The sequence below is a fragment of the Myxine glutinosa genome, chromosome 7, assembly GCF_964187855.1.
Source record: "Myxine glutinosa chromosome 7, kmMyxGlut1.1, whole genome shotgun sequence".
Taxonomy (NCBI): Eukaryota; Metazoa; Chordata; class Myxini; order Myxiniformes; family Myxinidae; genus Myxine; species Myxine glutinosa.
The window spans coordinates 117,261,821-117,405,999 of NC_136267.1; the positions used below are offsets into that span (position 1 = coordinate 117,261,821).

The 144,179-nt window shown below is 46.0% G+C and overlaps 2 protein-coding genes and 1 pseudogene across 3 annotated transcripts; all 3 read left to right on the plus strand.

The window, feature by feature from the left end:
* Positions 1–28,963: 28,963 nt before the first annotated feature.
* SSB (small RNA binding exonuclease protection factor La) lies at positions 28,964–67,739 on the plus strand. Its single transcript, XM_078782181.1, has 12 exons — positions 28,964–29,060; positions 34,684–34,800; positions 44,511–44,614; positions 45,882–46,056; positions 46,272–46,379; positions 47,245–47,345; positions 47,562–47,627; positions 49,354–49,390; positions 54,391–54,531; positions 57,238–57,433; positions 57,556–57,654; positions 67,095–67,739. The coding sequence occupies exons 2-12, from the start codon at positions 34,735–34,737 to the stop codon at positions 67,154–67,156; spliced, it is 1,155 nt and encodes a 384-aa protein (XP_078638307.1). The 5' UTR covers positions 28,964–29,060; positions 34,684–34,734; the 3' UTR covers positions 67,157–67,739.
* Positions 67,740–68,149: 410 nt separating this feature from the next.
* LOC137410980 (gap junction gamma-1 protein-like) lies at positions 68,150–96,575 on the plus strand (annotated as a pseudogene). Its single transcript, XR_013624163.1, has 3 exons — positions 68,150–68,285; positions 81,281–81,508; positions 95,760–96,575. The product of XR_013624163.1 is annotated as a gap junction gamma-1 protein-like (transcript).
* Positions 96,576–118,728: 22,153 nt separating this feature from the next.
* LOC137430605 (uncharacterized) lies at positions 118,729–138,274 on the plus strand. Its single transcript, XM_078782726.1, has 7 exons — positions 118,729–118,806; positions 126,849–127,048; positions 127,472–129,242; positions 132,908–133,042; positions 133,451–133,585; positions 134,676–134,823; positions 137,611–138,274. Exons 2-7 carry the CDS (start codon positions 126,891–126,893, stop codon positions 137,751–137,753), a joined length of 2,490 nt encoding a protein of 829 aa, XP_078638852.1. The 5' UTR covers positions 118,729–118,806; positions 126,849–126,890; the 3' UTR covers positions 137,754–138,274.
* The last annotated feature ends 5,905 nt before the right edge of the window (positions 138,275–144,179 follow it).

The window sequence follows — 144,179 nt, forward strand, 5'->3', positions numbered from 1 at the left end:
ACAGATCCTTAACTGAAACACATAATAATGAAATAACAGGGAGAGGTCCTATGGTTCGCTACGTGTTGTACATGGACGAACCAGGGTGCGATCTTTAACAAGCCAATTGATGGGGATATTTACAGGGGAACATTTATAAGGGAAAACATTTACTAAAATTTACTATTGAAGGTTCTAAAAACCGTAACAATATCAATCGATCCCTAATAATACCTGTAAAGAGAACCAGCGAACATCATATCAATATTCAGCATACATCTGAACTAGTAATGAGTTTACAGATTTTTTTTTTTTTTTTTTTTTTTGTATACAAGATCGAGGCTCGTGAAAGAGCTAACATTAATCACACAAAAAGACAAACCGACACACAAAACACAAAAAACAAAGGGAGCGGCAGACAAGATGGGGAGAGAGGGGGAAGGACACAAAAGAGAGGGGGAAGAGGGGGAAGGACACAAACACAACATTTGAGAGCAGGGACATCGGGAGGACTTGGGGGGAGGTGGGAGAGGATTAAAACATATGAACACTGCAAGGACTCTGGGGTGAATTACCGGGGGTAGAAAAGATCAAGGTTTTCGATGGGGGACGATAAGAGATGGTGGTGAACAGCTGTTTTAAAGACCTGGAGGGAGGAGTGGGATTGAAGGGAGTGGGGGAGTTTGTTCCAGAGGCGGGAGAAAAGGGGAATGAAAGAGTGAAGGTGAGCAGAGAGCCTAGACTTTGGCAGTTTAACCATAAGAGGGTTGCAGGCAGATCTTGTGCGACCTGAAGGAATATTGGGGGGACAGAGCACAGAGAGAGCTGGCGGAGCAAGGCCGGAGAGGAGTCGGTAGAAGACAGAAAGACCACCAACCTGCCTGCGGTGAGTGAGTGAAAGGCCCTCGGCATTGACTACATCGCAGGAGATTCCAATGATTCTGAAAGCTTTGGCCTCAACAGCGTGAAGCCGAGCAAGGTGTGAGGCAGGAGCACCAGCCCAGAGGGGGGAACAGTATTCCATTGAGCTGCGGATGAAAGCCTTGTATGTGGTGAGGAGCTCAGGTGTGCCAAGGAAGGACTTCGCACGACGGAGGATGCCCAGTCGGCGACTGGCTTTGGAGGCCAGCTTGGAAATGTGGTTTTCCCAAGAAAGATCATGGCAGATAGTGAGACCCAAAAGCTTGAGCGACAGAACTTCTTGGAGAGGATTGTTGAGAAAGTAGATGGGAGGGTTGTCCAGTCGGTCCTTTCGGAGAGACATTGTAAGAGTGTGAGATTTGTCAGGATTGAAAGACATGTTCCACTTGTTTGACCAGTCTGTGATTTTGTCCAGGTCTGCAGAGAGTGAGGAGGCTGCAGACTGCCGATCTGAGGGATGAGGAATGGAGCGACAGAGAGTAGAGTCGTCAGCAAAGAGATAGAGAGGATTTTCAAGAGAGTCAGAGAGATCATTGATGAAGACCAGAAAAAGCACAGGGCCCAGAACACTACCTTGGGGAACTCCAGCCTGAACAGGAAGAGGAGATGAGAGAAACCCATTCAGGGCCACACGTTGACTACGACCAGAGAGGAAGTCCGCCAGCCATGCGTGGAGATTTCCATGGATACCAAAGGAGGAGAGTTTGGAGAGCAGAGCAGGGTGCCAGACCGTATCGAAGGCACGTGAAATGTCAAGGGAGACAGCTCTAATTTCCTGTTTGGTGTTGAGGACCTCCATCCATTGTTGAGAAAGCAGAAGCAGCATGTCCAGAGTAGAGTGACCAGGTCTGAAACCAAATTGATGATCAGAGATCAAGCCATTGGAGAAGAGGAAAGATTTAATATCTGAAGCAATGATGGATTCCATGACTTTGCTGATAATTGGGAGAAGGCTGATTGGTCTGTAGTTGCTGGGATCTGTTTTTGCACCTTTTTTGTGCAAAGCGGTGATGTTGGCTGATTTCCAAGCAGATGGCAGATGACCTTGAGCAAAAGAGAGGGTGAAGAGAACAGAAAGAGGGAGTGAAAGAGCAGAAGAACATGATTTTAGGACCCGTGGGCTGATGCCGTCAGGACCAGTTGCAGAATCAGAGTCGAGGGTTGACAGAAACTTTTCCACCTTGTCAATGAGCACAAGCAAGCCGTAACAAAGTGGCGGTACGTACCATCTATTTATGCACCAGCATAGCATCCAGTAAATGTCTCAGGTATGATCATTGTTGTAAAATAATCAGATCTACAACAGGTCTCAGAAGGTGAGTTTAATCTGAATCGAACACCAGCAATATCTGAAAGAGAATTAGCAATCATAGGATCAATATGTCAAGCATATAAGCAATAAGAGTATCATAGTCAAGCATGCAAGCAAGCGACATGAAAAGTGGTTCCCTTACCATTCTAAGCATATGGATAAAGCATGATAAATGTCTCAGGACTGCGCTTCACGACTCGTAGCTCAGTTCTTATAATAGCCACGTAGTGGAGAGAAGAGGTAATGGCGCTTGGGTCGCAACTCGGATACATTTTCATCACATTTCTCCCCGGGTTTAAAACTTCGCTAGCAAGCCGGTGAGCATCAAGCGTATAACTACAGTTAGCACCTGAGTACATGAGAGTTACATCATGACCAGCCAAAACGATCAGGGCGGGAAATCTTTTGTCCCGTGCATGTGCGGTACACGTCGGGGCCCTCGGTAACAGCATCTTGATCGACTCCATCAGGAGTGCTGTCAGTCGTCGGTGACGGGGGTGGTGCAATTATCTCTGGCGGCTCGGGCGAGGGAAGGGGTAGACGCGAGGGCGAATTCCCCAACACCGGGTTCCCCGAGCAGAGCTCGGTCCCAACGGGATCCCCACAGGGCGCGAGTTGACGGACCGACACAGTGGACTCACGTCCATCAGGCACCTGGACTCGAGCGTGATCAGGATTAGTTTGAAGAATCTGAACCTTGTCAACAAGTGGGTCATATTTGCTCGCGCGCACCGCCCGTTTGAGAAAGGCCGGACCGGGCTGAGCGAGCCACCCAGGCAGAGGGCGGACAGATCCCAAGCGATGCTGGTAACAAAATAAACGATCGTGCGGAATTCCATTTGTAGCCATGCATAGGAACGAGCGGATTGAATGAAGGGCCCCATGCACCATACCAGTCCATTAGTCCGGTCGCAGGCCATGAGACTTGAGGCCCAAAGAGATGGCCCTCCATATAGTGCCATTAAAGCGTTCCACGCAACCATTAGCGTGGGGGCTGTACGGTGTGGTGTAGCTGGATGCAATATTACGTTGCAACAGAAAGGCCCACACATCCTGTGACAAGAACACCGCTCCTCGGTCGGTATGCACATACCCCGGATTCCCAAACATCGAAAACAGGTATTGCAGACATCGGATAACCGTAGCCGCGGACATATCGCTGCATGGGAAGGCAAAAGGGAATCTAGAGTATTCGTCCACAATGGTGAGGAGGTAACGAGATGCCCCGCAGGCAGGTAGCGGCCCTTTGAAGTCCATTGCCAATCGGTCCCAGGGCTTAGCAGCCTGAATCAGCGTCCCCATGTCAGGTTTATAGAAGCGGGGTTTGAGTTCGGTGCAAACAGGATAAGAGCGACATAAATGACGAACGTCCTCGACAGAGTAGGGCAAATTGCGGCTTCGCACAAAATGAACCAGATGAGTCACCCCAGGGTGACACAAGGTATCATGGAGTATGCGTAAATCATCGGAGGAGTTTAAACTCGCACAAACACCTGGTCTGGATAAAGCGTCTGCTGCGTGATTCGCCCGCCCAGGGCGATACTTGATATCAAAGCTATAATCGGCAAGCTCAATGCGCCAGCAAGTGATTTTCTCGTTTTTAATGCACTGGGCATGTCTTGTGTCATACATGAAAGCTACACTTTGCTGATTGGTAATGACATCGAAGTGTTTAACCAGCAAATAGGGTCTCCAACGACATATCGACTCAACTATCGCATACGCTTCCTTCTCCACAGAAGAATGACGTTTCTCAGTGGAGGATAACGTCCTTGAGAAGAACGCCACAGGCTTCCCCCCTTGAGAGAGAGTAGCAGCAATGGCATGATCCGACGCGTCACTCTCGAGGACAAAGGGAACGTTATCGTCGATAGAAGACACAGCAGCGCCCGCTATGTCCAACTTCAGAGCCTGGAAGGCGACCTTGGCAGCGGGAGGGAGAGGGAACGTGGTACAATCAATGAGGGGACGAAGCTTCTCGGAGTAACTTTCGACCCACTTTGAATAATGTGCAAACAGCCCGAGGCCACGCTTCAAAGAAGCATGATCATGAGGCGGCGCCATGTCGAGCAAAGGGCGGGGACGTTTCTTGTCAGGTGTTATGGTTCCCTGGGTCACCGTGTACCCCAGGAGATCAATCGTCCAAGAGGAGTAGCGACATTTGTCCTCATTAAACGTCAGACTATACATTTGCGCCACCTGGAGGAAGCATTTCAAATTGGCATCATGGTGAGCCTGGTCATAGCCGCAGACCGTTAGGTTATCCAAATACACAAAAACGTCTGTTAATTGTTCTTTTGCAACGATGTCGTCCATAGCTCTCTGGAAGCACGAGACCCCATTCGTTATTCCGAAAGGAGTGCGTAAACTGATCCAACCTCTGTCCAGAATCAAAAGCTGTATAAATTTTGTCATCTGCCGCTATAGGGATTTGATGATATGCACTCCGGTGATCGAGAGTGCTGTACACGCCATATTGGGCGACCTGTCGAACCAGAGAATCCAATCCTGGTAGCCGGTAGGCATCCAGAAGCGTAAATCTGTTAATAGTTTGCGAATAATCGATTACCCTGCGCTTGCGATGATTTTCGGATCGCAAGACCAAAACTAGACCAAAACAAGCCAAGGAGAACGGCTGAGCTCGATAATGCCTTCGCGGAGGAGTTTGCTCCTCTCCTCAGAAATGAATTGAGTATCAGCCCGGGAATAGCACTGGGATTTGATCGCAATTGGGGCGCAATCCGAAGTTAGGTTCGGAAACAAAGTCATCGGTTCAATAGACATTCCTGCCAGGGCGCATACCGAGAGCGTGTCATCTCCCCCAAATGTTATTTCTAAGCGACCGTGGCGCTCAAGAAAATCGTGCCCTAATAGAACTTCGGCACATAAGGTGGGCAGTCCCATTAGGCGAACATCAGGGTACATTTTACCATTAATAACTAACTTAACACGACATTCGCCCCTTGTCCGCATCCATAAAGCTTGCGATGCCATGTAGATTCTGCGCGATTCTCTGAGGATAGGCCACCCGTGACGGCGGACGAGACCCATATCGACGTAGCTCTCGGTCGATCCCGTGTCGACCAAAGCTCCAGTTGTGGTCCCTTCGATCAGGACTGGAACGACGGCTCTGGTCAGCCTCTGAGGTCCGGGCTGCACCGGAATGGCCTGGGCGATGCGCGTCGAGTTGATGCCAGCCAATGTTGGTCGGGAGCGCCGCGCGCGCCCCGATCGGCAAAGTGACCCTTCCAGCCACAAGAATGACAAGAAACTTCACGTGCCGGGCAAGCAGCACGGAGATGATTTCTATTTCCGCAGAAGAAGCACTTAGCATTGCTCCCGGCCAAGGTAGTCGCGGCGAGGCTCGTACCTTCGGCTCCAAGTGCCTCAGCCGCCTCGGGCTGTGTGTTGGCAGCAGCGAACTCCGTAGCAGCTTCGGTCTCCGAGCACCGCTCTTCAGTGAGCCCCGCTGTAATGTAAGGCCGTCCATACACCTCAGATTGTGCCTGAGCTTCGAAAAGCACAATAGCTTGATCGAGGGTCTGTTTCAGCGTCAGGTTAGGTTCTTCCAGCAGACATCGCCGGATGCTGGTAGAGTAAAGTCCAGAAATGAAAGCGTCTCACATTAAATCATCACACATTTGCTCGTGGGTTCGGGTCTCATGAGCACATTCTTTGCCAAGACGCCGCAATTCTTGGGCAAAATGAGTGAGGGACTCCGAAGTGTCCTGCTTCCTGGAGGCGAGCTGGTACCGCGTGTGAATAACATTCCGCGGCTTGATATAGATGGCGCACAGTTCAGTCATGGCATCGTCGAATGTTGCACAATGAGATATGTAGTCATGAACGGCGTGGGTGACATGGGAGTTCAGCACTGCGTGCTTCACCTCATCTGTGATGTCAGTATGCCCTTGCAGGTAGCTGGTCAGCAGACTGAGCCAGTGCTTGAGCTGGCTCGGAGCTTCCGCAGTTTGTGGGTCCGCTCCAAACGTGGGCAACTGTAAAAGCTTGTGGGTCATGTTGATCTTGGATGATGGCAATAGCTCGATTCAGATTAAGTGTTGTAAAATAATCAGATCTACAACAGGTCTCAGAAGGTGAGTTTAATCTGAATCGAACACCAGCAATATCTGAAAGAGAATTAGCAATCATAGGATCAATATATGTGAAGCGTATAAGCAATAAGAGTATCATAGTCAAGCACGCAAGCAAGCGACATGAAAAGTGGTTCCCTTACCATTCTAAGCATACACGTGGATAAAGCATGATAAATGTCTCAGGACTGTGCTTCGCGACTCGGAGCTAAGTTCTTATAATAGCCACGTAGTGGAGAGAAGCGGTAATGGTGCCTGGGTCGCAACTTGGATACATTTTCATCACAATCATAGCGCTGAATGACCGAGTTCTTATAACAGCCGCGTAGTGGGCAAAAGACGCATGCCACCTGGGTTCAGACGTTAGACAGAATTTCATGACATTCTCCCCGGTGTTAAATCTACACTACCCCTAGGGGTGAAAGCAAGTGGAATAGCAGTATAGAAAACGTCAGTTAGCAAAAGGGTACATAGAGCAGCAATGCATGTCAGTCCCAGCCGTAGCGATCAGGGCGGCGAATTTCTCTTCCGGCGTGTGTTCGGTAAGCGTCGGGAGCTTCAACCGTGAGACCAAATTCCCCCACGTCTGAATAACCGCCTATCTCGGGAGTCGGTGGCGGCGGCTCAGGGCCGACCGGATCGGGCATGTGCGGGAGCGGAGTTGATGGTGAATGCCCCATCAAAGGGTCCCCCTGGCTGAGTTCTGGCTGAACAGTATCCCCGCACGGAGCAAGATGACGCACCGAGACTGTAGACTCACGTCCATTTGGCAGCAGCACTCGAGCATGCTTGGGATTGGCTTGGAGAATGTGAACCTTGTCGACAGGCGGGTCATATTTACTTTGATGAACAGCGCGTTTGAGGAAAGCCGGTCCGGGCTCAGCTTGCCAGCCCGGCAAAGGTCAACAGCACCAGAACGGTGCGAGTAACGAAACAGACGATCGTGAGGAGTTTAATTAGTAGCTGTGAATAATAAAGTCCTGATCGAGTTTAACGCCCCGTGCACCATCCAGGTCCATCGGTCCAGTCCTAGTCTGTGAGACTTAAGGCCCAGAGTAATGGCCTTCCATATAATGCAATTAATCTTTCCACCTGACCGTTCGCCTGTGGCCTGTACGGAGTAGTATAGCTTGAAGCTATATTGCGCTGGAGCAAAAAGGTCCTCACATCATGGGACAGAAACACAGCACCTCGATCATCGGTGTGTACGTAAGCCGGATTCCCGAACATGGAGAACAAAATCTGCAGACACCGGATAACCGTCGCAGCGGACATATCATTGCATAGGAAAGCAAAAGGGAATCTGGAGAACTCATCAACTATCGTGAGGAGATAGCGAGAGCTATCCGAGGCCGGTAGGCTAGGACCAGCAGGGAGACACGAAGCCGGTAGAGGCCCTTTAAAGTCCATTGCCAATCTCTCCCAAGGCTGAGTAGCCTGAATCAGCGTACCCATCGGTGGTTTGTAGAAACGAGGTTTGAGTTCAGCACAAACGGAACAAGTGCGACACAGCTGCCGAATGCCCTCAACAGAGTGGGGCAAATTGTGACTATGCACATAATGAGCGAAACGCGTCACTCCGGGATGGCACAACGTTTCATGAAGAACACGCAGATCCTCAAAGGAGGTGAGACTCGCACACACCGAAGGACGCGATAATGCGTCTGCGGTGAGATTATCCCGCCCTGGACGATACCTAATAGTATAGCAAAAATCGGCTAGCTCTATCCACCAGCGAGTGATCTTTTCATTCATAATGCATTGAGCATGGCACGTGTCGTACATGAAAGCTATGCTTTGCTGATCAGTAATGACCTCAAAACATTTGCCAAGCAGATAGGGTCTCCAACGCCTAATAGACTCAACGATGGCATACGCTTCCTTCTCGACAGACGAATGACGTTTCTCCACGGAGGAGAGAGTCCTTGAAAAGAAGGCGACAGGTCGCCCCCCTTGAGAGAGTGTGGCAGCTATCGCGTGGTCTGACGCATCGCTTTCCAAAACAAAGGGTTGACTAACATCGATAGACGACACAGCGGCGCCAGCTATGTCGGACTTCAGGCCATGGAAAGCGGCCTTGGCGGCATGACCCATGGGGAACACTTTGCAATCTACAAGTGGGCGGAGCTTTTCAGAAAAATTTTGGACCCACTTCGAGTAATGTGCAAATAGTCCGAGCGCACGCTTCAATGAAGCACGATCATGTGGTGGGACCATGTTAAGCAAAGGTCGCAGCTGCTCCTTGTCTGGATTGATAGTGCCCTGGGTCACAGTGTACCCCAGGAGATCTATCATTCAGGCAGAATAGCGACATTTAGCCTCGTTCAGAGTTAGCCGATACGTGCACGCAACCTGGAGGAAACGCTGCAAATTAGCATCATGATGGGCCTGATCATAGCCACAAACTGTTAGATTGGCCAGGCAAACAAAGACATCGGTTAAGTGTTCCTTAGCGATTATGTCATCTATGGCCCTTTGAAAGCATGCCACCCCGTTTGTGACCCCAAAAGGTAATCGAGTGAACTGGTGCAACCTCTGTCCGGATTCAAACCCAGTGTAGATGCGATCGGCCTCCGCAATAGGGATCTGATGATACGCGCTGCGGAGATCTAACGTGCTGTAGATCGAGTACTGGGCCACCTGCCGAACCAGGGAATCCAATCCCGGGAGTGGGTAGGTGTCCAATTGTGTAAACCGATTAATCATCTGCGAGTAGTCGATTACCATGCGTTTGCGATGATTTTCTGTCTGGACTACCAGAACTTGAGCCCTCCAAGGCGATCGACTAGGTTCAATTATACCCTCCTTTAGAATTCGGCTAGTTTCCTCCGCTATAAATTGCGTGTCAGCCCGTGAGTATCGTCGTGATTTAACGGCAACCGGGGTGCAGTCAGGAGTCAAATTTGGAAACAGCGTCAGGGGTTCAATTTCCATCCCGGCCAGAGCACACACAGAGAGAGTATTGTCACCTCCAAATTCCATTTCCAACCGTCCATGTCGAAGGAGAAAATCGTGACCTAGTAGCACTTCTGCACATAATGTTGGTAAAACCATTAAATGCACATCCGGAAACATGCGGCCATTGATCACTAGCTTCAGCCGGCATTCGCCTTTGGTACGCAGCCAAAGAGCTTGGGAAGCCATGAAAATCCTGTGCGTTGTCCCGAGAATCGGCCAGCCATGCTTCTGGACGAGCCGCAAGTCAACATAGCTATCAGTAGAGCCTGTGTCGATCAAGGCGTTGGCCATCTGTTCCTCAATCATGACTGGAATAACAGCGTTGGTTAATCCGGGTGGCCCTGTAGTTGTCGAAACATCCAGAGGTGGCGATCGAGCCACGCGCGCAGGTCCGACGCCAGCTAGTGTCAAGCGTGGTGTCGTTGTCGAAACATCCAGAGGTGGCAATCGAGCCACGCGCACGGGCGATGAAAGAGTCCCCCTCAAGGGCATGCATGCCGCGCAAGGCCCGCGTGGGGAGATCCCAGTCAAGGGCGCGCGACGGCGCCTCGCAGGCTGTGAGTGGATCCTAGTCAAGGTCGCGTGAGATGCAGATTGTGCCCCGGACTGTGCGAAAAGCACGGAAAATGTCGGGCGAGTTCGCCGGCCCCGTGTCGATCGGCATACCTTTGAGAAATGACCTTTCCGTGAGCACGAATGGCACGTCGCTTCGCGCGTGGGGCAAACTGTTCTCAAATGATATCAATTTCCACAAAAATAGCACTTTGAGGTACTCCCGGCAGATGAGGTCGTGGCAGCAGTGGCGGTCACGCTCGGGCCTGAAGCCTCGAGAGTGTCCGTTGTCCCCGATTCCAGCGGAGGTTCAGCATCTGCTTGCTCCGCTGCCGCAGCCCTCTCCGGTCGCTCACCGGTTAGCCCCGCAGTGACGTACGGACAATGGTGACGATCGTATGCCTCCGATTGTCTCCGCGCCTCGTCGTAAACGAGCGCATTCTTATGAGCAGTCTCAAGAGTTAAATCTCTAGTTAAGTCTCTAGCAATCTTTGATGTATCATCGGTGAGTGAACCCCGGAAACAAATGCATCTCTCATTAAATCATCACAGACTTGTTCATGGGATCTCGGTTCACCTGTACCATCCTTCGCTAAATGGCGGAGATCCTGAACGAAGTGATCAATGGATTCCGAAGGGTCCTGGCGTCGTGAGGAGAGCAGGTACCATGTGTAGACCGCGCTTCGAGTCTTGATGTAGTTTCAGCATAGTTCCGCTTCAGCAGTATCGTACGTGATGCACTGAGAAATACACTGATAGACAGAATGGGACACACGAAAGTTAAGCACTGCGAGCTTTGTCTCATCCGTGAGATCAGCTTGGGCTCCGAGGTAAATCGTCAGTAGTCGAAGCCAGTGCTGGAGCTGGGCAGCCGAGTCCGATGCTTGTGGATCCGCTCCGAAGATCGGGACGAGGATCAGCTTATGAGTCATTGTTGTCGATCAAGACAAGAGTCGATTGATATTAATTGTTGTAAGAATCAGAGTTACAACATTGGCTCAGATCATGAGTTTAATATCAATCGATCCCTAACAATACCTGTAAAGAGACCAGTGAACATCATATCAATATTCAGCATACATCTGAACTAGTAATGAGTTTACAGATGAGCACAAGCAAGCCGTAACAAAGTGGCGGTACCGTACATACCATCTATTTATGCACCAGCATAGTATCCAGTAAATGTCTCAGGTATGATCATAGCGCTGAATGACCAAGTCCTTATAACAGCCGCGTAGCGGGCAAAAGACACATGACACCTGGGTTCAGACGTTAGACAGAATTTCATGACAGGTGTAATGTTTTTTCATTTCATTACACCTGTCATGAAATTCTGTCTAACGTCTGAACCCAGGTGTCATGAAATTGGAGATGAAACATGGTTGGAGATGAAAAAACATGGCGGTGTAATGGTTGGAGATGAGAAAACATGGTGGTGTAATGGTTGGAGATGACAAAACATGGCGGTGTAATAGTTGGAGATGCGGAAGACATGGCGGTGTAATGGTTGGAGATGAGAAAACATGATGTAGTCCAGTGGATTAGCAACCCAATTGTTCATTTTTTGATAAAAGCATCAAAATTGGCACAGACATAGATAATTACATAGTAAACAATTTCAGATTATGGAGGCACTTGAAATTGTACCTATGTTGGCCAGAGCGGCCATTTTCCAATATGGCCGCCATGCTGCATTGGCGATATCGGTAATGCCTACTAGATGTCTTTGTTTGTGTCTAATAGCCACTTTAGAGCTGCCAATTGCTCATGATCTTATGCCAGAATATTAACCAGGTGCTGGCCTGAATATGTATGGGCGCCATTTTTCAAAATGCCCACCATGTTCACAAAATGGGATCATATCTGAGCATATTGCTTTAAAACAGTTCAGCTTTATATGTAAAAATTGATGTACTGCTAGGTATATTAGTTTCTTGGACATTCTCCTTCACACCAGCAGAGAGCTGTGCATTTCAGTGCAGCCTTTTTGCACTTGCAGCGGTTACGGCATCCTTTCTTGCAGCCACAGGAGATCAACTCATACCAGGTTTTGGATGCTTCAGGAAGTGTTGTCCAATTTGGTTGATAAAGTCCGTCATCAGTCTTTATCCAACCCCAGCTACATGGAGAAGGAAGTGCAGGCTGTGGAAGCAGTGTCTGGCCCCAGATATGGCCACCCTGTAAAACAGCCCTCTTAACATGTTGTTCTAGAGCAGCCTGTGTTGGTGGAATTCGCTTAATAGAGTTATTCTTTGCAAACAGCTTCTTCCTAGCCTTGTTAACATCAGTGGAAGTACTTGTTCGATCAAAGAGGAGTATGACGAACCTCTCTATGACACTCATGCTTTGTTCCGAGATCCCACTGGGAGCACGTGCCAGTCGCAAAAGTGCATTAGTGAGCTCAGGCAGTGAGTTCCAAGTAGCCCATGCAGTTTTCTTTCCATGTCCAACAAAGGCTGACACCGTATCACACCCTGTTAGGGCATGAAACATTGGAAGCGCACGTGATTTCCCTGGACCCAGACAGCCTGCAATTTTGTGGGTTGGTATGTAGCGAAAATTCTTTCCTGTTTCAAAAGCTAGCCACAGTTCATCTTTATCTGGTAGTGTATGAGCTACCATCACAGCCAACACCACAACATTTGTGTCAACAGTACGTACTAGTATCTGGTGATGTCCGTGCTTTGCAGCATGTGCTACATGCAGCAACATTCGACTGTCTGTCTCTTCATGGTTGCATGGTGCAAGTGAGTCAATGTCCTGTTGTGGTGGCACACAGAGTACCCGGTCCCCATCTGTGACTACCAGCTCCTTGTTTTCAGTATCGAATGAATGGATGAGTACTTTTGACAGGAAACTGAACAGTTCTGTCTTATTGATATCCACACGCAAGAAGTCCTGCCAGTTTTTTGGTATGGGTGCAGACTCGACAACACGTCTGCGAACCCCCTTTTCCACGTTTTGCCCTGGCTGTTGCTTTTAGAGAATCAATTACATAGCTGTCCCAGACCAGATCTAGACGTGATGTATGTTGAAGCTGTCCTAAGATGTATGGGATGAACACCTGACTGGCATATTCAAGAAATGTCTTTGCAGTTCCTGGCTTCAGCATTTGAATGATGGCTGCTCCATCTAAAACTATATTGGTGACACTAGGAGCTTCTGATTGTGCATTGGAAAGGCCTTCCAGACACGTCAACAAGTCACTCTTGGTGCCTAGGTGAAGTCTCCCTGCCTCAGAGAGTGCTGGTGGGCATCCTTGGTTCTCGTGTCGAAATAATTCATCAAGATTTCCATCCCGAGTCTGACAGCCGATATACAACCAAGAAAATAATTCCATGTGTTACGTGCCCCTCCCCAAACCCCCTGGTCACGGTGTACGTCCGAGCCCCGAGAGGAGTCACGGCAGAAAATGTGTTATTCTGTATGTCAAAGATCAATGGTGAAGCCACACCAATTGTTACCAACAAACAAATATTGTATTAAGATCACACAAGAATAACAGTACAACAATAATAGTAATCAAAAGTACAATCAATATATATCCTATGATGGTACCATCAGTTTCGTAATATATAACTCACTGTGCTCCAAGTGAGTGAAACAAGAACATTCCCAATGTCTCTTTCCCGGCTTCTAACCAAAGTTGATTCCGGTTTCAAGCCAAAGTCGATCCGCTCCAGCGATCGTCAGAACGATGTCTAATCGACCAGAATCCCGTTCGGATGACAGTCACAGTCACGCGGCCAAAGCTTCGCAAAGGCGCCCTCAAGGCGACTGGGAAATCCAAAGGCGCCCTCCAGGCGACTGGGAAATCACACCCTCGGGTATGGACGTTCCACGGCTCACAGTCGGCGAACCGCAAATTAACCTTCAAAAGCCACGTTGCACACACACACACCAGATAAACGTCTGAATGCGGTGAAAATGGTCGAAGTGAGATGAAACCTTGAGTGAAGCGCAAGTCCTGCGCGAGTCAAAATGGCCGAAGGCCCGCTCTCGAGGCGTAATGGCACGGCGATGATGACGATGATTCTCTTCAGAATCCACCGCAAAACCTGACACGCAGGTTGATCTGTCACAGCGATAACAACTCTGTCGCAGGAATCCCTTTCCTGGGAACCCCAAAGTTCACTCGTGACTCTCGTTCATCAACGTTCGCTCAGACCTCAAAGCAACTCGGCTTTCTTGTCGAACTCACTCGCTCCGCCTTCTTTTTCTCCTCTTCCTCCTCCTCGTCGTTCGGTTCCGGTTTCATTTAAAATATTAATTTTTTACCTTTTGAAAATAGTAATATCTATTTCCCTTAAACGACAACAATAATAGTACATGGAATCAAAAATGTTTACAGTGGATGAAAACCACAACAACGGAAGTGACGAATCCGTAACACTTCCCCCCCTCAAGAAAGAAAGTTTTCACTATGTTCAAACTTTCTTTGCAGGCAAAAACTCTTTCAACAAACAAAAGTAAAACTCACACCCAAATAACCAATTCCTGTGAACAACGATAATTAATATTTCCCAAAATAAAGCAACAAAACTTCCAAACAACCTCCAGAAATTTCCAAAGTTAGTTCACTCTGGACAAAGCATCAGCAACGACATTGTTCCTGCCCTTTACATGCTCAATTTCCAAGTTGAACTCCTGCAAAGCCAAACTCCATCTCATCAACCTCTGGTTTTTTATTTTTCATTTTTTGAATGAAGGTTAAGGGGTTGTGATCAGTGAAGACTTTTATAGGAAAGGTAGTAGTTCCCAGATACACCTCATAATGCTGAAGCACTAGCAGGAGAGCAAGGGTCTCTTTTTCCACAGTGGCATAATTTGCTTGATGTTTGTTGAACTTTCTGGAGAAGTAGCACACCGGGTGATCCACTCCATCCTCATCTTCCTGTAATAGAACTTCCCCAGCCCCCACATCACTTGCATCAATGGCCAACTTGAAAGGTGCTTGAAAATCCGGGGCCGCTAGGACAGGAGAGCTCATTAATATTGCTTTGACGTGGGCAAAGGCAGCCTGACATTTGTCATCCCAAACAAACTTGGTCTCTTTCTTCAGCAAATTCGTTAAAGGGGCTACCACATCAGAAAAATTCCTGCAGAACCACCGGTACCAACCAGCCATACCCCAGAATCTCATAAGCTCCTTCTTCCCTTTTGGAACTTGGAAGCGATCAATGGCTTCTATCTTGGCTGCCACCGGTTGCACCTGACCCTGACCTACTACATGGCCTAGGAACACCACCTGTGCCTTTACAAACTCACTCTTAGATAAGTTGATGGTCAACCCTGCCTCGGTCAGTTTCTTGAAAAATGCATGGATTTGTTTAATATGATCTTCCATGGTCATGGTGTGGATGATGACATCATCCAGATAAGCCTCCACCCCCTCAAGGTCTGCAATAAGCTTATTAATCAGCCGTTGAAATGTAGCAGGCCCATTTTTCAATCCAAAGGGAAGAACCTTGTACTGATACAACCCATTTGGTGTGACTAAAGCCGAGATTTCCTTGGCTCTATCAGTAAGAGGAATCTGCCAATACCCTTTCAGCAAGTCAAATTTAGATACAAATTTAGCTGGGCCTATTCTATTAATACAGTCATCAATCCTCGGGATGGGATATGAGTCGGTCTTGGTCACTGCATTAACCCGTTTTAAATCCGTACAACAGCGAAAACTGCCATCGGGTTTTGGAACCAACACACATGGAGCTCCATTCACTGCTGCTTGGTTCGATGATGTCATTCTCCAACATATACTGAACCTCCTTCCGAAGATACTCCATCTTCACAGGGTTCATCCGATAGGGGTGTTGTTTCACATGAGTGGCTTCCCCCACCTCAATATCATGATATACCAAGTCAGTACGACCAGTTACATCTGTGAACAAATGTGCAAATTCAAAAATTAGGCTGGACAGTTGCCCTTGTTGTTCCCTCGTCAAATGACCTAATTTCTCATCTAAATGACTCAACACTTCTGTGTTCATCAATCTGGGACAAGCCTGGTCATCAAAGTTGTCAAACTTCACACCGGCGTCAACCTCTGGATTCTCCTGCACCCCGACTACAGGCACGACAGGTGAGACAGGAACCATTTCTTCCACAGGCTTCCTCTCATGATATTTCTTCAGTCGGTTGACATGACACAGCTGCCGCTTTTCCGTCGGTCGGGAGTAGTCACCACGTAATCTGTTTTATTAACCCTCCTTTCAATTGCATAGGGACCAAAATATCTAGCCTGTAGTGGCTGACCTGGAACAGGAAGCAACACTAACACTCGGTCCTCAGGACTGAAATTTCTTATCTGAGATTTATTGTCATGTCTCACTTTCATTTTATCCTGCTCACTTTCAAGTTGCTTCTCGCAACTTCACAAGCCTTTGCCAATCTGTGCCTAACCGTTGACACATACTCCACCACTGTTGACTGTGACTCCTCCTGTAGCCACTGTTCTTTCACCAATTTCAATGGTCCTCGCACTGCGTGTCCAAACACAAGTTCAAAAGGACTGAACCCCAATGATTCCTGAACAGATTCCCTCGTAGCAAACAACAATAAGGGTATTCCTTCATCCCAATCCTTGTCACATTCAAAACAATACATTCTGATCATATTCTTCAATGTCTGGTGAAACCTTTCCAAGGCCCCTTGGCTCTCGGGATGGTAAGTACTTGATCTTACTTGCTCCACTCCCAACAGGTGTACCACTTGCTGAAAAACCGTTGACATGAAATTGGAACCCTGATCAGACTGGATGACCTTAGGTAGGCCAACCAAAGTGAAAAATGTAATCAAGGCCTTCGCAATAACTGCCGCAGTAATTTTTCTAAGAGGCACTGCCTCTGGGAACCTTGTGGAAGCGCATATGATGGTCAACAAATACTGATGTCCAGCCTTAGTTTTAAGTAAAGGGCCTACACAGTCAATAATGACACGGCTGAATGGCTCTTCAAAAGCTGGAATGGGTTTTAAAGGTGCGGATGGGACTTTCTGATTAGGTTTTCCCACCAGCTGGCATGATTTGCAGAACTCCGCCACATCACGTCGCAATCCTGGCCAGAAAAAATGTACCAATATTCTGTCACAGGTCTTGTTCACTACAAGGTGCCCGGCCAAAGGTGTCTCATGCGCCAAACTCAACATCTCCTTCCGGTATGGCGGTGGCACCACAATTTGGTAATGAACTTTCCACTCATCGTTTGCTGGCACCTCTGGTGGTCTCCATTTTCTCATGAGTATTTCCCCTTTCATGAAGTAACCAACAGGTATCTTCATAGCCTCTTCCTCTGTAACGGCTTTACCAATTAAAGTCCGGATCTCCGAATCTCCGTGTTGTTCTTCAACAAGTCTCTTTCGGACCAGCACTGTTTCCTCAACCTCGTTCCCAGATATCTCCGACGGACACTCCATTTCCTCTTTGGTTCCAGATGCCACCTTTTCCTTAAGTTCCTTGATGTCACTCCCTTTTCTATTACCTCTTTCAGAATTTTCCTCCAATACCTCTAAGGAACCCAAATCCACATCGCCTTCCTTCTCCTTCTCTTCAGAGCGCTTCCTACCCATAGCACGAGTCACTGCACAGGATGGAAAGATATCCTAAATCTCCTGCTCTAACTGTGTGGTGTTATTTTCCATACTGGGCTTTTCAACCAACATTGGATTACCAGAAACTCGACCACCGACCAAATCATTCCCGATAATAAAAGAGATTCCCTCTACAGGAAGAGTGGCTTGTAAACCTACGGTGACCGGTCCTGACACCCAATCAGACTTCAAATGGATGACATGAAGTGGAGCTTTAACATAGCCACCAACCCCCTGTAAAAGAACACTAACACCAGTTGCCGTCTTCTCTGACAATGGCAAAATGCCTTCAAGCATCAAAGATTGATGTGCTCCTGTGTCCCTCAATACCCTAACAGGTCTCTGGTTAGTCAAGTCTCCATCCAGTGACACAAACCCCTCTGAAATAAAAGGTTTGTAACCCTCTTGAACAAGGTCGTTCTGTGATGCCGTAACTTTGGCATGGGAACCTTCACAAGGCACTGTCCTCCAAGGACGATTTCTCGCATTGGCCAATGCATTCGGAGTTGTACTAGTCTGACTCCGCTCCTGATTTTTCCTTTTCAGGGCATAACATTGGGACATCAAATGCCCAGGTTTCTTGCAAAAAGTGCAAGTAGGCCCGAGGGGCTCGTGGTCTGCCTCGGGCCCCCCGGAAGATAAGTCTGTCTTGGAACTGTAGTCTTCTGATCCCTAAAAGTCGCGGTATCAGATTTGTCCTCATAGTCATCTCTTGGCCGCCTCCATGAATATTTGTTCTCCGAACCTGATTTACCATAACTCCCCTGGCTAACTCGAGGCGGGAAGTTAGGTTTGTGGAACCCCATCCTGTGTGTCAAGGCACAGTCATCTGCCACGGTTGCTGCCTCATACAACTCTGGTACTTTCTTTTCATCCAGATGTACTTTAATGTCCACGTGGACACACTGTTTGAATTCATCCACCAAGATCAATTGTCGCAACAGTTTGAAGTCTTTCCCAATCCCCTTAGAGTCACACCACCGATCAAAAATGGTTTCCTTCATTCTGGCAAACTCCACATGGGTCTCACTCTCCCTCTTCCCGGCATTCCTGAATTTTTGCCGGTAAGCTTCAGGGACCAATTCATTGGCTTTGAGAATGGTTTTCTTCCCCAACTCATAATCTGCACATTCGTCAATCAATAAAGCCGAATAGATATATTGAGCTTTACCCAACAGAACACTTTGCACTAACATAGTCCAGGACCCCACAGGCCATTTTAGCATTTGAGCCACTTTCTCAAAGTGTAAAAAAAAACTTGGCTACCTCCTTTTCATTGAAGGGTGGAACCAGCCTCACATGCCTACCAACATCCCAAGTGTTCTGACTAGTCGAACTAGCCGGCATGGATACTACTTCTCTCCGTTCTCCCATTAATTCCAGCTCCTTGAGTTTAAGTTCCTTCTGATACTCCATGTCACGTTCCTTCAACTCCCTTTCGGCTCTCCTTTCCTCTGCCCTTTCCCCTGCTCTTCTTTCTTCTTCAGCTCTCCTTTCCTCTGTTCTTCTCTCCTCGAGTTCTCGTTCCTGTTCTACTCTTCTTTCCTCGAATTCCCTTTCAACTATCCTTTCCTCTGCTCTTCTTTCCTCGGCTTTCCATTCCAACTCTTTTAACCTTTCCTGGCTCTGCAGTTGCATCTCCATTTTCCGGAGCTCCACATTTTCTTTTTCCTCGGGTAACCAATCCAAGGCTACCTCTGTCCGTGTTCCTTGTCCCACCAGAGATTCTACCACCAATGTCTGCATCTCTGCTTTCTTCATACTAGGGCATTGCCCGTACTATATCTATATCTAAAATTATATCCCCCCCCCCCCCCTCTATTTACATGAAATGGTTTGGTCCAAAGCGAACGGCTTGCGAGTACGGTGACAATCCCCCCCCCTCTATTTACATGCAATGGTTTGGTCCAAAGCGAACGGCTTCCGGAGTTTGGTAAAGAAATCGCCATCGCGTGCACAAACGCGCAGGAAAGCGAATGAATCGCAAATTCGGTTTTATTAGTTTTAAAACATAGTTTAACGCCAACATAGTTTGCAAACGTGAAATAAATGAATACGCTCTCAAATGTGCCATCCGAGGCAGAGTGTGTCCTCCACGTTCGGCACACGCGATCGTTCGCTGCTCTCTGATTGGTTGAATCGTTTTTTGGACATAGCTCGGTAAGTAATTGTCTGATTAATATGAAACCTTGAAAAGGCACATCCTCGGGTCCCCAGCAATATACCTGGCAAGTTAAAAGTATATCGGACCCGTGGTTGTCGAGAAACAGCGGTCACAGACAAACAAACGTACAGACGTACAAACGTACAGACGTACAGAGATTACTGGAATTATAGATAGATGAGCTCGGACCTCCAAGTTAAAATGTTTGGCCAATATCAAGAGTTCCGATCTTTTTAACGCTTGGAACTGTGCCTCATTAGGGGATGCTGCAAACTTTTCTGCGTCAAACACCACGGTGACTATCAGTTAACACCTGATAACCTTCACACAAAATATTTCCCAAAAATTTTTTTTTGGGGAAAAATTTGGGAATGTTAGAAAAATTCCAAATTTGGGAATTTTGGGAATGTTAGGCAATTCTATCCCGGACGAATGTTAGAGAATTTAATCCCGGACGAGATTTTTGTCATCAAAGATGAGCCCCCAATTTCCCTTAGCAAAGACGAGCCCCCAATTTCAATTTGGGCCAATTTTGGACGAGTCCCCAATTTCTCGGACGAGCCCCCAATTTCTGTTACGTGCTCCTCCCCAAACCCCCTGGTCACGGTGTACCTCCGAGCCCCGAGAGGAGTCACGGCAGAAAATGTGTTATTCTGTATGTCAAAGATCAATGGTGAAGCCACACCAATTGTTACCAACAAACAAATATTGTATTAAGATCACACAAGAATAACAGTACAACAATAATAGTAATCAAAAGTACAATCAATATATATCCTATGATGGTACCATCAGTTTCGTAATATATAACTCACTGTGCTCCAAGTGAGTGAAACAAGAACATTCCCAATGTCTCTTTCCCGGCTTCTAACCAAAGTTGATTCCGGTTTCAAGCCAAAGTCGATCCGCTCCAGCGATCGTCAGAACGCTGTCTAATCGACCAGAATCCCGTTCGGATGACAGTCACAGTCACGCGGCCAAAGCTGCGCAAAGGCGCCCTCAAGGCGACTGGGAAATCCAAAGGCACCCTCCAGGCGACTGGGAAATCACACCCTCGGGTATGGATGTTCCACGGCTCACAGTCGGCGAACCGCAAATTAACCTTCAAAAGCCACGTTGCACACACACACACCAGATAAACGTCTGAATGCGGTGAAAATGGTCGAAGCGAGATGAAACCTTGAGCGAAGCGCAAGTCCTGCGCGAGTCAAAATGGCCGACGGCCCGCTCTCGAGGCATAACGGCACGATGATGATGACGATGATTCTCTTCAGAATCCACCGCAAAACCTGACACGCAGGTTGAGCTGTCACAGCGATAACAACTCTGTCGCAGGAATCCCTTTCCTGGGAAACCCAAAGTTCACTCGTGACTCTCGTTCGTCAACGTTCGCTCAGACCTCAAAGCAACTCGGCTTTCTTGTCGAACTCACTCGCTCCGCCTTCTTTTTCTCCTCTTCCTCCTCCTCGTCGTTCGGTTCCGGTTTCATTTAAAACATAAATTTTTTACCTTTTGAAAATAGTCATATATATTTCCCTTAAACGACAACAATAATAGTACAAGGAATCAAAAATGTTTACAGTGGATGAAAACCACAACAACGGAAGTGACGAATCCGTAACACATGTCACTCTTCATGGAGGCAAACTGTTGCTTTCCCTTAGGTGCTTTGTCTATAGGTGTGCCTAAAAGTGGTAGCTTATTACGGTGAAGTACATCATCGATTGACTTGGTCCTGTCTGGGAGACAGTATTGATCAAACTGTTCTTGGCCTAGGTTCTTGGCAGTGCGGACTGTCTTCAATACTGAAGGGTCTGCAATTTCTTTGGTATCAAGGACAAGTAAGTCTTGGCTCTCCTCATCAAAAGGGTTGCCCAGTTCCTCGATTACACTCACAAGTGAACGAACATCTTATGCAAAGGATTTCTGTACATTCGATGTTTGATCATGGTGACATAAGTCGACTCGTTTTCCCAGTGAAGCTCCACATTCTCGAATTCCTGAATAACTCTGGCAACCTCTTGGCCAGCAATCATCCACCGCCGCAGAGCACTTGGGTTCTCTGTGAGGCCAATTGCCCCTCCATCACCCTTGATGCAAGCATTATTCTGTTCATGTGCTTGATCAATAGTGATGGCTGAGAATACCCGTTTGGTCTTCTGCACCGTAAAGTGACCAGCACTAAATTCTCTGTAAACGTCTGGGTGTTGCTTTGACAGTTGAGCCATATCTCTCAGTGCACTGGTATCCAGCACGCATAGTTTGTGTGATCTAGTGCATAGAACCATGGAGTCAGTTCTGTCGGTGCATCCAGATACTTAGTAAAATTGGCTTCTCGTATGGAGTGCACATAGATTAGAATGCAAATTTCCAGTGCCATTGTTGTTGCCCAGTACTGAAACTGTGGGCAATTCTGTTGTCTGTCATTACACCAGGCATCATAGTCCACTGGGGTCTCTCCATCTTCTGTATTGGCAACACTGTAGTGGTTATAGGCTCGATGTTGCAGAATGTAGAAGGCAGCAGCTGTGATTTGGTGTGCCCTTCTTGTACGTGTAACATGTGCTGCCTGGAGGAAGGAGTCTGATGTTCCTGCTGTAGTAATCTCTGCTTGTACCAGTGCTTGAACCCATCCACTTCCACGTAGCCAGTCACCCCCTAGTCTTCAGAGCTGCCATCTCGATGTGGAGACCACCGAACATCACCACAAATTGATCTTCTCCATATTTCTCAGGCCACTTCCACTGGATCTGTTTGGCGAGAGCATATAGCGGCTGGTCAAATGTCAGCACTGGTGTTTGGCCTGTGTTCAGATGTTCGATAGCATTCTTCACTACATCCATTGAGTGTTTACTGTTTAATCATAGCCACAGTGTGGGCACACTCCTGGAAAAGGGGGAGTAAGGCAGTGGGTGTGATGATTCGATCACCAGGGGTTTGATGGCTTGCATGGTATGCAGCCCATGATATGTTCTCAAAGTCCTTCTCTTTGTCATCATCAAGGACATGTCTCATGTTTTCCAACCACCTGTACTGTTGTTCTGTATGGGTCTTGAAATTACTCCTTCGCATGGAGGTGACATGGGTAGCCGGAACAGTAGATTCCTTGATGCTGGATGTAACAGGTGGTACATCAGCATAGAAATGTGGTAGATCACCAACCGTCTTCGAGCCAACATTGCCTCCAATTATGACAATACCACGGTCAACTCCAGCATCTGCGCAAGTGGGATGTTGCAGCAATGAGATTCCTGTTCCATGGAATGAGTATTTGGCTGTGGTTGCACCTCGGATTGTGGTCAATATTGTCCACAGCAGCAGTTGTGAATATGTTGCCACGCATGGTGGTTGGACAAACCACTTACTCCATACAAAAGTTTTGGCAGACATTGTTCCCCATATCAGCAGAGAGGCACAGCACACGGTCATATGAGATGCTGAGGCCGAGATTGAATAGCCTGCCTACCAGTTCTTTCTTACGAGTTTTTGCATGCAGCATTAGCCCAATGTATGTTGGAAGAGGTGTTTCCTGGGAGGTATCGTGTCTGACTGATGGAGTAGTGTTTTTCTGGGTTCGCCTGTGCTTGACACAGATATATTTCAGAAGCTGGGCAATAGCCAGTGTTGCTGGTGTCGAAGACACCAGGCTTTGGTCCTTGATGCTGGGGCCCTTCAGCACCATGCTTACTTCAGCACCGTATTATGTATTATGTACTATAATACATAATACAAAACACAGCTATACTATAATAGCCGGCGAAGCTGCTGTTGTGAATAAACGTGTACGTATTATGTTGAAAAGCCAGATTTTGCTGGATCCCTTGAGAATTTTGAAGCTTTGACGCACTGAAGCTTCGCTCAATGGAGGCCGCCATCTTGCGGATGCGGATGTATGCATAAAAAATTGCAAAAAAGTTCAATAAGAGTTTGTTTCACCCGTCTTTTTTTGATTCACAATCTTATGCACCTCTACTTTGTAATTAAAATACTTTAAGACCAACCTCGTTCTCCGGGCCCACACGGGCCCTGGTTATCTTGAACGAAAATCGTCACCAATTACCGGAACCAATGAGATTCGAGCATTTGAAAAAATATTTCAAAAAAGCTTATTACCGCATTTTGGAGGTTGAAAACGGCATCAAATATTCTAAAATTGACGAAGAATTATTTTTTAGAAATCTCGCGGCCGTAGGGGATAGTTTTTCACGGCCAGAAATATCCGAAGTTGAGTCGGAATTCACCGAATTAATCAAGAAGGAAATTTTATAAATTTTTTATCTCATCCAGAATGCAAATGGTGAAGGAGCTATGCTCCAATGCAAGTCCGAAGGATTGACGCGACCAAAGACGGAAATGCGTCCGAGTTGCTTTATTGCACGTATCAAACTCGGGTACTCTGAAAAGCCCGTTTATCGGGCAGCAATATATATACACATTATGCCGGAGCGTTTGCCCGGGAAAAGCGAGAGCGGGCATGCCCGGGCGTCAAGGGCGAGCCCTGGAAAGGCGAGGCTGGGCGTGCCCGGGCATCCTGGGCGAGTCCTGGAAAGGCAAGAGCGGGCATGCCCGGGCATCCTGGGCGAGCCCTGGAAAGGTGAGAGCGGGCATGCCCGGGTGTCCTGGGCGAGCCCTGGAAAGACGAGTCTGGGCATGCCCAGGAAAGACGAGACCGGGCGTGCCCGGGAGGCTCGGGCGAGCCCGAGAACAGCGAGTCCGGGCATGCCCGGGAGAGGCGCGTCTGGGCCTGTCCGGGCGGCCTGGACGAGCCCGGCATGGTGATTGCTCCCTGGCCGCGTCCTTGGTAGGTGCAAGGCGATTGTGTACACCCAGCGGTAACCGCTACAATGGTGTCATTTTGAACGAGGTACGGTACCTACTACACCTACCTACGACCAACTACCTAACCTACTGATACCATAGTGATGGGTAAAATAGTGGCAAGAGACTTTGGCTTCGCCGGCTCATTGCGGCTTTGCCATCGGGTACTAGTAGCCGGCGAAGCCGGTGTTGTCAATGAACGCGTACGTATTATGTTGAAAAAACGGATTATGCTGGATCACTTGGCTTGAGAATTTCGAAGCTTTGACGCACCAAATCGCTCAATGGAGGCCGCCATCTTGCGGATGCGGAAGTATGCATAACAAATTTGAAAAAGTCCCATCGGAGTTTGTTTCACCCGTCTTTGTTTGATTCACAATCTTATGCACCTCTAATTTGTAATTAAAATACTTTAAGACCAACATCGGCCCGCACGGGCCTGGTTATCTTCAACGAAAATCGTCACCAAACACCGGAACCAATGAGATTCGAGCATTTGAAAAAATATTTCAAAAACCAAATCACTCAATGGAGGCCGCCATCTTCCGGATGCGGAAGTATGCATAACAAATTTGAAAAAGTTCAATAGGAGTTTGTTTCACTCGTCTTTGTTTGATTCACCATCTTATGCACCTCTAATTTGTAATTAAAATACTTTAAGACCAACCTGGTTATCTTCAACGAAAATCGTCACCAAACACCGGAACCAATGAGATTCGAGCATTTGAAAAAATACTTCAAAAAAGCTTATTACGCGTTTCGGAGGCTGAAAACGGCGTAAAATATTCTAAAACTGACGAAGAATTATTTTTTAGAAATCTCGCGGCCGTAGGGGATAGTTTTTCACGGCCGGAAATATCCGAAGTTGAGACCGAATTCACCGAATTAATCAAGAAGGAAATTTTATAAATTTTAATCTCATCCAGAATGCAAATGGTGTCATTTTGAACTAGGTACGGTACCTACTACACCTACCTAGTACCAACTACCTAACCTACTGATGCCATGTGATGGGTAAAATAGTGGGAAGAGGCTTTGGCTTCGCCGGCTCATTGCGGCTTTGCAGTCGGATACTCGTATTCTATGCTTGTGATGAAGGAGCTATGCTCCAACGCGAGTCGGAAGGATTGACGCGACCAAAGATGGAAATTCGTCCGAGTTGCTTTATTGCACGTATCAAACTCGGGTACTCTGAAAAGCCCGTTTGTCGGGCAGCAATATATATACACATTATGCCAGAGCGTTTGCCCGGGAAAAGCGAGACCGGGCATGCCCGGGCGTCAAGGGCGAGTCCTGGAAAGGCGAGTCTGGACCTGCCCGGGCATCCTGGGCGAGCCCTGGAAAGGCGAGGGCAGGCATGCCCGGGCGTCATGGGCGAGCCCTGGAAAGGCGAGAGCGGGCATGCCCGGGCGTCCTGGGCGAGCCCTGGAAAGGCGAGAGCGGGCATGCCCGGGCGTCCTGGGCGAGCCCTGGAAAGGCGAGAGCGGGCATGCCCGGGCGTCCTGGGCGAGCCCTGGAAAGGCGAGAGCGGGCATGCCCGGGCGTCCTGGGCGAGCCCTGGAAAGGCGAGAGTGGGCATGCCCGGGTGTCCTGGGCGAGCCTTGGAAAGACGAGTCTGGGCATGCCCGGGAAAGACGAGACCGGGCGTGCCCGGGAGGCTCAGGCGAGCCCGGGAACAGCGAGTCCGGGCATGCCCGGGAGAGGCGCGTCTGGGCCTGTCCGGGCGGCCTGGACGAGCCCGGCATGGTGATTGCTCCCTGGCCACGTCCTTGGTAGGTGCAAGGCGATTGTGTACACCCATCGGTAACCGCTACAGTTGAAGAGCAGGGCTCTTGCTTGAGACGGACGAAGTGATGGGCAAGACACAAACTCGTCCGAGAAGATGTTTATTGTAAAAACCAACTCGGGAACTCTAAAAAGCCCGTTTATCGGGCTGCATATATATCACAACCAGAAAGCACAACCGAAACCGAAAGCCACGCCTCTCAGGCGAGGCGCGCCTTGGTGGTCACGTGACCGACAGGTGCAAAGGATTATAACCGCACGCGCGGCATGCTTTGGTGGTCACGTGACCGGCCACCCCGGCGCCGTGGTTTGCCCGCCGGTTACGTCACCGGCTGGAGCAAGGAGATTCTGTTGTTGGTCTCGCTTGGGGGACCCATGGGTCGCTACACAGTGACAATTTTGGTGCCTCATCCACGCCTTCATCACCTCCCGTCTGGACTACTGCAATAGCCTCCTCTATGGTTCACCCTCAAAAATCACCAATAAACTCCAATACATTCAGAACTCCGCTGCCCGTCTACTCACCCATTCCCGGACCCGTGACCACATCACCCCCGTCCTTTACAAGCTTCACTGGCTCCCCATCCCCCAGAGAATCCAGTACAAAATCCTCCTCTTGACATACAAAGCCCTCCATAACCTGGCCCCATCCTACCTGGCTGACCTCCTCTCCAGACACACTCCCACCCGCAACCTCCGCTCTGCTGGTACCAACCTCCTGACCCCCTCCATCCGGACCAAATTCAGATCCTGGGGGGACAGGGCCTTCTCCATCGCTGCTCCCACCCTCTGGAACTCACTACCTCACACCATCAGAGACTCCTCCTCACTCACCACATTCAAAACATCACTAAAGACCCACCTGCATTCAACATTCAACCCACAGCATTTAACCCCTGACTATCTCTTTTCCTTCTCCCTCCTTTTGCTTTAAATATTTCCCTATTGATTCTTGTCTTTTTGCAATTGTTGTTTTCATGTATTGTTATGCATTATGTTTTCCACTCTGTCAAAGCGCCTTTGGGCTTCTGGAAAAGCGCTATACAAAATAAATGAATTATAATTATTATTATTATTATTATCAAAAAATGAGCAATTGGTTTGATATGTTGAGCTTGTAGAGGTTACCGCTGGATGCACACAGTCGCCTTGCACCGGCCAGAACACGGCCAGACGCGCCTCTCCCGGGCATGCCCGGACTCACTGTTCCCGGGCACGCCCGAACCTCCCGGTCTCGTCTTTCCCGGGCATGCCCGCTCTCGCCTTTCCAGGGCTCGCCCAGGGCGTCCGGGCATGCCCGCTATCGCCTTTCCAGGGCTCGCCCTGAGCGTCCGGGCATGCCCGCTATCGCCTTTCCAGGGCTCGCCCAGAGCGTCCGGGCATGCCCGCTATCGCCTTTCCAGGGCTCGCCCAGAGCGTCCGGGCATGCCCGCTATCGCCTTTCCAGGGCTCGCCCAGAGCGTCCGGGCATGCCCGCTATCGCCTTTCCAGGGCTCGTCCAGAGCGTCCGGGCATGCCCGCTATCGCCTTTCCAGGGCTCGCCCAGAGCGTCCGGGCATGCCCGCTATCGCCTTTCTAGGGCTCGCCCAGAGCGTCCGGGCATGCCCGCTATCGCCTTTCCAGGGCTCGCCCAGAGCGTCCGGGCATGCCCGCTATCGCCTTTCCAGGGCTCGCCCAGAGCGTCCGGGCATGCCCGCTATCGCCTTTCCAGGGCTCGCCCAGAGCGTCCGGGCATGCCCGCTATCGCCTTTCCAGGGCTCGTCCAGAGCGTCCGGGCATGCCCGCTATCGCCTTTCCAGGGCTCGCCCAGAGCGTCCGGGCATGCCCGCTATCGCCTTTCCAGGGCTCGCCCAGAGCGTCCGGGCATGCCCGCTCTCGTCTTTCCAATGCTCGTCCAGAGCGCCCGGGCACGCCCAGCCTCGACTTGCCAGGCCGCAGCCAAACACGCCCGGGCAGGTCCAGACTCGCCTTTCCAAGGCTCGCCCTTGACACCCGGGCATGCCCGGTATAGCTTTTGCCGGGCAAACTTCCCGACATAAATGTGTATATATATTGCTGCCCGATAAACGGGCTTTTGTCAGAATACCTGAGCTGTTTTGTTTCAATAAAGCAACTCGGACGAATTCCGTCTTTGGTCGCGTCACTTCTTTCGACTCGCGTTGGAGCGCAGCTCCTTCAAGCTAATCCGCTGGACTAATGGTGTAACGGTTGGAGATGAGAAAGACATGGTGGTGTAATGGATGGAGATGCAGAAGATGTGGTGGTGTAATTGTTGGAGATGGAAAAAATACATGGTGGTGTAATTGTTGAAGATGTGGAAGATATGGTGGTGTAATGATCGGAGATTAGAAGACATGGCGGTGTAATGGTTGGAAATGCGAACGGCATGTTGGTGTAATGGTTGGAGATGCAGAAGTTATGGTGGTGTAATGGTTGGATAATCGAAAGAAGACATGGTGGTGTAATAGTTGTAGCGGCCACTGTGAGTCTCCGAAGTAAGAAATTCAAATCCGACGCCGGCCGAATTATACCCTCGATTTAAAAAAGTGCCGCTGTTTTTGTTAACGCTCAGCATTTATAACTATATTAGCACGGTCGATGGAGTACGGACAAGCACCCATACGTTGGCAATAATGACTACTGTTCCAGGCTTTGATGGGTCTCATGTAATCATCTCTTCCTACGTCAAAGTTCCTTGTGAGGGAACTTAAAATATATATATATAAATAAATAAATTTATATTTATATTTATATTTAAAAAAGACCTAACGTAATCGCCTCAAAATGCGCATGCGCAAACTGTGCCCACGTCCCACGAACTTGTGCACTCAGCTCAACACGATCGTTGCGCGTTTGTGTGACTGAGCACGTGGTCGAGACGTTCCTGGTGAGCGGTGCATATTTCGCGGCCTAGCTGTGCACACGAGCCTCAGAATCAGCATTTGTTTGTCTGTCTCATTCGTTTATAACGATTACTTCAGTTGATGTTTCGTTTTCCTTCATTCGATCTCGATGTTAATTTTGTTATTTTGTTACGTCATTGAATTTGATTCTGCATTCGCGTAGGCCTTTGCCTGGTTTTCTCCTCGTATCTTGGAAGGTGTTTTGTTCTTGTTCTTGTGTTCTTGTTCGGTATCATCATTCATTTTATCAAACTTATTGCCTTTGCCTGTGCTTACTTTGGGGTTTTCAAGATTAATTTGTTTCGTGTGTGTGTGTGTGTCTGTGTTATTGCCTCAGCCTCAGAATGTGGGCGGTTTTCACCGCTGTCTGACTATGTTTGTCTGTGAGCAGGATATCTCAAAAAGTTGTGGACAGATTCGGACGAAACTTGTTGGACAGGTTGGGTGTGTAACAAGGAAGAATTGATTTAATGTTGGTGAAGATCCGAATCTGGATGCAATTCAAGACAGCTGTTTATCACCATCTGAGATCGTCGCCAATCCAAAACCATGATATTTTCTACCCCCATTAACTCCACTGCCAGAAAAGATTGCTTTATGGTGCACCAGGTTAAATTGTGTTAAAACTCCCATCCTAAAAGTAAAGGTGGTGGGTTGAAAAAAAACAATTTGAGGTTGGAATACTTTGATTATAACAGATGAGGGTGTAATAATAGGATGAAACTAGAACGGCACTCAGAGCATACCTCTGCCTGGTTGGCCATATCACTCAATGGTGAAGAATCACTTTTAATTCTACTAGCCGGATCCGGATCTTCACCAAAATTGAATCGATTCTTCTTTGTGACACACACAACCTGTGCACCAAGTTTCGTCCAAATCCGTCCATAACGTTTTGAGATATCCTGCTATGCAGCGTTTTTGGCACTATCTCCCAATGGTGAAGAATCACTTAAAAATTCTAGTAGCCGAATCCGGATCTTAACCAAAATCGAATCATTTAGTCCTTGTGACATACGCTACATCTCTGCCAAATTTCGTCCGAATCCGTCCACAACTTTTTGAGATATTTTGTTCACAGACAAACGGACAGACAGACAGTTATGAAAACATAACCTTCATCCACCTTTGGTGGCGGACGTAACTAGAACCGCACTTGGTGGAGTACATACCTCCTCCAGGTTGAACAGTTTATGTTTTGTATCCCACTGAAAGGCTGGATCTGGATTCGAACCTTAACAAAAATCAAATCGGCTTGTTCTTGTCACCGAACCAACTCGTCCACCAAGTTTAATCGTAACTCGTCCATAACTTTTTAAAATATAATGTTGTATAACACTTTTCACCCAATCTCTCAATGGTGAAGAATCGCTTAAAAGTCAAATAATTATCGTATCCGAACCCATATTCTGATCTTCACCAAAAGCGAATCAATTCGTCCTTGTCACACACTAATCCTCTCCACCAAGTCTCGTCCAAATCAGTCCATAACTTTTTGAGATATCCTGCTATGTATTGTTTTTGGCCCAATCTCCCAATGGTGAAGAATCACTTTATAAATTCTAGTAGCCGGATCCGAATCTGGATCTTCACCAAAATCTAATCATTCCGTCCTTATCAAATATGTTACATCTCCGCCAAGTTTCGTCCGAATCCGTCCACAACTTTTTGAGATATCATGTTCACAAACAGACAGGGGTGAAAACATAACCTCCATCCACTTTCGGTGGCGGAGGTAAAGAAGAGTAGAAAGAGAGGGGCAGCAGGGTTGAGGGAAGATATAGAGGGATACTTAGACAAATACGTGATGTAGTTGGAGGAAGCTGGGTGAACAGGATGGGTAGAGAAGCAAACTGTCAATCACAGAAGTGGAAGGAAAAACTGAAATCCTTAATAGGTGTACTTGGAGAGGTTTAATGGAGATAGAAAATTGCGGTTGTGTATGGTGATGAATGAACAGCCGTCTTGAAGCCGTGGAGGGAAGAATGAGATTGAAGACGTTGAGGAATGTGGTTCCACAGGCAGGAATGAGTGGTGTGAGCAGTGAGTCTGGATTTTGGGAGCTTCCCCAAAAGGGGACTACTGGCAGATTGTGTGTATCTCACAGAACCCTGGTGAGTGGGAAGGGGAAGGGAGGTGCAGCACGGAAAAGGCAGCGGGTGCAATACTAGAAAGTGACCTGTGTGCGATGTGAACATGATAGGCCCAGAGACTCTGCTTCACCATGGGAGGTTCCAATGATTAAACTATAACAGCACTCGTAGAATTATAGTCTCGCCTCGCATGCTAATTCTAAACAAGAATACCATTGCTAACTGAACACACTACTGTTATGGCCCACTGATATTGTGACCCCTATACCGGTATCATCCATGCACCCTCTTATGTCACATATATTGATTGCCATCATTCATAGCTTTATTGATTGCTAGGATATTGTCCTGTCACCAGCGATTAAGACTGCCGGATGACGAATACCCGAACATTTTTTTTTTACTCCTGAGGCCAGCTTCCGAATTTTGACGGTTATGACGTGTGCAAGACGGAGGCTACGCAACGTTTACCTGAACGGGACGAAAGCAACATTGGTTTATTCCTGAACCCATGAACAAAGAAACACGACAGTAAATTCAACAAATAATTTAATGAAAATAAAGCAAGGGGTGAAAATGTTGATATAAATGTTGAGGTAAATTAAATTCCTAAGTGTGGTACCTCCATACGGACTCAAATACACAGGGGAAAATGAAATAAAATGCAACCCCATCAGCCGGAACTTAGCTTGGCCACAATGAATTATTTTAGGAGCTTGGTGGCTGTTGAAGCTGGTGTAGCCATTCACGCGGCGAGCGCTCCAAAATGGCGACGTCGAAGGCACTACAAGCGTGGGGTGAGCAGACTAGACGGCCTCCTTTCTCCACTGTCTGGGGAAGCACACATAGCCCTCAGCTTCCTTGTGAGCCAACAATAAGCGAAGCTCATTTGCAATCACCACAGCAGAAACACGCTCCTCAGAGCCTGCACAAAATGGCCAAGCCTTCTTGTCTGTCCCAAAAACGAGCGTCTCTCGAAGCTTCTCCGACCAATGGCAAAGCTCTTTCCAAATCACCCCATGATCGGCCCACATCTACTGGGCCAATCATGACCTTCAGGGGAGTCGCCTGCCAGCTATTTCTCCACCTCACATCACACCACTCCAGGGGTGTGGCCTTTTTCCTTATTAGGCCCATTGGGGGGTGGGGCTTGCCCCGACCGGCTCTGCTTGGGTTCTTGCCAGCGTGGTAAATGTTGTTTAAAGGAAGTCTTCATGGCCGGCCCTCTCAACAAAATGTAAAGGGAAAGTTACAGAGGGAAAATCACGTACTGTGGAAGATTATCCTTAATCCCTATAGCTAATTAGCACAACACCAACCCCCGTGTGGTGTACACCGAAACAACCTTATGCTACAGTTTCCCTACTTATTACATCGAGATTTCTCCTACGCGTCCACGGTCTATGCTATAATTATACAATCCTACCTTCCCTACAGTATCCTTTCACCTACCCCCATAAACGTAACAATATTTAACGACATTTGTGCACATTTAGGCTAAATTGCTTCAATCCATGAAGGTGGATTTGAAATTCAAACTATATTCCCTATGGCTAGTCAATCATATGTATAAAGTTTTGCATCGATCTGTTGAGCGATTCTGGAGAGTTTTTAAAATGTTTTTATTTTTCAATCCAATATGGTAGCCAGACCGCATAACCAATGATGTAAATTTAATTCTTCACTCACGTCGGGTTGTACATCAGATATATGAGGTTTCTGATTTTTCAGCCAAGGATTTTGGTTCAACCAATTATGGCTGAAATACCACTGCACTGATGTCATTGTTATCACCCTATATACCCCATGGGGAGTTGACAAGTATGTCAAGTTTCCAAAAAATTTCGTTGAGCAGTTTCAGGGAAAAACATGTCCATTTTTTCCCCCTTTGTACCAATATGACTGCAATCCTTTAATCCAGAAATGCTGCACTATATGAATGGGGCTGTGGGGGAGGTTTGTGGCTGAGGTGCAAAGCATACAAAAACCTCATAAAATAATCCTTTTGAAGAAGAGACGTATATCACGGTGGAGAAGCAGAACGTGTGCAGCATCCGCGAAGGAGAAAGAAGAGTTTAAATGCATTCTCAAAATGATTTTTTTAAAGCGGTAAAGCTGCTTCAATATTCGGTCCGTCCATCAAATAATATAATATGTCCGTCCATCAAAAATTAAGAAGTTTTCTAACCCACCGTGTTTAATTCTAAAGGGTTCTAAACGGTTTTGTTTGTTTCTGGGCTTTGCCTATTTCATATTAAAAGTGCCAAATTGATCCACTTCCTTCAGACACGGGTGCGATTATATATACGTATATACATATATATATATATACAGTATATATATATATATATATATATATATATACAGTATATATATATATATATATATATTTATTATTATTATTATTATTATTTTTGTTTAAAGAAGAAGTGTTAATACTTCATGCAGATTCCATTTGGAGAGTAGAGTCGTGGAGAAGAGGAGTTTGGAAGGTGGAGGGGGGGGGGGGGGGGGGGGGGAGGAAATGTGTAATCGGAAGCAGAAGGAGATTCAATAAACGTAGGGGCAATACCCCTGGTGCTCACCTGGTAGAATAAACAGTATACTGCACTGACTAAAGGTATTTTAAATCAATTTCAATGCTTGCTAGAAGACAGGACAGTATGTCGAATCATACTAACATAAATCATAAGACTTTAAACAAACAAAAAAATACCTATTTTGGGGGGCAACCCCCGCTTCCCACCCCGTGTACCTCCTCAGACCCCAATTTTTCCAATGCTTTGAACAAACATTGGTACATCACGGATGATGAAGGTTGTGGTGAAGTTTCATCAAAATTGTGTGTGTAGGTTCTGAGAGAAAAAAGCAATTACCTGATTTGGGGGGCAAGCCCCTCTCCCCCCCATAGACCACCTTAGACCCCGATTTTTTTTTTATGCCAGGGACAAACGTTGGTACAACACTGGTGATTAAGGTTGTGGTGAAGTTTCATCAGAATTGCATGTGTAGTTTCTGAGAAGAAAGCAAATCCTATTTTGGGGGGCAAGCCCCCATAGACCCCCAAAGGGGCTTTTTTTTTTCTTTTTTTTTAATGCCGTGAACAAACTTTGGTACAACATGGGTGATGAAGGTTGTGGTCAAGTTTCATTGAAATCATGTTTGTAGTTTCAGAGGAAAAAGAAAATTCCTATTTTTGGGGCCGAACCTGGATCCACTTTGACCCCCAGTAGACCCCCTTAGACCCCGACTTTTTTTTAAATGCCGTGAACAAACTTTAATCACAACACAACAAATATAATTTGTGCCAAATTTGGCCGCAATCCCATCGGTGGTTCAGAGAAGAAGTTTCAAGTGTTTATGGACGATGACGCGCCATCGCATAAGCTCCCCTGAACTTCGTTCCAGGTGAGCTAAAAATAAGAATAGTTTTTGGGTGAAATGGTTTATAAAGGGTTTTTTTTGTTTGTTTGTTTTGTTCCCGTTTGTTTGATTCTGTTTTGTTTTTTTTTAGTTTTAGGTTCTGGCACAAGTTCGCTTTGGTGAATCAAAGAAGTAAATATCCATGGGGGAAGAAATTGTACACGGTGGAATAACACCGCTGGATAAGAAGATAATAAGTCAAGTCGAGGTAAGTTTATATTACTTTTAAAGGGCAGCATGTCATTTTTATAGTTGCAGCAGATATGGAATATTGCCCTGGTGGGTGATTTCAAGTGATCATAAATTAGAATTTTTTTTTTTTTTGGTTTGTTTCAATTATAGCAATGCAACTGTTGTAGAATATTATTTCTCATAAAAAGAGCTTTAGAATGCACTTCAAATTATAAAAAAAATGGATGAAAACTGACCAAGCTATGAATTTTTAAGTAAACTTTTCCATGTGGCCTTACAATTTTGCATGCTGCTTCCGTGCTGAGAGGAGTTAAGAACTTGATACTAAAATGTTTAAATGTATATATTTTAAGAATGTATCAAGTTTGGAATTCATATCATGCTAATAGTATCTATATATTTTCAGGTTATAACCCAATATATTTTTCTGTATATTTTTAGGTTAGGCATTTGTTACTGCAGGCATCATGAATAGGCGAGGCTATGTGAATCACCCTGATAACTTTTGTTATATCTGTGGGAAATACACACCACGTAGCCAGCGCAAGAACCTTATCAAGAGGGTGAAAGCTACTTTCAAGTATTATTTTGAATGTAAAGTTGGAGACCAAGACAAGAGCTGGGCATCTCATGTTGGCTGCATCGTGTGTAACTCGGGGCTTACGCAGTGGTTAAGTGGCAAAAGGAAGGGAATGCCTTTTGCTGTGCCAATGATATGGCATGAGCCAACGAATCATCACTCTGACTGCTACCTTTGTATGACAAATATTGCTGGTTTCTCAACGAAAAACAATTCAAAAATTGTATATCCAGATTGTACGTCTGCTCTGAAGCTAGTCCCCCATGACTTGGATTCTCCTGTGCCAATTCCACCAGAAGTTGCTGCAGATGAAAGCGATGACAACTCTGATGATGCTATGGGTGATATGGATGAACTGTACGAACCTAAGTCTGAAGAAGAGAAGCCACACTTGCTAAATCAAGAAGAATTCAACGATCTGGTGAGAGATCTGTCATTGTCAAAGGAGAAGGCTGAAGTGTTGGGCTCCAGACTACAGCAATGGAATCTCCTAGAGGAAGGAACCAGAATTTCCCACTTCCGTGATCACCACACAAACCTAGCTGCCTTTTTTTGTTTGATAGAAAATGATGTTTGTTTCTGTGCTGATGTTAATGGCGTAATGCATGAGCTAGGAAACAAGCATGTGCGTGATGAATGGAGACTCTTCATAGACTCCAGCAAAGTGAGCCTCAAAGCTGTTTTGTTGCACAATGGTAACAAAAACCTTCTGTTCCTGTAGCTCATGCTGTCGGCATGAAGGAGACGTACGAGTCCATGGAAATCCTTCTAAAAGTGATTAATTACTCAGATCATAAGTGGAACATTTGCGGTGATCTAAAAGTGATTTCTCTCCGAGGACTGCAGCTGGGGTACACAAAATACATGTGCTTCTTATGCCTGTAGAACAGCCACGATGACAGCAATCATTATGTTGTAAAAGACTGGTTCAGGCCTGAACCCATAGTTGGCAGGTACAATGTGCATCATAGGCCATCCACAAAAAGTCTACTTTCCACCGCTTCACATCAAACTTGGCCTTAGGAAAAACTTTGTAAAGGCATTGGATCACGACAGTAATGGCTTCCAATATCTCAAGAGAGAAGTGTGGTGCAGAGAAAGCTGATGCTAAACTCAAAGCAGGCATTTTCGTTGGGCCCCAGATCCGAGAACTGATGTGTGATCCTGAGTTCAAAAATAAACTGAACCCACTTGAGATTGCAGCATGGGAAGCATTTGTGTTGGTTGTGCAGAACTTTATTGGGAACCATAGAGCTGAGCAACAACAACAACAACATGCATTTTAAGGCCATAGAGCTGAGCAGTATGCTGAATTAGTTGACAACATGCTAAAGGCCCATCAGCGAATGGGCTGTAGGATGTCTCTTAAAATGCGCTTCTTGCATTCTCATCTTGATTTCTTCCCACCTAATCTGGGTGAGGTAAGTGATTGGCATGGCGAAAGGTTCCATCAAGACATTTCGGTCATGGAAACTAGGTGTCAAGGCCAGTTCAACCCAAACATGATGGGTGATTACTGCTGGTTCCTACAATGGGACACCAATTCCACACACAAGCGCAAGAGCAAGTGTCTTACACACTTCTGAACATGTCTGAACAGTGCCTATGCTGACTATATTGCAAGGAAGAGTGTAAACTTGGTGTTGTTTCTGAATCACTCACAATGGGGCAGATTTCCCTCTCAAGTTACACCCTTCCTAAGATTACCATGTTTTATTAACTTCATTTTCTGCAACTTATTTATGTTCTGGATTGTATACTACACATTATACATGGAGATAAATCATTATTATCTAAATATGACGTGAAAGTAATTACTAAGCACTGATATTAGATGTACAAAGTGGCGATCTGCAATAATAAAGTATCTAATATAGCATGCCGGGTATCAGTAATACATATACATATTTTGAAAACCTGATGTGCTGGCTAAATTCTGACTACAGATTTGAAATCGGCGGTCCAGATTTAGCCAGGAACACCTACATTTCCCTTAGCAGATGAAAAGGTTTTTGTTTTGTTTTTGCCCAATGTTATCACTCCTCCACCAGCCTTGACTTTGTATACCAAAACACATTCCCATTTGAGTCCCCTTGGAAATGTTTGGCGATCCATCGATGTCCAGATGAGTACTATATGCACTATGTCATAAAAACTGAACACGTGATTATTGTTGATGCGATTTATCTAGGTGACCTCATGGGACAGAGGTGAGGTGCAAACCTCTGACAGGGATAGATGCTGAATAATTTCATGTCCATTTAATTGTGACCAAATCTCAATGCTGTGTTGTGGTGAATGTTTTCATACGGGGATCCAGCATGGCAGTAACATTCTTGATACTGGGTATGTCCACCTCTGACAGCATTCACTGCATTGAGAATGCAATCATTGAGGTGTGTTATTTATTTATTTATTTGGATGATCCATTGTCTGGTGTCTTGGAAAGACTACAATTTGCTCAGAATGCTTCGTGTCACCTCAAAAAACGTCGGTGCATGAGACACACGTGCTGAACGATTGTTGTATTAGACGATTATGTACGTGGAAACTTGCATTCAGGTGTTCTGCACATCCCTCGTGCCAAAAAGGCCCCTGGAATAAATGCTGCAACAGTCCTTTACATAATAAATTCCAGTTGATTTGCTTTTTTATTTAGGGTGGAGAGTATATAATCATATATAGTTTGGATAAATTGCTTTTCCATTTTTCTTCCTGAACTATAATATTTGTGATGTGTTCATGGAGTGAAGATTAATAGGTACACCAAATTATATGACTGCCTTTATTTGTATTTTCATGCTTAAGAAATGCTCACTCTTGCTGGAGTAGCTTGGGAGGTCAACGAGATTTTGTGCCCATGGATAGTAATACCCCCTCCCTTCAACAGGATTCGGTGTAACAATGTATGCTGTGCCTTGTGCACAGGTGAAAATCACGAGTTGCCAACCCATACTCATAGGGATGTGGAAGGGGGGGTTTATTTTGTGCCCATGACCTGACCCTGGGTACCTCCAGGGCATATACAAAATTTGGTGATCAGCCAAGCAGTTTTCAAATTTATCGTCAAGCAGACAGACGTGCTGTATTTTAATATGATAAATGGTTAAGTGGAAACCACAAAACAATAGTTTGTTTTTTAGTTGATGAACTGGGTTGTTTTATTTTTTGATTCAGTGCTCTTTCTGCAATTTAGTCAGGTTCATTATGTTCAGATTTATAATTTCGTTCTTTTTTTGTGGAGATTAGCAAACCTATACATTTTTGGAAAGCTTATAGCACCAGGAATCCGAAAAACCATGTTTCCATTTGCGCAAATTTTTCTTTGGCGGCCATATTGGATTTTCAAAATGGCCACCATCGGAAACCTATTTTTCGCGATATCTCAACATCCGAACCACCTAGAGTGCTGATTCCAACACCTATACCCACATTTTTGGGGATGAGGAATCACATGAAGCCATCTAAAATAATCTACACCTACCCTGGGATACCAGGTGGCAGCCTACAGCGGATTTTCAAGATGGCCACTTTCAGGAAACTCTGAATATGTATACCACATTGAGTGATGTTTCGCCTCAGTACAGTCATAGTCATAAATGGGATCATTTCAACATGTTCAGTTCATGTACATGGAAAGTCATTATATCAGACCTAATAGTTCATTTAAAATAAACCTCATGAAGCTCACAATTACTTACCTGTTGTCGTTTTATATATTTGCAGGTCTTGAGAGAAGATGAGTGAAGTTACGACTCAGCCCACACAGTGGCAGCACTGCATAATTTGTCAAACCGCTTCAGCAAAATATGGAACGCTTGTCCAGCAGCCCAAACCGGACTCGTTTGAACACTTGCTACAAACCCTTAATGATAGAGCAGCTTACCATGATGGAAAATATGTTAAAATTCACAGTCGCTTAAAGGATGAAACAAGTGAAAGTCTGCAATTCAATAATGCAGTTTGGCATCGTATCTGTTATTCAAATGCAACCAACAAAGAGAAGGTACAACGTGCCAAAGACCGCCATCAATATCACATTTCAGCCGGCTCCTACACAGAGAAAAAACGTGGACAAAAGCGAAAAAGCACAGAACTGGACGAACCATCAACTTCCACCACCAGTCCGTTTACACGTTCTGCAACAGCTCCATTCATTAAGGAACATTGCTTTTTCTGCCAGGAAGATAACGAGCAAAAATTGTACACATTGAGAACAGAAAACGGTGGGAAAGCATTACACGATGCTGTGGAGCTGTCTGGAAATCTCACCCTGCAAACTAGGTTAAACACATCCATCTCACCCACTGATGCACATGCAATCGATGTTCAATACCACAAGTCATGTTGGACAACAAATGTATTCCATGTGTTACGTACCAAGGATAACAAGGGAACAACAGAGAGAGGTCATCCGTTTCAAACATCATGTTTGATTGAGTTGATTAGCCTTGTCGACTGTCAAACTCAGAATAAACAATACTTATCCATGGCACATATTGAAACAACATACATCAACTTGCTTGGTGGCACAGATGCATTGGCGCACCACTTCCCTGCATATAGTAGACACTGGCTCAAGGAGAGAATTCTTCTAGAACTACCACACGTAACGTCTGTTAGGCAAAAGGACAGGAGAAAACCTTCTGTTCTTTACTCCCCAGATGCATGCGAATCCGATATGGTTCAGTCTGCCATGATAGAAAGTGAAGTAGACGATCTGAATATTATCTATAAAGCAGCAAAGGCATTGCGCAGAATTATCAAGAACTTCCACCAACAGGAAAACTCATCCGATGCTATACAGGTCACTAGCAGCACAGATGATGTTCCAGCAGCACTCCACGCAATGATCAGATGGGTTATGGTGGGGCCAACAGAAACACTAGAAACTGAAAAACGAACCACTCACGTTAACAGAGAAGTACTCACTGTTAGTCAGATGCTATTGGGTGGATTCAAATCTGACAAGCAAGTGAACTATAGGCCCAAAACTGATTCTGCGACCTTCCGATCAACCAAATCACAAGAAACTCCACAGTCTCTAGGATTAGCCTTGGCAGTTCACCATGACACAAGAAACAAGAAACTCCTGGAAAGTCTCTGCTCTCAAGGTTACTGTGTCTCGTACAGTCGTGTTATGCACCTCGAAACAGCCCTAGCAAATGCCATTGTGGAAAACACCCTGAAGTTCCAAGGACTTTATGTTTCTCCATTTTTGAAGAAGGGAACTTTTGTGTTTTTTGCAGCTGATAACACAGACTTTGCTGAAGACAGCGTGGATGGCAAAGGGCCAACCCATGGAACAATCATTGCTGTTTATCAAAAACGTGACACTCAAGGAGAAACATTGGCGCCACAACTGAGCATAGCTGACACTACCAGTTTGTCAGTGACCCCGTACCAGGTTCCTATGCTTCATTGTGACAAGCCGGTGCCGAAAACCATAAAGAGAACAGACACATTCCACATCAGCAAGGATGGTATATCACCAGCGTATCACCTTACACATCTAGGATGGTTGGTTGCTTCTATGATCACCAGAATGCAGAAATCAAACAGCACATATATACCTGGTTGGGCAGGATACCACTCATTGCTGTTGGGTAGTCACAGTTTGACACAAGTCGGAGTCTTACCCCTTCTACCTGAAGTAGCACACGAGTGGTCGACTCTTCTGACCGTCATCTCTCAGACAACTCAGCTAAAGAACTTAGTTGTTGGTACAAGCCACCCTACAGTCATTTCCTGGGATATGGCCCTCTATGAAAAGGTGATAAGGCTGCTGGATGCAAGGCCAGACCTGAAAGGTACCGTTGTACCTCGGCTTGGCGAGCTGCATGTGGTCATGGCTGCTTTGAGAGCCCTGGGTACTTCCATTGAGAACTCAGGTATTGATGACGCGTGGATAGAGGCCGACCTCTACGGACCTTCAACAACAAGGCAGATCCTGAGATGTTCGCATTACAAACGCACTCTCCGTGCTCATATTTATTCATATATAGCACTTTATGAAATGGCGCTGGACCTGTTCTTCAAAGATTATCCACAGTTGAAAGCCGTTTGCTCAGATATGTCAGAAGAAATAGACGAGGCATGTTCAGAAAAGGACAAGTTCACCAAAGCCACAAGTGTGAAAGAAGCCAACACAAAACTGTTGAATGTCATCACTACAGCTGATGTTGTGAACATATTCAAGACTTGGGAAACAGAACAATCCAAAAAAGCCATGTTCAAGTCCTTGATGAATTACCTGCATCGAGTGGAGACAATTCTGTTCTTTGTGGAAGCTTCTCGGGACGCAGATCTCAAACTCCACCTCGAATCTGGTGAGGCACTCAGCAAGCTATTTTTCTCCATGGATCGTATCAAATACAAACGTCTTTGGCCGCGATACATAGCAGATATGTATGACCTGAGGAAGACGCATCCGGCCACATACAGGGAACTCGAGAATGGAAATATCTCAGTAACGAAATCTAGCATCCCCTTTGTATCAATCGGTGCAGACCACGCTTGTGAACAGGAAAACAGAGCAATGAAGGTTCATTCTGGACTTCCAGGCATCTCCAATAATGCCAATGCAAGGCAGAGATTCTTTATGGCCTCTCCAGAATTGTCACGGCTGACCAGAGAATTCAAAGATCAGTTCGACACCAAAACAGACAAAGTGACAGAACACCACGAACTTAGTCCGAGGGCAGTGAATCTGAACAATACAGCGGTTGAAAAGATCAAGGCTGCTATCATGAGTCATGGCAATCCATTTACCACAGAAGGAAATAGCATATACAACTTGATCACACATGCCTATGTCCCAGAGGAGCACACGTCACAAATCCTGCATATCGACAACATTGGTCAACACTTGTACGAAGAGTATGTTGACGAAAGAATCAACGGAACAGTCAGCTTATTTGCACCCGTGAAAAAAGAAAACAACACGATGTACTTGTCTGGTGTGAAGAAGACCAAGATCATGCTCAGGGACAAGTCAGTCGACTTGAAGGAAACAAAAGACTTGTATGGAAGGCTGATGATATTGACAAAATCAAGCCGTGATGTTGACCAGAAAGACGCAATAGGCAACTACGAATTCACCCTTACACCTCGCGCCTTGTTCGCACCAAACGGTGACCTGCTTCCTTGCCTTGACAAGTCAAAGTTAATCCATCTCCTTGTGAAACATGGAGACTTAGCTCCGGGTGACTTAGCTCCGACCTCAAGTCCTCAAGCTCAAGTCCATAACTCTGCAGCTATGAAAATAGCAGTAGTCGACGCCATGGTTCTTGTACAGAAATTGTCGACAAAACCAGCTGCAACAGTAACCGTTGAAGATCTCAGTGTCAGCTTTAATACCAGATTGATGTCACTGACAAGACATTTTGACGAAGTTATCCTCGTGTTTGATACTTACAAGGCCGATTCGTTGAAGCAAAGCACAAGACAAAAAAGACGAGGGGGGCACAATCCAGTCCAGTACCAAGTGAAGGACAATACCAAGATCCAACACATCACCATGAAGCGGTTCTTGTCACACGCTCAGACAAAGTCAGATTTGGCAGAATATCTGGCTGAGAAAACGTTGGAGTACAACAGAGATGCCTCCAAGCTGATAATTATATGTGCAGCAGGAAAGGCCAAGAGTAACAAAGGCGTGCATTTTGAAGACAATAATCATGAGGAGGCAGACACTCTGATGATTCACCAAGCAGTGCTGGCAACTCGCCGCAATCCCAACGCAGAACAGCTTACCTTCTTCTCTCCTGATACGGATGTCCTGGTCTTGGTCATAGCTAACTATGATGTTCTGCTCAAAAACACTGCTGTCTCCCTTGTGTCGGGCCTTGTGCAAGTACAACCAATCTGGAACAATCTTGGCGTCGAAAAGGCCAAGGCATTGCCAGCATTCCACACATTCACAGGAGCAGACAATACTGGACGGTTTTCGCGAATAGGCAAAACAACATGGTTTGAAGCTTTCGTCAGAGCCGATAGTGACGTGATACAGGCCATGAGAATGCTCGGTGATGCTGCAGATGTGACCGCAGATCAGATGTCCAACTTGGCAAGATTTGTATGTGCAGTGTACGTACCAAAGGGAATATGTATCAACAGCATTCCGGAGTTGCGCTGGTACCTCTTCTGTAAACACATGACTGAAAGTCACAAGTTACCTCCAACGCTAGGGGCTCTAAATCAGCATGTTGATCATGTACATCTTCAGGCAAGGGTATGGGCTCAGGCTACTATCGCACATCAAGTGTTCCTGGATCCACAGCAACATGGCTACTTCAAGGACAACGATTGAAATTGAAACCACTAATGACAGATGTACCACCAGCACCGAAAGCAATACTTGAGATGGTCAGATGTCAGTGCAAAGGAGACTGCTCATCGAGACGGTGTTCGTGCCGTGCCAATGACTTGGCATGCACAGACTTGTGTTTGTGCAGCTCCGAATGTGAAAACGACGATGACTGTCAACCTGTTCTCTGCTCTGACGACAGTGATGAGGACATTTGAAAACCTATGAGGACAAAATGTTGATGAATGTTGACAAAGATAAAATTTCATCTATGGGAAATATTCTATGTTCAAATAAAAGTAATTATTACATGTATAATTATGGATTGTATAGCCTCATCTCTATATACTTACCTCTTGAATACATAAATCACCTGTTTAGGATATATGAGGGATGTGGTTTCATAATTATGATCCGTGTGCCACAATGTAGCGAAACATCACTCAATGTGGTATACATATTCAGAAAAAAACATGTTTCCTGAAAGTGGCCATCTTGAAAATCCGCTGTAGGCTGCCACCTGGTATCCCAGGGTAGGTGTAGATTATTTTAGATGGCTTCATGTGATTCCTCATCCCCAAAAATGTGGGTATAGGTGTTGGAATCAGCACTCTAGGTGGTTCGGATGTTGAGATATCGCGAAAAATAGGTTTCCGATGGTGGCCATTTTGAAAATCCAATATGGCCGCCAAAGAAAAATTTGCGCAAATGGAAACATGGTTTTTCGGATTCCTGGTGCTATCAGCTTTCCAAAAATGTATAGTTTTGCTAATCTCCACAAAAAAAGAACGAAATTACATAACAAACCTGACTAATTTGTTTTTATTTTCCTCTGCAGTTTTACTTTGGTGACCACAATCTGCCAAAGGACAAGTTCCTTAAGTCAGAAGTGCAGAAGGATGATGGATGGGTACCTTTGGGAGTCATGATTCGTTTTAACAGGTGTGGCAGTGAGGTGTGGTGTATTGATGGTAAATATAATGTTTTTACAGAAGTACATTCGGGTCAGTAAATTGAAAAGATGACAGTTAATTTTATTAGTTGTCTAACCCGTCAGTTTGGTGGGCATATTGCTGAAAGTGATGATCCTTGTACTTGCCAGAACACTTTTTTGGGTACATGTCTTATTCAAGCAATTACTATATCGTGTTGGCACAGTAATATCCCCATATCCGTGTGCATTGATAGGCTATAGTAAAAAGGAAGAATCGTTTTGTTAAAATTACTTGTGCTTGGGCACATCTAAAGAAAATAATTTTGTATATCAGCTTAAGCTGAAGGTCTTGGTTATTAGATTTGGAAGGTCTTGGTGTGAGGCAAGCTGATGAAGTCAGTTAGGTTCTCAGACAATCAGGCCGATCTAGCAAAGAGAGAAGAAGGATTATGCAGACTGGTGGAGGTTCGTAATAAAACCTCTACATAATATGGGATGAGACAAATCAAAGATTTGGGTAAAAGCTTGAGGATGGACATGACCTGCAACAGGTCGGAGGGTTTCAGTAACTTTTTTTTTTGTTGTATACTAATTCAAGGCACATGTAAGAGCTAATTTGGGCAGATTGGTGACCGAGGGGGCTGCATATTTGAAAGAGGGTTGCGATAGCCAAAGGAGAGAGAGAGAGAGAGAGAGAGAGAGAGAGAGAGAGAGAGAGAGAGAGAAAGAGAGAGAAAGAAAGAGAGAGAGAGAGAGAGAGAGAGAGAGAGAGAGAGAGAGAGAGAGAGAGAGAGATAGAGATATAGATATAGATATAGATAGATAGATAGATAGATAGATAGATAGATAGAGATATATATATATTTTCAAACAACTAAAGACGAAAAGAGTAAATTCCTTGATTTGGAGTGTGGGGTGATTATAGGTCTGATACGACCTTGAGAATGGAGGACATTGAGAGACTTGTAGCTTTCAACATGTGGGTGGTGAATGATTGGATTGGATGGGATGAAGAAGTTCTTGAGTGATGAGCCAAATGGCTTCCTCTTGTGTGACAGATCCAGGGCAGTAAACGTAAATTTTGCAAACTATCTCAGAGCTGAGAAGACTGTGTATTCACTAAGAAACCACAACCAGAAGGACATATATTGGCTTTGATGGAATATTGAGATTAATTTGTAACTTCCTTGATCATGCATAAAGGCATGCATACAAATAACTCCAAGATGAAAATGAAACCTGTGACCAGTCTTTCTTTTTTTCTTTTTACAACAGACTCAAGAGCTTGTCAAGTGATCCAGCTACCATTGCAGCCGCAATTAAAAAGTCTTCCAATGGGCTTTTAGAAATTTCTGAGGATGGAACCCGTGTGCGTCGTCTGCCTTCACGCACTCTTCCTGAAAATGACGATTCATACAGGGAGAACATCAAGAAACGATCAGTCTATGTGGTTAGTTTTCTTTGTCGTGCTTCCTGTTTATATTAATCTAGATTGGTTTCTTTTGCGAATTGCAACAAATGGGGGGGAGGCAAAATAAGCTTAATGGTCACACATTGCTGCAATTATTCTGGAGAAAACTTATTTTCGAGAAATTTTGGCTTTGTTAACATCATTGCAACATTTGAGGTTTCTATTCTATCCTCTCCCATCCCCCTTGATTGCAGAAAGGGTTTCCTGAAGACGCCACTCTAGATGAGGTTAAAGAGTGGATTGACGAAAAGAGCTCTGTTGAGGTTGTTCACATGCGTCGGACATGTCAAAAGACGTTCAGAGTAAGTTGTTGGATAGACGACACTATGTTGACATGTGATTCAACGATATCCAATTGTAACCTGGATACTGTTGAAAAATAACTCTGGACAAGATAAGTTTCTTAAAGATAATTTTTTTGTTCCAGGTTCATAATCTCATTGAGTACTTATATCTGCCACAATGTATATTGTATTGGAATATATATATATATATTTTTTCTGATGCTTCACAGACAGGGTGAAGCATCAATGTGCTCCGTCCATCAGATTGACCTTAAACTGGGCGCCCCGTCTACCAGCATTAGTTATTGTATTGCACGTTAAAAATCCCGTGTTCTCCTTTGTGAAGAGGAGGTGAGCTATCACAGCACCCTGGCCAAACTCCAAGTTCCTGCTCCAACCTGAGTTGTTAGGGTTGTTAGTCATGCCGTCCCCTTGCGAGAAGAGATGCTAACCCTCAGCCACGTGCTTCATAAGTATGATACGGATCTATAATATACACAAAAGCGTTTCCATCACTAATTTTGGCTTCACTAGTTTCTTCAAAATCCCACTGATCAGTTTCAACATCCTGAGAAACTTCAGAAGAGTTGCTAATGACTGAGGAATCAGGCTCCGAATAATGTACACTATTTTTCTATGTAAATCCGCCATTTGGATCAACATGGTTAGTTAATGGTGTGACGTCACTGTCAAAATGGAAAATCGACACACGAGGACTATTTTTTGACATTTTCTAATTGACAAAATAAATTCAAAAAAGTACCCTTCAAATTAGACAGTGATTAATGATTTTGGTTTTCAGAAAAAAAAATTGTGTTTGGATTTCCCGTTAAGATTTTGGTGTAATTCTAATGTTTCATATTTTGAATTCTGTGTGTTGCAGGGTTCTGTGTTTGCAATCTTTGACACCGTAGAAAATGCCGATAAATTTGTGGCGATGCCTGATCACAAATACAAAGATGCAGACATAATTGCCTGCAAAAAGTAAGCCTTTTTATGAGTTTGCTCGATTAAACTTCCAAAGAGCCATGTTTTGCTATTGGGGTTTATTGATTTTCAGATCAGCAGGTAGAATTTTGTGTTCAAAACACAATGTTGAATATTTCCTGGTTTAATTTGTCAAACTGTTTTCCTGATTCTTCAAACTCTGCTGTCATAGGAAATATATATAATTTTTTTTATTTTTTATTTTATTTTTAGAGAACAGTATTATGCAAAGAAGAATGAACAAAGGAGGCAGTGGAGGGCTGAGGAGAAGCTCAAACAGTATGTTTTTTTACATGTATTTATGGTGACATTTTCTCTTTATCATCATTGTATATAATAACATATTGCACATGCAAAGTACAAATCTTAATGCTGCAAGGGCTAAATAGTCTCAAAAGTGAGTCCTTCTGAGGTACTCAAAACAATTTTTTTTGCTAAAATCATCCAAGCTTTGGCAACATATTTTTACTTTTTGGGACCTGATTTTTAGTTTTATTTTGTTTTTCTCCAGAATTGGGTCTTATGGAAGAGCAAGGTGACTGAGGGTATATGCACTGATAGTAGGGCATTGGCACAGTTCTTTGGTGCAATACGGGAATGAATAATGTTAGGAAGCATTGAATGAATGAATATGAATAATCGTTTTAAGGCCATTTTCCCAGCTAGAGCGGGGGTTAGCCTTGTGGGCCCCATGACAATCAAGGTTCCCTGTTTGAGGCAGTTTTTATGGCCGGATGCCCTTCCTGACGCCAACCCTTGGTCGCCTCTTACGATGCGCAGGGATACGGTGTACTTATTCTAAATCGGGGTACACACCGGGATCATTCATCCCAGCAAGCTGGTACTCAATTTGCCGACCTCGGAAGGATGACAGGCTGAGTCAACCCCCCTGGCGTTAATTCAGCGATCGATTGGGATTCGAACCCAGGATCCTTGGATCCCAAGCCGGCACCCTAACCGCTAAGCCAACACCAGGCTAAATGTTAGGAAGCATTGATGAGGGTAATACACATTGTGACTTTTTGTTTTTTTATTGGAGAGTGGGGTAAGGGTGATGTTTATGGCAGTGCATCAAATACTTAAAGATTAGGATAGCACAGCACCTGGAAGGCAGTTCCACATACGAGGGAGGTGAGGGACAAAAAGAGTACCGTCATCACATGAAGAATGAGCTTTTTAGGTAATAAATTGTCGACATAAACCTCCCAGGGTGGTACTGCCATCCTGGCTTACGAGCGTTAATGTGGTGTCCGGAACCATCCTCCACGCTCTGTCAGGATTGTCAGTCTCGCTCTATATCTCACGCAAACTGAGCTCAACCGGGCGAGCTTTAATTTATTTCTCACATGCACCATATACTCATTTTTACTCACTTTCACTCCATATCTTTACATTCTTTCTCTTTCCTTTATTTTCTTCAAACCACTAATTACAAACGATTTCATATATAAGCAATATAAAAAAAACAAAAAAAAAACAACCTTTAGAGGCCATTTTTCCCCGCAAAGCGGGGGTTGGCCTTTTTCGGGGACCGTGGTTGTTGTTGTTTTTCGGTCCCCTTTTTGAAGCAATGTTTTATGGCTGGATGCCCTTCCTGCCGCCAACCCTTTTTGTCGCCTTTTACGACAAACAGGGAATTACCAGTGAACTGGTACTCAATTAGCCGACCTCGGAAGGATGACAGGCTGAGTCAACCCCCCTGGCGTTAATTCAGCGATCGACCGGGATTCGAACCCAGGATCGCAATATATATGCCTACAAAATGTCAAAATGTATATGCCTGCACCCTTCCCCCCCCCCCCTCCGGCCTCCGCCCCCCCCCCCCCCCACTTCTCCCATTGCCCCTTACCCAAACTCTTGGTTATTAGGATTATTTTATCCATAAAGATTGATTTAGAATAAAGTTCAAAAGTCAAGATGGTTACGTGTGGCCCATGAGATGAGTTTGCATGACCCAGCTGCTTCATCATCTAATGATGTTATTTTTTTTTTTCCTGCTTTCTAGGGAAGCTGAAGGTGTAAAGAATAATCAAAGCGATTTTGTGAGTTCAAATGTTGTGCCTATAGATGTTCATTAGCAACTTTGATCTCATTTCAGATAAACTACATGTACATAGATACTATAAATTGCGATTTCAGGGAGTATAAGCAGCTAAGCTTGCACATTGATGTCCAGCAAATAGTTTATCAGAATTGGTAAAAAATGCAATTGATAACTAGAACGCCACTCAGTATAGCGCATACTCCCGCCGTGGGTTTAGTTGGAATAATATGTTTTGTTTAACATCCCCTCTCCCCAAAACAATAAATGAAAAATAAAGTAGGCCCTAACTGTCAGAGAATTTATTTTGATCTCGGAATTGGAGGAGAAAAACATCATTTAAGAATAAGAATAAAAGCTTTAATGCAGTAAAACAGAAAAAATATTTCCCAAAAAAATTCCCAAAAAAAATCCTGGAACCAGAATAATATCCTGAGCTTCACCAAAAACTAATCAATTCTTCCTTATCCCAAGGGCAATCATCCCACCAACATTCATCCAAATCCGTTCAGAACTTTTCCAGATATCTTGTTCACAAACACACGAACATCCGAACACACACACACACACACACACACACACGGACGGACACGATCGAATGCATTACTCCCTGGCGGGAGTAATAAACCTGAAAATCGCAGAGCCAGAACCAGAATTATTTATTTGGTCTGGGAAGCCCATGCGAGGTTTCTTCTTCAGCCTCTCACAACCCTGGGATCTTTGCGATCTTTGCGATGCGATCTTTTTTTTTAAAGTTGGAATTTTGCCAAATCTGTTTTATTCGTTTGTTAATATACCTCAGCCATTGACAAATCTGGAATTATAATTTTATTTGAGGTTCAAATTAACCCGGGAGATTGTGTCAAACGATGCCTGCAAGTCTGTACATGTGATAAATATATTAATCGTCCACAGTCGAAGACTTCTTCTTCACGCAATAACAACTTCTAGCTTCCAGACCGTACATCCAATGTTCTTCAAATTTTGCACACTTGTTACTCTTCATGACTTCGACTACAGTATGAAGTTTCACGGCGATCGATGAAGTGGTTCAAGAGATATAAATGTTTTTATTATTTGCGTTTAATTAACGATATCTGCCAAACCACGTGACCGATCGCAAATTCCAAAAGGACATTTTAGTAGACTGATATGCTGAACAGATCTGTGAAGCTTCCCCTCAATTGGGTCACAAATGAGGGAGGAGCTAGGTTTTAAATGTTTGTGCTCAAAAACGTCATAACTCTGAAACCATGTGATGCATGTCGTCATGCTCGTTGACTTTTTTGTTCGTCATGGGTATGCGATTCTGCCTGCAAAGTTTGGCCTCGATCTGTTCAGGCGTTTTGGCGAAAATTGGATTTTAGTGTTTTTCACTCAAAACAATATGGCGGCCGAACCACGTGACCTGTGATGTCATAATTACCATAAAATATTCTACAGACCGAGTCCCTCCTGTGGTGGAAATCTCTCAATCGCTCCAATTATTGCAGAGAAAATGGTTTTTAAAGGAAAACAGAAAAAAAAATTCCCAATTTTTTTTCCTGGATCTGGAATAATATCCTGAGCTTCACCAAAAACTAATCAATTCTTCCTTATCCTAAGGGCAATCATCCCACCAACTTTCATCCAAATCCGTTCAGAACCTTTCCAGATATCTTGTTCACAAACACACGAACACATGCGCGAGCGCGCACACACACACACACACACAAACACACACACACACACACACACACACACACACACACACACACACACACACACACACACACACACACACGCACGGACACGATCGAATGCATTACTCCCTGGCGGGAGTAAATATGTACTCTGTTGTAAATCTACCCTCAAAGGAATGTTGCAAAAGTGGGAAATTTCATGTTTATGAAAATGCCACTGGTTTGTTATCAGGCTTATCACATGTCACGTATCACGTATTTGGCTTGAATGATGACTCGTTGATGCTGTTGAGAGCATTTGTGACTTTGCTTATGAAAGTTATAATCTTTGATGTCATTTAGGATTCTCCATTATAGTTTATTATAATTAACCCGTGCACTGTGTAGCGGGATGCGGGGTTGCGTGTACATGCATGCGCACGAGTCGCATAACCTTTTTACCATTTGAGCTTTTGTGAAATTTTCAAGAAACCTTTATTATGAGAATACAGAGAACACCAATTCATAATTGGGTTAAAGGGCAAACAAAGTTACAGTGAGTATCAGCTTTTGTCATCAAATTTTCAACAAGCCATTATGAGAATATGGTGAAAATAATTCATTAAACAGTTGGAGCCAAGAGAGACCAAGATCAGCGAACAAGAGTTGGTGTAGAGCTTTTTGGAGAGCGAGGTTGAACCGTGCAAATAGAGGAGCATGTCCTGCCAAATGGAGCTTTTGTTCCATTAGAGCCATGTGTGCAAGTTCTTCATTTGTGCAAGCCAATGGACTCTTTATTTGGCTGCAGGGCTTCTTAGAGTTTTGGCTGCAGTGTTTGAACGCCCAATTGTAGGGTCAAAGGGTCGACCGGTTGGTGATGGTACTTGGTGGCACCTTTTGCGCAGCACAGCACTTGGAATAGTTGGAGTGGCCATCCGTTTAGATCCAGAAACATGAAAATAGAGATTGCCTAATGCAAGGAAAAGTCTTGGATTGTCACAGGCGAAGGATCTGTGGGTGGTGATAGACATTGGGGGGGGGGGGGGGGTGGCGAAGGAGAAGGAGAGGGAGAAGGTAAGCAGACTGGACAATGCCAGGCAGCTATAGATAAAGCTAACGGATTTTGGTTTTATTCGTGGGGGGATAAAATATAAATCAAAATATGTGGTTTTAACACTGTTTAGGAAATAAGTGTGGCCTCATCTGGAATATGTTGTTTAATTTTGTTAATGACAGCTCACTCAGGAAGGACATCGCTGCCATGGAGAGGATTCAGCACAGGGCAACTCAATTGTTCCCAGGCATAGCTAGACTCAGCTATGAGGAGCAGCTAAAGGAGACAGGACTTTATAGATGAGAAAGGAGGCAGTTACGAGGGGATATGATAGGGATGTTTAATATAATGAAGGGTATAGACAGAATGAGTGCAGAAGTTCTTCAGCACAATACACTGTGATTGGGCTTGGGGCCATAGCCTGAGAGTAAAAACGAGAGTTAAGATGGTAGCAAGGCACTCAGAGTCTTTCACTCAGAGTAGTTGATGCATGGAATTGTCTCCTTGGAAAGTTAATGGCAGCAGAAACAGGAGATGGGTTTAAATTGGAACTAGATAGGACACCTAGAAGCATTGTTGAGGAGTACAGTGATATTGGTTTAGATTTGTATGTGATCAATATGGATAGGTGATTGTGTAATCTGTGATGTCTGTGAGGGGGTCTTGTCAAGGGGTAGTTTATGGTCGGCAGGGGCGCTGGGGAGGGTTCCCGGGGGGGGGGGGGAGGAGGGCAACCCCCCGGGGCCCGGCCGGGTAGGCCCGTAATTATTGCTTCAGTTTTTTGGTTTCGTATAATGATTGTGACGAAAAAAACACCAGGGGAAACTATTTTGTGTCTCACTCTAAGCCACTCGCAGCGATTCACCGGCATGCCATTGGCATGGGCAGTAACATCTTACCTCGGAAGATAAACTACCGTGGGAACAATTTACATGATGATCATGGTGATGATGTAAATGAACACAGGCGTGTGGCCAAATCCCATCCGGATGAAATGAGTTAAACGAATCCACATGTACGAGTAATTGAATACACCCAAATTTCCCGCATGGTATGTGTTTCTGATGACGAAAATACGAAAATCTGTTTTGTTAAAAAAAAAATGAAGTGGGCCCGACTCTTGGTATTGCCTCGCGGCCCATTCTTTGTAATATATTCTTCCCTTCCAAAAAAAATTGCCATTTTTATTTTTAACACCCATGTGATATCCCTGAGCCTGCCACACTTTTGTCATCCCCACTCCTCCTCCTTATCCCTCCAGTGAAATTAAGTTGTTTTGAGGAATTGCCGGATTTAAAAAAAATCTGGTGTCGGTATGGCTCAGGCATGATGGGTCGCATGGCCTCCTCCTGTGTCTGATTTCCTTGTTATTCCTTACTACTGTTGTTCGCAAAGATCAAGTAATACATTGGCAAAGTCATAAATACATGTGCCGTATATATTGAAACAACAACAGGCATTTTAAGGCCATTTCCCCTGCTAGAGCGGGGGTTAGCCTTGCGGGCCGCAGCATACACCTTCAGCTTCAACGACACTCCCCTCCTCGTCAGCACGCCACTCAATTCCCGAAACGTCTTCCATGCACATCTCACTCTAGCAACCGTTGCCGAGTCTGATCTACCTTCTCCGAGGTAGCAAAATGTTTTCACACCTTCCAGCTTCACGCCGTCTCCAAGATCCAACTCAACATTTCCTCCATCTGCAGCTCCCTCTGTGCACACCTTACACTTGAATGTAGCTGCCACACTGGTTAATGACCCTCTCAAACCACTACATTTTTGATGAACCCACTCAGCGCACATTGTACATTGAATGGAGTTCACTCCGACACCCTTCCTGCACACAGCACACGGCCACTTCCCAGTTCTTTCCACCTCACCACATGCTTTACCACTTGCCATCACCTTCGTCTTTCTGTTGATATATTGAAACAAGGAGAGGAGAAAATGTTAAATTCTTGATTAAATTGATGTAAAACATGAAATAATGATTTCTTCAATGACATCTCATCGATGTGACATGAATTATACCTGCCTCTCATCTTACTTTGGTTCGGATTGTTTCACATCGCTTTTTCAACTGGGAGAGGGGTGGAGCTTGTTGAACTGTGCAAGCATGTTTAGTTGGTCAAGACTAGCGTCTCAGCCTAGACCAACAACAGAGCTTATTTATGGCTTGATCTTCGCTTATCACTATTTTCTTAATGCTTTTCTAAAGTCGAAACCCATTCTTGATCTGGTGACCCAACTTGTGTGTGTATATAGATTTCTGCCTTTGTTGTTGCAGTGTAAAGTGGAGTTCCAAGAGAACTGTCTGCTGAAGTTCTCTGGGGAGCTGGATGCTGAGACGACCAGGGAAGACCTGCATGATTTGTTTGGAGAGCATGGTGATATCCAATGGATTAGCTTTACCCGTGGAGCGGTTGAGGTGATGTTTGTGCTTTACGTGGGAGAATATTTTTTATTCCATAACGAAATTTAGAATTTTATTGCAAAATGTACTGCAAATCAGTTTTTCTCAATTTTATATTCAAACTTTCTGGCAAATTGGTTTTGTTAATTTCAAGGGTGCTTCAGATTTGACGTGAACTTTTGTCAAGATTAAATTGATATATGTGGGAAAATTACAAGCCCAGACCAGGAATCAAACCCAGGTCCTCTGGAAAACCATACCAGTGCCCTGCCATCTGAGAGGGAAGACCCTCTCGTGTTCAGGCTGTTGGTCCTCTTATTGTTGGCAGCGAGTGCCCTGGAAGCATTGACGGTAAGAGAGTGGCAATTACTGGCCAAAAATATTGGCACCCTTGAACTTTTTTCAAATAATGCACTATTTCTTCCAGAAAATCGTTGAAATAAAAATATATATTTTGGTATCAATTTTTGGTACCAAACCGTTCAATCTTGGTTTCATCAGACCACAGAATCTTGTTTCTCACAGTCTGAGAGTCCTTTAGGTGCTTTTTTGCAAACTCCAAGCGGGCTTTCATGTGTCTTTCACTGAGGAGAGGCTTCCGTCTGGCCACTCTGCCATAAATCCCAGATCGGTGGAGTGTTGCAGTGATGGTTGTCCTTCTGGAAGTTTCTCCCATCTCCACACAGGATCTCTGGAGCTCAGCCAGAGTGACCATCTGGTTCTTGGTCACCTCTCTTACCAAGGCCCTTCTCCCCCGATTGCTCAGTTTGGCCGGGTGGCCAGCTCCAGGAAGAGTCCTGGTTGTTCCAAACTTTTTCCATTTAAGAATTATGGAGGCCACTGTGCTCTTGGGAACCATCAATGCAGCAGAAATTTTTTTGTGGGCTTCCCCAAATCTGTGCCTCGACACAATCCTGTCTCTGGGCTCTGCAGACAGTTCCTTCGACCTCATGGCCTGGGTTTTTCTCTGATATGCATTGTCAGCTGTGAGACCTTATATAGACAGGTGTGTGCCTTTCCAAATCATGTCCAATCAATTGAATTTACCACAGGTGGACTCCAATCAAGGTGTAGAAACATCTCAAAGATGATCAAGAGAAATGGGAGGCACCTGAGCTAAATTTCAAGTGTCATAGCAAAGGGTCTGAATACTTATGTAAATGTGATATTTCTGTTGTCTTTTTAATAAATTTGCAAAACTTTCTAAAATCCTTGTTTTCTCTTTGTCATTATGGGGTATTGAGTGTAGATTGATGAGGGAAAAAATGAATTTACACGATTTCAGGATAAGGCTGCAACATAACAAAATGTGAAAAAAGTGAAGGGGTCTGAATACTTTCTGAATGCACTGTACTATAAAACTATTCAAAACAAGTTTTGGCGAGGGTCTGCAAAATTTTGATTGCCCTTTCTGGTTATGTCTGCAATAAGGGGTGGATTTTCTCATATCCTTTTTGGTGTATTGGGTAAAACCGAGTAAGCATTTCCCTCACTGACGTTTGTTGGATTCCTATGGCTACTTGGCATAGATGATTGATTATAATTAGCTTGGCAGAGACGAGTAACCATTCCCAGATTTATTATTAGCCATAGAAATGCTCAGCCCCATCTCAAATGTGCCGACAGCAGTATGGGCCTCCACCATCACCCTTTGGACAAACTTTGCCATCAAGACTTCAACCCCCTCACCCCTCCTGCCTTTTCATTTCTGTCCCTCTCGCCTGCCGTCCCCTCGCCTGCCGTCCCCATCTCTCACCCGTCGTCCCACTCTCCCTTTCGCCCGCCTGCCATCCCTCCCTCTCGCCTGCCGTCCCCCCTCTCTCTCTCTCTCTCTCTCTCTCGCCCACCGTCCCTCCCTCTTGCCCGCCGTACCTCTCCCTCTCGCCCGCCGTACCTCTCCCTCTCGCCCGCCGTACCTCTCCCTCTTGCCCGCCGTACCTCTCCCTCTCGCCCGCCGTACCTCTCCCTCTCGCCCGCCGTACCTCTCCCTCTCGCCCGCCGTACCTCTCCCTCTCGCCCGCCGTACCTCTCCCTCTCGCCCGCCGTACCTCTCCCTCTCGCCCGCCGTACCTCTCCCTCTCGCCCGCCGTACCTCTCCCTCTCGCCCGCCGTACCTCTCCCTCTCGCCCGCCGTACCTCTCCCTCTCGCCCACCTTACCTCTCCCTCTCGCCCACCTTACCTCTTCCTCTCGCCCGCCGTACGTCTCCCTCTCGCCCGCCGTCTCCCTCTCGCCCACCGTCTCCCTCTCGCCCGCCGTCTCCCTCTCGCCCGCCGTCTCCCTCTCGCCCGCCGTCTCCCTCTCGCCCGCCGTCTCCCTCTCGCCCGCCGTCTCCCTCTCGCCCACCGTCTCCCTCTCGCATGCCTGCCATCCCTCTCACTCTCGCATGCCTGCCATCCCTCTCACTCTCGCATGCCTGCCATCCCTCTGCCCTTCTTTTAATCCCCCCATTTTAAATCCCTACAAAAAGGAAAACCAAGGTGTACTCAAAACGCTAATTTAAAGATTTTGAGCAAATTTGCTTGCCTAACGTGTGCTCAATGCCAGACTTGGATGGAGCCCAAGCCGTGTGTAATGGAGACTCCATAAAAATATTGTGCATTTTTATAAGGTTAGTGGGGACTGGGAGGTGATTGAGTGAGATATGTGCAGTATTTTTTCAAATGGGCATAATCAACTTTGTACCTTTTCCTTTTTTCTTCTTTTTTTCTTTGCGTTGCAGGGCGTTATCCGATTTGAGTCTGGCGCTAAGCAGATTTTGAAAGAGGCAACTGAGGTCAACGGTGGAGAGTTGCAGCTAAAAGGTTGCACTGTGGTGTGGGAGCTGTTGGAAGGTGAAGTTGCACAAAACATATGGCAGGAGCTTCTCACTGAGCAGCAGGACATGTGGAACAAAGTGCGCAGTTGGAACCGAGGAGGTGAGACAAGAGGCCTGAGGATTATGTAACATTGCTCATTGTATACTGAGAGAGGAGGTGATGCAAGGCTTACGGGCTCACTACCTTGTTTGTTGTGCAACCTACGTGGTGCGGCACCTTAGGGCGACGTGGTGGAAAAGGTGGGAGGAAGTTTGAAGGCGGAAGAAAGGGGAATCAAAACCAATTTAAAGGGAAAAAGACAAAGTTTGAAGATGATGGAGGTTTGTACACTTGGCATGTTTAACAGTACTGTATAATATAGTAAATTAAAGTTTTAACCTGCACTTTGAGAGAAAGACAGTGGTGTTCAAGGGCGTACAACATGTGGGTGCAATACACAATTTGATTGTGCAATTAATGTATATGTATATATTGCGAATCGTGGTGTCTGTTTCCCTTCTATGGCTGCTGCTTCCTGCGCTGTTTGAAAAGCTGCGCACACAGGCAAAGCTCAACATTCACTTTTAAGTAGCCAGCTTTGACTCTGAGTAAAACCAAGAGTGCAACACCATTAACCTTTTAACAGTCCATTAAATAATTAAAATTGATTGACGAACTTAATATTTTCCTGGGTACGAGTACTTTTACTTGTACGACATATCATTTGAGCATTCGTTCGGGATGGCACTTGCTAACTCAACTGGACTACTGTCCAGTTGAGTTCATCACATACTGAACCCTCTGTCGTCTGTCGTCTGTCGTCCGTTAACTTTTCGACGTTAACACTCCAGCGTCCACAAATATCAACCGATTCTGATCAAACTTGACATGCAGCATCCTTACCCCAAGGACCAGGTTTGTATTACACTTCAGCCCGATCCGTTGAAAAATGGCTGACATAGGCGACCATTTTGTTTTTGGTCATGAAAACGACGTTAACACTCTGGCGTCCACAAATATTAACAGTTTTTGATCAAACTTAGAATGTTTAACCCTTACCACACAAGGTAGGTTGCTATTGCATTCCAACCCGATCCGTCACAAAATGGCCGCCGTAGGCCGCCATATTGTTTTCAGCTCAAACGACGTTAAGACTGACGTCCACAAATATTTATGGATTTTGATCAAACTTGGTGTGTGAAGTTGTCCAGTCAGTTCAGTTGAGTTCTGCTTCCCTGGAAGCTCTAGTTCACTTTGCACCATCCCTGTCTTTGGCTGACTGTTCCTCCTCAACATTTTATGTTTTCAGGATCAATTGTTATAGTCGTGTATATAATCCAATTAATTAAGTGTATACATATTTCTTTTATTGTCTAAAACAGTCCAAAATCCTTAGATTCTTGGTTTTTTTTATCCTGAAAACTGGCAACCCTTCGGTCCCAAGGTTCTCGGATTTGTGGATGGTACCCTCACCTTGTTCTGTTCACACCATATGGACTGTTTGATGAAAAAAACTTTGCTTGGATGTTGGAGAACATGACAAATAGATGAGTTTCTGGCATGTAAGAGGGGTGCAGGTGCTATATGTTTTGGGTGAATGAATGAATGATCGCTTTAAGGCCATTTTCCCCGCTAGAGCAGGGGTTAGCCTTGCGAGCCCCATGACAATCATGGTTCCCTGTTTGAGGCAATGTTTTTATAGCCGGATGCCCTTCCTGACGCCAACCCTTGGTCACGCTCTTTCGATGCGCAGGGATACGGTGTACCGTATCATGCAGCATACACCTTTCCCTTCAGCTTCAACGACACTCCCCTCCTCGTTAGCACGCCACTCAGTTCCAGAAACTTCTTCCATGCACATCTCACTCTAGCCACCGTTGCCGAGTCTGATCCACCTTCTCCATTCAGCATGTCTCCTGGGTAGCAAAATGTTTTCACACCTTCCAGCTTCACCCTGTCTCCAAGATCCAACTCAACATTTCCTCCATCTGCAGGTCCCTCTGTGCACACCTTACATTTGAATGTAGCTGCCACACTGGTTAATGACCCTCTCAGACCACTAAATTTTTGATGAACCCACTCAGCGCACATTGTCCATTGAATGGAGTTCACTCCGACACCCTTCCTGCACACAGCACACGGCCATTCCCAGTTCTTTCCACCTCACCACATGCTTTACCACTTGCCATCACCTACATTTTTCTGATATTCACCTTCAGACCTTTTGTCTCCATACATTCCTTTCACGTGTTCATCTTCTCCTTCAGTCCATACATACTCTCCGCAATCAACACCAGATCATCTGCACACAACAACTCCCACGGTAAACCCTCCTTTACATTCCGAGCCAGCACCTCCATCACAGCTACAAATAGTAGTGGACTTAGTACTGACCCCTGATGCACTCCCACCTTCACCTCAAACTCACCACTGTTCCCGTCCTTCGTCCTTACAGCTGTGCGCGCTCTCTCGTGCATTGCCATCACTACTCTGATCAACCATTCCTCCACTCCTAACTTCCTCAATACCCATGTCACTACTTCGCGTGGAACCCTATCGAATGCTTTCTCCTTCTTCTTTCACCACCAGATTACAGATCTCTGCCATTCTCTTCACACCTCAACTTCCCGCTGCCTTCAACATATCTCCCACAACTCCCATCGGCCCTCCTGCTTTTCTACTCTTCATTGCTTTTATCGCTTTATCCCTGGTGTTGGGCTAGCGGCTAGGGTGTCAGCTTAGGATCCTAGGATCCTGGGTTCGAAACCCGGTCGATCGCTGAATTAACGCCAGGGGGGTTGACTCAGCCTGTCATCCTTCCGAGGTCGGCTAATTGAGTACCAGTTCACTGGTAATTCCCTGTTTGTCGTTAAAGGCAGCAAAAAGGGTTGGCGTCAGGAAGGGCATCCGGCCGTAAAACATTGCTTCAAAAAGGGGACCGAAAAACAACAACTACCACGGTTCCCGAAAAAGGCCAACCCCCGCTTGCGGGGAACAATGGCCTCTAAAGGTGGTTTTTTTATTGCTTTTATCGCTTCCTCAATTTCCTTCTCAGTTATCTTCTCTGCCGGTCCTAAAACTGGGTTACTCTCAATGTTGCCGTCCCATTCATTCACTGCATTCAACAGCATTTCCATATATCTCTTCCATCTTCCTCTAATTCCATCTGGGTCCACAACGAATAACGTTGTTGTTGTGTCGCATTCCTTGTTTTTGTTTCTGCCTGCTAAAGGATAACATCATCCGCATGCCAAATGAGGAAATATGGGATTAGTTTCACATTACACTGAACATCAAATTAGCTTGCATTACTTCTTTGCTAATACCTCATCTCCCCCTCCCCAAGTGTTGATGTCATTACCCCACACACACAACGCGAAAAACTGGGTTAAGCAATCGATCATCAGTTCATGATCGAGGAACTGCTTATTTGTTGAATATTATATTTTGAACATGAATGGGAACATTAATAGGAAGACAACTTTGCTGTTTCACAGTATTTTGGTTTTTAATTCATCCCTATCCCGCATGTGCAGAGATAATATTTTTACTCTGTCTGCCTGGCAGTCAAACAAAATAGAAAAACATTCCAAACAAGAAATTTACTGTTTTTAGGGATGTTATTAAAGGACAAACAACAGGCACAGAGAACTAAAGTAATGTTGGATAGGGTGATGTAATAGACTGGGTAAAATGGCGGTAAAACACCAAAATAATTTATTTATACTCCTTTAAACCTTTATTACCCTCGCTTTAGGAGAGGGTATTGCATTTGAGTCCGTTTGTTTGTCTGTCTGTCCGCACAGATTAAATATGATTTTCTCTGCAACCGTTGGTCCGATCACAGGAAATTTTCACCATAGGTGCAACTCCACCTGGAGAATGTTTTAATGATAATTATGACGTCACGGGTCACGTGGTTTGGCCGCCATCTTGGAAAAACCGAAAAACTTTGCACCTCTATATCTCCGAAAGCGCTGAATAGAAAAAATTGAGACATGGCTCATTGTGAAGAACTCTCCATGGGGAATAAAACATGTTAATGATGATGTCATAGGTGCCTCCATTATGACATCATAATTCGACAAGTACAAAACTTCATCCGATCAAGATGAAATTTATTGATGTCATAGGTACCTCCATTATGACGTCATAACTTGACAAGCACAAAACTTCATCCGATCAAGATGAAATTTCTTGAGCATAATCTAGGAATAAATTAGTTTAGAAAAAAATAATAATGATTACGTCATCAGTCACGTGGTTTGGCCGCCATATTTGTTTTAACACAAAAGCCTGAAAAACCACTGAAAATACATCCTGGCGAGGGGTGTGAAAATACATCCTGGCGAGGGTTTGCAATCTCTGATTGCTGTTTTTCTTGTTTAAATTGAATTATATACTTGAACATTGTAGAACACAAATCGTTTTCATTATGCAAGAACCATGCTGCATATCGAGAGGGTGTGGCATGTGAGATCCCAGTGTGTACCCTGGTCAGAATAGGTACACCGTATCCCTGCGTGTCGTAAGAGACGACTAAGAGGGTTGGCGTCAGTAAGGGCATCCGGCCATAAAAAACATTGCCTCAAAAAGAGAACCATGACAATTACAACTACATATGGGCAGGGTGCAGCCCGAAGTGGAGATCGGTTTCTGAGGTTTGGGACATGAAATGTAGGGACAATGACAGGGAGATCAGGAGAAGTGGTGGAAGGATTGGTCAGAAGAAGAGTGGACATATGTTGTGTGCAAGAGACGAGATGGAAGGGAAGTGGTGTGAGAATGGTGAAGGGTAGGCAGGGACAGAAATACAAATTTGTGTGGCAAGGGTGCCCGGAGGGCGTGAATGGTGTTGGTGTCCTGTTTTCTGAGGAGTTTGTTGACAGTGTGGTGAGTGTGACTAGAGTGAGTGATAGGTTGATGATGGTGAAAATGATGATTGGAAAGCTCTTGGTGAACGTCATCTCGGGATATGCTCCGCAGGTTGGTCGAAGCAATGAAGAGAAGGACAAGTTCTGGTGTGCGATAGAGAAGCTGATGGAAAACGTGAAAGATGAGGAAGTTGTTGTGGTGGGAGGAGACCTAAATGGACATGTGGGAAGGAGTATGGATGGTTTTGAGGGAGTTCATGGGGGTTACGGATATGGTGTGAGAAATGGAGAAGGTGAAAGGATTTTGGAGTTTGCTGATGGAGCTGATTTGTTGATTTGTAACACTCAGTTCCAGAAAGAGGATAATAAGCTCGTTACATACACGTCAGGTGGGTCGACGACAACCGTTGTCTACCTGATGGTGCGTAGGCGAGATAGGGGGCACCTCCGGGACACAAAGGTGATCCCGGGGGAGGAGGCTGTTTCACAGCACCACTTGGTTGTCTGCGCCATAAGGGTGAAAGGTGCGAGGAGAGCGCGGCGGGTGAAGTACCAACCAAGAATGAAGGTGTGGAGGTTGAAAGAGGTGACAGTAAGGGAGGCATTAAAAGAGAGGCTGAGTAGGGTAGAGGATGATGTGGTTGAGCTTGAAAGTGGTTGGATGTCAATGAAAGCTAGTCTGTTGGGAGCCGTTGGTGAGGTATGTGGATGGACAAAAGGACCACCAAGGCACTCGGAAACATGGTGGTGGGATGATGAAGTTGGAAAGAGGATTGACGAGAAGAGGAAGAAGTTCAAGGAGTGGCAGAAGGCGAAGGGTACGGGAGCAGAAACAGCAGAGCATGAAAGTTATAAGGCTGCAAAGAAAGAGGTAGCAAAGGCGCAGGAGGCATGTAGGAAAATGTTCGGAGAACGCTTGGATTCGGAAGAGGGTCAGAAAGCAGTATTCAGGATTGCAAAGCACATAGCGAAAGAGAGGTGTGATGTGATGGGGGTGAGTTGCTTGAAGGATGAAGTTGGACAAATCGTTGTCGACCCAGATGGAATTAAAGGAAGATGGAAAAGATATATGGAAATGCTGTTGAATACAGAGAATGAATGGGATGGCAACATAGAGAGTAACCCAGTTTTAGGACCGGCAGAGAAGATAACTGAGAAGGAAGTTGAGGAAGCGATAAAAGCAATGAAGAGTGGAAAAGCGGGAGGGCCGAAAGGAGTTGTGGGAGATATGTTGAAGGCAGCAGCAAGTTGGGGTGTGAAGAGAATGACAGAGATCTGTAATCTGGTGGTGACAGAAGGCCGCATTCCATTGGATTGGGCACTGACTGACTTTAACAACTTTACACTACCCGGGGTCTTTCTCCGGCCAAACCATTGGCCCTCTTACACTATGGGTTCTAAAAACCAATTCCCATTGGCCAAACTGTGGTGCTCTTCAATTTGGGGTCTCACTCCCCCGATTCATCTCCCGGTGCCCTCGTACAATTTCTGGGCTGCGACGTGTACCTCTCCCAGTGGGTCTACCCACCTGCACACCTCCACCACTGCAGTTGCCTCCCAGCTTACCTGCTCCTTACCCTAACCTAACTACCTGGGGAAGGCCCTCTGGCTCTCTCCCCACTCCGTGCCCTCTCTGGCACTGGGCTGCCCGATCCACACCCGGGATCCTCAGGCACCCACTCACAACTACCGGCTCCCAGAGCCCACCTGCGGCCTCACCTGGCCGACATCCTCACAGTGGTGGAGTGCCCAACCAACTACACACACTAACAGGCTACACGCCCAGCCATTTCCACAACACTAATGCACCCATTCACAACACCATTCTGCAACCGCACCACAAATGCCAATATCCAACCACAATTTACCTGCACCCTCTACCTAACACTTACACTACCCGCCCCGGGTGCTCGTGAAAGGGGTCCACTCTTCCCCCATCCACACCTTCGCACCATGCACACCACTCCGTACCACTTACTCCAACTCTCTCCACACACCTGTACCTGCACACCTGTGCTCTCACACCTGGTGCCACCTGCACCCTTCTCTCCCCAAGCGCATTCGCGCTGATCCACACACTCACTACTCATACACTGCTCCACACACCTGTCCAGTTGCACACCTGTGCAATCACACCTGTTCAATTCTCACAAACACACGGCATCATCTCAGCTAACTACTCCCTTCTGAAACTTGCGCTTCCCAGTCGTCCCTTTAACTATTGCGCTCCCTCGTCATTATCATCCATACTAATCTACCTGCGTCCCCACTACAGGTATCAGTCACTAACTAAACTTAACGTTACCTAATGTCATCTTCTAGGGCCCTATCAATATAACCTAACCCACCCGGGCTAGTTTTCACTGCCATACACCCCATAAGCTATTGCTCCTTTGCCCCCCCATGGGAAGGATGGTGGTTTTGCCATCCCACCACATCGGGGGTCTCTCACTATCAATTTTGCATGTCAAATTTCAACAAATTAAAAATTTGCCAATCACTGCCCATCATCTGCCAATCACTACTGCCAATCCCTTGCCAATCATCAAATTTTGTTTTTCTCTAATTTTGGGTCCAAAACACTAACCTCATCACCCAGTCGACTCACTAATACCTCTCGGTGCGCCAATCCCTGTCCAAAGCCCGGCTTCGTAAAGCCAAGCAATGGATGCTGGTTGTTTTGTGCCGGCGGCTGGATGCGTCCGGCATTCGGTGCAGGGACGGGGGCTTACCCGTGCCGAGATCCCACGCACCACCTCGGCACGGAGCCATCCAATGCCCCGTTCTCGACCTGCCGGCACGTCTCACCAAAAAGTGGTCGCCATGACGACCCTTTCTATCGGGCTGCCAGCTCCGCCTAGTGGAGCCTGGACGCGGCCGTTCAAAGCGAGGCCCGGCACGCACCGAGGGCCCGATTCGGCTATAAGTCGCTCTAACCTCTAACCCGTTTAATGTCGATGCTTCACCTGCATGCTTACACCCCGAAGCCCGTTCCTTGCTCACACATCCAGCCGTGCTCATGCTCCTCGTACCTTTCCTTACACACCCAGGCACACCCATTCCACTCACAGCCTTGGTCACACACCTGACCACCGAACACTTTGGCACACATTCGTTGGTAGCACACCTCACCAAACACACCCCTCTATACAAGGGGAAAGGTGACCCTCTGGAGTGTGGCTCGTACCGAGCGATAAAGTTATTGGAGCATGGAATGAAGGTATTGGAAAGGGTGTTGGAGAGGAGGATAAGGAAGAAAGTGAAGATCGACAAAATGCAGTTTGGATTTATGCCAGGAAGAGGAACGACAGATGCGCTTTTCATTGTGAGGCAGTTGCAGGAGAAGTACATGGAGAAGAGGAAGAAGTTGTTTTTTGCGTTTGTTGATCTGGAGAAACAATTCGATAGGGTTCCACGCAAAGTATTGACATGGGCATTGAGGAAGTGAGGAGTGGAGGAATGGTTGATCAGAGTAGTGATGGCAATGTACAAAAGAGCGCGCACAGCTGTAAGGACGAAGGACGGGAACCGTGGTGAGTTTGAGGTGGAGGTGGGAGTGCATCAGGGGTCGGTACTATGTCCACTACTACTTGTAGCTGTGATGGAGGTGCTGGCTCAGAACGTAAAGGAGGGTTTACCATGGGAGTTGTTGTATGCAGATGATCTGGTGTTGATTGCGGAAAGTATGGATGGACTGAAGGAAAAGATGAACAAGTGGAAGGAATGTATGGAGACAAAAGGTCTGAAGGTGAATATCGGAAAGACGAAGGTGATGGCAAGTGGTAAAGCATGTGGTGAGGTGGATAGAACTGGGAAGTGGCCGTGTGCTGTGTGCAGGAAGGGTGTCAGAGTGAACTCCATTCAATGTACAATGTGCGCTGAGTGGGTTCATCAAAAATGTCGTGGTCTGAGAGGGTCATTTACCAGTGTGGCAGCTACATTCAAATGTCAGGTGTGCCCAGAGGGAGCTGCAGATGTAGGAAATGTTGAGTTGGATCTTGGAGACGGCATGAAGCTGGAAGGTGTGAAAACATTTTGCTACCTCGGAGACATGCTGAATGGAGAAGGTAGATCAGACTCGGCAACGGTTGCTCGAGTGAGATGTGCATGGAAGAAGTTTCGGGAACTGAGTGGCGTGCTGATGAGGAGGAGAGTGTCGCTGAAGCTGAAGGGAAAGGTGTATGCTGCATGTGTGAGAAGTGTTATGATTTATGGGAGCGAGACATGGGTAATGAACGTAGAGCAGCAACGAAGGCTGGAAAGGGTGGAAATGCGAATGGTTCGATGGATGTGCGGAGTATCGTTGAGAGAGAGGAAGACAAATGATGAATTGCGAAAGATGATGGGAATATTGCCTGTGATTGATGCTGTGAAGAGGAACAGGTTGAGATGGTTTGGTCATGTGTTGAGGAAGGATGAAAGTGACTGGTTGAGAAGAGTGATGGAAATTAATGTAGAAGGAAGTAGAGGACGGGGAAGACCGAGAAAGACTTGGCTGAAGATGGTGGAAGAAGAAATGCGGGCAAGGGGGTTAACAAGGAGAGATGCAGAAAATAGGGCAAAATGGAGAAGATTGTCATGGGGACCGCAAGGCTAACCCCCGCTCTAGCAGGGAAAATGGCCTTAAAATGCATGTTGTTGTTGTTGTTGTTGTTGTGGCATGTGAGAGGGTCAGGGTGAATAAGATGCTAATTGACGCTGCGTTTTATTGTGAACAATCAAGCCTCCATCTCCTAAACTGCGACTCAACGTCATCATGTGACTGTATTTTTCTTGCAATCCACAATGTAGTTTGATTATTGCTTTAAACCAATTAATTTCCTACCCTCACTTTTGAAAGGTGGGGGGTTTTTTTTGTTTTTTTTTTAGTCTCTACTCACTGTTTCTTTGTCTCATTCTTGATGAAGATGCCGGAGATGAGCCCAAGGAAGCTGATGTGCCTCTCGTCAAACGACAGAAAATGGAATGACGACGCGTATCGTGCTGGGATACCGGTTACTGTTGTGTCAACATTGTTTATTGCTTTCTTTTGTACATACTACGTATTTGTTTTGATAAAGAATTTTCGTTGTACTGGTGTCGTTATTGTTTTTTTGTTTTTTTTTAAATCAGGAAAAGGCGAGGATAGATTTTAGGTGAAAAATTTACATTGTTGAAAGGTGGAGATTATTTGGGAGGGTGCAACATTAGATTGATTGCACAAAGAAAATTATGTGTCTAAGTCTGAACATGTTTGCATTCTCGGAGTATGTCATTAGTGATCATTTACTAGTTCAGCCCAGTTCAGCCTCTCACTTTGAATCATTATTTCTTGTGTAGTTTAATTATTTGAGGCTTTTGAAGGGGCGGGGCAGGGGCGCAGCAAGGGGGGTGATTGTGGTGGTATTGATGATACCATGAATATCAAGCTAAATTTGAATATTATAATCCTGAGTATTGAGTTCATTTATTTTGTAATTTGTCCAAGATCATCGTTTCTGACAATAATAACTAAAGTAGTAATACTTGTCTTTGTACAAGTGTACAAATGAAATAAAGGCTTTATTCCATTGTGGGGTTGCAGTTGCTTTTTCCTGTGCACCATCTATCATCCCGTAAGCATGCGATAAATTACCGTTTCATTTTGGTCTTGCTGTTACTTCCACGCTTTCTCTCAAAAAATGTGTTTGCGCATACCGTAGTTTTCAAACATGTCTGGACCACTGTGCCGGGTGAGTCACTGGTAAAGGCATGCCCGGTGTAATACGTTGCCTGATGCTAAATAATGCTTGTAAAGACTCATCTATTGACCTTTTTTTGCACAACTTAAAATCTCTCGTTGTTGTTCATCATTTCTTTGTAATGTTCTTGCAGTGGGGTGTTTATTTTTTAACATATGTGGAGAAGTGAAGTATCCACAGATTGGTTGAAGCCCCTTCTTGTGGTTTGGAGGCTCCCTGTCTCGACTTCCGCCCATTTATGTCGTGTTCCACCGCACCCACCGGCAGCGACGGAGCCATAGCTAAAAGCATTGTCGAAAGGATTGCAACGCAGCTATCTTCCCATTTTTCTACGTGCCGGAACCCAATCAACTATATTTCCACCGAAGGAACTGTCAAGTAAGTGGGCCCTGGATCATGTTCAGGATCGCTTTTCCATTTTTACCCTTTTGGAATGTTTGAGTGAGCACTATTTTGGTTGGAATCTTCTTGTCCCTCAGTTCCTTACTGCTTATAAAAGTGAGTTTGTCTGGTCTGAATTGTATATGATAAAATTCCTTGTCGCCATTTATGTTCTGCTCACACAGGCATGACGTCATGAACAGGTATATCTGATTCGCTGGAAGCAATATTGTTTCGCTACATATTCGTTATGTTCAGACGGGATGGTGCAGAGGTAGCGCACTTGCCTTTGAGCTATTCTAGTCTGGGTTTGATTCCCGACCCGGCTGTAAATTGGTGTTTCTCGGGCAGGGCGATTCATCACAGTGGTTCGTCCCTCGGATGGATGTTGGTTTGGTGTCCTGTCCACGAGTATTTGCTGTGGGACATTCAAGGTCTTGTGTCTTTAGTTAAGAGTTGGTGCGAGTTGTAAGCAAAACTGAAAGAATTGCAAATTCGTGCCCAAAGTTGCTCGTTGGGCAACGGCTAAGCTCCCAGCATTATCCTTGCACCGATGTTTGTCCGCAGAGAGGGATGCACCATCGCCGCATTTATTACTTTCCTTTTACTTTCTCGTGCCGGTCGAGTGTCTTGAAACGATAGGAAGCAGAAACTACGTTTTGTGAGTTTCATAAAATCCATGTAAAGAATGAAAAAGTTGTTGATTCGTATGCGAGGAGCAATTTGAGTAAAATCTTTTTACAGTGACAAATTGAAATTGATTCAAATCGACTTATCCAGTAGTTTTTCCATTTAACCTTTTCAATTCTTTATTTAGAGGTTACCCTTTTACGAGTGTAATTTTAAAGTAGTGTTTATGTATATCGGATGTTTTGCAAAAGTAACGAGAAGGGCACTCTGTAGAGTGCATACCTCCACCAGGTTGAGCAGTTTATGTTTTGTATCCACTGATATGTTCAATCTGGATTCGGACCTGAACCAAAATGTAATTGGCTTGTTCTTGTCACCTTACCAACTTATCCACGAAGTTTTGTCACAAGTCGTACCACAACTTTTTGAAATATCATGTTACTAGCAGATGTACCCGGCGTTGCCGGGCAGGGGAGTGGAGGGGAGGGGAATGGGAGCGGGGAGGAGAGGGTGGGAGGGGAGGAGAGAGGGGGGGAGGGGAGGTAGGAGAGGAAGGGGAGTGGCTCACGTTTCTGAGTTAAGTGTGATGCCGATCAGGAAGAAGAAGCCGTACTACCAAATTCGTACACTTCCGGAATTGTTTGATTTATTTGTATTCAAATGTCTGGTCATTGTTTTGTATTTATTTATGTGAATGTGTACTTGTATATAACTGTCATTCATTTGAAAAAGCTTCGGCACTATCGTGCGATATATATATATTTTTAACTCCAAAAAACGAACTTTTTTTTTCACTTATATATTTTTTGGCCTAGAACACTCCCAGGCACTCACTGATGAACCTCTGAAAGTTTGATGAAGATCCGTTCAGCCATCTCTGAATAAAATGCGGACACACACACAGACAACTCGCGTTTATATATATATATACTAGCTGAGGTACCCGGCTTCGCCCGGGTTGAATAAGAATAATACAAATATATGATGAAAAGAACGTGTATATTTTAGAGCAATATCACAGTACATTTCGTACATGACGTTTTTTCAATTTTCAATTGCTCACAACCTCTGGGTATACAACATTTCTGGTTTTCTTACTTGGTGCCAAGACATAAAGATTGCTTGGTTTTCCAACCCTCGAGCAGCCCATGTAGAGCTGGCCATGGGCAAACACTTGTTCTGTGAAGTTCAGGCCTACAACCTTCATTGATTGCCCCTGTGCCAGAAATGTCTTGAAATATTCCTGAAATAAGTTGTTGACCTTTTGGCCTATGTTAACCTCAAAAATAATTGGTGGTTTAATTCAGTGATCTGATATGCAAATCCTCTTCAAATTTCAAGTCAATTAGATGAAAATTGACGATTTTAGAAATTTGGCCCATATTGATATTTTCACCTTTAGACCTCAAAAATAATTGGTGGTTGAATTAGGTGACCCGATATACAAATCCTATCCAAATTTCAAGTCAATTGGATGAAAATGTAGGATTTTAAAAACTTCACCTTAAGTTGTTGACCTTTGGCCTATGTTTACTTTTTGGCCTATGCTGACCTCAAACATAGTTGTTGGTTGAATTCGGTTGGCTGATATGCAAATCCTCTTCACATTTCAAGTCGATCAGATGAAAGTTGAGGATTTTAGAATTTTGAAATTGTTGTTGACTTTTGGCCTATGTTGCTCTTTTGGCCTATGGTGATCTCAAAAGTAGTTGTTGGTTGAATTCAGTTTGCTGATATGTAAATCCCATTCAGATTTCAAGTGAATCGGATGAAAATTGAGGATTTTAGAAACTAAAAAAAAGAGTGGTTGACCTTTTGGCCTACGCCGATCTCAAAAATAGTTGGTGGTTTAATTCAGTAAGCCGATATGTAAATCCTATTCAAAGTTCAAGTCAATAGGATGAAAATTAAGGATTTTAGAATTGAGGCTGACGACTGTTGAGAAACTCAGTTGGGAGGTTTACTGCCTGATCTGCATGTCACTTTGTCAAGAGAATCATAATTTCTTTCATGACCGGGCAGCGAACGTCATTATATGCGACATTACGTCACTCCTACGGACGTGAAAACATTTGTTTTCCTTAAAAATATATTTAAAATAAATAAAATAGTACATAAATTAACAATAAAAGAAGCTAAAAAACAATTTAAAATACAATAAAAAGCACATTAAAAATATATAAATATGTACGTACAGTATACTGTACGTACGCGCAACTGCCGATTCTCATTCAAAACAGAGGCGACGTACAGTATTCCTTTACTGTGTCTGTGTTAGCCATGGGTCCGAAGAAGGATAATGCTAGTGTTTCCAAGCGTAATGTGGTTACGATGGACGATAAGGTAAATCTGATTAAAAGGTATGGAAAAGGTGGAAAAGGTGATAGCGCATAGACCTTATCGCGAATCGGAACCGCAATGCGTCATGGGATCGGGAAAGGGGCAATAGCGCCGCCACAAACTACACCATGGAATTGCAGCTGGCCTGGTTTTTTAAACCATTGATATTAAAATAAAAAGTAGCCTATAACCACCGGAATTTTATGCTGATTCCGAATCTGTGTCTAAAACTTTTCTCCAATGTGTAGTTCTTGAGTTATAAGCGGACATCCAGACAGACAGACAGACACTCCTCCTTTATATATAGAGATATATAAATCGGGATTTAAATTTAATTCAAAAATTGATCCAGACGTCTATTCTCTTTCAAACATTCAAACCGACAGAGGTAGTTATTTATCACAGCATCTGTAGAATTTTCACCCTTTTACTCAACTCTGTTTTGCTGTTATTTGGTGGAGCAAAAAGTCAACTGAGCTTTATGGATATTTAGATATATCGTTTTTGGCTCTATCTTTCAATGGTGAAGAATCACTATCAACAACAAAATGGTAATTTTTTTTTTTAATTTTAGGGATTTAAATCTTCACCAAAATGGAATCAATTCTTCCTCGTCACACACCCAATCTGTCCACAAAGTTTCATCCAAATCCGGCCATATCGTTTTGAGATATCCTGTTCACACAGACAGAGCCGGATGAAACCATAGATGGCCGCTGCCCTCTGTCCACATTTGGCGGTGTAGGTAATAACAATAGCGGCTGCCATCTTGGAATTCAAGCCGTGACTTGTGATTGTCTTGCCCAACCTCACAAGGAATTTGGCAGGGTTCTTTGACTCTTGTGTTATAAGTTATCTAGCACTAAGCCTGCCAAGTAAACGAGCGTCTTGCAACTCGAGACTACACCTGTAAACTCGTGTATCCATGAGCATGAACTTGAATTATCATATGTCATTCTCAAGAGTAATTATTTTGCTTTGCTGTAGGCTGGGTCATTACCCACTGATGTCCTTCTTGCGCTCTTCAAGCAGGCCCCATCCTCTGGAAATTTCTCCTTCTGTGGTCTGACGTTTAGATTCATGTAAAGCCTATAACCACCGGAATGGTGGATGAAACCATAGATGGCCTGGATGAAACCATAGATGGCCGCTGCCCTCTGTCCACATTTGGCGGTGTAGGTAATAACAATAGCGGCTGCCATCTTGGAATTCAAGCCGTGACTTGTGATTGTCTTGCCCAACCTCACAAGGAATTTGGCAGGGTTCTTTGACTCTTGTGTTATAAGTTATCTAGCACTAAGCTTGTCAGGTAAACGAGCGTCTTGCAACTCGAGACTACACCTGTAAACTCGTGTATCCATGAGCATGAACTTGAATTATCATATGTCATTCTCAAGAGTAATTATTTTGCTTTGCTGTAGGCTGGGTCATTACCCACTGATGTCCTTCTTGCGCTCTTCAAGCAGGCCCCATCCTCTGGAAATTTCTCCTTCTGTGGTGTGACGTTTAGATTTCCTGTAGTTCAACCTTACACAGGTTGTGTATCCACAGTATTTTATGAGGTTCATTCAATACCATGAACCCATCACTTTCATTTTAACTCTAGGGAAGTGGGCCTTCATCGCCTTAGTGAAGCTACCCTCCGAGAATGAAAACTCTTGGGTTATAACTTTCAGTGGTGGTTTAGTTTTTCCAGCTGACCCAGGGTAATGCTACCACCCATCCTATAGGGAACTTCAATGGCCTCAACATTTTCAATTACCTAGGGGTGTAGTGCAGGGCAGTTTTCCCCACGGTCGGAGGAAGGTTGTCACTTGTGTGCCACCCATTAAAAAAACGTAGGTTATTGAATGGCAAACACAAGTGATGCAACCCATTAAGGTTTGTGGTTAAAAATCTGGGTATAGCCATTTTTATTACACCTCATATATGCGTTACACATGAAAGTTTTGGGTATACTGATTGTTGACGGTGGCCATTTTGCAGAGTTGTAACCAAGTAATTTATTTTCCAAGGTTCAAGTTGCTCTGGTCAAGTCTGAGGTGTGGTGTGGGTGGAGCAAGTATGAATAGGTAGGAATGTGGTCAAGGAGATGTTTTTGTTTGCGATCAAACTATTAAATATGTGGACTTCATAATATCAGGAAGGATCAGAGACATAGTTGAGTGTTGTTTGGAAGGAGCAAGAGGCAGGGGTATTTGAAGGGAAGGTTAAATGACATTGTTTCAGGTTATGGCAGGAACACGTTGGTTATGGTTCACACAGGAGCAAATGATGTCGGGAAAATACACTCGGAACATTTGAAAAATAGGTACAGGATATTGTGTTGCCGACGACAAACAAAGGGCTGTAAGGTGATGTTTTCTGGTATCTTTCTAGGGTTGGGAAAGGGAATATAATTTGAGTTGGAAGTGATGTGGTTGGAAGATTTATGTTCACAAAACAGTGGGAATCATTTTGGAGGCCAACGGGTGTTTCCAAAATGATGGCCTTGGACTAAACAAAGGGGGCAGCAAGTTCTGTGGAGGGAATTGAGGCTTTTTTAGGCTCTAGTGGAGAGGCTATAAAGGAAAGAACTGCAATTAATGACATTTATTTTTAAGGCCACGCAGCAAAAAAATACACAGGAACGGAAAAGTTAAGAAAGATTGTATACCAACACCGAGTTTAAATAATGAAATGGAAGAGCGCGAAGCCAAAGTAGATAGCAAGGACTATGACAGTTGCGGTAAATGAGACTTGGTTTAATAAGGAGAGTTTAAAGGAGTTTAATAAGGAGGGCAGGGCTGAAAGTCTACAACATACATGATCGGAAAGATAAAATTGGAGGGTTTGTTGCAATCTGGGTAAAAGACTTGTTTATCCATGGAATTGAGTATTTCCTGATGCATGCCCAGCTTCGGTGGTCAGGGCACATCACACGCATGGAAAAAACCATGGAATCCCAAGAGCGCTTTTCTATGGACGACTTAAATTTGGCAAACGGTCACGTGGTGTACAAAGAAAGTGCTATAAGGGCGTCCTCAAGTCTACACAAGTCTTGTGCCATTCCAGTTATCACCTGGGAACATCAGGCCACAAACACGTCAGCTTGGCCTAACATTTGCCGCAAAGGCCTGGACCACTTTGAATGTGGGAGACTTGCTATCGAGAGACAGCGGAGGCAAGAAAGGAAAACCCGTCAACGTACATCTCCGCAAGGACCAGTCTATACCTGCGATGTTTGTGGGAGACCCTGTCGATCCCGCATCGGACTGGTTGTACAGCCATTGCACAACGCACAATGCTTTGTGAGCATGCCACCGAAGGGAAGACATTTGTCGAAAATGGCGACTCACACAATCATCAAAACAAAGGGGTGACATAAAGGAGGGAATTTATGTAGAGGATTGTGTGTGAATTGATATCGGTGATTGTAAGAACAGTAAGATACTGGTCAGATGCTTATAAAGCTACTGATTCTGGATTTTTTGTTTTTTTTTGTTGTATACAAGATCGAGGCTCGTGTAAGAGCTACCATTAATCACAAAAAACAAACGGACACATAAAACATACAATAAAGAGAGCGGGAGACAAGATGGGGAGAGAGAGGGAAGCACACAAGTAGAACATTTGAGAGCAGGGACATCGGGAGATCTGCGGGTAGGAGAGGGCTTGGGGGGGAGGAGGGGGAGGGAGGGAGGGGGCAAGTGAGGGTGGGAGAGGTAAAAACAAATGGACACTGCTAGGACTTCCAGGAACGAAGTCTGTATTCCAGAAAAGTGTGTCTGGGGTGAATTAACAGGGGTAGAAAAGATCAAGGTTTTGGATGGGATCAAGGTTCTATCAATATTGTTGAAATGAAGATCAAATAGCTGAATGTTGAAATATGTTGAAAAAGACAAAACTTTACATGGGGTGTACTTACTTTTTCACGTGACTGTACACTCAATACCCCATAATGACAAAGAGAAAACAGGATATCAAGGAGGTGAGGAAGAGCTTTTACAAAAGGTTCAGGTCAGAACGGAGGAAGTAAAGAAACAGGAAATCTCAGAATCGATAAAGCTCCAGGGCAGATAATATGCACCTGAGAGTATTGAGGGAAGTGGCTGAGCAGGTAAGCGAGATGTTGATGGAGCAGGTAAGCGAGATGTTGATGGAGCAGGTAAGCGAGATGATGGAGCAGGTAAGCGAGACGTTGACGGAGCAGGTAAGCGAGACGTTGACGGAGCAGGTAAGCGAGACGTTGACGGAGCAGGTAAGCGAGACGTTGACGGAGCAGGTAATCGAGACGTTGGCGGAGCAGGTAAGCGAGACGTTGACGGAGCAGGTAAGCGAGACGTTGACGGAGCAGGTAAGCGAGACGTTGACGGAGCAGGTAAGCGAGACGTTGACGGAGCAGGTAAGCGAGACGTTGACGGAGCAGGTAAGCGAGACGTTGACGGAGCAGGTAAGCGAGACGTTGACGGAGCAGGTAAGCGAGACGTTGACGGAGCAGGAAAGCGAGATGCTGACGGATATCTTTCATACCTCAATGGAGTCAGTACAGGTACCAGAGGACTGAAGAGTAGTAAATGTGACACCGTTATTACTGCAAGTGAAGCGAAAAGGGGGTTTAAGGAATAGGTGCACTTCTGTCTGTGTCTGTCTGTCTGTGCCTGTCCATCTACAAACGTCAGTTTATGGTCGAGGAACAACTTGATTTCTATTTGTTATATTTTGAACATGAATCAGAAAACGAACCTGTAGGTTAGCAGTATTTTGGCTCTGAATTCGATTAAAAAATTTACTCTTGTCGGGCAGTCAAACAAAATTGAAAATCATTCCAAAAAGAAAAATTACTGTTTTAAAGGCCACAAAAAACAAGAACGAAGAACTAAGCTTGCGTGTTGTCTAAGGCGATGTAAAAGACGCTGCAGCAACGGCGGTAAACTTTTGAATTTTAAAAATATTTTCTATTACCTTTAAAATTTCATTTCATTTCAATTGAATTAGATACGTGAAACACTAGAATACAAATCACGTTTTTGTCACTTTGAAAAATATTCTTGTCCTGAGGGCAGAATAACTTTGGTAGTCTGACAAATATGGCGGTGCGTAGTGCTGTCTGGTTACCATCATGCCTGTTATGCAAGGTTGACGAGTGTCATTTTTTTTTTCAAAATAATCTTTCACCGTTGAGTGATCGGTCCCAAACCGATATGATATATAGCGTTAAAGCGCGGCGTTACGCGCGCTGCTTGCGAGCAAGGAGGAAGCGGACAAGCGGTAACTTATAAGCGTCTTTATTTCAGGAGCTCACTGTAACACTGGCGCATATCATGAGGCCACGCCTACCCCTCGGGCGTGGCCACCGCCCACTTGGTGCGCGGAATGATGTCACCACGCCAGTGGGCTTTTGTGTCCACCACACGCGCCCCCCCCAGAATTCCCGCGCACCTGGAGGGCCAGTTTGCGGGGCAGACGAATGACCCAGCCGAAGCGCCCCCTGGCGATCGGCGGCGTCCGGGGTGCGGGGATGCCAGGTGGGATGCCCCTGGCTGCCCCTGGGATGGGTGCAGGACCGGGGGGCGGCGGGGCTGGGCGGTGCCGGGGGTCCGCCCGCAGGGGGGCGGCCCCGACGTGGGGGTCGGGCCACTGGCGGTGGATGGTCCATGTCGAGGTGGGCCGGCTTGAGGCGGTCTACCGAAACGCGGTCAGGAGTACTGCCGATGTCCAGGGTGAAGTGCTTCGCCCCGGTCTCCAGCACGCGGAAAGGCCCGTCGTACGGGGGCCGCAGTGGTGTCCGGTGGGCATCGTGGCGGACGAAGACGTACTCCGCCGTGCGAAGCTCCGGGGCGACGTGTGTCGGTGGGTGCCCGTGGCATGCCGTTGGCACCGGGGTGAACCTCTGGGCGGTCTCTTGCAGAGCGGAGCGCTGCTGTGCCGCGGACCATGGTGCCGTGGAGTCGGGGAGGAACTCGCCCGGCACCCGCAGCGGTTGCCCGAAGACCAACTCCGCCGCGGATGCGCGCAGGTCCTCCTTGGGCGCCGTCCGGAGATCCAGCAGGACCCAGGGGAGCCTGTCGACCCAGCCGCCGTCGCGGAGGGTGGCCCGGAGCGCGGCCTTCAATGAGCGGTGAAATCGCTCACACAGGCCGTTAGCCTGGGGGTGGTAGGCCGTGGTTCGGTGCAGCCGGACCCCGAGCCCCTGCGTGACCGCCCCCCAGAGCTCCGAGGTGAACTGGGGGCCGCGGTCGGACGAGATGTCTGAGGGGGCGCCGAACCGGGCGACCCAGGTGGCGATGAAAGCCTGCGCGACATCGGCTGCCGTTGTCGACGCCAAGGGCACGGCCTCCGGCCACCGGGTGGTGCGGTCCACCATGGTGAGGACATAGGTGAAACCCCGCGAGGGGGGCAGAGGTCCCACCAGGTCCACGTGGACGTGGTCAAACCGGCGTTCCGGCACCGTGAACGGGGCCAACGGGGCCTGGGTGTGCCGGTGCACCTTGGCGCGCTGGCACGCGAGGCACGTCCTGGCCCAGCCGCGGACGGCCTTCCGGAGGCCATGCCAGACGAACTTGTCGGCGATCAGCCTTTGGGAGGCCCTCGCGCCCGGGTGGGACAGGCCGTGGATGGCGTCAAACACCTGGCGCTGCCAGCCCGCGGGCACGATGGGGCGAGGACGCCCGAGGGAGACGTCGCACAAGAGGGCCGCGCCCGCGCCGTCGAACGGCACCTCGGTGACGCGGAGGCCCGTGACGGCGGTCCGCAAGGCCTGGACGTCGGGGTCAGTGGCCTGGTCCGCTGCCATCCGGGCATAGTCGATGCCGAGGTGGACTGCGTGGGCGACGGCCCGGGAAAGGCAATCCGCCACCGGGTTGTCCTTCCCCGCGACGTGCTGGATGTCCGTCGTGTACTCGGACACGGCCGAGAGGTGACGCTGCTGCCGGGCCGACCACGGCTCGGTGACCTTGCCCATCGCGAAGATCAGCGGCTTGTGGTCGACGAAGGCAGTGAACGCACGGCCCTCGAGCAGATGGCGGAAGTGCCTGACCGCCAAGTGAAGCCCGAGCAACTCGCGGTCGAAGGTACTGTAACGGCGTTCGGGCGGGCGAAGCTGCCGGCTAAAGAACGCCAGCGGTTGCCAAGCTCCACGCACCCATTGCTCGTGCACCGCGCCCACCGCGTAGTCCGAGGCATCGGTGGTGAGGGCGATCGGTGCATCGGGCGCCGGGTGCGCGAGCATGGTGGCGTTAGCCAAGGCGAGCTTCGCGCCCGTGAACGCCGTGTCCATCTGCTCGGTCCAGGTAACGTCGCCTTTGCCCGGCTTACCTCGGAGAGCTTCGTGCAGGGGGCGCAGGAGCTGGGCGATACGGGGCAGGAACCGATGGTAAAAGTTCACCATGCTCAGGAACTCCTGCAGCCCTCTGATCGTGCGGGGGCGCGGAAACCCCTTCACCGCCTCCACCTTGGCCGGCAGGGGACGGCTCCGTGCCTGCCTGGTGACACGGTGCCCCAGAAAATCGATTATGGCGGCGCCGAACCGGCACTTTGCGGGGTTCACAATCAGGCCTTGCTGGCCCAGGCGTTCGAAGAGCGTGCGGAGGTGGCGTAGGTGCTCTTCGCGGGACGCGCTGGCGACGAGGATATCGTCCAGGTAGACGTAGACAAAATCCAAGTCGCGCAGGATGCTGTCCATCAGTCGCTGGAACGCCTGAGCCGCATTCTTCAGACCGAAGGGCATGCGCAGGAACTCGAAGAGTCCGAATGGCGTGATGACCGCCGTCTTCGGGACGTCCTCCGGCCTGACGGGGACCTGATGGTAGCCGCGTATGAGGTCCACCTTCGAGAAGAAGGACCTGCCCGCCAAACGGGCGGAAAAGTCCTGAATGTGGGGGACGGGGTAGCGGTCGGGAGTCGTGGCGTCATTGAGACGGCGATAGTCCCCGCACGGTCGCCATCCCCCGCCGGGCTTCGGCACGATGTGCAGCGGCGATGCCCAAGCGCTCTCTGAGCGCCGAACGATGCCGAGTCTCTCGCGCTCCAGGGTAGCGAACCCCGCTTTTGCCACCGCCAGCTTCGTCGGCTCGAGGCGGCGTGCCCGGGCGTAGACCGGTGGCCCGACGGTGGGGATGTGATGGGCCACCCCGTGCTTGACGGCCCCCGCCGAGAAGGTGGGCCGCGTGAGGGCCGGGAAGCCGGCGAGGAGGCGGGTGAATGCGTCCGCTGCCGGAAGCGTACAGACCAACGTGGCCGGAACCGAACCGTTCGGCAAGCCGCTTGGCAAGCCGCTCGTTGAGCTGGGCAACGCACAAGCGAGCGAGCTGAACGTCTCGGCCTGGACAAGACGTCTGCGCTTGACGTCGACCAGGAGCCCATTAGCGCACAGGAAGTCCGCGCCAAGCAGTGCCATGGGCACGTCGGCGGTGACGAACGTCCATCGGAAAACCTGCCCTCCGAACCGCAGAGAGAGGCAGCGTTTTCCGTACGTACGGATGGGCGTCCCGTTCGCGGCAAGCAGCGCGGGACCCCCACCCGCGGCGTGCTTGTCTGATGTGCCGGCGGGAACGACACTCACCTGCGCTCCCGTGTCGCACAGGTAACGGCGCCCGGAGAAGGTGTCCGTTATGAACAGCAGGCTGCTCAAACGGCCGGCGCTCATCGCCACTATTGAGCGCCGGCCCGGGTGTTTCCCGACCTGTTGAAGGAGCATGGCGGATGACACTGCCGAGCTTCGTGGCCGAACTTGGCGTGGAACCAGCACCAGGTGGTGGAGCTGGAGGAGCGCGGCTGGCTCCACCAGGCCGGTGGAGTTGGCGGGTTTCCCCGCGGTGGCTGTTTTCGCTGCGGCGGTGGGCGGGGCGTGGCGGCGGTCACGAGGTGCGTATCAGCATGCTGCGTATGCTGTATAAGCTGATGCTGTGGAACAGCAGCATCAGCAGCATCAGCAGCATCAGCCTCGAGGGCCGTGACGGCCACGCCGACTCTCGCCCGCGTGTCCGAAGCGGCGAAGTACCTGTCCGCCTCGGCTGCCAATGCTCGGGGTTCCGTTAGCCCGGTCCCGGCCAACGCGAGGCGAACCTGCGCTGGAAGTTGGCGACTGAAAAGCGCCCGGAATAGAGAACCGGGGGCTTCGTCGCCCAACCATGACAGCATATGGTCCATTCGGACCGACGGGCGCGTGTCACCGAGCTCGGGGAGATCCAGGAGGCGGTCGGCCCGTGCGTCGTCCGTGAGGCCGAACGTGGCTAGGAGTAGCCGCTTGAGTGCCTCGTACTTGTGGCCGTCCGGTGGGTGGCGAAGGACGGACACAACTCGAGCGGTCGTGCTGGGCCCGAGGGAGGCGACGACGTGGCAATAGCGCGTGTCATCGCCGGTGACGCGCCGAAGCTGAAATTGGGCTTCGGCCTGGACGAACCAGACTTCGGCCTGAGCCTCCCAAAATTCGGGAAGTTTGATGAAGTTGGCCATGGCAATGGCGTCGCGTGTGGAAGGATCGCTCCGGCAGATCCAACGTCGAGGGGGTCACCAGTAAAGCGCGGCGTTACGCGCGCTGCTTGCGAGCAAGGAGGAAGCGGACAAGCGGTAACTTATAAGCGTCTTTATTTCAGGAGCTCACTGTAACACTGGCGCGCTCCGGGCTGCGCGCCCGGTGTATATCATGAGGCCACGCCTACCCCTCGGGCGTGGCCACCGCCCACTTGGTGCGCGGAATGATGTCACCACGCCAGTGGGCTTTTGTGTCCGCCACAGCGTAATATTTCAAAAAGTTGTGGACTTGTGACAAAACTTGGATGAGTTGGTGAGGCGACGAGAACAAGCCAACTAGATTTTGGTTCAGGTCCGAATCCGAGATCCAGCCTATCAATGGGAGACGAAACGTAAACTGTTCAGCCTGGCGGAGGTATGCGCTCTACCGAGTGCAGTTCCAGTTCCACGATGTTTTGTTGAACGGTTTTAAATTATTTTAAAGAATGATGTTTTAGTTCTACATAATTGTGTTAGAAATCTGGACTATTCAATACATGCTCAGCTCCGACTTGTTTCATGTGTGTCAGGTCACCATCATGAGTTGGGATTTTGTAACAAATCTTGTGAATGAGATCCAGAAGAGATCTACGGTGCTAACCAAAGTCTGGCTCAGTGTTCTCGTGGTTTTTCGCATCCTGGTCGTGGTTGTGGCCGCAGAGACGGTCTACTCGGATGAACAAGACAACTTTGTTTGCAACACTTTACAACCTGGCTGTACCAATGTTTGCTACGACGACTTTGCACCGCTTTCACAGGTAAAGATGCACGTTGCCTCACGGTTACACTGGACTTGCTGCTTTTGGGGGTTGGTCTGCCCCATGCTGGGTGCTCCCATTATGATATTGCTCTTCAAAGCCCAGGCCTTCATCATTCCTCCTATCAGGTTTCTTCCTGTATACATTTTCCTTTTTTATATCTTCTATATCTGATATTCTCAGATCATTTGGATTCTTTAACTGCTTTTGCAACATTGAAAAGGTTATATAAGTGTAAATCATCATATTGTATGATGAGCATGTTTTAATCCCTCAAATTCTCTCACAACTCTGTCACCTCATTTTGGCAAGGAGTTTGTGACTTATGGGTCATTACATGTTGTATTTGTGTTCATAACGTCCGAAATGTCACAGTCGACTCTTCTGAAATTATTCTTCGAGGTAAGTGATGAATTTTAAAGATTCAAAGAGTGCAGGTGATGGAATATATAACTCACCCTCCAGAAGCATTTGATAAGGTACCACACCAACGACTGGTTGTGGAGGTCAGGGCATCTGGAGTTGTTTGTAGAGTTGCAAACTGGATTGAGAACTAGTTTGGAGATGGGAATCAAATGGAAGAGGATCTCGCACTCGTTTGTTTGTATCGTGTGCATATTGGGCCTTGAATCCACTCCGAGTTGAGCCTGCAGGTTCAATCATTTCCAGAAGGCCCGACTATACAACTGATGCTCTACCATTGGTGGGTTAAGGCAGACATTTTGCATTATGGCCAGGGTGCTGACAATATCTCGTCTACACATTGTTCAAAAACAACATGGGATATGTAATGGCCACCAACTAATGCCAGTAAACGGGTCCTCACCCAGATTAACATCCATTCAAGTGATTGCACACTTTGTGATGCAATGTCCTGACTGAGAAACACATATCCAACCTTTATATTCCAGCCAAAAACGGGACCCAGACTAGAGCGCTCAAAGGTAGTCGTGGCCAAAAATATTGGCACCCTTGCACTTTTTTCAAATAATGCACCATTTATTCCAGAAAATTATTGAAATTAAAAAATCTTTTGGTATCCACATATGTATTTCTTTGGTTTGCAGTAGAACAAAACAAAACTAGAACAATGCAATTGTGTCGCCAATATGCCTCCGCATAGTCCCACAACGGGTGGATGCCATAGTTCACTGTCCTAAAAATAAACAAGTTTAAATTTAAATCCCTTCAGCGGTTTTCAAGCATCACATTTTCACCAGCCATGACGGGTTTCACATCGATCGGTGAAGCGGTTTCAGAGACGTTTTTAAATATCGGCTTTCAAGGTAATATGGCTGCCATACCACATGAAATATGACCTTTAATAATGTGCACTCTGCATATGTATGGGTAGGGGATCACGCTTGTGAAGTTTCGTGTTGATCGGATAAGGTTCGTTTTTCTATCCAAGATGGCTGCCAAACCACGTGACCTATGACATCATCATTTTCAAACTACATGCAACAGTTTGATGATATTTGTAAAATTTCGCACTGATAGGGTGAGCGGTTTCAGAAATATAATTATTTAATATTTTCCTTCAATCCAATATGGCTGCCGCACCATGTGACCAAAGATGTTTTCGTGATCATCTTTTAATCGCCATGCCTAGTCAATGACACAGGTAAAGGTTTGAGTCAATTGATTTAGTGGTTTGGGAGGAGATGTTTTTTAAAGTTTTAGGTTAAATCCACTAGGGCTGCCAAACCATGTGACCTATGATGTCATAAATTTAATATTTCAATACAAATGGGTCATCGATCATGTGCATGGAATTTCAGATTTTTAGGATAAGGAATTCGATTAAAACAAATTTTGCCTGGTATACCACTTCACCTATGATGTCATCATTATGCTTTTGTTCCCCATTGGGAGTATTTGACAATGTGCCAAGTTTCAAATTTTTCCATTCAGCAGTTTCCGATAAATTATTTTTTTATTTTTTGCTTTTAATCCAAGATTGCTGCCATATCACGTGACCTATGACATCACAATTATCATAACTTTCTGTATGGGTGTCACTCCTACCCTGAAAGTTTCGTCTCAATCAGATATGTGGTTGCTGAGAAAAACGAGGTTTAGCCCTGACGGACGGACGGACGGACAACACAAAAACATAATGCCACTGGCGACTTTGTCGGCGGAGGCATAAAAAGCTGAAAAAAATTACTAAATCTTAGCTTATTCCACCTAGAAATCCTAAAATAGCCCGGACAATATTGTTGGCACCTTTTAGAAATAATTGGATTTCAAGCAGGTGATTCTCCTTTACTTTGGAATTGAACTCAACTGTGGTGAGTTGCAGGTGCCTCCAATATTTAAAAAATCGCATTCAACCAGTTTGAATAGAGAAAAGGAGTCATTCAGCTATTTTGTGTCACTGTGTGCACCACAATGAGCATGGAGAAAAGAAAGAAAACCAGAGAATTTTCTGAGGAGGTCAGACACAAGATTGTAGCCAATCATGGACAATCTCAAGTCTACAAGTCAATCTCCAGAGACCTTGATGTTCCTGTGTCCACCGTACCCAATGTTAACAGGAAGTTTAAGACCCATTGCACTCACTGGCCGTGACCACATTTAACTGGTTGTGGCCACAAAAGAAAACTTGATTGAAGATTGAAGCGAAGGATTGTTAGAATGGTGTTTCAACTCGCACCATCCATCGACAACTCGATGAAAGGGGGTTCTTTGGTAGGAGACCCAGGCTGAGAGAGAGACATAAGAAAGCCTGACTGGAGTTTTCCAAAACACACCTGAACAAGCCAAAATCCTTCTGGGAGAATGTCCTGTGGACAGATGAGACCAAATAAGAGCTTGTTGGTAAAGCACATCATCTCTATGTTTACAGAAAACAAAATGAAGCCTTCAAAGAAAGTTACATATTACCTCCCCAAACCCCAGTTACGGTGCACCTCAGAGGCTGGAGCGGGAACACGACAGATACATTTGTTATTTTGCGTGTTCTAATAAACCACTAGCGGTAATCCATGAAAATCACGGGCATAAATAGTGTTTATGTTCATACAAACTAACTTGCCCTTCCTCTTCCTTTCCGCTTCCTTTCAAAATAATTGTGTCAGTTGGCACCAACATTCATTCTGGCGGATCTCCTGAATATCGCTTTGTATTCAACTGCAGTATTGTCTCTTATAGTGTGGTTATTGGTAAGTATCCCCTTTACATTTCTGATCGCATTTATATTTGTATTAAAAATTAAAAGGCGTAGCATGCCTCTCGAGTCGCTGCGCGTCCGGCACACATCAGGACGTCTTCTTCTTCTTCTCCTCGGTATCAAGTGCAGCGTCTCACTGTGCGTAAAACAAAATGGCGTGGGTTATTCAAAACTTTTCACTGATTTTCAGCTTTTATTCCGCACTTATAGACATTTGGAGACATAAGTATGCTTATATGGAAGGGTTAGTCATAACTACATAGTATCACACATATCTTAGGGTGACAGGAGCAATAGCTGGAGAGAAGTTCCGATTACAAACTTCAGAAATAAGCGTTTTAATGATATAGATGGTAAAACCACACCAATGCAATTGTAGAACAAAACAAGTAATTGTATTAAGAACTCTCACATCCACAATAATAACACTTAAAGAAAGTACAATGAAAATGTCACTTGCATCAATTGAACAATACATATGGTGGTACCATCATTCCCCCAATGTTCTCAAAGTAATAAACTCACGATACATGAGTGGAATGTAACATGCCCCAAAGTCTGTGCATGGATCCCCACTCTGGTTGAAGTCATGCAGAACGACGAGAACAGGCAGGTAGCGGCACGGCTGCAGACGAGTTACGGGGTGAGAGGTCGATATGGGAATTGAGCTGATAGGTAAACCAAAGGCAATCAACACGATGAGGTCGATATGGAAATCCCAACGACAAAACAAAATGCACCAAGTGGACACTCTCTTCGAGGACAAAATGGCGTATCAGCCTGTAATGGAGGCGCTTGATTTTTCTCCAAAAATAACTCACACTTGGTAATAAAACCTGAGACGCAGGTTTAATTGCAATCGCAATATATGATGATGTCGCGGGCAATCCCTTTCACGGGAATCCTCACCTCATTCGCGACCAATATCAAAAAAGTCCGCTCGCAGCCTCGATGCGACTCACAGCTGTCTCTCTCCTCCTCTCTCTGCCGATCCCCATCTCTCTCCTCTTCCACCTCCTTTGCCGCGTCTTCCTTTTTCCTTCACAAACATTTATTTTCACCTTTTACTAAAGTCATCTTCATTTCACACAAAAAATCTTAACAACAATATTACTTGAAACTAAAAATCCTCACAGTATATAATAACCACACAGGGGGAAGTGACGGATCCGTAACAAAAGGAACACATTCCCTACAGTTAAACATGGAGGAGGTTCAGTAATGTTTTGGGGTTGATGTGCTGCCTCTGGCACTGGGTACCTTGAATGTGTGCATAGCATCATGAAATCAGGAGATTACCAAAGCATTTTGGAGCGCAATGTTCAACCCAGTGTCAAAGCTGGGTCTCCGTCGAAGGTCATGGGTCTTGCAGCAGGACAATGACCCCAAACACACTTCCAAAAGCACCCAGGAATGGTTCAAGTCAAAATGCTGGACTGCCCTGGAGTGGCCAGAAATGAGACCAGATCTAAATCCCATTGAACACCTGCGGGGAGATCTGAAAACAGCAGTTGGGAGAAGGCACCCTTCAAACCTGGGAGAACTGGAACAGTTTACACAAGAAGAGTGGGACAAGCTGACAGTAGAGAGGTGTAGGAAGCTCATTCATGGCTATACGAAGAGCTTGACTGCAGTTATTTTGTCCAAAGTCTGTGCTACCAAATATTAAGTCGAGAGTGTCAATAATTTTGTCAATGCCATTTCTTTTTATTTTCTAATTTAAAAGAATTTATTAAGTTCTGAATCAAAAACAAATGTTCTGTAATATTAACAGTGAAATAAAGAATTGTGGAGACCAAAAACTTATTTTTAGAGAAAATTGTGAGTTATTTGAAAAAAGTGTAAGGGTGCCAATATTTTTGGCCACGACTGTAAGTGTGCAACGTCTATACCTTCAGCCAAGGCAATGTCAGACTTTGTGAAGTTGTAAGTAATGGAGTGCCCCAGAGACATCACTACGACTATTATTGTTTGTAGTTTATGTCGATGATTTGAACCGTGAGGTTTGATAGACTCAAATTTTTCAGATGACACCCAGCTCGGAGGTAAGAGTGATAATGAGGTGATCGGATTCAGGTAATGGGCATATATTTGGCAGAAGCTGTTCAATATTGGTTAGGGTTTGGATTAGAACATGTGATTCTTTGCTTGTGCAAGTGCCAATAGTACATCATTTGGGTTTATATTTTTGAGTTATATGTCATTTTTATTTTTAACAACACCACCTACAGTTTTTGAGGTTCATGAAACAGTGAATTTGTAAAGAATTAGAAGTTTGTGTTGTTATGTTTTGGAGGAGAAACATTCGAGATGGGAAACAACTAATGAACTGGGCTGTATCAAGTTTGGCCTGTATTAAGTCTGGCCTGTATCAAGGGAAACATTTGAACAATAAGGAATTGTTCTTAAATTTGTTAAACAAAGTGAAAGCAATAAGGAATTTGAACAGTGGTTCAGTAAGGTAAGTTCAGTAAGTTCACTAACCCTAACCCTAACCCTAACCCTAACAACCCTAACCCTAACCCACATTCATCCATTTTTAATGCTTTTGACTTTGTGGTGTTGGAGAGGAATTGATTGTGGAAAAGTTAGGGCCTAGAGAACCAGTAAAAAGTTCTGCCATTTTTACTTTTGCCAATTGCTGTATACACCATCCAGTTTGGGGAGGCCGACGTCGTGGGTCTAAAATGGTACATTTTGCACAGACAATAAACACAGCAGAATTTCTCAATTGTTGCCCGACACTGATCATATAAATGTCTTCTTCTGGCACTGCTTCGTCCTCTGAGCTTCACAATCACCTACACTGTAAAATCGTTGCAACTGCGTCTGCTGTTCACTAAATGGTCAAGTTGATCATCAATTTATTCGTTGTAAATTAGTTGTGACTCCCTCTACTGCTTGTGACTTCACCTATAAGAACCCTGTACAGCAAACAAGAAGCTACATACAGTAAGAATTGAGTTTGGGGAGTCAGAATAGTTTGGAATTGAAAAGGGGTTAGACAAGGGTGCGTTGTCTCTCTCCTTGCTTGTTCAATCTGTATCGTTAGTATGAGGAAATAGATCTTCGATGACACCCGAGGCTGGAGTTAGGATTGGAGGAAGATGTATCAATAACCGAAGGTACGGTATGCTGACAATACCATTCTGTTGGCAGAAAGTAAAGAGGATTTGATGAAACTGCTGCAGACGGTGGATTAGAATGGCACTCAGTAGAGAGCATACCTCCGCCAGGTGAACAGTTTACGTTTTGTATCCCAGAATACACCAGAAAATCGTAATACAGAATCACATTTCATCAAAATCATCCGTCCACAACTTTTTGAGATATCCTGCTTTGTATCGTTTTTGGCCCGATATCCCAATGGTGAAGAATCACTTAAAAAATTTAATAATTTTCATATGCGAATCCATATTCAGATCTTCACCAAAATCGAATCGAATTGTCCTTGTCAGACACCCAATCGGTCCACAAAGTTTCGTCCAAATCCGTCCACAACTTTTTGAGATATTTTGTTCACAAACAAACGGACAGACAAGACAGACAGAAAGGGGTGAAAACATAACCTCCATCCACCTTTGGTGGCGGAGGTAAAAAGGAAGGAAAGTGTGAAAATAGTGGAAAGCTTCATCGTCTTGGGTTCAAAGATTGAAGTGAGAGGAGAATGTGGAGGAGAAATTAATAGTAGACAGTTAGCAGTAGGGGAGGGAGGGGGGCAGATCGCGATGTCAGGATTGGCAAGGATCTGGAAAGACAAAGATGTGACAAAACAAACCAACAGGGGGATGGTGAATGTTCTGGTATTTGCAGTTGCAATGTATGGATGTGATATGGGGGGGGGGGGGGGGGGGAGAGGTATAAAACACAAGGGGACCGAAATTAGCGGGGGTAGAAAAGATCACGGTTTTGGATGGGGGAGGATAAGAGATGGTGGTGAACAGCTGTTTTAAAGACCTGGAGGGTGGAGTGGGATTGAAGAGAGTGAGGGAGTTTGTTCCAGAGGCGGGAGAAAAGAGGAATGAAGGAGTGAAGGTGAGCAGAAAGTCTTGATTTTGGCAGTTTAACCATAAGAGGGTTGCAGGCAGATCTTGCGCGACCTGTAGGAATATTTGGGGGACAGAGCCCAGAGAGAGCTGGGGGGGCAAGGCCAGAGAGGAGTCGGTAGAAGACGGAAAGACCACCAACCTGCCTGTGGTGAGTGAGTGAAAGGCCCTTGGAGTTAGCTTCATCGTGGGAGATTCCAATGATTCTGAACGCTTTGGTTTCAACAGCGTGAAGACGAGCTAGGTGTGAGGCAGGAGCACCAGACCAGAGGGGAGAGCAGTAATCCATAGAGCTGCGGATGAAAGCCTTGTATGTGGTGAGGAGCTCAGGTGTGCCAAGGAAGGACTTCGCACGACGGAGGATGCCCAGTCGGCGACTGGCTTTGGAGGCCAGATTTGAAATGTGGTTTTCCCAGGAAAGATCATGGCAAATAGTGAGACCCAAAAGCTTGAGTGACAGAACTTCTTGGAGAGGATTATTCAGAAAGTTGATGGGAGGGTTGTCCAGTCGGTCTTTTCGGAGAGACATCGTAAGAGTGTGAGATTTATCAGGATTGAAAGACATGTTCCATTTGTTTGCCCAGTCTGTGATTTTGTCCAGGTCTGCAGAGAGTGAGGAGGCTGCAGACTGCCGATCTGAGGGATGGGGAATGGAGCGACAGAGAGTAGAGTCGTCAGCAAAGAGATAGAGAGGATTTTCAAGAGATTCAGAGAGATCATTGATGAAGACCAGAAAAAGCACAGGGCCCAGAACACTACCTTGGGGAACTCCAGCCTGAACAGGAAGAGGAGATGAGAGAAACCCATTCAGGGCCACACGTTGACTACGACCAGAGAGGAAGTCCGCCAGCCATGCGTGGAGATTTCCATGGATACCAAAGGAGGAGAGTTTGGTGAGCAGAGCAGGATGCCAGACCGTATCGAAGGCACGTGAAATATCAAGGGAGACAGCTCTAATTTCCTGTTTGGTGTTGAGGACCTCCATCCATTGTTGAGAAAGCAGAAGCAGCATGTCCAGAGTAGAGTGACCAGGTCTGAAACCAAATGATGATCAGAGATCAAGCCATTGGAGAAGAGGAAAGATTTCATATCTGAAGCAATGATGGATTCCATGACTTTGCTGATAATTGGGAGAAGGCTGATTGGTCTGTAGTTGCTAGGATCTGTTTTTGCACCTTTTTTGTGCAAAGCGGTGATGTTGGCTGATTTCCAAGCAGATGGCAGATGACCTTGAGCAAAATAGAGGGTGAAGAGAACAGAAAGAGGGAGTGAAAGAGCGGAAAAACATGATTTTAGGACCCGTGGGCTGATGCCGTCAGGACCAGTTGCAGAATCGGAGTCGAGAGTTGACAGAAACTTTTCCACCTTGTCAGGAGGAAAGGACACAGAGTCCAGGAGCAGCTGGGTATGGTGGGTACAGAGAGGGATGGGTTTGGGACACAAGATTTAGAGGCAAACACAGAGTTGAGGCATTCAGCTTTTTCACGTGCGGAGTCAGCCGTTAAGCCGTTTGAGGTGAGGGAGGGGATGGAGGGGGAACAAACACCAGAAACAGATTTGACCAGGCGCCACCAGGATTTGGAAAAGGGAGACAGATAAGAGAGTTCGGTCTTGAGAACGGTGAGATATTGTTTCCTGGCTCTCCTGAGGGTGGACACACACTTGTTTCGGGCTTTGTGAAAGGAAATGAGATTTCCTTCCGTTGGATTTGCTTTCCAGGAGACGAAAGCAAGTTGTTTCTGGGCAACAGCCTCACCACAAGATTCTGTGTACCATGGACGGGAGGAAGGGTTTGACAACTGAAGACAAGATGGGATAAATCTGTGCATGAGAGAGAGCAATTTACTTTGAAAGAATTCCCAGGATGAGTTGATGTCAGAGGCGGTAGAGATGGGAGACCAGTCCAGATGATTGATGGCTGCTTGAAGACCGTGCCAGTTGGCCTGAGTGAAATGCCAGACTCGTCGACGCTGAGGAGGCTCTCTGAGAAAGGTCTTCGGGATATTTTGGTTCAAATTCTTCCAAAAGCATCAAATTTGGCGCAGATGTTGCCCATGCCATACTTTTTCGATTTTTGACGGGCGCCAAGGGCGGTATGATCCGGGGACCATACCGGTCCATCCCGCCATGTCACCTGACCTATGTCGTCATAATTAGGATATGCATCCAATCACATGGCGTACTATAAGTGGTCAAAGTTCAAAATGAATCGATCGAAAAATGAAGGCAGGGATCCATTTTAAAGGTTTTCGTAAAATCCAATATGGCCGCCAGGTCACATGACCTATGACGTCATAATTATGACATGTATACAATCATGTATACATGAACCCGGATCATGATCGCACAAAAATTAAACACAAGGATATGGCATACAGTTCATAAAACATCAAAATCCGTACCTTTGTAATTAGACTGATGAACTGCATATGCCTGAAAATTAGGAAATAGACATGTAAATATTTCCTCTAATTGTCAAAAATAAGGTCAGAGTTCGATTACCCAACCCAGAAACATAAAATGGTGAACCTCGCGTAAATCTTGACCAAAAACTCAAAAACCGACATGTTTGACTCAAAAATGACCTTTAAGATGACCTTGAGGGTTGACCTTGACCTCGAATCATCAAAATAACATCATAGTTGGATTCCTCGACCTCGAAAACCCCTGAAAAGTGGTATCATACATGATTCCAACCCTTTTGGTTATTTAACTGATTTTCCTCTAATCCGGGTGGCGGCCATTTAGTATTTCGCCAATATGGGGCCCCCGCGGGGGGGGGGGGGCGCCCGTCTTGGCGCCCGTCAAAAATCGGAAGAGTATGGCATGGGCAACATCTGGACCAAATTTGGTGCTTTTGGAAGAATTTGAACCAAATGGCCCCAAAATATCCCGAAGGGCCCTGACTATTGTCCGTTTGTGAACAAAATAGCTCAAAAAGTTGTGGATGGATTCATACGAAATTTGGCAGAGATGTAACGTATGTGACGAGGACGAAATGATTCGATTTTGGCGAAGATTCGGATCCGGCTACGAGAATTTTTTAAGTGATTGTTCACCATTGGGAAATAGGGCCAAAAACGATACATAGCACGATATCTCAAAAAGTTATTGACAGAATTGGACGAAACTCGTTGAACCGGTTGTGTGTCTGACAAGGACGATTCGATTCGATTTTGCTGAAGATCTGAATATGGATTCGAATATGAGAATTATTTAATTATCAAGTGATTCTTCACCATTGGGAGATAGGGCCAAAAACGATATATAGCAGGATATCTCAAAAAGTTATGGATGGATTTGGACGAAACTTGTTGGACCGGTTGGGTGTGTGACGAGGAAGAATCGATTCAATATTGGCAAAGATCCGGATCCGGCTAGTATAATTTTTAAGTGATTTTTCACCATTGAGTGATATGGCCATCCAGGTGGAGGTGTGCTCTCTAATGAGTGCCGTTCAAGTTAAAAAAATTAGACCAGTTGTCCAGGATCACCAGCGGTGTGTGAAAACAAAATTTAATGTGATAATTTCTTCCTGAAGTGTTAAATATTAATGGAGCTTCGTTATGGTACAACATCGGCTTCAATGTATGGGAAGGTTTCGGCGAAAGAAATGTAAAAGTGATAGAGAGATCAAAAAAGGGAGTATTCACACTCGATAACCTTAACGGAATTACGATCACGACATCCAGAATATTCCCCTCAATGCAGGTGGGACAACAATGTTGATGCAGTTCGAAAATATCCACCAATTCAAATATTCATTTTCAGTCACTGACTTTGACACCAATACAAATCTTAAAATTCAACGCCGAAGTATAAAAAAAGCCCTAGGTATCCGACAGTAGGACCAAGGCATTGTAAGCATAAAAATAACAGTGTGTCCAACAAGCAGTGTCAAATGGAGCACCTCGCCGCCATTAGAGCATTTAAATTGCATCAGACGTGACAATAAATGCGAATTGTTGCTCCCAGCTTACCGGTTCGATGACTGAAGATGCCATTTGCATTTTTGCCATCTCCATCCCTACACCGTTTAGAATCTCAAGCGGGCACTGGCAACTTGCCAATTGGAGAAACTTTGTGAAAGTGGATCATTCAGGTCATCCAACATGGATGTACCTTTCCTGAATAAATTGTAGGTAAGAAAAGTCAATGAGTAGCTGATTATGTAGGTAAGAAAAGAGTAGTCATCAAGAAACGAATCACGTTGCTTCGGGGCTCTGTAAAATTTGCTGATTTTTTTATTTAATAGGTGAACCGATAGTTATGGAAAGATGTTTGAAAAGCTACTATGAAGTCAGATAATGTATGTGAGTTGCTGGTGTCGATTTGGATACACAATCAGTGCCTCCACTTCAGCTCTGCTTTATTTGGCAATGATAGAAGTCATAACAATGCAGTTATCTTGGAAGCTGTTTTTGTATCACCATGTGACACTCACGTTAGTTTTTTTTTTTGTTTTTTTTTTTTTAAATAAATTCACTACTGTATGCATTGACACACTTTTTTTCTTAAGTTAAAGGATCTTTTTTCCTCTAAGGTTAAGGATTCTTTTCATGCCTCTGCTGACAAAGTCGCCGGTGGCATTATGTTTTCGGGTTGTCCGTCCGTCCGTACTGGCTAAACCTCGTTTTTCTCAGGAACCATATGTCCGATTGAGACGAAACTTTCAGGGTAGGAGTGACACCCATGCAGAATGTTATGATAATTGTGACGTCATAGGTCACGTGGTATGGCAGCCATCTTGGATTAAAAGCAAATAATAATAAAATTATTTCTCGGAAACCGCTGAATGGAAAAATTTGAAACTTGGCACATTGTCAAATACTCCCAATGGGGAACTAAAGCATGATAATGATGACATCATATGTGAATTGGTATACCAGCCAAAAATGTTTTCATCGAATTCCTTTTTCCTAAAAATCTGAAATTGCATGCACATGATCTATGACCCATTTGTATTGAAATATTAAATTTATGACATCACAAGTCACATGGTTTGGCAGCCATATTGGATTGAAGGAAAATATTAAATAATTATCTTTCTGAAACCGCTCACCCTATCGATGTGAAATTTTACAAATATCATCTAACAGCACTGTTGCATATAGTTTGAAAATGATGTCATAGAAAAACGAACCTTATCTGATCAACACAAAACTTCACAAACGTGATCCCCGACCCATACATATGCAGAGTGATGGCATCTACCCGTTGTGGGACTATGCGGAGGCACAGTCACATTGTTCTAGTTTCTCTTAATTTAAGGAATCTTATCTTATTTGCTTTTTTGGGAAAAGGAATCAATTTTTTATTATTTTGCTTAAGGAATATTTTTTTTTCAGTTAAGGAATATTTTTTCTTACGTTAAAGAATCTTTTCTTTCTAGGTTAAGGATTCTTTTTTTTCTTCGGTTAAGGAATCTTTCATTTTCAGTTAAGGAATATTTTTTCTTAGGTTAAAGAATCTTTTCTTCTTAGGTTAAAGAATCTTTTCTTCTTAGGTTAAAGAATCTTTTCTTCTTAGGTTAAGGAATCTTTTCTTCTTAGGTTAAGGAATCTTTTTAATTGCACAACCAAACATCATGAATGCCCATGTTATGGGTTTTTATTGTATAAAGTCATTATTGACAGAGCGATTATGATGCAAACGCTGTTTATTTTACGGTTCTACTACTCAAGTACTCCTGTAAAATCAGTTCATTTTTTTTTTTTTTTTTTTTTTTTTTTTTTTTTTTTTTTTTTTTTTTTTTTTTTGTATACAATATCGAGGCTCGTGAAAGAGCGAACATTAATCACATGAACACACAGAAAGACAAACCGACACATAAAACATATAACATAGGGAGCGGTAGACAAGATGGGGAGAGAGGGGGAAGGACACAAACACAACATTTGAGAGCAGGGACCGAGAGACATGGAGACATCGAGAGATCTGAGAGAGGGCGAGGGCTTTGGGGGGGGGGGCGTGGGAAGGGGGCAGTGGGAGAGGTATAAAACATATGGACACTGCCAGGACTTCCAGGAAAGAAGTTGGAATTTCAAACAAGGTGGATCTGGGGTGAATTAGCGGGGGTAGAAAAGATCAAGGTTTTGGATGGGGGAAGATAAGAGATGGTGGTGAACAGCTGTTTTAAAGACCTGGAGGGAGGAGTGGGATTGAAGGGAGTGAGGGAGTTTGTTCCAGAGGCGGGAGAAAAGAGGAATGAAAGAGTGAAGGTGAGCGGAGAGCCGAGATTTCGGCAGTTTAACCAGTCACATTGTGATGTGAAATGGGCTTTTATTAAATAAATGGATAATAACTTGTTCACAACTTGCCTGGAAGTCATCAGCTTGAACTCACTGTCAGATGTTAGGAGGAAAAAAGCTTGTGAAGTGTTTGAATGGCAGACCTGAACAGGACAAAGAATAGAGATGTTTCTTGCCTCTATTTTGTATTAATCGAGGCTTCAACAACAAACAATTTTGCGTTTGCTGAAATATTGTCCAATTATTTTAGCTCCTTGAAAACCTCCTCTAGTGCTATGCAGTCTGAGCGCATTATTGTCTTTAGCTGAAATCATGGGTGAGATAATTTTTCCAAGGGGTTTATCGATTGAAGCTTGTTATGGATTCTCCTATGTTGGCATCAATGGATGGCTACGTTGGCTACCTGACAGGAGTAAATTCCCTGTCAGTGGATCAAGGGGTCTTACTCCTATTAAAAGGAGTGGTCCCATGGTATGACCATGCATTGTGGCCCTTCGGGGGCATGATGCATGTGTTTGAATGACCATGTGCTTCAGCCTTGGGGTTGAGGCGCATGTGTATTGTTATGGGGACAGCCTTGTTGACGTTGTGCCTTGGCCATGGGGTCAAGGTGCACGTCCAAGGCTGTTCAAATGTTTGACTTTTTACCTTTTTTCATCGTAAAAAAGGCAGGCCTTCGCGCGGGCCCTAAAAGCGCTTGTTACGGATTCTAGGAGATGACGGGTTTCAATTGTGATGAAGGATTTCACCTTGTGATGAAATGCTGGTGCTGTCCACAGGTCCGCTACTGGATATTCCACATCATCAGCGTGTTCATACCATCGGCCTTCTATGCTACTTTCATTATGCACCGCACTGGAAACGAAGACGAGAAGAAAGAGTCGGAAGACCTCAAGAACCTCGACGAAGAGGATGCGTGCAAAACAGAAGGAAGGCGACATATTAGAGAGGCGGGTTTTATGAAAGCTTACGTGATTCATATAGTAACTCGTACAATTCTTGAGGGTTTTTTTTTTGGCTTTCCAGTACATCATATATGGCGTCGAGGTTCCTGATCGTTATGAATGCAACCGGTCTCCTTGTCCCTACCGTGTCGATTGCTTCATTTCACGACCCATGGAGAAATTTACCTTTGTTGTTACAATGTACGTCGTCACCTCGGTGTCATTTTTGCTGGGGATCGCAGAGATCATTTTTCTTGGTTTTAAAACGCTGTCTGAAAAGCTTGACCACCATTGTACACATGAAAGTCCATCACCAAATATTTATGCAAACCGTTGTGACCCATCGTTCAACTATTTGGGTGATTGTAATTCCTCGATCTCCAACTGTGGAAACATTGAGATGGAGACGCTTCTACCGCAATATATGGATAACCAAAAGGCAAAGGTTGCTAAAACCATCAAAATGCCTTGTAGTTCGACACCCAAACAATCCAAATTGATTTTCTAGTGAAGCATTATGGGGCGTTTATAACTGTGTTTTGTGTTTTGATCTGAGAAAACAAAAAGCACATCCAATCAATGAATTTGTCACGTGGCCAAACAAAGACTGAAATCCAATGCTCCAACTACATTTGCGACTATGCGTCACATTTCTAAAGCTCAATGTACTTCTTGAGGGAGGAGCGTAAAGGGGATGGGGGTGCGGGTATTTTGGTGGAATGGTCGTGAATCAGGAATGGAGGTCGTGGTTGAGGCATGTGCCTGAAAAAAAGCCATGGGAATTAGATTGACGTTTTCATCATTTCCCGACGATGAAAATCATGTCGTTGTTGTGACTTTTTTTTTTGCAGAAGTGTGCCTCCGATATAATCCCCTGCTCTACCCTCCCAATTCATTTCTTCCTCACCCAACCTATTCCTATCTTAGCCCTTAAGGAGTAGATTAAGGCCTTACAGATGTCATATATATATATATATATATATATATATATATATATATATATATATATATATATATATATATATATATATAGTCCCAGATGAAGAAAACTTTGTAGTTGAAGCGTTAAACCTGAACCGTTGTCATAGAACAAATTAGTTTATTTGGATGTACCTTCTATTTTCTTAATAGTCATGTATTTTGCAACTCCATCTGAGTCTTTTCTGTTTAACATTTGCCATAAGCATCGCTGTGGTGTTATATTGTTTGCATGTCAGCATTATCCTCATTTTCCTTGTATGCATCTATTCAAATGGCTGTACTGACTTGTTCTCCTTGTATCTTGTCCAAATTTCATGGAGGAATTAGTTATGCTGGGAAGAAAATGGCATTGGAAAATACACGACAAGTACACTTTTTAACTCAACTGGAATACCGTCCAGTTGAGTTCATCACATACTGAACCCTCCGGCGTCCGTCGACTGTCGTCGTCGTCGTCTGTCGTCCGTTAACTTTTCGACGTTAACACTCCAGCGTCCACAAATATCAACCGATTCTGATCAAACTTGACATGCAGCATCCTTACCCCAAGGACCAGGTTGTTATTACATTTCAGCCCGATCCGTTGAAAAATGGCGGACTTCGGCGACCATTTTATTTTTGGTCATGAAAACGACGTTAACACTCTGGAGTCCACAAATATTAACAGATTTTGATCAAACTTAGAATGTTTAACCTTTACCACACAAGGTAGGTTGCTATTGCATTCCAACCCGATCCGTCACAAAATGGCCGCCATAGGCCGCCATATTGTTTTCAGCTCTGAAACGACGTTAAGCCTTTAACGTCCACAAATATTTATGGATTTTGATCAAACTTGGTGTGTGAAGTTGTCCAGTCAGTTCAGTTGAGTTCTGCTTCTCTGGAAGCTCTAGTTACATGGATGAAGCAATGAATAAATCTCCACAAACTATATGGGATTATGGGATATGAACATGGGATGACAGCTTCGTAAGCAACAACTAATGGAACTAGATGGTATTCATAGAATACTTACTCTGCACAGTCAACTTGTTGTGAGCTAACTCTTCTGTTTTTGAACGTTTTTTTTTTCTTTCATCCAATATGGCTGCCAGACCACGTGAGCGATGACATCATAAATTTATATTCTCTAATATAATTGTTGCATAGATCACGCCCAATACATTTCAAACTGATCAGACTAAGCGTTGTCCCTGTGGAATTATGACGTCATAATTATGGCACCAATGACGTCATCGTTAACAACACTTATTCCCCATATGGAGTTCTTTACAACGAGCCATGTTTAAATTTTTTCCATGCAGCAGTTTTGGAGAAATAGAGGTGCAACATTTTTCAGTTCTTCCAAGATGGTGCCTGTACCACATGACCTATGACGTCATGATTATCATAATATTCTACAGGTGGAGGTGCTCATATGGTGAAAATTTCGTGCCCATTACACCAACAGTTGCTGGGAAAAATAATTCACAATGATCGGATAGGTGTTGTACTTGTCGAATTATGACGTCATAACGAAGGCACAGATGACATCATCATTAACATATCTTATTTCGCAAGGGGAGTACTCGACAATGAGCCATGTTTCAATTTTTTCCATGGAGCAGTTTCGGAGATATAGAGGTGCAACCTTTTTCGATTTTTCCCAAGATGGCGTCTGTACCACGTGACCTATGCCGTTATAATTATCATTAAAAAATTATACAGGAGGAGCCGCACAAATTCTGAAAATTTCGTGTCCATCGGTCTAACAGTTGCAGAGGAATTTTGGTTTTATTCATACTGATCAGATCAAGCGTTGTACTTGTCGAATTATGACGTCATAATTAAGGCACCGATGACATCAACATATCTTATTCCCCATGGTGAGTACTTGACAATGAGCCATGCTTCAATTTTTTCCATTGAGTGGTTTGGGAGATATAGAGGTGTAACGTTTTTCCAAGATGGCGTCCGTATCACGTGACCTATGACGTCATAATAATGAATAAAAGTTTTGACAGGCTTCTATGGTAAAATTTCGTGTCAATCGGACCAACGTTTGCCGAGAAAATGAATTTTTATAATGCAGACGCACACGTACGTAACTGAATGCTTAACCCTGCTTTTCGCTTCGTGAGCGCAGGGTAAACAACATAATGTGGGCCACGTTTCTTGCAGCGTGAGTCACCTTGATATTCATTATTCAGGTTGAAGCCTGTTTATGCATCCTGCACTACACCTGTCATTGATAATGTCAAGATATGCTCTCACAAGTTTTTGTTTTTTTTGATACAAAATCTACATTCATGGAAGGGCGAGGTGAGAGAAGGTAACGAGGCCACGTACGTCGGTCCACAGTTGGCGGACACTTGTTAAAGCAAGGGAGTGAGAATTAGCAATACCTGCGGATGGGAGTGCTTGATTTACTAACATTTTCCACGAGTTAATCCAAGTTGTTGAAACTTACATACAAATGTATTATCACAGACGTTTTGAAATGAATACTTTAGGCTTCCACTAACTGGTGCGCTTTCTTCATGAACCAACAGCATTGCATAAGGTGGGCGATGCATTTCTTTGTTTGCCAATTCAGGCCTGCCCCGCTTAGCAAACTAAAGCATGGAACTAATGGATGTATGCATTTCACGAATTTAAAGAGGTTTATTTTAATAAAACGTTTACATTTTTCAAGAAATTGTGTCACTCATTTCAAGGGCAAGTTGTTCCCTTGGCCCTGAGAGATGCTCCGGGCCACCTTCTTTTCATGTATGGATGAAGGCAAAGCTGGAGCTGGTAAGGTGGTCTTGAGGTACGCACAGTCACCTCTCGGCTGTCTAGCCTGGGATCTAATCTCAGTATTTGAGAGGCAAGGTGAGTCATCAATGTGTGTGGCATCCTTCAGATGGACTTTTACTGGGCGTCCTGTCTTCCTGCATTAGTTAAAGATCCCATGGTGCCTTTCGCAAGGAGTAGGCGGGCTATGACAGGTACCCTGGGCAAATTCTATAAATTGCTGCCCTATATACTTGATCGAACATGAGGCCTGGCTATCCAGTTTGTTAAAAACTTGGGCTAAGCTCCCCCCCCCCCCCCGGCCAACCCCACAATAAATGTGGGAATAATTGTGGCCGTTAAACAAGATGAAGGATAACCTGAGGGAATTAAAACTGAGAAAAGGAACAAAAGGGAGAATGAGAAGAGATGGGTAGGGAAGAGAAAAGAAGGAAAATAATTATGGAGAGAGGAAGCTTAAGATAGCCTCTCTATTTACCTCCAATTAATTACCCTCCACTTTGTAACGAATCTGAGAACAAGCACAGAACATGTTTGTAATGCAATTAATCTCCAAGACCTCATTCCAGAATATGAGGCTTTATTTCAATCGACCTGGTATATCTCTACATGAAAACACAAGTCATACTATCAGGTCTACAAAGCACATTGAAACACATCAAAAAAGATATAGAATAGATCAAGCATTCTAAGCCACGAAGCAGAGCTCATAATCACACCTCACCAAGATCTCAGCGTCCAGAGCAGCAGTGGCAGTAAAACTCTTTCAGCTAGTTAAATATGCTAATCCGCCCACATCAGCAGGGTCCGTCCATGATAGACAGATATGTCTATTACACGCCCGCAACTCGTCTCCTCTACTTCTTCTGATTCATCACACAATCTCCCTCCGAGCCAAAACGGGTCGGAGGTTGTCAAAGCCGGCCACCTCGCCGTGTGGTATACTCCATCATCTCCATAACCACCTGAGCTATAGGTATCGACCGTCCTCCCTCGCCTGGTGATATACTCCCAGAACCCGGCGAGACCGATGCCTGGGGCAAGGGAGCCATGCTCTCATAATCCGAAGCGGCGTCACCCCCAGTAGCCGCGACAGGGCGGGAGTCCGCCCAGGTGGGGTAGGTCGAGTCAGCCTCGGCCGAGCCCCTCTCGTCAGCAGTCTCATCCATCTCTCCACAAGGCGCAAGATGCCGAATCAGCACTGTTGTTTCTCGCCCGTCCACTAACTGAACGTGCGCGTATTCCGGGTTCGCATCCAGTATGTCAACACGGTCCACATACGGTTCATATTTGCTTTGACGGACCGTACGTTTCAGTAAAGCAGGTCCAGGCTCAACTAACCATGAGGGTAGGGGCTGACCGCCGGAACTACGACGTTGGTACTTGAAGAGTCGCTCGTGCGGGGTAGCATTAGTAGTGGTGAACAACAGAGACCGGAAAGCATGTAGTGCTTCAGGAAGCACCCGTTCCCACATGCTCGGGGCCAGGCCGCAGGTACACAAGGCCATCATAACTGCCCTCCAGATAATACCGTTGTCACGCTAAATTTTCCCGTTCCCTTGTGGATTATATAGGTGGTGGTATGGCTGGAGGAAATACCACGCTCGAGGAGAAATTGCTTGACCTCCCGAGACATAAAAGCCGTCCCGCGGTCGCTGTTTATAGATGCCAGTACCCAAATATCAGAAACAGTTGCCTCAAACAGCGGATTACTTAAAGGGAAGATGTGTCCGAGCATGGGAATGCAAATGGGAAACGAGAATACTCGTCCACTATTGTCAGCATGTAACGATTAGGCCCCCCCACCAGGCAGAGGTCCCTTGAAATCGATATTCAGTCGCTCCCATGGTCGTCCGGCATGTATTAGCGTACCCATAGCAGGCTTGTAGAAGGTCGGCTTTAATTCCGCGCAAACCTGGCAAGTCTCATCTGGCGAATCTCATCCACAGAGAAAGGCAGGTTTTTACTTCTAACAAAGTGGGACATTCAAGCCACGCCCGGATGACAAAGTGCAGCGTGTATATTCCGTAGTTCGCCGACTGTCATTCCGGCGCAGATGGGCCTAAACAAAGCGTCGGCCGCATGGTTGTCTTTCCCCGACCTGTGCACAATTTTGCAATAGTCCGCCAGTTCTATGCGCCAGCGTGCAATCTTCTCGTTCTTAATCTTTTGAGAATGTTTCCCATCGTACATGAATGAAACAGACTGCTGATCAGTTATTACTGTGAATTGCTTCCCTAAGAGGAAATGGCGCCATCTACGGACCGATTCCACCACAGCGTACGCCTCCTTTTCGATGGAGGAGTGTCGTCGCTCGCTGTTGGATAGAGTGCGTGAGAATAATGCTACTGGTCGGCCGCCCTGACTCAGTGTTGCTGCAATGGCGCAATCGGACGCATCAGTTTCCACCACAAAGGGGTCCGTCTCATTGAATGAACTTACGACGGCACCGGCGACGTCACTCTTGAGTTGTCGGAAAGCCAATGCTGAATCGGAATATGAATGCTGGAAGTGTAGCAAAGTGGCACATTGGTCTCTGGTTTGCTCTTAAATATGCAACTTCACTAACCTTGTATCTTAGCCTGTATGGATGACCCTACCATACTCTAAAACATGCTTTTCTCAATTAATTCAATGCACTGAATACAAAAATGAAAGAGAGAGAGAGAGAGTCAATTCCATTCCATCATCAGAAAATAATTTTGTGAATTCTTCCAATGAGTACTGTGGTCACTTCAGATAATTCTGGGAATGCTATGTAATTTCTGTGCAATTACGGAGTTTAATTTGTGGTTCGGTCGCGTCCATCTTTGAGTTCATCCACAATGACGAATTTTAAATAGTGGGACACAGTTTGCAGATACTTCTTTTTATTTTCTTTTTTGTAGCCACTTTTTGTTCGCCACATGGTCAAGGCTCGTGGAAGAGTTAGGACATGGAACAAATCAGGAAACAACATAACAAATGGAACAACAGGAGAAAGGTGAAACTCCAACAGCAGGGTGTAGGGAGAAAGGAGATGAACAATCAAGGGTTGTGGGTAACGATAAGGGGTATGGGAGAACGCAAGGAGTGGACAAGATGGATACATTCGCAAAATTTTGGTAGGAGTGGGGTAGTTTAACGGATGTAGAAAAGATCGTGGTTATGGATGGGGGATAACTTGAGATGGTGGTGAAGACCTGGAGGGAAGAATGAGACTGTAAAGAGTGTGGAAGGTGGTTCCACAGGTGGGGGAAAAAAGAGGAACAAATGAGTGGAAGTGAGCAGTGGTTCTGGATTTAGGCAGTTTCACTAGGAGGGGTTGCTGTTGGATGGAGTTCACCCTGCAAATACCTGGGATGGACAAAGCACGGAGAGTGCAGAGGTTGCAAGACCAGAAATTAGGCACAATAAGACAGAGAGACCACCGACCTGTTGGCGATGGCGAAATGATAGGTCCATAGATTCGGTTTCATCACGAGAGATTCCAATTATCTTGAAAACCATGGTTTCCACGGTGTCAAGCTGAGCAAGATGTGAGATAGGGGAGCCAACCCAGAGGGGAGAGAAGTACTCCATCAAGCTGCAGATAAAAGCCTTGTAGGTGGATAGGAGCTCAGGTGTGCCAAGGAAGGATTTTGCACGATGGATGATGCCCAGTCGGCATCTGGCTTTGGAGGCCAACTTTTAAATGTGGCTTGCCCTTGAGTACAATTTATGCATTACTTTACAAACGGTAACTGTATGCCACAGGCCTGCCTTCCTTCATGAGGACCACCCCAAGATTGAATGCCTCCACCTGGGCAGATTGCCACTTAAATATAGGGTCTGTTTTGAACAGTTCTTGCAGTGGGGCATTTATTTCACTAAATTAGAGATATTTATATTAGATATGAATTTAAACAGACATGTAGAGAGTGGGCAGGAGATGCAGGAAGTACTGGGGGAGTGGAAAGAGGCATTGGGGAAGCAAGAGCTGAAGATGAGTATGGAGAAGACTGGGGTGATGTGGGTTGGGCATCAGAGTAAAGAAATTATTATCAGGTTAGAGAGGAAGGAGAGTGGGCAGGAGATGCAGGAAGTACTGGGGGAGTGGAAAGAGGCATTGGGGAAGCAAGAAGTTCAAGGAGTGGCAGAAGGCGAAGGGTACGGGAGCAGAAACAGCAGAGCATGAAAGTTATAAGGCAGCCAGGAAGGCTGCAAAGAAAGAGGTAGCAAAGGCGCAGGAGGCATGTAGGAAAATGTTCGGAGAACGCTTGGATTCGGAAGAGGGTCAGAAAGCAGTATTCAGGATTGCAAAGCACATCGCGAAAGAGAGGTGTGATGTGATGGGGGTGAGTTGCTTGAAGGATGAAGTGGGACAAATCGTTGTCGACCCAGATGGAATTAAAGGAAGATGGAAAAGATATATGGAAATGCTGTTGAATACAGAGAATGAATGGGATGGCAACATAGAGAGTAACCCAGTTTTAGGACCGGCAGAGAAGATAACTGAGAAGGAAGTTGAGGAAGCGATAAAAGCAATGAAGAGTGGAAAAGCGGGAGGGCCGACGGGAGTTGTGGGAGATTTGTTGAAGGGAGCAGGAGGTTGGGGTGTGAAGAGAATGACAGAGATCTGTAATCTGATGGTGAAAGAAGGCCGCATTCCAGTGGATTGGGAACTGAGTACCCTCGTCCCTCTATACAAGGGGAAAGGTGACCATCTGGAGTGTGGCTCGTACCGAGCGATAAAGTTATTGGAGCATGGAATGAAGGTATTGGAAAGGGTGTTGGAGAGGACGATAAGGAAGAAAGTGAAGATCGACGAAATGCAGTTTGGATTTATGCCAGGAAGAGGAACAACAGACGCGCTTTTCATTGTGAGGCAGTTGCAGGAGAAGTACATGGAGAAGAGGAAGAAGTTGTTTTTTGGGTTTGTTGATCTGGAGAAAGCATTCGATAGGGTTCCACGCAAAGTATTGACATGGGCATTGAGGAAGTTAGGAGTGGAGGAATGGTTGATCAGAGTAGTGATGGCAATGTACAAAAGAGCGCGCACAGCTGTAAGGACTAAGGACGGGAACAGTGGTGAGTTTGAGGTGAAGGTGGGAGTGCATCAGGGGTCGGTCGGTACTAAGTCCACTACTATTTGTAGCTGTGATGGAGGTGCTGGCTCAGAACGTAAAGGAGGGTTTACCGTGGGAGTTGTTGTATGCAGATGATCTGGTGTTGATTGCGGAAAGTATGGATGGACTGAAGGAAAAGATGAACAAGTGGAAGGAATGTATGGAGACAAAAGGTCTGAAGGTGAATATCGGAAAGACAAAGGTGATGGCAAGTGGTAAAGCATGTGGTGAGGTGGAAAGAACTGGGAAGTGGCCGTGTGCTGTGTGCAGGAAGGGTGTCGGAGTGAACTCCATTCAATGTACAACGTGCGCTGAGTGGGTTCATCAAAAATGTAGTGGTCTGAGAGGGTCATTTACCAGTGTGGCAGCTACATTCAAATGTAAGGTGTGCACAGAGGGAGCTGCAGATGGAGGAAATGTTGAGTTGGATCTTGGAGACGGCATGAAGCTGGAAGGTGTGAAAACATTTTGCTACCTCGGAGACATGCTGAATGGAGAAGGTGGATCAGACTCGGCAACGGTTGCTCGAGTGAGATGTGCATGGAAGAAGTTTCGGGAACTTAGTGGCATGCTGATGAGGAGGAGAGTGTCGTTGAAGCTGAAGGGAAAGGTGTATGCTGCATGTGTGAGAAGTGTTATGATTTATGGGAGCGAGACATGGGTAATGAACGTAGAGCAGCAACGAAGGCTGGAAAGGGTGGAAATGCGAATGGTTCGATGGATGTGCGGAGTATCATTGAGAGAGAGGAAGACAAATGATGAATTGCGAAAGATGATGGGAATATTGCCTGTGATTTATGCTGTGAAGAGGAACAGGTTGAGATGGTTTGGTCATGTGTTGAGGAAGGATGAAAGTGACTGGTTGAGAAGAGTGATGGAAATTAATGTAGAAGGAAGTAGAGGACGGGGAAGACCGAGAAAGACTTGGCTAAAGATGGTGGAAGAAGAAATGCGGGCAAGGGGGTTAACAAGGAGAGATGCAGAAAATAGGGCAAAATGGAGCAGATTGTCATGGGGACCGCAAGGCTACCCCTGCTCTAGCAGGGAAAATGGCCTTAAAATGCATGTTGTTGTTGTTGTTGTTGTTAGAGAGGAAGGAGATCAGACAGGGGAATATGTTTGAGTATCTGGGGGGATCAGTGACTGGGGATGGTAAGTCTGAGGCAGAGGTGTGGAGGAGGATTCAGGTGGGTGTGACTGCATGGAGGAGGTTGGAGGGTGTAATGGCAGACAGAAAGATTTCAAGGACATTGAAAGAAAAGGTTGTGATGTCTTGTGTTATGCCAGCCTACCTTTACAGTCTGGAGACGGTGGCACTGACAGAGACAGTAACAGAGGCTGTGGGTTTTCAAGAACAACTGGGTCAGGAGGATTGTGGGAGTGAAGAGGATGGATTAACTGAGGAAGGAGATTGGTGTGCAGATGAGGTTGATAGAGAGATTGGTGAAATGTCGGTTCAGATGGACTGGATACGTGGTGGGGATGGGGGAAGAGAGAATGGCATAGACAGTGAATAGGTTGAGGGACCAATGTAGGAGGAAAAGAGGTAGACTGCAGTCAAGATGGGAGGATTGTGTGAAGAGAAATATCATTAAGGTGGAGGTGGTTTGAGGGTAGAGAGAATTGACTAAGGACATAGGGGAGTGGGGGAAGATCATGGTCAAGGCAGAGCAGGAGCTTGGTGCCATTGGACCTCATCCCTTATAAAGGGATTAAGAAGAGAAGAAGAAGAATGTCACAAATCCCAGAAAAATATGCATCACACATTCCTCCTCTTCCAATCTTCCTTGTCTTCAGGTGGAGGCATGTTGTGAACTTATACTTTAGATGGATCCGGTTTGAAGCCATCTGCAGCTAACAGTTGTCCACATATGGAACTTCGTGATGTCGGATCTTGCATAATTTCATGTAAAGTTGCAAATTGTAGCTCATATCACTGTTGGCAACTTTTTGCAGAATTCCATCATGGTGGTCATTGTTCCGGCCTGCTATCAAGTTGTCACCCATAACAGCAGTGGCTCCGTCAATGTCCTCTTTCCATTATGCATTGAATCATCCCGGGTGAGCACTTCAGGCTAAAGGGAAGCTGCAACCATCGGAACCTCCCAATGGGTGTGTTGAATGTTGTGAGAAATGATGAGGAGTCAATCAAATTAATTTGCAAGAATCCACTTCTTTCATTGAGTAAGGATGCAAGATCTGTTTATTAATTAGTTTAACAAGTACTCATAGCACTGCTCTGACTCCATGGCCCTCACAAATCCTGTCTCACCAGGAACAACCACACGCTCATTTTCAGCAGTTCTTAATGACCTGCTGAAGTCCCCACCCACCCCCCATTTTCAAAGTAATTAGCCAGTCAAATAGTCCTTCATCCGAGTAGGCTATTGTTTTGCCTTTTGAGGTCGCTGAACAACTTGAGGAGACCTGGGAGGTGCAGGTGGGCCTGTTGTCAATCACAGTTGACTGCTGCCAGGAAAGAAGAAGAGTGCTCCCCCATCCTTGCACCACTCTTGATACAGGAACCTTCCTCAGATGATTCGGATCCCATCGTGCAGACGATAGATGGCTTCTCCCAACCTCCCAACAATCTGCAATGTGTCTGACCATCGAGGCTGTAGCTTCCTGCAACATCGGGGCAGCCAAACATGCACCGAGTCCAGCTCCTGCAATGACGGTGCTTTGGCCCTACTGACCTGGTCAAATCTCAGCTTCAGACGCTACTGCTGAGTCTCTACCTGCAAACGTGTAGCTAACGACAAAGGATTACCCTTGGCAAAGATAAGGCGATCGAGAGGGAGTCGTAGTTTCCTTCCCAGAATCAACGACGCTGGAGACACCCCTGTAGTTGTGCGCATGGAGGCACAGAAGTGCTGCGTTAAATGGCCAGCCTTCGATCAGGTAAGCATGGATGATGTTATTTAGCATCTGCTTGAGATGCTCCACAGCTCCATTATAGCCTTGGGTAGGTATACAGTTGTTCTGATGTGGTTGATAGCTTTCTCTGCCAGGTAAGTTGTAAGGTTAAGAGGAAATGAGTTGGGGCCCGTTGTCTGTGGTAATGATATCTGGGAGACCCCACCTGGCAAACAATGAATCAAGCCTTTGAATGACCGATTGAGTGGTGAGTGACACCCAACGGCAGAGCGTCAGGCTACTTTGAATGGAGACCATACACCACTGGTAGGTAACGGGCAAGGGCTGGTATGCCATGTAGTTTTCCAAAGGTCCACATGGAGATGTTTCAATAGTGCTGATGGCGACAGCACAGGGTACAGGGGAACAGGAGTCGGTGGAGAGGATTTGCCGCTCAGGAGACATGCAATGCAATCCTTGACCATTGGTTTGATGTTTTGATCAATGATGGGCCACTAGACAATGTCCCTGTCGTGCTGTTTAACTTTAACTACTCCAAGGTGTCTGCCCATGAAATTCTCAAGACCTATACTCAATGTGTTGCCTGAAGTGGAGTGTTGTGACCCTGATTAGATCTAAGGCAATACAGACATCCTCCCAGGAATATAACTCTACCCTCACTCTGTAGTAGGGTAACAGCTCCCATGTTGGATAGCCACTCTCCCAATCCCACTGATGTAGGTGCAGAGCCTAGTTAATAGAGTGTCGGCCTGAATCTCTTTACACAAAAGTTATATGGATACAACAGCAGACAGGGGTGCTTGAAGCAATTGCACTAGATTAGATTCAGTGTCTGTTACCAGCTGGACCATTGACGATGGAACAACTGCTCTTGACTGAAGTCCAGAAACTGTGTTCTGCCAGCCCAGTGTGAATTCTAAAGTAAAATCGTATTGATTTAAGCGGTCTGTCAAACTGAGTAGTCGTAGTGGTTCATGTCTTGAGCAGCTAGTGGTCAAATGTGCTGTTCGGGCTTGGTCATCGGCTCGCATTGTGAAGGCTCTGTGGAGCCAGCGCTCACATACCGAATGGATGCCAATGCTTCCCTCTCACCCAGCGAGTACTTTTGTTCAGCTGGAGTGCGTGAGCAGGAAGGAAACACCATTGGTTTCTCTACACCATCATGAAGCTGTGACAGTACAGCACTCGGCGCAACTGCAAAGGCATCACAGGTAACCTTTGGGGATGTTGAGACTGAAGTGTACCAGTGTGAGGGGCAGAAATGAGCTGATGATTAATCGCCTGTACAGTTTGACTACAAGCTGTGGTCCACTCCCAAGGTATGTCCTTTTTGAGGAGTTGGCATAGTGGGCCTGGCGTGGGGGCAAACTGTGGGAGGAAGTGGAGGTAAGATGTGGCCATGCCCAGGAAAGATGCCAGTGGGTGTCCTGACGGTGGGTGATTCAGGAAGGCCACAGTGCATTCAGAAAGTATTCAGACCCCTTCACTTTTTTCACATTTTGTTATGTTGCAGCCTTATCCTGAAATCGTTTAAATTCATTTTTTCCCTCATCAATCTACACTCAATACCCCATAATGACAAAGAGAAAACAGGATTTTAGAAAGTTTTGCAAATTTATTAAAAAGAAAAAACTGAAATATCACATTGACATAACTATTCATACCCTTTGCTATGACACTTGAAATTTAGTTCAGGTGCCTCCCATTTCTCTTGATCATCTATGAGATGTTTCTACACCTTGATTGGAGTCCACCTGTGGTAAATTCAATTGATTGGACATGATTTGGAAAAGGCACACACCTGTCTACATAAGGTCTCACAGCTGACAATGCATATCAGAGCAAAAATCAAGCTATGAGGTCGAAGGAACTGCCTGCAGAGCTCAGAGACAGGATTGTGTCGAGGCACAGATCTGGGGAAGCCTACAAAAAAAATTCTGCTGCATTGAAGGTTCCCAAGAGCACAGTGGCCTCCATAATTCTTAAATGGATGAAGTTTGGAACAACCAGGACTGTTCCTAGAGCTGGCCGCTCGGCCAATCTGAGCAATCGGGGGAGAAGGGCCTTGGTAATAGAGGTGACCAAGAACCCGATGGTCACTCTGGCTGAGCTCCAGAGATCCTGTGTGGAGATGGGAGAAACTTCCAGAAGGACAACCATCACTGCAACACTCCACCGACCTGGGCTTTATGGCAGAGTGGCAAGACGGAAGCCTCTCCTCAGTGAAAGATACATGAAAGCCCACTTGGAGTTTGCAAAAAAGCACCTGAAGGACTCTCAGACTGTGAGAAACGAGATTCTGTGGGCTTTGGAGTTTGAGAGATTGTGCCCCACAAACTCTAACTTTGGAATCTCAAAGAGGCATTGCTCAGCATTGAGCGTGACGTGATGGGAAGGGAGCTGGCAAGAAAGTTGTAATAGACGGGCATCGTGTTGAGACTGGGTGGCGCCATGCACTACAATGTCACCCAAGTAGATTGACACCCCAGGTGTGCCGTCTTGGAGTAGGGACATTTTTTCTGAAAGCAGCTGAGGCTGAAAGGCATGCCTTATGTCGGAAAACCCCCATGTGCATAACAAAGGCTGTGAGGTCTTTGCTGACTGTTGCCAGGGGCACTTGTACGTAACCTGGCTTTAAATCCAGTTTGCTGAAAACAGTGGAGCCATGGAAATGTGTGGTGAGTTATTCTACGGTGGGCAGGGGATATTTATCTGGAATGATGCCCTTGTTGATTGCACGGAGGTTCATATGCAGGCGCATCGCCCCAGATTTTTCCCATGCAATGATCAGGTTAGAAATCCAAGGGGATGTGTTGATGGATCCGATGATATCAGAGTCGAGGAGATGCTGTAATTCGGCCGTGATCCAGTCCCGGAGGGACAAAGGCACCCGAGGGGTTGGATGACTGGTGTCACAGTGGGGTTGACTGTAGGCTGGTGTACAAAGTCAGTGATGCACCCTAGGCCTGTAAAACAATGCAAGAAACGTGTGGTGACAGATGGCAGTGCTGGATGTCCATGCTGCAGGAATCAGCCAGCCGAAAGTGAAGACTGTGAAATAAATCCAGCCCCCTCAGCTTAGCACCAGTTGTGGCGATTTGAAAACTGAAGGGGCAGCAGGGTGGATTTTGTACTGCACTGATAGGTAGACAATGCCCAGCATGGTAATTTGGGTGTTGCCATAATCTGAGAGGGCCACTGGTCTGTTTCAGGGGAATGTTTCAAAAATAAATGTCGGAAGTTCGCTTATTTAGAAGTGAGACTTCAGTGCCTGTATCAACCAAAAGCGAGCAACAATTTCCGATGATCCTTTTTTTCAAAGATGTAGGTGTGTCGATGGGTAGGCATCGGGTTGCACAACTTTGGCATCGGGTTCCAACTTGATGGTGTAAGTACCGGGTAGTGTACCAGTTGTTTCGCCAAGTTCTAGGAACTCATCCTGCACTTCTCGGAGTATTTCACTCCAAAAGGATGACAGCCAGACGATCAAGCTGAGAGCCTCAGCTGTGCTTCTGGGGAGTACATTCTCTTGATTGAGATTGACTATTTCAAAGGTCATGGCAAAGGAGTTACCCTTGCATTTCACAGGCAAATCAATAGCTCCTGTGGGTTGAATTTGGTGATTCGATTAGGTTCAAAGAAATTTCGGAGCTCCACTGTACGTATTCTTTTTTGATAGTCAGAAAAAATGAGCATATTACAACTATCTCCAATATCAACATGGAATTTCACTTTGTAATTTTTCCAGCACAATAACTGTCCATATGTTGCCAGATGCTGCATTATTAACAATCTGTGCTGGATGTATGTTGAGGATATAACGTTCACCTGGCTCACAAACTTGACATCCACTGAACGTACAACTATTTTCAAGCAGCGACACAAACACACTGCCAACCAGTGGTTGGGCTTTTTGCAATAGTAACATGTAGATCCTATTGCTGGGAATGTACCCCGACTCCATGAATGTTGTGGGTTTTTACCACAATTTGGGCAGAATTTTGTTGGTTCTCCAACAGAAGGTTGGTGCTTGATGGTGAAAACGTGAATTTGGTTATGACTCTCAATGTGGGCTGTATTTGTTCGACACAGAAAAGTTGAGAGACACAAGTGCCTGTCACGCACAATGCGGATCATACTTCTCACCTTCGCCTCAGGTTCATGTCTTGTAAATTTCTCTGCCCTCCTGTCCAATCCAAAAATCAAAGTCGCGGGGATCCAGGAAGGGGGAGACGAAGCAAATTCTCTTTGTAAATGTGTATCGTGTAGTGGCCCTCCCGGTCGAAGATGGCATTACAAGTCCCAGCGGTTCACATTATTTTATAAATAATATCTCTATGAAAACCTTATACAGTATAATCGAAAATACTTGGCCAATTTACATACGTGATCTCCATGCACGACTAAACCTCTGGACAAAACACGTTGAAAAGTGGTGATTGTGCTCTGGGTGTGTATGAGAACGAACTTAAAAACCAATGTTTTCAGGGGTTTTTTAGGCTTTTGCGTTAAAGCAAATATGGCGACCGAACCAAGTGACCAATGACGTCATCATTATGACTAACAACTCTACATGGATGTGCTGGAGGCATACGCTACATGGATGTGCTGGAGGCATACTCTATATGGATGTGCTGGAGGCATACTCTATATGGATGTGCTGGAGGCATACTCGATATGGATGTGCTGGAGGCATACTTTATATGGATGTGCTGGAGGCATACTCTATATGGATGTGCTGGAGGCATACTCTATATGGATGTGCTGGAGGCATACGCTACATGGATGTGCTGGAGGCATACTCTATATGGATGTGCTGGAGGCATACTCTATATGGATGTGCTGGAGGCATACTCTATATGGATGTGCTGGAGGCATACTCTATATGGATGGGCTCGAGGCATACTCTGTCAAAGCGCCTTTGGGCTTCTTGAAAAGCGCTATACAAAAATAAATGAATTATTATCATTATATTTTTTTTCTCCACTAATTTATCCCGAGATGACGCTCAAGAATTTCATCTTAATCGGATGAGTTTGTACTTGTAGAATTATACTGTCATAATGGAGGCACCAATGACATCATCTATTTTATTCCCCCATGGAGAGCTCTTTACAATGAGCCATGTCTCAATTTTTTCTATTCAGCGCTTTCGGAGATATAGAGGTGCAAAGTTTTTTGGTTTTTCCAAGATGGCGCCCATACCACGTGACCTAAGACGTCATAATTATTTAAAAAAATTATACAGGTGGAGTTGCACCTATGGTGAAAATTTCCCATCTATCGGACCAACGGTTGCAGAGAAAATCATATTTATTCTGTGCGGAAAAACAAACAAACAAACAGATAAAATCACTCACAGAGCGACACTTGGCAAAACAGCCAATTGTCAAGAAATTTGAAATTGTTGACTTTTGGCCTATGTTTCTCTTTTGGCCTATGGTGATCTTGTGGCGGACACGAAAGCACTGACGCGGTGACATCACCCCGCACACCAAGTGGGGATGGGCCACGCCAGGGAGAGAGGCGTGGCCTCACGATATACGCGGAGCGCGCAGCCCTGAGCAGCTTAGTGCTGCAGTTTGAGTACTTTGAATAAAGACTCTTTTATGAACCGCGTTGTCCGCTTGCTCTTTGCGTAAGCATTAGCGTGCGCAGCATCGCGCTTTATATGGTGACCTCGACGTTGGATCTGCCGTAGCGATCCTTCTGAACACGACGCCATTGCAATGGCCAACGACAAGGCAATGGCGATTAAACTTCCCGAATTTTGGGAGGCCCAGGCCGAAGTCTGGTTCGTTCAAGCCGAAGCCCAATTTCAGCTTCGGCGCCTCACCAACGACGACATGCGCTATTGCCACGTCGTCGCCTCCCTCGGGCCCGGCACGGCCGCTCGAGTTGTGTCCGTCCTTCGCCACCCACCGGACGGCCACAAGTACGAGGCACTCAAGCGGCTACTCCTAGCCACGTTCGGCCTCACGGACGACGCACGGGCCGACCGCCTCCTGGATCTCCCCGAGCTCGGCGACACGCACCCGTCGGTCAGAATGGACCATATGCTGTCACTGTTGGGCGACGAAGCCCCCGGTTCTCTATTCCGGGCGCTTTTCCGTCGCCAACTTCCAGCGCAGGTTCACCTCGCGTTGGCCGGGACCGGGCTAACGGAACCCCGACCATTGGCGGCCGAGGCGGCCAAGTACTTCGCCGCTTCGGACACGCGGGCGAGAGTCGGCGTGGCCGTCACGGCCCTCGTGGCTGATGCTGCTAATGCTGCTGATGCTGCTGTTCCACAGCATCAGCTTATACAGCATACGCAGCATGCTGATACGCACCTCGTGAGCGCCGCCACGCCCCGCCCACCGCCACGGCGAAAACCGCCACCGCGGGGAAACCCGCCAACTCCACCGGCCTGGCGGAGCCAGCCGCGCTCCTCCAGCTCCACCACCTGGTGCTGGTTCCACGCCAAGTTTGGCCACGAGGCTCGGCAATGTCATCCGCCATGCTCCTTCAACAGGTCGGGAAACGCCCGGGCCGGCGCTCAATAGTGGCGATGAGCGCCGGCCGTTCGAGCAGCCTGCTGTTCATAACGGACACCTTATCCGGGCGCCGTTACCTGTGCGACACGGGAGCGCAGGTGAGTGTCGTTCCCGCCGGCATGTCAGACAAGCACGCCGCGGGCGGGGGCCCCGCGCTGCTTGCCGCGAACGGGACGCCCATCCGTACGTACGGAAAACGCTGCCTCTCTCTGCGGTTCGGAGGGCAGGTTTTCCGATGGACGTTCGTCACCGCCGACGTGCCCATGGCACTGCTTGGCGCAGACTTCCTGTGCGCTAATGGGCTCCTGGTCGACATAAAGCGCAGACGTCTTGTCCAGGCCGAGACGTTCAGCTCGCTCGCTTGTGCGCTGCCCAGCTCGTCGAGCAGCTCAACGAGCGGCTTGCCAAGCGGTTTGCCGAACGGTTCGGTTCCAGCCACGTTGGTCTGTACGCTTCCGGCAGCGAACGCATTCACCCGCCTCCTCGCCGGCTTCCCGGCCCTCACGCGGCCCACCTTCTCGGCGGGGGCCGTCAAGCACGGGGTGGCCCATCACATCCCCACCGTCGGGCCACCGGTCTACGCCCGGGCACGCCGCCTCGAGCCGACGAAGCTGGCGGTGGCAAAAGCGGGGTTCGCTACCCTGGAGCGACTCGGCATCGTTCGGCGCTCAGAGAGCGCTTGGGCGTCGCTGCTGCACATCGTGCCGAAGCCCGGCGGGGGATGGCGACCATGCGGGGACTATCGCCGTCTCAATGACGCCACCACCCCCGACCGCTACCCCGTCCCCCACATTCAGGACTTTTCCGCCCGTTTGGCGGGCATGTCCTTCTTCTCGAAGGTGGACCTCATACGCGGCTACAATCAGGTCCCCGTCAGGCCGGAGGACGTCCCGAAGACGGCGGTCATCACGCCATTCGGACTCTTCGAGTTCCTGCGGATGCCCTTCGGTCTGAAGAATGCGGCTCAGGCGTTCCAGCGACTGATGGACAGCGTCCTGCGCGACTTGGATTTTGTCTACGTCTACCTGGACGATATCCTCGTCGCCAGCGCGTCCCGCGAAGAGCACCTACGCCACCTCCGCACGCTCTTCGAACGCCTGGGCCAGCATGGTCTGATTGTGAACCCCGCAAAGTGCCGGTTCGGCGCCGCCATAATCGATTTTCTGGGGCACCGACCAGGCACGGAGCCGTCCCCCTGCCGGCCAAGGTGGAGGCGGTGAAGGGGTTTCCGCGCCCCCGCACGATCAGAGGGCTGCAGGAGTTCCTGGGCATGGTGAACTTTTACCATCGGTTCCTGCCCCGTATCGCCCAGCTCCTGCGCCCCCTGCACGAAGCTCTCCGAGGTAAGCCGGGCAAAGGCGACGTTACCTGGACTGAGCAGATGGACACGGCGTTCACGGGCGCGAAGCTCGCCTTGGCTAACGACACCATGCTCGCGCACCCGGCGCCCGATGCACCGATCGCCCTCACCACCGACGCCTCGGACTACGCGGTGGGCGCGGTGCACGAGCAATGGGTGCGTGGAGCTTGGCAACCGCTGGCGTTCTTTAGCCGGCAGCTTCGCCCGCCCGAACGCCGTTACAGTACCTTCGACCGCGAGTTGCTCGGGCTTCACTTGGCGGTCAGGCACTTCCGCCATCTGCTCGAGGGCCGTGCGTTCACGGCCTTCGTCGACCACAAGCCGCTGATCTTCGCGATGGGCAAGGTCACCGAGCCGTGGTCGGCCCGGCAGCAGCGTCACCTCTCGGCCGTGTCCGAGTACACGACGGACATCCGGCACGTCGCGGGGAAGGACAACCCGGTGGCGGATTGCCTTTCCCGGGCCGTCGCCCACGCAGTCCACCTCGGCATCGACTATGCCCGGATGGCAGCGGACCAGGCCGCTGACCCCGACGTCCAGGCCTTGCGGACCGCCGTCACGGGCCTCCGTGTCACCGAGGTGCCGTTCGACGGTGCAGGCGCGGCCCTCTTGTGCGACGTCTCCCTCGGGCGTCCTCGCCCCATCGTGCCCGCGGGCTGGCAGTGCCAGGTGTTTGACGCCATCCACGGCCTGTCCCACCCAGGCGCGAGGGCCTCCCAAAGGTTGATCGCCGACAAGTTCGTCTGGCATGGCCTCCGGAAGGCGTCCGCGGCTGGGCCAGGACGTGCCTCGCGTGCCAGCGCGCCAAGGTGCACCGGCACACCCAGGCCCCGTTGGCCCCGTTCACGGTGCCGGAACGCCGGTTTGACCACGTCCACGTGGACCTGGTGGGACCTCTGCCCCCCTCGCGGGGTTTCACCCACGTCCTCACCATGGTGGACCGCACCACCCGGTGGCCGGAGGCCGTGCCCTTGGCGTCGACGACGGCGGCGGATGTCGCGCAGGCTTTCATTGCCACCTGGGTCGCCCGGTTTGGCGCCCCCTCAGACATCTCGTCCGACCGCGGCCCCCAGTTCACCTCGGAGCTCTGGGGGGCGGTCGCGCAGGGTCTCGGGGTCCGGTTGCACCGAACCACGGCATACCACCCCCAGGCTAACGGCCTGTGTGAGCGATTTCACCGCTCATTGAAGGCCGCACTCCGGGCCACCCTCCGCGACGGCGGCTGGGTCGACAGGCTCCCCTGGGTCCTGCTGGGCCTCCGGACGGCGCCCAAGGAGGACCTGCGCGCATCCGCGGCGGAGTTGGTCTTCGGGCAACCGCTGCGGGTGCCGGGCGAGTTCCTCCCCGACTCCACGGCACCATGGTCCGCGGCACAGCAGCGCTCCGCTCTGCAAGAGACCGCCCAGAGGTTCGCCCCGGTGCCAACGGCATGCCACGGGCACCCACCGACGCACGTCGCCCCGGAGCTTCGCACGGCGGAGTACGAATTTGTCCGCCACGATGCCCACCGGACACCACTGCGGCCCCCGTACGACGGGCCTTTCCGCGTGCTGGAGACCGGGGCGAAGCACTTCACCCTGGACATCGGCGGTACTCCTGACCGCGTTTCTGTAGACCGCCTCAAGCCGGCCCACCTCGACGTGGATCATCCACCGCCAGTGGCCCGACCCCCGCGTCGGGGCCGCCCCCCTGCGGGCGGACCCCCGGCACCGCCCAGCCCCGCCGCCACGCCGCCCCCCGGTCCTGCTGCCGGAGGCATCCCAGATGGCATCCCTGCATCCCAGACGCCGCCAGTCGCCAGGGGGCGCTTCGGCCGGGTCATCCGTTTGCCCCGCACACTGACCCTTCAGGTGCGCGGGGATTCTGGGGGGGCGCGTGTGGCGGACACGAAAGCACTGACGCGGTGACATCACCCCGCACACCAAGTGGGGATGGGCCACGCCAGGGAGAGAGGCGTGGCCTCACGATATACGCGGAGCGCGCAGCCCTGAGCAGCTTAGTGCTGCAGTTTGAGTACTTTGAATAAAGACTCTTTTATGAACCGCGTTGTCCGCTTGCTCTTTGCGTAAGCATTAGCGTGCGCAGCATCGCGCTTTAATCTCAAAAATAGTTGGTGGTGGAACTCAGTTCGCTGATATGTAAATCCCAGCCCCCCCAGCTCTCTCTGGGCTCTGTCCCCCAAATATTCCTACAGGTCGCACAAGATCTGCCTGCAACCCTCTTATGGTTAAACTGCCAAAATCAAGACTCTCTGCTCACCTTCACTCCTTCATTGCTCTTTTCTCCCGCCTCTGGAACAAACTCCCTCACTCTCTTCAATCCCACTCCACCCTCCAGGTCTTTAAAACAGCTGTTCACCACCATCTCTTATCTTCCCCCATCCAAAACCTTGATCTTTTCTACCCCCGCTAATTTCGGTCCCCTTGTGTTTTGTACCTCTCCCCCCCCCTCCCCCCCTTCCCACGCCTCCTCCACCAAGCCCTCTCCCTCCCACACTTCTCCCTGCTCTCAAATGTTGTGTTTGTGTGTGTGTGTTTGTGTGTTTGTGTGCTTCCCCTTCTCTCCCCATCTTGTCTTCCGCTCCCTCTTTTTATATATTTTGTTTGTCTGGTTGATTTGTTTGTGAAATAAATGTTAGCTCTTTCACGAGCCTCGATTCTGTATACAAAAAAAAAAAAAAAAAAAATTTGAGGATTTTAGAAATTCCAAAAAAAGTGGTTGACCTTTGGCCTGCGTTGACATTTTGGCCTACGCTGATCTCAAAAATAGTGGGTGGTTGAATTCAGTTAGCCGATATGTAAATCCCAGTCAAGGTAAATCCGCAATATCCCAGTCAAGGTAATCAGGGTATCCCCGACCATCAAACTAAATGTTCGCCATAGTTCACAGATGTTCGATGAGCGTTGTGTCAGGTCAGATTTTTCGATTCAAACAGACATTCTGACACCAAACACCATGCAACAAGATGGCGGCACCGGAAAGAGTTTAATTATGCAAGTCACATGACATCCTGCAGTGCCGCGCAGAGCAGAAACGAATAATATTATTAAACACACATTACATTTTTTCCCTCTAATTCTTCTTCCTCTGTGTTTTTCTTCGTATTTTCTTCCTCATAATATTTGGCCCCTCACTTTTTTTTTCCGTTCTCCAATTTTCCTCAGCGCCATCTTGGCGGGCCATTCCAATCGCCGACGTCGTACGGGTGACGGTGAATCAACCCATCAGGCGGACTTCTGAGATTAAAACGTCGGCGAATCAACATCGTGAGAAAATCTTTCATTTGTTGTCGATCGACGTTAATCTTGAGCAACCGTCACTTTTCCTCGTTTTCGTTTGACGTTGGGTGAACGTTTCTGTGAGGAATTCGGTTTTTCTTGTTCAAACCCGTTTGTTTTCATGCAATGTTTAACGATCCCACTGGTATAAATGTAAAGATTCTCATTTTTATTTTGTCTCAATTTCGCGATCTCACTCACGATTGTTCGCCATTTTGTGAGTGGAATCGAAATTTCGGGTAAGCGGCCTTGCTTGCTTAAATTGGTATTTCCTTTGCTAGTTTCCCCTCAGATACTTTGTAGTTCTTTCGTTTTAGTTTATTCCTCGGTGTTTTATTAAGTTTTATGTGATATGTAAGAAATCCCATCGTTTACCGAATATACGACCGTTCTTTGTCTCTGTTGCGCAGTTTCCCGCCACTGCGGAAAATCGCCGTTCTTATGCTGATTTACTTAGGCTTACTTGGATGAAGTAAATTTGGATTTACTCTTAATTTAAAGATTTAATCTTTGGCCGTTTTTAAATCTCCAAATAATCGCACGCATTCCTATTTTTTGTTTATATATTTTGTATATGAATAAGATGACAGAAATGCAAAATAGAAATTGTAAAAAAAATAATCTGTCATTTAGATTCTTCACTGTGGTATTTGTAATTTGTAATGTTTTGCCAACCTCTCCTCTCCCACCCTCCTCCCCGACAAGGTCGGAGATAGGGGGAGGGACGGGCCGAGACGGGTGGGAGGGAGGGGCGGCGACGGGTGGGAGGGAGGGGCGGAGACGGGTGGGAGGGAGGGGCGGAGACGGGTGGGAGGGAGGGGCGGATACGGGTTGGAGGGAGGGGCGGAGACGGGTGGGGGGGATGGGGCGGAGACGGGTGGGAGGGAGGGGCGGAGACGGGTGGGAGGGAGGGGCGGAGACGGGTGGGGGGAGGGGGAGGAGACGGGTGGGGGGGAGGGGGAGGAGACGGGTGGGGGGGAGGGGGAGGAGACGGGTGGGAGGGAGGGGGCGGAGACGGGTGGGAGGGAGGGGCGGGGACGGGTGGGATGGAGGGGCGGAGACGGGTTGGAGGATGGGGCGGATACGGGTGGGGGGATGGGGCGGATACGGGTGGGAGGGAGGGGCGGATACGGGTGGGGGGATGGGGCGGATACGGGGGGGTGGGATGGGGCGGATACGGGTTGGGGAATGGGGCGGATACGGGTGGGGGGATGGGGCGGAGACGGGGGGGGGAATGGGGCGGAGACGGGTGGGGGGATGGGGCGGAGACGGGTGGGGGGATGGGGCGGAGACGGGTGGGGGCATGGGGCGGATACGGGTGGGGGCATGGGGCGGATACGGGTGGGGGCATGGGGCGGATACGGGTGGGGGGAGGGGGCGGAGACGGGTGGGGGGAGGGGGCGGAGACGGGTGGGGGGATGGGGCGGAGGCGGGTGGGGGGAGGGGAAGTGGACATTAAAAATTGAGCTCTGTCCGATCGACCAGCCAATCATCCGTCCATTGACTTTTGTGTTCGTGATATTTCAAAAACCGTTGAACATTTCGCTTTCACGAGTGGGTGGGCCTGGTGGTCCCTCAGTCCAAGTTTCATTGGTCCAAATTTGCTTGCTGTACTGCTTGAGCCTTTTACCAACCAATCCCAGATGTTCTAGGGCCAGGGCGGGAGGGATCGGGGCAATCTCTTCACTTCCATGGTGACAGACAGCTTAGAGACTCAGTGGACTTCAAAATAATTTAATACTTTATTACCCTCGCCTGAAGAGAGGGTAATAATAATAATAATAATGCATTTATTTTATACTAGCGGGGTCACCCGTGGGAATCCCACGGGCATGGACGTGTGTGACATTTCGACATATTGAGTTAGATGCTGCACCTGCACATTCAGTTATATAAAATGGTTACTGGTAATTGATCACATCCACAAATGATGTAATCCACACAATTTATGTACTTTACATAACGTTAATAGGAATACATGCCCGTGTAGATGGGAAATACAGTTTGTTTGAAATAAATCACAAATATCAGAAGAAAGTTTTTTAAATTTAGAACTATTCTCAGAGTTAAACATCACCGTAATATTATGCGGTTGCTTCAACGTTTTCGGTGAATTATATGTCATTCCCATCTACACGGGCATGTATTCCTATTAACGTTATGTAAAGTACATAAATTGTGTGGATTACATCATTTGTGGATGTGATCAATTGCCAGTAACCATCTTATATAACTGAATGTGCAGGCGCAGCATGTAACTCAATATGTCGAAATGTCACACACATCCATGCCCGTGGGATTCCCGCATGGATGTGTATGGCGAATTTTAAATATATGTCGACTGTTATTTTAGGCGGTGTATTTTCGTTTATCATCATGGCGCGATTTAAAAAAATATATCTCTGCATTTTCCTCTCCAATACCTCCTCACACTTTACACACACACCGGCCCATGTTTACATATACACACACACACACATATACACCCACACACATATACACATACACACACACGTACATCGACACACATGCACACACACACACACACACACACACACACACACACACACACACACACACACACACACACACACACAGACACATATACACATATGCACATATGCAAATATGTATACACATATGTATCCACATATACACATATATACACATATATACATCTCCACACACACACACACACACACACACACACACACACACACACACACACACACACAAAAACAGACACACGTACAGACACATATACACACAAACACACACACACAGACATGTATATACACATACAACAACAACATGCATTTTAAGGCCATTTTCCCTGCTAGAGCGGGGGTTAGCCTACATACACATACACACACATATATACACACACACACACATATTCACGCACACACACTCACGCACACACACACACACACACACACACACACACACGTACACACGTACACACACGTACACATGTCCCACATGTATATATCCCACATCCCACATGTATATACATGTTTAAAGTGTACGTGCCCTTCCCCCCTCCCCCGCCCGGCAACGCTGGGTACTTCTGCTGGTAACGAATAAAATAAAAACGAAGAAATAGGTGGAATTGGCTGAAATTCGCTCGGTGAATTCACGCGGTGTATTCGGTTCGGCTCGGTTCACTCGGTTTAAAGAAAAAGCGATAATGTCGACATGTTGCTGTCTGTGTCATGTTGGGCGGTGTATGATACTCGTTGGCTGTTGGGCGGTGTATGATACTTGTTGGCTGTTGGGCGGTGTTGTGCGGTGATATGGTGTATTTTAAAAAATATATCTCTGCATTTTCCCGCGTTGGTGACACCGAGTCGTTCTTCATCGATCGTCTCATTCATTTTGGAAATGGAAGTTTCCATGCAACGCATGAATTGTCACGATCCTCAAGAGGAATTTGTCTCGTAATCATCAAATGATAAATGGCAAGTAAATTATATTGTGGAAAATTAAAGATTTCAAATAAACCTATTTAAAGTGTATGCGCACATAACTAATAAAAAAAACGAAGAAATATCTCTCGGTAATTTCCTGAAACATATTTTACTTCCGGCTAATATGTTGAATGAAATAAAAACGAAGAAATATATGTCGGCATCATTGTTGACGTTTTTGTGACGACTATCATCAAACGAAATAGTAATATATCATAACGGAAAAGCAAAAGCGAATTTTTAATATATATCGACACATTGCCGGCGGTGTCATGTTGGGCGGTGTATGATACACCATGACGCGATTTTAAAAAATATATCTCTGCATTTTCCCGCGTGTGTGGATTGTTCTCAATTATTGCTGACACCGAGTCTAAAAGTAAAACCATCGATAAAAATGAAATCATATGGTGAGTTAGATTGGAGATAAAGGCGTGAGAGAGACTCAATGGCCTTGAAGTTACAGGCCTTTGAGAATTCATTTCGTTCTATAAACGGCAACTTTCATCGGATTTTCTTCCCGTTTTTTTTCAACCGAGTCTAAAACTATGTTAGCGACTGTGATAAATGAAATGATTTATCGAATTTGATTTGAAATAAAACTGGGGGAGAGCAAGACACCACGGGCCTACAAAACAGGACTCAAAGCTATGCGAGTTAATAAAATGGTGGATATTTGTTTATAGCCACTCCCAGAATGGGTGGAGCTATGGGTGGAGCTACTCTGCAAACCGAGTAAGCCACACCCCGGACAGACACCCAACAGATAGACAGACAGACAGACAGACAGAATCATCTACGGCTATTATAATATAGATAGCGCTTTTCAGGAAGCCCAAAGACGCTTTGACAGAGTGCAAAACATAAAGACAATTGCAAAAAAAAGAAGAATCAATAGGGAAATATTCAAAGCACAAAGGAGGGAGAAGGAGAGGAGATAGTCAGGGGTTAGATGCTGTGGGTTAAATGTTGAATGCAGTGTTGAACAGGTGGGTCTTGAGTGATGTTTTGAATGTGGTGAGTGAGGAGGAGTCTCTGATGGTGTGAGGTAGCGAGTTCCAGAGGGTGGGAGCAGCGATGGAGAAGGCCCTGTCCCCCCAGGATCTAAATTTGGTCCGGATGGGGGGGGGGGTCAGGAGGTTGGTACCAGCAGAGCGGAGGTTGCGGGTGGGAGTGTGTCTGGAGAGGAGGTCAGCCAGGTAGGATGGGGCCAGGTTATGGAGGGCTTTGTAGGTCAAGAGGAGGATTTTGTACTGGATTCTCTGGGAGATGGGGAGCCAGTGAAGCTTGTAAAGGACGGGGGTGATGTGGTCACGGGTCCGGGAATGGGTGAGTAGACGGGCAGCGGAGTTCTGAATGTATTGGAGTTTATTGGTGATTGTTGAGGGTGAACCATAAAGGAGGCTATTGCAGTAGTCCAGACGGGAAGTGATGAAGGCGTGGATGAGGGTTTCTGCAGCCACGGAGGAGAGGGATGGACGGAGACGGGCGATGTTTTTCAGGTGAAAGAAGGCTGTCTTTGTGATCTGTTTAGTGTATTTGTCGAAGGAGAGGGTTTGGTCAAAGATGATGCCAAGATTCCGGATGTGAGGGGAGGTGGATACTGGGAAACCGTCGATGTTGAGGGCAAAGTTATGGGTGGACTTGGTGAGCGTTTTTGGGCCAATGATGATTATTTCAGATTTATCACAGTTAAGTTTGAGGAAGTTGATTTGAAGCCAGGATTTTATTTCAGTGATGCAGTTTGTCAGGATAGAGTGGGTGGCGGTGGAGATGGACTTGGTGGAGATGAAAAGCTGGATGTCATCGGCGAAGCAGTGGAATTGGAGACCATGACGGCGGATTAAGTGACTGAGGGGGGACAGGTAAAGGATGAAGAGGAGGGGGCCAATAACTGAACCTTGGGGGACACCTTGGGGGAGGGGAGCAGTGGGGGATTTGCAGTTATTGATGGAGATGAACTGACGTCTGTCAGAGAGGTATGATTTTATCCAAGAGAGGGCAGTGCCGGTAATGTTAAAGGTGGTTTCAAGTCGGGTGAGGAGGATGGTGTGATCGATGGTGTCAAAGGCGGCGCTGAGGTCGAGGAGGATGAGAATGTTGAGGTTGCCAGCGTCAGAGGAGAGGAGAAGGTCGTTGGTGATTTTGAGGAGAGCAGTTTCAGTACTGTGGTTGGAGCGGAATCCGGATTGGAATGTTTCATACAGGTTATTGGCAGAGAGGTGATGTTTGAGTTGAGTGGCTACAGCGCGTTCCAAAACCTTTGACAGAAAGGGTAGGTTGGAGATGGGTCTGAAGTTATTTAGGGTGTCAGGGTTGCATTTGTGTCTGTTTTTTTGGTCCACACAGAATAAATATGATTTTCTCTGGAACCGTTGGTCTGATTGACAGGAAATTTTCACCATCGGTGCAACTCCAGCTGTAGAATTTTAAAATTAGAATTATGACGTCATAGGTCACGTGGTATGGGCGCCATCTTGGAAAAACCGAAAAACATTGCACCTCTATATCTCCCAAAGTGCTGCATAGAAAAAATTGGGACATTGCTCATTGTACAGAACTCTTCATGGGGAATAAAATATGTTAATGATGATGTCATAAGTGCCTCCATTATGACGTCATAATTCGACAAGTACAAAACTTCATCCAATCAAGATGAAATTTCTTGAGCGGCATCTAGGGATAAACTCGTGGAGAAAAAAAAAAATTATGACGTCATCGGTCACGTGGTCGGCCGCCATTTTTTTTTAACACAAAAGCCTTAAAACCACGGCAAATACATCCTGGCGAGGGTCTGCAATCTCTGATTCCTCTTTCTAGTTTTCTAACTGGTATCTCCATTCTCCACCCAGGTCATACTATCCTCTTCAACTAAAGTATCAAACAAGCCCGGCTACGCCGCTGTTGGACTTTCGGTCTTGTTTAATTTGTTTATTGAAATTATCCCTAAACAAGGGTGAAAGCTACTCAAGGTTTTTGGGTTGTATATAGATAGTACAGTACTCTTATCGGTAATCGGCACTCACACTGACTCCAATCGGCTGATGCTGATTCCCGAAAAATTGCTGATATCGGCCTGTGCTGATTACCAATATCGGCCCAGCGCTAATTAGGTTATTGCACTGAAATAACCTCAGAGTGGGTCCCAGTGTCCATCCCGAACTCCGTTTGTAAGTACGTCAGTTAACATTTGACTAAAACATCTCACAAACCACCGAACGATTATGGACAAAATTTGGTATGATGCATCAGGACAACAAGGTCTCAAGGGGTTGTGCCTTTTTTTTTTCTTTTTTTTTGGATACAGAATCGAGGCTCGTGAAAGAGCTAACATTTATTTCACAAACAAATCAACCAGACAAACAAAATATATAAAAAGAGGGAGCGGAAGACAAGATGGGGAGAGAAGGGGAAGCACACAAACACAACATTTGAGAGCAGGGAGATGTGTGGGAGGGAGAGGGCTTGGGGGGAGGAGGCGTGGGAAGGGGGGGGGGGGAGGGGTGGGAGAAGTAACTCCCATCCAGATGCTCCCATCCAGATGTGCTTCCTATGCGGGGATGAAACGGGGGTTTGCCCCAAATATTGGTATTTCATTCAAAAATCTTCTCATAAACCTGCAGATAGACACAGACCAAACCCATCATGAGTCATCTGGACAATGCCCTAATCTAGAGGTGTGCTCCTCATGGCCGTATCTCCCTCGAAAAGGGGGCCACCGGCCCCATTCCCGAATCCATCATTTTCACTAAAACATCTCTACAACTACAAGAGTGATATGGACCAAATTTGCTGCAATGCATCAGAACAGTCAGGTCTCATGGAGTTGTGCTTCCTATCCGGATACGCCCATTTAAAGGAGATAAAAGGGGGTTTAGCCTCAGTCAGGTAATTTATTTGAAAATCTTCTCAGAAACCGTTGCGAAATAACCATCAGTTCCCCATGGGGTTTATTTTATTAGTTACTAGCCGAAAGCACCTGGCGTTGCCCGGGTTCTTTTTGAATGAATTTATTACTATAATTCAGTTTTTACTCGTGGCCGGAGAAGATTGACTACGATAATTCAGCTCAGCTTTTAATTGCGAAATGGGCCCGGCCCGGCCGAAGCGGCCTCGACCGGTCTCGCCACCTCGCCTAAAACCTTTCCGGGGCCCGTCCCGACATTTTTTTGTATTAGAGGTTTCCTCCTATCTTTCACCGTTCAGGAGATTAGCTTGCGCAGACAAACAAACAAAAACTTTCTTTTGTATATATAATAAATAAAGAAATAATATATATAATAGATAGAAGATAGAAGATAGATTATAACAATTTTATAATGAATACTGTGTACGTATGCAATTATTTTTTCCTATCAAAGTTAAATGGAGTCTAGTTTTGTTCATTCAACCATCTATGATTAACTTTGCACCATCGGTATAGCGGCTGAATTCAGTGTCATTGTCTCAAGCAGAACGCTCACTCATTTTTCATAAATAAGAGAAGAACTCACCTCAAATGCATCCTTTGTTTGTTTTGAAAGTTGCAACTGGTGCTCATAATCTCTTTTACTGCCACAGATCACTTTTTTGAATCCAGCAATCTACTGTTTTGTTCATGACATGGAGCACTGTCATGAGTTCACGGATCATTCTGCAGTTGTTACGGATATGGAGAAAACCCAGTCTGGAGACTTTATTCCTTCTTCCAGCATCCTAGGTTCTGTCTCCAGGCTTCTTGATGACAGTGACAACACCATGGAAGATAGATTTTGTGAACGGTAATAGAGCAGCATCAAAATACAAACGTATTGCTCTGAAGCAACTGGGTTTTGTTTTTTGTAATAATACTGTTATTGTATAAGTTGTTTAGTCATGATTACTCTTTCTTTTTGAGTAAAGGGTTTGTTGTACTCATGCTTTCATTTTGGGTAAGATGATTGTCATACATTTATAGCAACATCTGCAGCAAGTGCAAGCTCGGTGACACAAATTTAATTGGCAAAACATTATCTTATTGTCTGAACTGCCTTAATCTTGGTTTATAATTTCAATCAAACCATGTATTTTTATTCACTGAAAGAATGTTGGGTAATTGTCGAATAATTTATTACCTCCGCCACCAAAGGTGGATGGAGCTTATGTTTTCACTCCTGTCTGTCTGTTTTTATTAAGTAACTGACTTTTCATGTTCTTATTTTCAGCAATGAACGTGCTGGCTTGCAAGATGCTTCTTTGATTTTGGACAAAAAAAGTGGCAAGGAAGCAAACTTTCAAAGCTGCAATGGTAATGATACGAGTACCAAGGCTTATTTTGAAGATATTTATGAAGAAAAAGAAATTCAGGGAAAGCCACACGTTACGTTTTCTAATAATTCTGAAATGTGGAAACCAAATTTGACATGGGCACCTTTGCTTTGTACACAGCCTCCTGTTGTTAATCAGTCCAACGAGTCAAATAATCTGTTTCCATATCTTGATTATGGCAATGTGTCGAGACCATTTTTCGAAATATCTGAAAACAATTGCTCATTTGAAGAATACAATGAAAACGAGGAGCTGTATTCAAATGAGGCTTGTAGTAACCCTGAAAGGAAAATTACATCTGGATGGCAAGGGTATGGATGCAGTTCAAGCCCTCGGCAAATAGGTCATGGTTCCGATAAAACTTTCTTCCAACCAGCGCACTCCTTTAGCAGTGTTCCTTGTGCAGATGAGAGTAAAGAAGCAAACCGACTCTCTTCCTTTTCTAGTAGAGATAATTTTGATGCTTGTTTTCCTCAAAATGATATGAGTTTTGGAAATAGGACAGAGGAAGAAAAAGCTTCCAAATCATTTGGAAATACTCCTGCATGGAACTCTTTCCTTGCAGTTGGTTATCAGAGGAAAGAAGAAAAATATAGTAACAAACTTGAAAGGCAATTGCCTTTTCAAAAAGAGAGCAATGAAAACGGCATGTTTCCGCTCATGCAACCAGAGATTGCATCTGCACTTCAAATGTATCATGAAGATTATTCAGAACCTTCGAAGATGCAATCTGCCCAAAGTACGACTTTCCAAACGGCTCAGCATTGTGCAGGAACTTTCAGTTCGCTTTGTGACCAAAATAGAATGTTTACTCCCCAAAACAGCATTTCTCATTATGGTACAAATGTTACCTTTCCCAGTGCCTCGTTTTGTTTGTCCAACAGTCCATGTACTTCTGAAAACATTGTCGACATTAAGAACAATATCTGTGATGAACACCCTCATCTTAAGAAAATCGATCAGCCGTCTTTGGATGATGCTTTGGGCTTGACAAATGCAGCTCGTTGGGAACGTTCTGCAACCTCTCCAGCATTTCCTGCCCAACTAGACAATTATGAAGTTGAAAGTGATGGATTAGCATTAGCTGGTGGGTATGCCTGGCTAGGTTTAACACCTTCTGCACAGGGCCAACATATGAACTATCAAGCAAGCCAGGTTCAACCATGTCCACCATGCTACAGCAAAAACATGACCTATAACATTGATGCTGCACAAGGGCACATGGATTGGCATGCTCCCATCTCACCAGAATCTTGCCCCAGAAACCAACTGCTTTCAGCAGATAAGTCTACCACTTCCCACAAAGCAGACAACCAGTATCCACATTCTCAACTGTACACTAGGCCTGAGGTAAAAGTTAAACCCTCTCAATGCAGTGTCATTTTGCCTGATGCCAGAGCTGTTTATTGCCCGGGTTTGCCCGAAACACAATTCAGCCTCTTCTCAGCTTCTCCTTTTGGCAACCCTCAAAATTACTATCTCCATGGACCCCCACCACATTCTGGACCATTTGTCACTGCTAATATGATGGCCTCGAATTGTAATTTTTCTTTTATGCCAAGAAAACATCCTAAGGGGGGTGTTGAAGTAGGTATACGTAGGTATCTACATCTTCTGTTGGATTCCTGCTACGAACAGTGGAAGTTATTGGAGAAAGAACGGAAAAAGGTTATTACTGCATACTCACCACATGCACCTTTGCATTTTGGCACATACATAATTGAACTACATTACTTCAGTACAATGGTTGGACCTTTAGTAACGATTATTACTCGGAGCAACTGTAGCGAAATGCGGAGTTATGCAATTGGTTCACTTCAGTTGGTCTGTCCATCTGTCCATCCATCCGCAAACATCAGTTTGTGATTGAGGAACAACTTAATTTCATTTGAATGTTATATTTTGAAGCAAAATCAGAACATGAATCTGAAAACAGGCTTGCAGCTTAGCGGCTCTTAATTACTCCCGAGAGCACATGCGAGGTGCTGAGTTTAAGCTTCTGTGATGCCGTTGAAATAACTCCAGGTGGGTCGACTCAGCCTGTAATCCTTCCAAGGTTGGAAAATGAGTACCAGATTATTGGTAAGGTGGCAATGCATCAGCGGCACAGCTGCGCTTCCAGAAAATGATGCAGCCAAGCATTCACAGGCTGCATAACTAGCCACCACCACACAAGTTATAACAGGCAGTCTGGTCAAATTAAAAATTTCCTGCCATTATGTGTGCAGGGGCACTCATGTGCATCAGAAGCATAGTCACAACTCAGTAATGCTGCAACCAGCAGGCCGGGTTTGTAATTAATCTTGTTCAAATATGCATTCGCCAATGATGAACAACACTTATTTTGCATTTATGTTAGGCCACAGACTTGCAGAGGCACTCATATGTTGATAGTGGTTTTCTGGGTGTTAAACAATGTGGAATCTTGTTAATATCCCTGTTGAGTGTTCAGTCTAATATGCATTGGGAATTTGTCTCCACGGTTTAATATCTATGCCAGAGTATCCTTTTAAAAATCATTAAAGCTTTGGTAAAACATATACCGTACAGAAAATAAACAATTTTTCACATAATTGCAATAAATATTTTGCATTGACTTCAGAACCTATCGTAAATGGACTAGATATAAGCATAATAACACATCTGTTGGCCGCACTGCTGCTGTCTTCTGGTGGTTCATTGAGTAACCACCTTTGGCTCTCCACCTCTCTAACCCTGCCCCAGTGAAACATCGAAGGGATTTTTTTTATTTTTTATTTTTTTTGTATACAAGATTGAGGCTCGTGAAAGAGCGAACATTAATAAGTCAAACCGACACATAAAACACAAAATAAGGGGAGCGGTAGACAAGATGGGGAGAGAGGCGGAAGGACACAAACACAACATTTGAGAGCAGGCTGTTTTGAAGACCTGGAGGGAGGAGTGGGATTGAAGGGAGTGGGGGAGTTTGTTCCAGATGCAGGAGAAAAGGGGAATGAAAGAGTGAAAGTGAGCAGAGAGTCTTGATTTTGGCAGTTTAACCATAAGAGGGTTGCTGGCAGATCTTGTGCGATCTGAAGGAATATTTGGGGGACAGAGCACAGAGAGAGAGGTGGGGGAGCAAGGCCGGAGAGGAGTCGGTAGAAGACAGAAAGACCACCAACCTGCCTGCGGTGAGTGAGTGAAAGGCCCTCGGAGTTAGCTTCATCGCAGGAGATTCCAATAAATTCTGAAAGCTTTGGTTTCAACAGCGTGAAGCCGAGCGAGGTGTGAGGCAGGAGCACCGGCCCAGAGGGGGGAACAGTATACCATTGAGCTGCGGATGAAAGCCTTGTATGTGGTGAGGAGCTCAGGTGTGCCAAGGAAGGACTTCGCACGACGTTGGATGCCCAGTCGGCGACTATTAATCTTGTTGTAATTTCAAAGCTGTTGTAATTTCAAATTTTCCTTTTAATCTTGCCAGCTTGGAAATGTGGTTTTCCCAAGAAAGATCATGGCAGATAGTGAGACCCAAAAGCTTGAGCGACAGAACTTCTTGGAGAGGATTGTTGAGAGAGTAGATGGGAGGGTTTTCCAGTCGATCTTTTCGGAGAGACATAGTGAGAGTGTGAGACTTGTCAGTATTGAAAGACATGTTCCACTTGTTTGACCAGTCTGTGATTTTGTCCAGGTCTGCAGAGAGTGAGGAGGCTGCAGACTGCTGATCTGAGGGATGAGGAATGGAGCGGCAGAGAGTGGAGTCATCAGCAAAGAGATAGAGAGGATTTTCCAGAGAGTCAGAGAGATCATTGATGAAGACCAGAAATAGCACAGGGCCCAGAACACTGCCTTGGGGAACTCCAGCCAGAACAGGAAGGGGAGATGAGAGAAATCCATTCAGGGCCACACGTTGACTACGACCAGAGGGGAAGTCCGCAAGCCATGCGTGGAGATTTCCATGGATACCATAGGAGGAGAGTGTGGAGAGCAGAGCTGGGTGCCAGACCCTGTCGAAGGCACGTGATATGTCAAGGGAGACGGCTCTGATTTCCTGTTTGGCATTGAGGATCTCCATCCATTGTTGAGACAGCAGAAGCAACATGTCCAGAGTAGAATGACCTGGTCTGAATCCAAATTGATGATCGGAGATCAAGCCATTGGAGAAGAGGAAGGATTTGATATCCGAAGCAATGATGGATTCCATGACTTTGCTGGTAATTGGGAGCAGGCTGATTGGTCTGTAGTTGCAAGGATCTGTTTTTGCACCTTTTTTGTGTAAAGCGGTAATCTTTGCTGATTTCCAAGATGCTGGCAGATGACCTTGAGCAAAAGAGAGGGTGAAAAGAACAGAGAGAGGGTGAGACAGAGCGGCAGAGCAGGATTTTAGGACCCGTGGGCTGATGCCGTCTGGTCCAGTTGCAGAATCAGAGTCGAGGTTTGACAAAAACTTCTCCACCTTGTCAGGAGAGAAGGACACAGAGTCCAGGAGCAGTTGGGTTCGACTGGGTAAGGTGGGAACAGAGAGAGATGGGTTTGGGACACAAGATTTTGAGGCAAACACAGAGTTGAGGCATTCGGCTTTGTCACGTGCAGTGTCAACTGTGTAGCCATTTGAGGTAAGGGAGGGGATGGAGGGGGAACAAACACCAGAAACGGATTTGACCAGATGCCACCAGGATTTGGAGAAAGGAGACAGGTTTGAGAGTTCATTCTTGAGTGTGGAGAGATAGTGCTTCCTGGTACTCCTGAGGGTAGACACACACTTTAGAGATCAGACATAACAGCCAGGTGGGTGTCAACATTCATAACTTACTACATATTGTGTTACAGTTAAGAATTCATTAAAGTCAATCAAAATGATCAACATGAGTGAGCGAATATTGCTTCTTTTATTTTCATTTTAATTAAACACTGCACTCATGCACACTTTCATACTCTGACATTGTGATTGCTCAGGAATACTTAAGAAGAGACCTGCATTATGAGCCACATATGTTTGTCTTCTTCATGATAATACGTGCCCACAACTATGCAAGCTGTCGCCAATTTTCAATGCACTTTTGTCAACCACTGATTTATATATAACCCCTCAGATATCTTCTGTTTTGCCTCGTGAAGAACCACTTTTGTGGAAAATACTTTGCTTTTATGACTAAATTGTTAATTCTGTGTGCCAATTTTTTATAGCAATCCAAACATTAAAATGTTTGTGGAAACCTTTCATACACCTGAAGACCTAACCACCTGTTTTTAATAACTCCTACACATTTATTCTAAGTGTGAACCATTTAATAATACATCAAAAGATGCTCTTGAACACGAATTTTATTGCATATTCTTTGTCTGTACTTACTACTCATCCTTTCATCTGGTAGGCCGAGGTTCAGCTTGCAGAATATTACCCAGGAAGAAACTTGTTTAACTCCAATGTTGGTCAAGGACTCCGGTTGCCACCAAACCCGACCAAGATTGATCGATTGATTGTTGACCAATTGAGAGAACAGGCCAAGGTAAACTAGAACAAGACTCTTCGACATCACAATGTCGACCGATACGCCTCCGCCCTCATTATTACATCATTATAATGCTTGTACCAAGTTTGATTAAAATCCATTCAGCTGCTCTCAAATTATCACCTTTGACCTCGCATGACCTTTGACCTCTTGACCCCAAAATTGAATCAGTTCATGTTTACATCATTATGCATACCTGTACCAAGTTTTAATTTAAATCCCTTCAACTGTTAACAAGTTATCACATTTTTTGTTATCAGTTATATCAGTTATCACAATATCAATATCACAATATCAGTTATCACATTTGACCCCAAAATTGAATCAGTTCATGTTTACATCATTATGCATACCTGTACCATTATGCATTCATCTGTACTTGCTACTCATCCTTTCATCTGGTAGGCCGAGGTTCAGCTTGCAGAATATTACCCAGGAAGAAACTTGTGTAACTCCAATGTTGGTCAAGGACTCCGGTTGCCACCAAACCCGACCAAGATTGATCGATTGATTGTTGACCAATTGAGAGAACAGGCCAAGGTAAACTAGAACAAGACTTCGACATCACAATGTCGACCGATATGCCTCCGCCCTCATTATTACATCATTATAATGCTTGTACCAAGTTTGATTTAAATCCATTCAGCTGCTCTCAAATTATCACCTTTTACCGAGCATGACCTTTGACCTCTTGACCCCAAAATTGAATCAGTTCATGTTTACATCATTATGCATACCTGTACCAAGTTTTAATTTAAATCCCTTCAGCTGTTAACAAGTTATCACATTTTTACCTGACCTTTGGCCTTTGACCCCGGGGCCCCAAAATCTAATCAGTTAATCTTTACATCATTATACATATCTGTACCAAGTTTGAATTAGATCACTTCAGCCGTTCTCAAGTTATAGACCTATTACGGACTTTGACGTTTGCCCCCAAAATCTAACCAGTTAATCGTTACATCATTATACATACCTGTACCAAGTTTGAATTGTATCACTTCAGCCGTTCTCAAGTTGTAGACTTATTACAGACTTTGACCTTTGACCTCTTGGCCCAAAAATCTCATCAGTTCATCTTTACATCATTCTACATAATTGTACCAAATCTGGTCAGAATCCCATCACTGGTTCACAAGTTATCACGGTAACAAAATTTTTACCTAACATGACCTCTGACCTTTGGCCTTTGACCTCATGACCCCAAAATCGAATCAGTTCATCTTTACCTCATTATACATACCTGCACCAAGTTTGACTAATATCCCTTCAGCCATTCTCAAGTTATCGTGGACTGATGACGGACAACCTGAAAACATTGTCTCCAGTGATTTCATCGGCAGGGGCATTCAAAAATCGTGACACAAAAATAGGCACCAATTCACCATATGATGCATTCCACTATTTGTACCTCTTGGCAGTTTCAAAATTTTCAGCAACAAAATAGAAACGGCTGTCTTTTGAAAAAGCATGTTGCATTCTTGATTTGTATCACCTTTTACCGATTTTAATTAATGCTCTTCATTGGAGCATTAATTTATAAACAAGAAACATTGAAAGCTGCAGAAACTGGGCAATGTATCACTGTTTTGCATGGACTTATTCTGCATGTGGCATTGTAAATCGCCAGGTGTCAAGTCTCTTTGGCAAAATGGAACAACTGTACAGCACAAACACATGTCCCATTCAGCTACAGCAACATTTGAAAGCCATTTACATGCTGCAAGCATCACGTGAAGAAGAAATTGACCATGCCAGCCGGCATCTGAAACCCAATGGTATGAATGTTACTACACACAGGGGAAAGGCAACGCCTGCTTAAACTCTTATATTTGATAAGGTTTGCCACATGTATAAGAATACTCCAATATGCTGTAGAATGGACAAGAAACCAGTCAACCATTTTGGGTGTTAAGGGGTGATGGCAGGAAGACTACAGGTGGCTCTCCTGTTCATTCATCCAATGTATGTTTAATTATGAGACTGTCGACTGTCTCCTTAGTGTGTTGGCTTATACCTTTTGTTGCTTCGTTCTTCCACGAATGGACTTTATAAACCCAAAAAATTGAAATGTGAAAGTCCCACCTCAAACTACTCTTTGTTCCATACTCATGCCATCTGACAGATGATCAGGATACAGTAATATCTCACTTCGTGCTGAAGATGCGTTCCAGAAGGACACGGTGTTAAGCAAAACGATGTAAAGCAGGGTCTAATTTTCCATAGACTTGCATGTATTAATGGGGGGATGTGTTCTGATGGCGCTATAATTGTCATTATAACTTCCATTAGCATCGTTGATAGCATGATATGGATTAATATACAGTATGCAGATGCTAAAATAATATATATCTTTAAAAAAAAATTAAACAGGTGGCAAATAAATTTGCAAAAACAAAGTCAATTTAACACTCGCCAGTCTTATCCCAAAGTGTTGGTGCCACTCGAGTATCTTTGCTCCAATGTAGCATCTGTGAGGTCATTAGGAGATGCTCGGGAGAGGGAGGGGTGGTTTGGCTATCCGTGTCACCCTCCTCAAAGTTGGTGCAGGTGCAGGCCGTTTTCTCTTCAAGAATGAGTTATGCATTATGAATGAGAATGAGAAGAATACAGTGCATTTAGAAAGTATTCAGACCCCTTCACTTTTTTCACATTTTGTTATGTTGCAGCCTTATGAAGAAATCGTTTGAATTCATTTTTTTCCACATCAATCTACACTCAATACCCCATGATGACAAAGAGAAAACAGGATTTTAGAAAGTTTTGCAAATTTATTAAAAAGAAAAAACTGAAATATCACATTGACATAAAAGTATTCAAACCCTTTGCTATGACACTTGAAATTTCGCTCGGGTGCCTCCCATTTCTCTTGATCATCTTTGAGATGTTTCTGCACTTTGATTGGAATCCACCTGTGGTAAATTCAATTGATTGGACATGATTTGGAAAGGCACACACCTGTCTATATAAGGTCTCACAGCTGACAATGCATATCAGAGCAAAAACCAAGCCATGAGGTCGAAGGAACTGCCTGCAGAGCTCAGAGACAGGATTGTGTCGAGGCACAGATCTGGGGAAGCCTACAAAAAATCTCTGCAGCATTGAAGGTTCCCAAGAGCACAGTGGCCTCCATAATTCTTAAATGGAAGACGTTTGGAACAACCGGGACTCTTCCTAGAGCTGGCCGCCCGGCCAAACAGCAATCGGGGGAGAAGGGCCTTGGTAAGAGAGGTGACCAAGAACCCGATTGTCACTGGCTGAGCTCCAGAGATCCTGTGTGGAGATGGGAGAAACTTCCAGAAGGACAACCATCACTGCAACACTCCACCGTTCTGGGCTTTATGGCAGAGTGGCCAGACGGCAGCCTCTCCTCAGTGAAAGACACATGAAAGCCCACTCGGAGTTTGCAAAAAAGCACCTAAAGGGCTCTGACTGTGAGAAACAAGCTTCTGTGGTCTGATGAAACAAAGATTGAACTGTTTGGCCTCAATTCTAAGCATCATGTCTGGAGGAAACCAGGCACCGCTCATCACCTGCCCAATACCATCGCAACGGTGAAGCATGGTGGTGGCAGCATCATGCTGTGGGGGTGTTTTTCAGCAGCAGGGACTGGGGGACTGGTCAGGGTTGAGGGAGCAATGAACAGAGAAAAGTACAGAGATATCCTTAATGAAAACCTGAAACAGAGCGCTCAGGACCTCAGACTGGGCCGAAGGTTCACCTTCCAACAGGACAATGACCCTACGCACACAGCCAAGACAACGCAGGAGTGGCTTAGAGACAACTCTGTGAAGGTCCTTGAGTGGCCTAGCCAGAGCCCTGACTTGAACCCAATCGAACATCTCTGGAGAGACCTGAAAATGGCTGTCCACCGACGGTCCCCATCCAACCTGACAGAACTTGAGAGGATCTGCAGAGAAGAATGGCAGAAAATCCCCAAATCCAGGTGTGCAAAGCTCGTCGCGTCATACCCAAGAAGACTCGAGGCTGTAATCGCTGCCAAAGGTGCTTCAACTAAGTGCTGAGTAAAGGGTTTGAATACTTATGTCAATGTGATATTTCAGTTTTTTATTTTTCATAAATTTCCAAAACTTTCTAAAAGCCTGTTTTCTCTTTGTCATTATGGGGTATTGAGTGTAGATTGATGAGGGAAAAAAAGAATTCAAAAGATTTCAGCATAAGGCTGCAACATAACAAAATGTGAAAAAAGTGAAGGGGTTTGAATACTTTCTGAATGCACTGTATATCTTTCTCTCTCTGACATGTGATTTAAAATTTTTCATGTGCCCCTTCATCGAGATCAAACTCAACAGTGGCTTGATATGTAATCCGAGCAGAGGCATATCTATCAATGCATTTGCATGTAATTCTACTTTTAGTTCTTTTTGAAAATTAATATTCATTTGTACTGTGCTGTATTCTCATTGTGCTATTGATCAAAATTCAGCTGAAAGAATATTTATCATGAGTTTACAACAGCAGCCACATTGTTAAATTATGTGCAGAAGTTAACCTCTACAAATATCTCATTGATCCCCATGGGCACTGATTTTTTTTTTCCCCAGATGTTTGCGCACTCAATCTGGCACTCGATCAGTTGTGGAAGTCCACCCGTTGCACTCGCTTTGCGCTTTGGTGCAGACTGCAAGTGATAGTTTATCTCACCAAAAACAAACAGGTTCAAGCATATTTAGAGAGTCAAAACTAGTTGGGCTCCAACTGTTGTAAGTTTATCGATAAGCCTGAACTATTGTCTGCAAACAATGGAAGAAATGACAAGGCCCAATGAAATGTACATGCTTGGCAGGAGCTGTCCAATTGCTCCTCGTTAATCATGACATGATTTAAAAAAATACTTCAGTGACTTGGAAGGTGAATACCGATTTGACTATTGTTTGATAATTTGCAGTGATTGATTGATTTATTTGTAATCAGCAGGAATTGTTACAACCGAGCTGCATTGAGAATGCAAGTTTCAGATGATGTCTTACATAAGGCACGCATGTGTGTATGCCTCTATTCTGGAAAAAACACTAAATCGATGTTAAAACAATGAAACGTGGCAGCTGATTAGCATGAATTAACATCCAAAAAATGGTGAAAATGATGTGTGCTCCCTCTCAAAAGCTGCTTGTGGATGCACTCAAGACCAAAACAAGTCTTGGTGGAACGTTATTTTGCCTGCTTAATGATCAAGTTCACCGGAAATATTGGAAGAACTGGGATGAATACAAACATTACTTTGTCGATTTGTTACCCCCACCTTATTTGATTAAGAGATAGGGTTAGGGTTAGGGTTAGGGTTAGGGTTGTTAGGGTTAGGGTTAGGGTTAGGGTTAGGGTTAGGGGATCGACAGGTATAAGTGTCTGACGAAGATGAAAAAAATCCAACTGTTCATGAAACTGTTTAAATCTAAAAAAGGAAAGTTCGAATTTCTAATATATATACATATATATATATATATATATATATATTGTGAAGCTCAAGCGGAAAAGAAAAGTTATACAATGCATTGTGCAGCTAGTTCCAGTAAAACAGGTGTGTGCACAGTACGTAAAACTCATGTTTAAAACAATTTCAAAACCTGTGTCTGCAGGTAAAATCGGCATCGAATGCAATACAAAATGGCTGAAGTCGTTCATGCCATTAATTACATTTATTAATAACTAGGACGTGCCCGTACGTGGGTGCCCGTTCCTTGGTGCGGCCCAGCATCTAGTCGAGACCCAGTCACCCAGGCCGATCACCCATTCCGACCCCAAATTCCTCATCGACGATAACTAAACAATATATTATATGAATCGCACCGTACATACCTCCTTCTAGATCTTGTTCTTGTCTTGATATACTCACTCAGGCTCACTCTATCACGACTGAGTCCTCCCAGCTCCTCCAAATGGCGCCCGCTACGCCTCGAATTCACATCGGCCACGCCTACGCAACAACGTGTTCTGTGATTGGCTGGCCTACCCCGCAACCTGTTCTGTGATTAGTTTGGTAAATAAATCGCCATAGCTCGGTAACTACTTCTCCGATTAATATGAAACCTTGAAAAGGCACATCCTCGGGTCCCCAGCAATATACCTGGCAAGTTTCAAGTATATCGGACCCGTGGTTGTCGAGAAACAGCGGTCACAGACAAACACACAGACAAACACACAGACACACATACAGAGATTACTGGAATTATAGATAGATACAAAAAGTCAAAGTCCACATGCACTTTGAGACTCCAAGACAATCCTGTTGTAATTGTTTGGAGTTGTATGCCACAATTTCAAACATTTCAAACAATTTCTGTTATTTCCAGAATCCTTGCCGACAGATTTCATAACAGCCTTTTCTGTAAGACAAAGGATGAATGAATTTCATAATTACAATTTGTTAAGAAAATGCTCAAAGACACAAGCTGCTGTCTCTTGAATAGTTTCAAACCATTGAAATAAAGTTTCTGTTGAAAATCTCGAGCTTTCTCCTTTTTATTGAATTGTCTTCAAGGACACGTTTTTTATGAGACATACGCATATATGACAACACCTTTGATGTGAAGGTCGTATATTACCTTCACTGTGATGAAGGATTTAAATGAAGTGTGAAACATAAGCAACCTAGGAAAACTCTGCAGCTTGAAGAAGAAAACAAAAGCTGAGATTATACAAATCAGGACTGGTACGTTTCGGCCTGAAAGTGAGGTTAACGCCAGCAGCTGAATTTTACGGGTCAGAATAATTGTCACGTATGACGACGGAAAATGTGACAGACGTCCACATCCCTGATTATTTTTCATAACTGATTGAGAAATCTATACCCGATGGACTACTTCAACTGAAAAATGTCAAGGAAACATTTGAGCCAACAGAAAATACTGTCTGGCTTTGGACTTTAAATTGGGCCCAAACTTGAGAATCTTGTAGACCGCAAGTTCAGATTTACCAAGGAAGGACAGCGCAACAGGATACCCAGTGGGTGGCCCATATTGGAGGCCACTTTGGCTACATGGTCACCCGAGGAGAGGTCATGAATGATTGTGAGACCCAGAAGCTCAAGTAACTGAACCTCTTCCAGTGGTTGATTCTTGAAATAAAGTGCCCTCAATAAGTATTGGAACAGCGAAGTCAAATTTGTTATTGCTATGTACTCACATAAGAATTGGAACTGACAGGTGTTTCTTGGTGCATTGATTGTTCACACATAAAAGAGCTGTGAATGTCGAGTCTTGTTTTTAGCCTTTGCTTTTGCATTGGGAGTCTGCCTTTGGAGTCAGTAGGCATAAACCATCATGAAGACCAGAGAACTGTCCATGAAATAAAAGCAAGCAATTTGGAAGGTGAAAGAACAGAATAATTCAATTATAACCTTAACACAGCAACTGGGCAAAGCAAATACAATTTGGAATATCTTGAAAAATAAAGAAACCACGAGTGTACTTGGTAATATACAATGGCCAGGTCGGCCAAGGAAAACAACTGCAGTTGACAGAAAATCATCAGTTGTGAAGAAAAACCCCAAAAACAGAGGACCCAAAAGATCCAGAGGACATATATATATATATATATATATATATATATATATATATATATATATATATATATATATATATGCAGAAGTACCCGGCGTTGCCGGGCCGGGGAGGAGGGGGTGTGGAAGGGGAGGGGGGAGGAGGCAGGAGAGGAAGGGGGTTCATATATTTACTGGTGGGTGAATGTGGCTCACGTTTCTGAGTTCAGCGTGAAGCCGATCAGGAAGAAGAAGAAGCCGTACTACCAAATTCTTACACTTCCGGAATTGTTTGATTTATTTGTATTCAAATGTCTGGTGATTGTTTTGTATTTATTTATGTGAATGTGTACTTGTATATAACTGTCATTAATTTAAAAAGGCTTCGGCACTATCGAGCGATTTTTATTTTCAAACTTTCAATTATTTTTTTTGCCTAAAATACTCTCAGGCACTCACTGATGAACCTCTGAAAGTTTGACGAAGATCCGTTCAGCCATCTCTGAGAAAAATGGCGACACACACACACACCTTTCTTCTATATATATATCTATTATATTGTTACAGACACGACTTTGATGTTAAAGTGGGCCGAGCGGAATGGCCGCCGTATCCGTACAAGTTACCCCGATTGCACCCGGGGTTGACTAATCGCGCTATGCTAGACCAATGAAGGAAAAAGAAGACACCCGGCTGGGTTATAATGACACAATACGACACCAGGGGTTCAGTTCTCAAGACCTCCGGAGGAGGTTATATTCGTGCGGAAGGTCAGATTACAGGGACGAGAGGTACATCATAGGAAGACAGGCACTTAGACACACTCTTATATTAACCCCGGACAGACGACAGACACACGGGACAAAATGCTGACTCACACGGGGGTTGATGAAAAGGAAAGGCAGGTCGCGATGGCTCAAGGTGCACTCTTGGCTCAGGGACAGGATGGCGCGGCCCAACAGATGCAGGAGGTCTCTCAGCGCTCGAGGTGGCGTCTTGTCGTCTCAAGCTGGGGGCGCATCTCACGTCACGTCCGGCAAGCGGCTGCGTATATCCGGCGGGGAGTGACACGCCCTCGGCTCGTTAGCTCCGCCTCGTGGAATCGGCACGTTGCTTCTCATTGGGTGCGTGCGGGGGGGGGTTACTGGCTCCGCCCCTGACGAGGAGCTGACAGCCAGCCCCTTCGGGGTAACCCCGTGGAGCGCATGGTCTGGAGCTAATCGAGCCGGTGTGAGGACGCATCCTCCCCCGCTCCGCCGCCATCTCCTCTGTTGTTGTTGTAATTGTTGTTGTAGTTGTTGTTATTGTTGTTGTTTGGGGAAGAAGATGGGAGGAGGTATGGGAAAGGTCCTAAACTCACTACTGGTGCCATATAATCACATTCTGGTGCAACGAAGAGTCATAATTAATGGAAACGAGGCCTTAACTGACATAGATTAAGAATAACTAGGAAGATGTCCGAAAGTTGTCTACGTGTGGTGCGGTGGACCTGGGCACGACATTTAATGGGGGAATAAGGGGAAGGTCGGCTCTACTGATTGTTATTTACATGCAATGGGACTAGGGAATGGGGGACTGGGGAAAGTTGGGGAGTATTGGAGAAAATAGGGGAATATTTACAAGCGGATATGGAGGCCAAATTCCATATTCGCAACATTGCACCCTTCTCTACCCTCGGGGCGTCCCGACCCGATAAATTTTTACCTACTTTAGTGTGGCACGCAATGTAGTTCCCTCTACTATTAACTCTACCCTGAGTGCGACAGTTTTACAGATATTCACAAATGAGTAAATATGTCCCCCTGCGACGTTGCACCCTTCTCCTCACAGAAACACACCCACAGGATAACCGAATCCGGAAAGAATTCTCAAACTACACATACAGCCGGTAGGGAGCATTATTTACACGACTACGCTGCTATTTACACTACGATCCAGGACCTGTTTTTGGAGGAACACATGCAGATGTTATGCATAGAGAGAGCGCGCTTGCCAACATCGATACACCAACCCACGAGTGCTCTGTGGCCGACGGCCTTTAATAACGTGCAGAGCACCCTTCCCGAGCATCAACAGCACCACCCCACCACCAATCGGTGCAGTCACCATTGTTCATTGGTATAAAAATAAATTCGACAACCCCTAACCCTGCAGGTGTCTCTTGCTCTTCTTGTGGTGCACTTGGTGGTGTTAACTATAAGTGGTTCACCTGTATGGCATAGGTGCCACGTTGACCCATAGGTCCATCCCCGGGTGGTGCTTGGCCGCAAACGAACTGCGGTCCATTGTGGGTGGCCACAAACATTGCGGTCCATATGGTGTATCGATCCAGGCAGCCAACAGCGAAAGTGCAGGCCCACAACTGCGTAGCCAGCACCTCTCTCTCCTCTCTCTCTACCCCAAAGCCAGATCCTCGGAGGTGGGAGACAAAAGAAGAAACAAGTGAGTAAGGTGGTAAGGGCGCAAAAGTGCACGCAATATAAGGTAATGCACACTGGGGGCACATGGGAACCAGGTGAGACAGGTACGTTCCTATCGTACGCCCCCCCCCCCCACCAGGTAACCTACATGGCCCCTCCCTTACCCCTTACTGTATCCACAAAACACAACACTACCCATAAACATCTACTTTACAAATCAAAAAAACATCCCTACTGTCTTCCCCGTTCCTCCCATAAACCAAATTCGTCTTCTCTCCCTCCTAACCAATCAAATTTGCCATTTTCAACTCTCATCAAAATTTGCCATCTCCAACTCAACATCATAATTTGCCATTACCAATTCATCATCAGTCCCTCCTAGGGAGGGAGAGATGGAATCACCCCAATGTCTCATCCACGTCGTGATGCGTCTCACAAATCCAACAGCAATTCTCATTTCTGCAACACAAACAAAGAAAACACAGGTGTGGAGTCATCATCATCACCACAGGTAAGTGGCTGCGTATGGTGCGACAGGTTCTTCAATCCTAACTATTTCCTAAATGACTTTAACAACTTTACACTACCCGGGGTCTTTCTCCGGCCAAACCATTGGCCCTCTTACACTATGGGTTCTAAAAACCAATTCCCATTGGCCAAACTGTGGTGCTCTTCAATTTGGGGTCTCACTCCCCCCGATTCATCTCCCGGTGCCCTCGCACAATTTCTGGGCTGCGACGTGTACCTCTCCCAGCGGGTCTACCCACCTGCACACCTCCACCACTGCAGTTGCCACCCGAGCTTACCTAGCTCCTCACCCTAACCTATCTACCTGGGGAAGGCCCTCTGGCGCTCTCCCCACTCCGTGCCCTCTCTGGCACTGGGCTGCCCGATCCACACCCGGGATCCTCAGGCACCCACTCACAACTACCGGCTCCCAGAGCCCACCTGCGGCCTCACCTGGCCGACATCCTCACAGTGGTGGAGTGCCCAACCAACTACACACACTAACAGGCTACACGCCCAGCCATTTCCACAACACTAATGCACCCATTCACAACACCATTCTGCAACCGCACCACAAATGCCAATATCCAACCACAATTTACCTGTACCCTCTACCTAACACTTACACTACCCGCCCCGGGTACTCGTGAAAGGGGTCTACTCTTCCCCCATCCACACCTTCGCACCATGCACACCACTCCGTACCACT

Bases quoted from the DNA above. Each gene is read 5' to 3' on its own strand.
- LOC137430605 (XM_078782726.1), top strand. From the start codon at position 126,891: ATGGAGCACTGTCATGAGTTCACGGATCATTCTGCAGTTGTTACGGAT. The intron at 133,043-133,450 runs GTAAACTAGAAC...TTCATCTGGTAG, and splicing joins AATTGAGAGAACAGGCCAAG to GCCGAGGTTCAGCTTGCAGA. The intron at 133,586-134,675 runs GTAAACTAGAAC...GTAAATCGCCAG, and splicing joins AATTGAGAGAACAGGCCAAG to GTGTCAAGTCTCTTTGGCAA.
- SSB (XM_078782181.1), top strand. From the start codon at position 34,735: ATGGGGGAAGAAATTGTACACGGTGGAATAACACCGCTGGATAAGAAG. The intron at 47,346-47,561 runs GTAAGCCTTTTT...TTTTATTTTTAG, and splicing joins GACATAATTGCCTGCAAAAA to AGAACAGTATTATGCAAAGA. The intron at 57,434-57,555 runs GTGAGACAAGAG...GCGGCACCTTAG, and splicing joins GCGCAGTTGGAACCGAGGAG to GGCGACGTGGTGGAAAAGGT.